This window comes from Kogia breviceps, chromosome 17 (genome assembly GCF_026419965.1).
Source record: "Kogia breviceps isolate mKogBre1 chromosome 17, mKogBre1 haplotype 1, whole genome shotgun sequence".
NCBI classification, from domain to species: Eukaryota; Metazoa; Chordata; class Mammalia; order Artiodactyla; family Physeteridae; genus Kogia; species Kogia breviceps.
Window position 1 is genome coordinate 2,002,050 of NC_081326.1, and position 144,179 is coordinate 2,146,228.

A 144,179-nucleotide genomic window follows, 5' to 3' on the forward strand; every position below is an offset into this window, starting at 1 on the left:
GACCAGAGCTTTTGACCAAATTCAATCAGAGAGTAAGTTGGACTAATCTTCAGATAGAATATTGTGTAGGTTTGACTGGAAAAGAGTCAAGAGTGCAGAAGAGATGGAAGAAAAACAAACTAAAACGAGTTGCTGAAAGCTGTCATGGTCTGTGAAACCCATGTAAACTGGGCCCCTGTTAGTGAGTTCCCCCCTACAGATCCTGTAAACCAGACCTTCTACTAAAGAGTAAGGTGTCTCTCTGTGACAGACGCATGTTGAGCCCTAACCAGCTCAGGTGTTGGAGGAATCAAGAGCAGAAACAGCCTCACAATCCTGAGGGAACATTCAGGAAAAAGATGCACATGATGATAGGAAATGAATTTGGAATCAAGAGCATGGTGGGAAATGTGCATAATTCAGTCACAGGAACAGGCTAAAAAAGGCTATTGAAAACTTGATTCACTCATTGTGTAGGGCCAGATCCAAGTGTAATTGCAGTGGAGAAATTAGCATTCCATTATGGCATAGCGGTTTTGAAAAACTGTGTCTTGGCCAATTTATTTCTCTAAATCTGTATAACATTATAGAACTTGAGTCAGGCGATAATATTTTTCTGGCTCTGCCTACTTAGTGCCCAAACCCCTAGATGCAGAGTAAAAAAACTGCATTCATACGGATGCAGATGTTATTAGCTCTATACCAAATACCTCACCTACAGTTTTTGTTACTATGAATCATAGTTTTACATGCTTTGGGTGAAAAAAAAAAAAAACCCCAGTGACTTGCCTGTTAAGTAGGATTTTTCAAGGTGGAGTGTAGAGGGTGACAGTCCTGGCTCTGGGTTACCTGTGGGAATTTTAGGATTGGGGTCTTTTAGGAACCACTTTTCAGGCCCCTCAAATTCAGTCATATCCATGAATGCATATAAACTTTGGGCTTATGCAATCCTTTTAAGGAAGAGTCCAAGAATTGCAAACTTCTATTTTTCAGGAAGAAGAAAGACTTATCAGAGTTATAAAAATAATAAGTAAAAAGTATTTTTAAAATAATGATTTTTAAAATTGCCTTGAGAGGAATGCTATTATTTGAAGAACTCTCACCCAATTCTACCCTGGATAAATGAGTCACAGGTGATGCTCTAGTGGGCTCAGAGGTAGAGAATGAGAGATGAGTACCTCAACATCTATTCTGTTCCCACTGAGTAACAGAACTCTGAACTCCAATTTCTGGCTACATACATTGTTATCCAAAATAAAAGATTTTGTCTAGAGTTAGCTAAGTCCACGTGACTAATTCTGGCCAATGAAAGTAAGGAACCTGAAAGTTCATTGCAGCACTATTTACAATAGCCAGGACATGGAAACAACCTAAATGTCCCACGACAGATGAATGGATAAAGAAGATGTGGTACATATATACAATGGAATATTACTCAGCCGTAAAAAGGAACAAAATTGGGTCATTTGTAGAGATGTGGATGGACCTAGAGTCTATCATACAGAGTGAAGTAAACCAGAAAGAGAAAAACAAATATCGTATATTAACGCATATATGTGGAATCTAGAAAAATGGTACAGATGAACCTATTTGTAGGACAGGAATAGAGACGTAGACGCAGAGAACGGACGTGTGGACACAGAGGGGAAAGGGGAGGGTGGGACGAATTGGGAGATTAGGATTGACATAAATCCACTACCGTGTGTAAAACAGATAGCTAGTGGGAAGCTGCTGCATAGCACAGGGAGATCAGCTCGGTGCTCTGTGATGACCTAGATCGGGGCGGGGGGAGCGGGTTCACAAGAGGGAGGGGATATGGGTATACATACAGCTGATTCACTTCATTGTACAGCAGAAACTAACACAACATTGTAAAGCAATTTTACTCCAATAAAAAAATTTTAAAAATGTGATAATATATATTTGAGGGGAAAACTCAGAAACAGCAGCTGTCTCTTAAGAGCAGGGACATTTATATTCTCTTTATGTTTTTACATATTTAATAACTGGTAAAGGTCGGTACAAAGTGTCTTTTTACTTGCCGGAGGCCAATGCAAAACTGTGAAGCACACACAAAGCAGCTTATGACCGAACACGATAATTATGTTGTTTCGCCTTAAAAACAACAAAAAATGAGTTCTTTATATTTTCCTTGTTTGGGGGGCAGTGATGACCCGTATCAAGATTTTCAATCCCAGTTTGTCAAGTCGATGATCAGGGTGTCACATTTGCCTGATGTGCCCGTACAAGAAAAACACATCATAACGATGTGGCTAAAACGTGAAAGTGATGCTTCTTTGAACAACTTTATCCAGACTGGTGACTGAACTGGCCCCTGCTGCCCGCGGGCTGTAATCTGAGGCAGGTTGGGACGCTGGCCGGGGAGCTGGGGGTTGGCTAGACGGTGCTGGTGGCCTGCAGAGGGTCAGGAGCTTCTCGGGGGGTCAGAACCGGGTTGAATCCTGACCTTGGACTTATCTCTGGGGTGTCAGGCAAATGCTTCACTCTCCAAGTCTCACGATGCTGATGGAAACACTCCGTCGTGTTGTTTCTGGGAAGCTAAGAGAACCGATTCAGGAGCTCAGGACACCAGGATGCACTGTTGTCACATCAAGATTTAAGGATATTCCTAAATATCTGGCCCAGATAGAGCGTGTCTGGGCCCAACAAATATCTTTTTTTTTTTTTTTTCCATTCAACTTTGGAAAACTGCATAGCAGTATTTACTATGGCTGTCCCTAAAATTCCATTCTTAGTTTCAGACCTAATAGAAATGAGTGAGGATCAACAGATATCTTTTTAAAAATAAAGTTTATTGGAGTATATTTGCTTTACGATGTTGTGTTAGTTTCTACTGTACAGCAAAGCGAATCAGCTGTATGTATACATATATCCCCTCTTTTTTGGATTTCCTTCCCATAACAGATATCTTAATCTTGACTAATTCTTGTTTTCTTTCTTCCAGGTGAGACAGCAACAGGTGAGTAGACAGATCGCCATGGGTTAGATCTTTTTTTTTTTTTTTTTTTTTTTTTGCGGTACGCGGGCCTCTCACCGCCGTGGCCTCTCCCGTCGCGGAGCACAGGCTCCGGACGCGCAGGCGCAGCGGCCACGGCTCACGGGCCCAGCCGCTCCGCGGCACGTGGGATCCTCCCGGACCGGGGCACGAACCCGCGTCCCCCGCATCGGCAGGCGGCCTCTCGACCACTGCGCCACCAGGGAAGCCCCATGGGTTAGATCTTAAAACCGGTGGGAAGTGTTCCAGTCTGGCTGTGCCTTTTCCCAGTTTTCTGGTGTTGGACAGCTTGCTAACTTTTCTGAGCGGCAGTTTCTTCATCAGCATGACTGGTACGATATTTACTACGTAACGTGTTTGAGGGCTTCAGACGCTGAAGCATCCAGGCGTCGTCGATGGGGTCTGACAGTACAGACAGTGGTTAGCCAATTAAATCTTCTTGCTTTGTAATTAGCTGCTAAAGAAAGAGAGGAAATAGCAGGGTACTGTTCCCAGACCACAATATAATGGACGTAACGTGTGGAAAGAGATGTAGAAAACACGAGTTTTAAGAAGATTAGTAAAATATTTATGCACCATGGCAAGTTAATTTTTAAGACTTTTTCTAGGGAGGCAAATCAAGGAATCATTTCCCCTCTTCTTTTCACTCAAGACGTGGTTCCAGTAGAAGTGCTTTACTTCTGCGTCTAAGGCTCTAGGGCCTTTCATGGGCTGGTGACAAGGGTTTCCTTACAGCAGCCTGAAACTGATCACAGCAAAACTCAGTATCAATTTTTATTTCCTACCAAATATCAGAGGTACAGCACTGAACACAATTTTGTTGCCTTCAGGTAAGAAATAGTAATTGTTTGCATTGATGGAATAAATTGTCTCTAATGGAAACCCAATCCTGTCATTCATTGGTTTTAGATCTTTCTTTGGTATTCTGGGGTCTGTGTGTGGAAATTACAGTTCTTTACCTTGGATGTTTATAATATGACCCCCTTTCCTACCTACCTGGGCTTTTTGCCTCACTTCTCACTAACTTTTGGATATTTTAATTACCTGCTCGGTGGGTGACTGTCGCACCGTCATCTTCTGTAGGCGCTGATCCTGCTGTGCAATGCCTTTCTCCCGACTTGCCAGCTCATCTGTAACCATCCCTTTTTCCCCAGGAAGTCAGAGGCAGGTGGTGCCCTGCACACTGTTTCCGGGGGAGCCTGTGTGCCTATCCCTCATTTCCCCTCCCCCACCAGGCTGAACCCACATGGGGGTGGGCCTGGCACACACGCCTTCTGATAAAACATCTGTCGTATGAACATAGGACTCTAACTGTTCTCTTCTTAATTCCGCACGACCAGTTCTCCTCTTCTGCCACGTTGGGTGACAGGGAAGCGGACACTGCTCGCCGATGTAAAACCCCAGGCAGGCTGAGATGTGCATTCTCTGCAAGGAAGGGCGCTAAGAACCGCTGAGCAGACTTGCGACGTGTGATCCATTTACGGGACGGATCATAGGCCCTCTTACACACATAAACTTGGTGATTAAAAGCAAGCTATATAGACTGTGCATTAACTCCTGGGCACCAACCCCTGTGACTCAGAGGTCTACCCAAGTACCCTGGCTTTCCTCTGGGGACCCGGACTCCCCTCCAGTCAAGTTTGCTTTATCACAAGGATGACATGGTTTTACCACATTGAGTATAAATGGCAACCGGGCCTAGAGATGTGTAAAACTGAGCAGAAACTGGAAAATTAAGTTAAGCTGTTTGACATGAGGTGGGAGAAACATGCAAAGCCAACCAGGCGCTGTCCAGAATTGATTATTTTCCGGGGCTTCCCTGGTGGCGCAGGGAATAAGACTCCGCACTCCTGATACAGGGGGCCGAGGTTCCAGCCCTGGTCAGGGAACTAGATCCCACGTGCACGTCGCAACTAAGAGTTCGCATGCCGCAACTAAGGAGCTGGCGAGCCACAACTAAGGAGTCCGCCTTCCGCAACTAAGACCCAGCACAACCAAATAAGTAAATATTAAAAAAACCCCACAATTGATTATTTTCCTTGAATCTGTGTTCACTGGCTGACAGGAATGCACGTATATACTCAGCACCCAAAGCGATGTCAGCGTCAGGAGGGTGGGGCCTCTATCTTACTGCTCACTAGATGCAGGTGAATTTCCTGCTGGTGCAAAAGCAAAGGTTTCCTGATCTCAGAGGCACGTGCTACTGAACCCCAGGCTGGGGCAGCTACCAACTGGCAAAAGTCCTGTCCACTTGGGGTGAAAAAATAAGCCCAGCAGACTGGTCGACAGGCCCCAGAACATCAGAGCCACTCACAGGCTGAGGTGTGCACCGCACGGTGAGCTCCTTGCGGGGAGGGCACAGGGCTTTGCCATGGGATGGCCATGGCAAGAACAAGAACATGGTAATGGTCTAGTAGCTCGAGAAAGACCACAGCAAAACTCTTATCAATTTTTATTTCCTACCATACACCAAAATGTACAGCACTGAACACAGCTGGTTGCTTTGATGTAAGAAACATTAATTGTTTGAAGAAACAGTGTACAAACTACTTCAAATTAAAAAAATGCGTACATCATTGCCTTTTTGTTTTTTACAAAAGACCCAATTTACAGTATCGATCATGAACATAGTGGAAAGGGAAAAAAAATTCAGTGCACATTACAAAACAGATCAAGTACAAAGGAGGCAAATAAATACAAACATCCTTCACAGAAACGTCCTGTTCAAACTACGCAAACACAAATCAATGAACCTGAAGTCACAGCAAATTATAATAATAAATACATAGGTCGGTAAGAGGTTTCTTTTAAATTAAATAAAATATATAACAAACTTGTTAAAATATTTAGCAAATTAAACTTCTGTCTTTGTAATAAGTGAACTCATCTGTGTGCATCTATCAAGGACTGTATAGCAAAATGTTTGCAAGTACATAACTTTAATAGAAAATTTTGTTTGGTGTCCCGTTTATAATAGACAGCACACATGGTAGCTCTTTTATTTTTTTAAAGTTGATTTTTAAATACCCACCGTTCCTACCTAAGAACAGACATCTCATTTTCACTAGACTAAGAGTCAGGGTTCAAATGAACCCCAAACCAAAGATAAGCCCCACTTAATACAGAACAACGACCAGTGTCATGGGGTGAAATCACCGTGGACGGTGCTGTAGTTTGTGTAGTAACAGTAATAACAGTGGAAAACATCAAGCCTGCTAGCGCCATCGCATTCAGTCTACACACCCAGGAGGCTGAGAAAAATAAACACTTCGTTACAGCACAGAAATCAAGCCAATCCACACAGAGGCACATCGCACACCCGGGGTGTGTGCACAGCAAAAAGGCAGTTTAGCTGGTTGTCTATACCTTTTTCTTAAAAAAAATAAATATAAAAAAACTTTTGAAACAATGCTTAACTACTTTACAATCCCTGAAATAGACATTGCCTTTACTATAGCAACTACTAAACTCTGATCCACCCAGAAATGCGAGCTTGCGGGCTCAATTTCGTGTCTGTGAGCGTGTCTGTCTGTGGGTTGCGGGTGTGGGTGTTTTGTAGCGCTTGTTGTTCTGCAGAAGGACTTCTGTCAAACCGAAAGCTGTCTGGCTGCCTCAGAGGCTGAGACAATGTCGCCAGTGTTTAAAGCAATGGCTCAGGTCTGGGCACCGCTTTTGCAGGTGTGGTTATATTTTCCATTTCTTCCCAGTCAGCCCAGGAAGATAAATGCTATTTCAGGGGAGATGGTATCTACACAGTTTTCCATTTGGGTGCGTTTACATTGGCTAAGTACAAATCTACATCAACATTGTCCCTTGTATGTTGTGCCAACGCGTGGCAGGAAAGCCTGGCTGGTCGCATCAAGTCTTACTTCTCATCTCAGGGTCAGAGCTGCCAACTATCTGGTGTGACTTGAAAAACAAACGGACGAAACCTGCATCACGAAAAAATCTTGTTTCTTTAAAAAGCCATTTCAAAGAAATAATTCACATGAACTGAAACCGTGCAGCCAAGTCGAGTACTTTGCTGATTGTTACATTTAATTATTGCTAACAAATTCGGAACAGGCTGTTTTCCAGTCTACTGTGCTTCTGTGGGGGCGCACAGCCCACGGGAGGGCGCCCTGTATCCTGCAGCTCCTCCTGCCCGCCTCCCCCAAGCCTGGTTATCAACCCAAAGCCGGGGAAGGTGGTACGGGGGTTGGGGTACAGAAGTGTGCAATAAAAATCAAACTGGACCGCAGTGCAGTCCTCAGACAAGGGTTTCCTTCATTCCCTTTTGTCTTCTCCTTTAAACCCAGCAAGATATGTGATTTGAGAATAGCATTTCTATTTAAATTCTATTGGAAAATAAATTAATAAACACACTTGTAAAAATACGGCAGACTTCAAAATGCACTTAAAAGATAAAAAAACTCTTTGATTAGAAATAAATAAAATATAAAAATGTCACGTTTATCTTACATATACTGTACAAAAAAACCCCAAAAGAGTGCAATGAAGAAATAAAAGAAAAGCATATGAAAATAAATAAGATCTAATATTTGACTGCATTGCTTTTCATCCAAAGAGTCTATCATAGTCTTTCTTTCCTTTTCACGTTAGCTGGGGGGGAACAAATTAGTGCAATGTTGCAGTTGTAGACGCAGCACGGCGCCTGCCTGCCTGGGCGGCCGGGGGGTGGGGGGCCCTCCGGATGCGTGCGCGCGGCTGCTCGGTGGTGCGGCCCCGGGGCGCCGCGCTCCTACACGTGGATGCCCCTCACCGCCTGCTTGATGCTCTCCAGCAGAGCCCTGCATTCTGGGGAACCGTCCCGCTCCAGATTGCTGTACATGTCGGTGAGCGTGCTGACGTACGCTTCAAAATTCTGCTCGCTGACGGGCCCCTGAAGGAGGACAAAGCACGTGGCATCAGTCCCGCGACCCAGGCTGCGGGGGGAAGGGGAGCAAGTCCGCGGGGGGCGCCGTGGCTCCGGCATCAGGGAGGGACGCGGGGAGGCAGGCGGCTGCTCGCTCTTCACTCAGCTAGTGGGGGGAGCGCGACTGCCCGCGTCTGGGGGTCAGTTTGGAGCCACGCCAGGTGGAGGTCTCGCTGCTGGGCTGGGCCCTTCCCAGCCGCACCCTCTCCCGAGAGGGGCCCTCGGCCTCACTCACATGCACATGCTCAGCGTGGAGACCTCGTGTGCAGAAGGTGGGTGTGGGCCAGGCAGGAGGAGGGCTGTGCTCGTCCAGAAGCGGCCTCTGACAGCCGTGGGCCGGGGGTTCGGGGCTGTGAGGCTAGACAAGGTGTCACCGGCTGTCTGGTGGGAACCGTCCTCTTTCACCCTCCGACTCCTTTGTCCATTGCCCCCTTGAGGGTCAGAGCTAGGCTTTTCCCCTCTCTCTGTCTTTCCAGGTGGAATACGGGATTCACAGAGTCCGGTCTGTTCACCTCCCCCTCTTTGCTCGCGTGCGGGCACCTCCTGTCCCTAAGGTGGGGGCTCAGCCAGAGCAGCCCCTCGCAGCGTGGAAACTGCACGAGCGGAGGGAACGAGCGGCCGGCGGAACCGCCCCTCCGCCACTTCTTGGGCCTGCATTTCCCAGCTTTTTGGAAACGTGCCCTACTTACTGCACAAGAGGCCTGCAAGGAGGGACCTGTAAAAGGTCTCAGCGCAAAGGAATAAAGGGCATGACTGTGACTGCTGCTGCTGAAGAGCTCGGCCTTCTCAACGTGAGCTGGTTTCGCTGTGCCCAGCCGAGCCCTGACTCCGCCAGCGGCCTGACACTGCTTTCCGTTCCCTTGTCACTTCTGCCTTTGCCGTGTCACGAGCTTCTAGCTGGACGAGGACCCGGATGGCAGGGTGATATAGGCCACCTCGCTGGTGCTGCCTTTGGAACCTCCGTTAAATTACGTAAGGTTCAGAGCCTCCATTGCCTTCCCCATAAGATGGGAGACCAGGGCTCGAAATAAATTGTGAACGCTTAGTGGGACCTGCCCCCAAATCACCGCGAGAGTGCCTTGTATGTAACCATACAAAGTACAACTTATCTTGCACGGTAACAGTGATTTTTATGGCGCCATGGAAGAAAAATTGTTACAGAGAACAAATTTGAAGTATGAGTTAGAGAAATGTTACGAAATCATATAACAAAGAAAAGAAATAGCAATAATATTCAATAATTATCTTAATACTGGCCATAAAGTAATCATTTATTTTCCTTTGGGTTCTTTTTTATTACATTATTGATTTTAAAAAAATATGGGTTTTTTTTTTCTAATTGTCAGGAGACATATTTGGAATTGGTGAAGATGAGGGCTCCATGCTGGGAAGTTGGACAAATTGAGAGATCTCTTGCTTTCAGGAAAACCAATCCCATTTCTTTATTAAATTGCTGCTTTTGCAAACCCTTCTGTATATAAAATTTGCAGCTGTAGAAAACTTGTTCTAAACATGCCTGTACTGAGGGAATGCAAAGCATTCAACAATGCAGCCCTCTTCCAAATGTTTATTATGTTTATGAAAATGTAAAGGAAACCAATTTCTATGAATTTTAAATAGTTGCAATGCCTCAAGCATATGTTTAGGCTTTGGAAATAGGATGCCTTGCTCACTCTTGTGCTTCTTTTTCTATATGAGGAGTACTTAAGTATGTTCTTCATACTTAGGTAAAGACGCAGATGTAGAGAATGGACTTGAGGACACGGGGAGGGAGAAGGGTAAGCTGGGACGAAGTGAGAGAGCGGCATGGACATAGATACGCTACCAAATGTAAAATAGCTAGTGGGAAGCGGCCGCAGAGCACAGGGAGATCAGCTCGGTGCTCTGTGACCACCTAGAGGGGTGGGATAGGGAGGGTGGGAGGGAGACGCAAGAGGGAGGAGATATGAGGATGTATGTATACGTACAGCTGATTCACTTTGTTATACAGCAGAAAGTAACACAACACTGTAAAGCCATTATACTCCAATAAAGATGTTAAAAAAATAAAAAAAGAAAGCATGGGTCTCAGATTGTGTAAGCCACGTTAGCAAGCTTTCCATTTGGAAACAAATTTTGAGAGCGGGAACTTTGGCCTCCAATTTTCATTTACGTTATAAACCTAGTTTCAAATAACCCCCCATCATCTGCGAATGACTCCCGCGGTATCAGAAGCCCTTGGTCGTGACACAGGGTAAACGTAAATATCCACCACGCGCCCAGGGACGAAGCGTGGGCGGCTTGTCCCCTCGGAGCCGACTTTCCGCCCCAGCCCTGGGGGACGGCTCGCCAGCAAAGGGGAGCCCTGGGACGGGGCGGCGCGGCCTCAGACTCACCATCTGTGGGAGCTGGATGTCAGCGAGGCTGGAAATGAGGGCTTGGCTCAGGCCCGCCAGGTCCTTCAGCAGACTCTCGTTGCTCTGCTCTATCAGTTTGTTTTCCTCCTCTATCGTCTTCAAGTTGCTCTCCATAGACGTGATCTGCAACGGAAAGAACTTGGCAGCGTGGGCGGCGGCGTTTGCAAGGGCCGGGCTGCAGCGGAGTCCAGCGCTGCTCAGGCGCGGCCACCTGGCCTCACGGAGCAGCAGCCCCGCCCGCCCCCCGTCGCCCTGCGGGCTGGGACCACAGGCCCAAGCGCTCTCTTCTGCCCAGATTCGCCCACGGCTGCAGAGCCACACCTCCACGGGGCTGTAACGTGGACCTCAAGGGCAAACCTTCGCTATTCCCCCCGACCCGCTGCCTGCACAGCCCCTCCTTCCCGGCAGACGGCACCCTGCTCGCTGCCCAGGCCTGGGAGGCGTCCCCGGCAGCGCTTTCTCTGGCACTTCGTGTCCACTGGGCTCCCCCGTCGGAGCGCCCGGGACGGGGACGGCGCTCAGCTGCACGGCTGCTGCCCAGGCCCGGCCACCACCCAATCCCTCGCTGACCCGGCTTCACCCCACCTCCCCACGCGGGTCTCCTCAAACGTCAGGCGGATCGTAGGTCACATACGATCGGGTTAACCCTTGGCTCTAAACCCCGGAACGGTTCTGCGTTCATTCAGAATAGAAAGCAACGTCTTAAAAAGGGCCTGGGAAGCCCTGCGTGTCCCCGGGGACTCACCTCCTGTAACCCCCAGGTCCCTGACCTGTAGCCACACTCACTGCTGTTTCTCAAAGCGCTGGGCCTTCTCAAGGGTTAGGGGTCTTGCATTGGCTGTTTCTACTGGTGGACACGCTCCCCGCCCCGCCCCCCGGCCCGTTTGGCTAATGCCCTCAGCTCCTCAAGTGTCGCCGGAGGTTTCCTGCTTCCTGTGGGTGGGCCCCGCTCTCCTCTCGGTATCGATGGAGCCCTGGCTGCTTCTCCCCACGCCCTGCCCTCGTGCGGTGGACTTTATCGCTTATGATTCTCTGTTACTGTTCACCTCCCCTTCTAGGCTGTCAGCTCCGCGAGGGCAAAGGCCTTTGCTTTCCTCACTAATGGCTCTCAAGACAAGTTCTCATGATTGGGAAAGCCACGCACCACGCTCTCTTTGTAGCCTGGATTGCTATTAATGGAAGATTATGACACGGGTCACGCAGAAGCCTGCTTTTCAGATGGACTAAAAGCTCCCGTTTTAGGCCCCTGTGAGTGAAGACTTCGGAGAGTCACTAACCTCAGTGGCCCAAACCCCACGTTTCAGGAAAGGAGAAAAGGGAGAAAGACACTTCAACTTAACTTTGCCTCATTCTTTTCCTTCTGATTTATTGCAATAGAGTTATTATGGCGAGCCTCGGGGCACGGCCAAAAACCAACCAACCAACCAAACAAACAAAGACAAAGAAAAAAAAATCCTGGACTGAACTTTTAATTTCCTTGTGGGTAAATTTCATCAGGGGCTGGGCCAGACCCAGGAGAATGCAGAATTGAGAAATTGCTTGAATTTTCAATAAAGAATGTCAGGAAAATCTGGGAAAAGATCCACTTCTATCGAAGACTGACTCATTCAGAGGTGTTCTAGAAAAACTAAATTTAAAAAGTTGCATTGTTTTACCTGAATTTCCAATAAAACTAAGGCCCCCCCATATCTTCTCAAAGCACCACATACTCTAGAGGCTCTGAAATTCTAGGATGATCGTCTTACTTGCTGATAAAGCCTTTGGTGCAGCCAGGGCAAAAACGTGAGCTGTCTGGCCTACAGCTGCCAGACCCGTGATCACCAGGGTGATCCACGTATTCAAGCCTTCACAAGGACCGTGTACAGGAGACACACTCTGCGTGTTCACGGCAAAAGATCCGTGTGATTTTTGTTTTTCTTAAAATTTATTTTATTTATATTTATCTTTGGCTGCGTTGGGTCTTTGTTGCTGCGCGCGGGCTTTCTCATTGCGGTGGCTTCTCTTGTTGTGGAGCATGGGCTCTAGGCACGCGGGCTCAGTAGTTGTGGCGCACAGGCTCAGTAGTTGTGGCGCACAGGCTCAGTAGTTGTGGCGCACGGGCTCAGTTGCTCCGCGGCATGCGGGATCTTCCCGGACCAGGGATCGAACCCGTGTCCCCTACATTGGCAGGCGGATTCTTAACCACTGCGCCACCAGGGAAGTCCGAAAAGTTTGCTTTTTATCATAGGGTTTAAGAGTTCAATGTGTTTCCTCCATTTAGGATTATGATTACCCAAAGATAACTCATTGCTCTCCTTCCTTCCCCTTTCCTCCATCCCTTCCCCCACTCCTTCCTTCTTTTTTTTTTTTTTTTTTTTTACCTGCGTCTGGAGTTTCATCATATCTGCCTCGATTTTAAGGTTGGACTCGTTGAGCTCCTTTATTTCTTCATCCAAATGCCTAATTTCTTCATCACTCTCTATACCTGTGAAAAGTCAGACTCTTAGTTCAAACAGAAAATAAGAGACTGAGACAAATCTGAGCCCTTTCACATTGAATTTGTGGTTCGCTAAGTGAAAATGAGACTTTAATTTAAACGCTGAATTTTCACCCATATCCAAGATTCTAAAAAAGTGGGTTCAAAGAGTTGCAGGATTTACTTCCTTAGTAAGAAATGCCCCAGCGTTGAATGTAGGTCTGCTGTGTTCCGGGTCTGCTGCTGGACAGGTTCACAAGTAACTTCTCCTTTGAACTCGGCCGGACCCTGTGGGGCAGGTGTCATCACCCTTCCTTCCCCCCACAAAGGCCAGAGCTTCACAGAGGCTAAAGGAGGCCACGGTGACCCCCGATGGGGCCGCATCACCCGCCCCGGGGCCAAAGGAAGGGGCAGAGCCTGCCTGAGTTCCAAAGCCTGGGCATTCTCTCTTGTACGATGCTGCCAGGACAGGAAGACTTGGTTTGTGCTGATTAATGACCAAACGTATGGGATCTTATGAGCCATTATTAGAGGCAGAGAGGGGTCCTGGCAGGTGGGCTCGAGCCCAGGGACACACAGCTTGGCTTCTCCCTGGACTAGGGTCAGTAGCAAATGCCATCCGGGGAGAGTGTGGCTTTGGAGTTTGAATGCTGCCTGGCTCTTGTTCCTGAACCCGGGTCACTTACTTCACGTCCTTGTGCTTCAGTCAAATGTTGTGAGAATTAACACAATAAAACATAAAGTGCTGAACATACAACAGGTTCTCAATGCACGGGAGTTATTTTCCCATCATTCTTTTATAGAAGGAATATGAATACGTTTTAAAGATTTTAAAAAGCTGGGAATAGGAGCTCACATTCAGGATGCCAGGAGCAGAATTTAAGGTCATTTCAACGGTCCAGAATGATGACTCTAGACCCAGAGATGGCAAGTCGGCGGGATAAATGTGAATGCCAGCATTTAGATTTAATGAGACCAATGCATGGGAGCCGGATGGGGAGAGCTGACAGTCTGTGTGAAACAGCTCTCGGCTCTGGTACTTTCCTGGGTCGCTAGGCGCGCACCTGAGACACACGTACAACAGCAGGATGTGTCAGGTGCATGTGGTGCGTTCTTCACGGAAGCAGAACCTGGCAACAGGCCGCTCTTAATTTTAAGAGCCACACACGGATTTAAAAGACGGAGTGATGCTTTCAGAGAAACAAAGTAACAACAGGTCACAGTCCCCAGACAAAATCCCCCAAGCAAAGTAATTGTTTTGCCTTTGTTTCCCAGATGTGTCAGGATGCTCTTTGAAGGAAGCAACACACGCCTGAGATAATGCTGGTGAGAACTCAAGAATCAGAGGGGGCTTCCCTGGTGGCGCAGTGGTTGAGAGTCCGCCTGCCGATGCAGGGGACGCGGGTTCGTGCCCCGGTCCGGGAAGATCCCACGTGCCGCGGAGCCTGTGCGTCCGGAGCCTGTGCTCCGCGGCGGGAGAGGCTGCGGCGGTGAGGGGCCCGTGTACCACAAAAACCAAAAAAAAAAAAAGAATCAGAGGGACACAGGAAGATCCAATAGAGACCTCAGCTCAGCCGTTGTGTATATTAACTGTGGTCAGGGGTTGACACTAGGAAGGCATGTAGAGAAATAGAGATAGAGACGCTAGATTAAACCACGTGGATTCTCCATAAAAATACCATTCTGAGGGTAGAGCAGCATTTAAGCATTCAAACATAGGTGCCCCAAACTTGAAATTTGATAGAGGGCTTATACCAAGAGCACGCACACACACACACACACACACACACGTGCAGGCTCATACAAAAAACTATCATCTGCAGGACTGAAGCACAAAAGTTCAGCCAGTGTACCCTAATTCATTGAAAGTCTCATTGCTTGACTCTCTCTGCTGGAGATCCTTATTCAAAAGTAAGGAAAAAAACCCCAAAAGATCGTTCTTTAGAGAAAGTTATAGTTTAGTTCAAATTTGAGGAAAGCTTCCCTCTTGCCTAGTCAAATCGCACTTCCCGCACGGAGGATGGCTTGGACACAGGACCCGCCGGAGACCAGGGTCCAGCCCTCGGGGGTGGCTGCCCCGCCCCGCCCTCTTACCTCCAGATGCTTTGACCTTGATGGTCATTAGTTCTTCAGAGACCTTGCCCTTCTTGATGGCTTGTGCATTGAGAGGACATCCAGATAAGCTGTGAAAAGAGAAATTATACCGATGTGTGAAACACATATTATTTCTTACAAAAATTAAAATTTTGTACTCACTACTTACTCATTAAGTCTTAGCCTTCCTACTCATTACATTACAATGTGAAGTCTCTGTGCAGAAAGTAACAATATCTATTAAAACAAAAGCAAAATGCCCTCAAATAATGTAAAGTGTTTTGTGTTTTTTTCTCAAATCAAAATACAAATAGCTACTGTTGATAATTATCATTTAATTAATTTTGTTAAAATGTTACTATTTTGCATTCATGTAAGGGCCATTTTTTAGTAGTGGTTACTTTATTCACTGTAAATGTAAAACTGTATGTATATATTTTGCATAAGATTTGTTCCAGATTAGTCAAAAATGCCATGAATAATAAATCTAGCTCTTCCTGTCTTTATACACACTGTCATCTGATCTTTACAGAATGACTCAAACTGATACAAGCCCAAAATATTATCCCTTCCCCCCGCTTCATGGCAAATCCAGTTTGGGTAGGGGAAAGTTTCGAATTTATTCTTTAACTTTTAACACATCATTTTTCATTAAAAAATCTCTACCTGAAAGGAACAGAAAAGGCAGGGCTGTAGGTGTATTCAAGCACCCTCACTGCCCAGGCAGTGCGCTGCCCTGCAGGCTCTTTATATGCTTTTCCTGAAGAGCCACACCCTTCAGCCCTGCTTCCTTCCTATAACGTCATCTGTTTTGTTTAAATTACACCAAAATGATAATGACAACTTGAACAATACTTGTTTCCTGTAGTACAGGAGGAGACGCTTTTGTTGCTCTATGCAGCCATTAATTCTTTTGTCATTTGGTTATATTTTCCGAGATACCATTTTAAAATAAAATTTAAAATTATAATTAGCCATTGAAAATATTTTTTCCCAGAGAAATTTGGTTACAATTCATGCATGAAGCAATCATTTTCTATCCAAAGATTGGAACACCTGGCAAAGTGAAAGGAGAATATTTCTGAAACAAAGCCCTTAATAAATGTTTGCAGAATGACTATTTTTTTAAGAATTTAAAACTGTTCTATATTAAGATTATATGAAATAAAGCAATAACAGACCTGTAATATTACATATAAAAGGAAGGCTCTGTGGTTTGCCAAGATTTGATAAATTATGAAATATTTTACACAGGAAAAGAAAATAATGGAAAAGCACACACTGAACTTTGAACCTGATTTTTCTATTTTGGAAGCTGCTCACTAAAAAGAGTGGCCTCTATAAGCTACATTATCTTCTTTTTTGTTTTTCCTGGAAAGTTTGTACAAGTCTGTCTTGTTTTCTATCACATATTGTGTTCTGACAAATGGTCACAAACAGGAGTAACGTTTGGCTGGTAAACTGGATTTTAAAAGTCACCTGTGGGAGGTTTCTAACAAGATGGATGTTAATACCTCCCGAGAACGTCTGTCTCTCCCATCGAGGGTCTGCACTGTTTAGACAACACAGGGTGAGCATCCGGGGAGGGCGACAGCCGCGTGGAAAGCTAGTGAAACTCCACAACCACGCGCATTAGAACCGAGTACAGTTAAGTGACAGGAGGGAGGCTTTGGTCTAAAAAAATGCCACTGGATGTTTTGTTACCTCCCAATGTGGTTATATCTTCCAGGATATAAAACAAATCCTAAATTTAAGAAAACTGGGGCAAGAAAATATTTTTCATGTCCCTTTTCCTTTTGAGGATGCCACATCCTCCACAAGGCTCAGTCTCGCCGCTCAGGAAAACAGGGAGGTTGGCTGGGCGTCGCCTTTGGGGTTTGGGCTCCGTATTGTAAGGCAGGAGAAACATGCTTTATACGGCTTGGACCAAATTCACAATTCTATGGAGGCAGGGGAAGGCAATGTTTCTTAAAAAGATTTTTAAAAAATTGTTTTTAAAAATTTTTAAATTTATTCATATACATATTTTTGGCTGCACTGGGTCTTCGTTGCTGTGCACGCGGGCTTTCTCTAGTTGCGGCGAGCGGGGGCTACTCTTCGTTGCGGTGCGCGGGCTTCTCTTGTTGCGGAGCATGGGCTCTAGGTGTGCGGGCTTCAGTAGTTGTGGCGCACAGGTTCAGTAGATGGGGCTCGCGGGCTCTAGAGCGCAGGCTCAGTAGTTGTGGCGCACGGGCTTAGTTGCTCCGCGGCATGTGGGATCTTCCCAGACCAGGGCTCGAATCTGTGTCCCCTGCATTGGCAGGCGGATTCTTATCCACTGCGCCACCAGGGAAGCCCCAGGGGAAGGCAATTTAAAACTATATCTTCATCTGCTCTGTTACAGTAAAACGGCAGGTGACAAGTCTGTGTGGTGGACATCATTGTTTATAATATGTTAGTAAACCTCAATAAAATTACAGTTACGGTGTGGCACTATATGAGTTCCATGAGTCACAGGACTTATGGTTTTAAAGCTGCAAGCATCCATAGTGATGTGTATTTAATATAATATCATTTGTCTTCTCAGTTGCTATTCTTTCAAAGTGGAAGTCTGTAACATGAAGTCTTAAAGAAAGGTTTTAAAGGAATTAGTATGTAAACAAAATGCTGAGGTGATGCACAGGTAATTGTTCTCAGCCGTCCTCTAAGGTACGTTTTGTAATTATTCCCATTTTGCTGAATCTCCAATGGGAAAAGTTATGGAACTTGCCTTAGAGGACGGCTGAGGAAAGCCTGCATGAGTGGCTGGTGGTCAGGAGGATCCAGGAAACAGCAGGGACGGGCTGGTACCCAGCTCGGGAGAGGGGCTCTGGGGTCCCGACGCTGTGAGCTGTGCCGGAAGAGGGCAAACCCTGAGCTTCCCTGTGCTCCGATTCTTCTGTCACCTGCGGGTCACCGCAGCTTACAGGGTTTGTAAGGGTTTAAAGGGATAAGCCACGTGAGGAACTTCGGACAGGAACTTGGAACTGCTCTGCTGGGACAGAGCAGCCCGGAATAGCAGTTGGCCTTTGGCAGTGATGGGAAAGAGAACAGAGCAACTCAGGACGTCCGGGTCGCGGACAGGACAGATGAAGGTGTATCGTAGGTCAGTACGTGTGGTTCCAGCATGTCATTCCTACTTTAGTGAATTATCGCATAGCTACATGTATATTAATATAATTGTACAACAGGGAAAGGAATTAGTCTGTGCTGAACACCTACTATGTGCCAGGCAATAAGCCAGGCATTTTATTATCTTATTTGTTTAAATCCTACACATAGTAAAGAAAAGCATTCCACGCCGAAGAGAATACCCCAGGTCAAATCCTTTGAGTAGCCAGAGTGAAAAACAGTGAAATCCGAATTATTCATGTGTCTAAATTCTTAACTGTTTTTCTTCTCCTAGAAAATAATCTCTCTGTATTAATACTGCAGCCTATATTTTTGAACTCATAATTTCCTTTCCTTATTATGAAATAAATAGTATGTACACAGGTACATACAACGCGTATTTGCAGTTGAAAGAATACCCTTGAGGGGCGTACCCTGAATTTACCTTCAAGCACAGAACGTGCTTTGAAGCCTCACCTGCCCCATCGCACTAGCTGTCTCCTGTCCCGCAGAGACAGCCATTAACTCCAACTGCAGATGAAAGATTACCTCGTTTTATAAAACGTGCCTTTGCTACATGTTTTTTCACCCTGTGGGACAGAATCCCGCCACGTGTGTCCCCCCAGCACTCTGTCCCCCTCAACACGTGCTCCAAATCCGCCGGCGGTGCCTCTGCATCCACACGGATCTGAGGCCCTGCGGGTGCAACCACTCCTGTGCCCTGCGCTGCAGGGGCCAAGGTGGCGGGCAGGCGGTCCCCAGCCTGGAGCCGGGAAGCGACCTGCTGCCACGCGTCCGTCTCCACCTCCGGGTGCAGGAGAGCCTCTGGGACTCTGCGCCTGGACGCCTGGCGGCTGGACAGCAGGGCACCCTCACCTGCTCCCTTACATCTGGGGCGTCAGCTTCCTGACACAGTTCTACCAATTCCTCCTCCACGTACAGCCCGGAGGGTCCCTGCAGCTCCACATCCTCACCAGGCCCGGCGGCATCAGGTAAAACCACGCCAGGATCTTTCGAGAGAAATCTGTTGTTCTAACTGAGGGCTGCACTCGCCAGCATTAATGTTTCGTTATCGATGTCAGCGTGGATATTCCAGGGTCCGTGGTGAGAAAGCACAGCTGCTGTGCAGCTACGAGGCTCACCTGGTCTGTGAGCGGCCTTCCTGAACAGGAAACGATGGTACAGACCCAGAAGAAAACGACGTGCACTACTGTGAACGTGATCAGGCGTCTGAGAACCACATCCCCAAACAAACCACCTCAAGAGGTCAGGTTTCCTGCAGAAGCAGGTGTGGCTCTCGGAAAACTTCACTTCCTGACACCGTCGACGTGCACCTCGAAAGCGGAACCGGCTTTGCTCTGTTGGCCTCCTGCCCGTAAGCAGAGCGTCAGGACTCACACAGCTTTGTTAGATCTTAGATCTGTATCGTGCAGCACAGCCCCACGACCGGAGACGTGTGCGGTGAACCCTCTAGCTCCGCTCCTTATTTATTTATTTTTTTTTGGCCGTGCCGCTTGGCTTGTGTGATCTTAGTTCCCTGACCAGGGATCGAAACTGCACCCTTGGCAGTGAGGGCGCGGAGTCCTAACCGCTGGACCGCCAGGGAACTCTGCTAGCTCCTCCCCTTGATGCAGAATGGGCACAAAAGGCTGGTTTGAGATCAGTGCCCCTGACAAAGAGCCTGGCTGAAATACATGCTACTTAGTGAGGAAGGAACCGAGTCCTTGTGAAGCTAGCAAGGGTTTTCTCAACCTCTCTTGTCCTCTGTGTACTTAGTAATCGCGGTGTCCTTTTCTTTCTGGCCGCTGGGGATCACTCACAGCCTCCCGCTGCAAAATAGCTTCCATTTGGTCTGAAACGGAGCCAGTTCACGCGCGGAAGGGTGTGACGTGAACACGTAAAGTGAAAGTTCACCATCACACAACAGAAGTGAGTAGCTATCTGAACCACTGACAGAACCATTAACAAAAGCAGCACAAGCGATATTTTAGGAGAAAAAAACCACAAGCGTGGCTTCGAAAGCGGTTGAAAATCGTGTCGTGAATTTCAGAAATAGAGAAAAATAACATCTTCCATCCTTCAAACTGGTCAAATATCTATCTGGCAAGACTCATTGCTTGGACATCGAAGGTGCTATGACTAATGACCTTGAGGGGGGACTCTCCCCTCCCCCGGACAATCCAGGTGGCAAAAGCAATCGTGGCAACCACACACCAAGAGGCGAAGCTTACCTCCTGTGGGTGACAAACACGTTGTTTGCGTGGCCCAGCCCATCGCAGCCGGGCAGCGGGCAGCGGGCAAGGTCCTGCTTGTTCAGCTTCCAGGAGAGGGGGGCCCCGTTCAGAGGGCTCTCCTTCTGTCTCTGGGCGGCCAGGGGACAGCCGGAAGCCGTGCGGTGGGATGTGTATTTACCTGACATGTGCCCTTGGCCGTCACACCCGATCACAGGGCATCTGGAGAGACACAGCACAGCCGTTAGCAGCTGGGAGAGACGAGATCAGCAGGTGAAGCACCGGGGCAAGCGAACGAGGAGGTGGTGGTGAGAGCAGACCGCACAAGGGGGCAAGTGGGGAGACGACGGCGTCTACCACGCGCCTTCCCACCAGGGGGACAGCGGCGCTGGCAGGAGTGGTGGACCTCAGGCTCCCGGCTAAGCAACTGTCATGCGTCACCTCGTGTGAGCCTCACTGCTCACCCGCTGGGCAGAGGCGCTGTTACCCCACTTTAGAGGGGGCGGAGAATGACTTCTAGAGCTCAGGGGACACGCCACCAGTTTAGAAGGGGTGGAGTCAAGCTTGTGGCCACACTTGACAGCTCCAGAGACAACCAGGGAAGCCCTTTGTTACGGGTTACGTTGCCTCCAAACAAAGAGCAAGGGTCGAACGTGTCAAGTGGCTCCCCTCGTCACAGAGTCCGCGGTTCAGAGAACGGGAGCTCTGATTTCCAGAGGCGTAAGTATTGCACGTCGTCGAGCAAGCCTCGGTACATTTCTGCACCTGTATCGGCATCTGTGACCCAAGACCTGAAGCATGTCTCTCACGGGAGGGAGTTCGCTTTAGATAAAATTGCGCCGTAAGTTTCAGGGGAGCCTGCAGACATGTGTGTCACACTAGGGCGTGTCCACGAGGCTGCTTTCCTTTAAAACCGCCGGCAAAGGACGAAGTCCTGCTTCCCTTGGCACCGTCAGAGAGCCGTGGGAGCGCCGCTGGGGACGGGGAGGTGTTTGTTCTGCAGCCTCCGAGCTCCCCGGGTCTCGTGATGAACGAGACACGCGGTTGCCTCCCAACCGAAGTCCCCCCCGTTTGTCCCACAAGCGGCCTCTGCCCCGATGCCGCCGCCTCAGCCGTCACACTTACTTGAGTTCAGGGTCTTCTTTCTCTTCCTTCGTAGGGGTCACCTTGACGCCACCTTTCCTGGCACGAGGGCAGCCGGACAGGCTGAGGTACGGACCCAACAAAGAACAAAACAGAAGCATGTGATCTCGCGGGCGCGGCTGCCACCGCTCTGGTTTCCGTCTCGGGCATGGGGTCAGTCTTACCTTCGGTGGGAGGCGTAGTTTCCCGTCACGTGCCCCGAACCGTCACAGCCTGGGGTGGGACACCTGGAAGACACGAGAGCGGAGCTGGGGCCACGTGGGGGTGGCTAGGGGGTCACGACACATCACACAGAGCCAAGCGGTCAGACAGGATGAGCTGATCTGTGGGACTCTTTTTGCTTGTACAGAACTGGTTTTTGGCTAAGAATCCGTTGTTTTCTAAAATAAATTTATTTATTTTTAATTTATTTATTTTTGGCTGTGTTGGGTCTTCGTTGCTGCGCGCGGGCTTTCTCTAGTTGTGGCGAGCGGGGGCTACTCTTTGCTGCGGTGCGCGGGCTTCTCATTGCAGTGGCTTCTCTTGTTGCGGAGCACGGGCTCTAGGCACGCAGGCTTCAGTAGTTGCGGCACGTGGGCTCAGTAGTTGTGGCTCGCAGGCTCTAGAGGGCAGGCTCAGTAGTTGTGATGCACGGGCTTAGCTGCTCCGCGGCATGTGGGAGCTTCCCGGACCAGGGCTCGAACCTGTGTCCCTTGCACTGGCAGGTGGATTCTTAACCACTGTGCCGCCAGGGAAGCCCTAAGAATCCATGTTTAAAGGAAATGTTAAGATGTGTTAACTACTGTCCCCTGCTTGGAAGACGCTGTATTCATTGTTATCCTGCATTCTTTCCTTCCTTCTTTTTAAGCCTTATTTTGTTAATTGTAGTTGATTTCCAATGTTGTGCTAGTTTCAGGTGTATAGCAGAGTGATTCAGTTATATATATATATACACACACATATATATATACAAAAATTTTTCCAGATTCTTTTCCCTTGTGGTTTATTACAAGTATTGACTATAGTTCCCTGTGCTACACAATAGGTCCCTGTTGTTAAACCTTATTTTGGAAGGAATCTGAAATTCGACCCACAACTTACTGCTGGGCTTCTGTCTACATCACGCAAAGTTCTTATTTTTTGCTTAAGAAAAAAGAGTTTCCAAATTGTTTCTGTGTGTCATTTATTTCCTTTGATTTGCTCCACCACCATGACAATCCCTTACATTCAGACGGACAGCAGTGGCGCACGGACAACCAGAGACCTGGTGGATTAAGGCAACTGTCAAAGAGCCTAGGGCATGTGCACCTCACCTGTTCTGCCTCATGGTCCACCTTAAAAGGTCTTGTGGAAACTCCACCCATAACTCTGACCGACAAGCAACCATTAAATTTGGAGTCAGGGGAGTGAAGGCGGAAGGAGATTCCAATTTCACTTAGAATGCTAATTAGGAACAGGGCTTAAAGTACACTTGAATGCAAAAATATAGAGATTCTCACACTTTTGTTGCCTTAAAAAATGCCAGATACTAATAAAAACGCAGAGGTGGGCTTCCCTGGTGGCACAGTGGTTAAGAGTCTGCCTGCCAATGCAGGGGACACGGGTTCGATCCCTGGTCCGGGAAAATCCCACATGCTGCGGGGCAACAAAGTCCGTGCGCCACAACTACTGAGTCTGTGCTCTAGAGCCCATGAACCACAACTACTGAGACCACGAGCCACAACTACTGAGCCTGTGAGCCACAACTACTGAGTCTGCGCTCTAGAGCCCATGAGCCACAACTACTGAGCCCGCATGCCACAACTACGGAAGGCCGCGCGCCTAGAGCCCGTGCTCTGCAACGAGAGGCCACCGCAATGAGAAGCCCGTGCACCGCAATGAAGAGCAGCCCCTGCTCACCGCAACTAGAGAAAGCCCACGCGCAGCAACAAAGACCCAACACAGCCAAAAGTAAAAAAGTATAAATAAATAAATAAATTTATTTATTATTTTTTTTAGAAAAAAGCAGAGGCTGTCATAAAATGTTTGCTTTCCTGAAATTTCTTGTAGACAAGGTCATTGTTATTATTTCACTTGTATGCCCACCCGGGTTCAGATTTCTACTCAAACAAGAGTTTGAGAAAGATAATAATCCAAAGAATGTGAACACTATTCCTTTTCTTAAACTCTAACCCACTGAACTTCCACAGAAATTCTTTTATATTCAATCTTGAGGCGGAACATAGGGAATGAATGCTTTTCTCGAAGGAAATACGAAATCTGCATACATCTCTTCGAGCTAACCAGAAAACCCTGCAATGATTCTCTAATCAAACATTTAGATATTTAATACGTATTCTATACTGTAGGAAAGGCTCAGATGCTATTAATATTTTTAGTAAAATAGTGGTTTACTAGCATATTGCAATTCTGGAAAAGTCTATGCCAAAAAAACCCTTGTTTTGAAATTCTCCCTGAATATCCAAACAAGAGGTCAATGAAATGTCCCCTTTTCTTTCTGTACAGAAAAAACCACAAAGATGTTACTTATTAGGTGGCTGTATAAAGCAGGTCAGCACTGAACATTGCTATAGAACCACTCAATCTACATGTTTTCAATGTATTATCAACATTTTCTTCTAGAAATAATGTTTACAGAAAATACTTAGAAGAACTGATAGATACAGCAATACAGAAGTTCAGAGCAACTGAGTAAGATTGACTGAGTATGCCTAGCCCTTCTCTCCTTTCAATCTGCTAATAAGTCTCCACTTCACATCCTTACATTTCAATCTAGAAAAATGGTAGCCAATAAAATGATTTCTAGAATCTACACTGACACAATCAGTTGTACACTCACTTTGTATATTTTAGAGTTGTCTTTAGTATTCATGGTACTAAAATTCTGAATTTTTATACCTGTTTAATCTCACATCTTGTTTCATAAACTTTTTTTGGATAATTTTTAGATAAATTTTAAACAAGTGAAAAAATGGAAATACTAGCAAAATATTAAGAAGATATATTCCCTGAAATTTTACCTGTAATTTAGACACCAAGTGTTCATTCTACTATTTACACAAACATGATTTTATCATTAGACTTAGTAACACTGATTTTTCCTAAAATATTATGTGCAAATGCATTTTGTTAATGTTGCTAAATGTTATTCATCTTTTCTAAATGTATGCCTTATATTTTTAAAGGGTAAAAAGTGGATTATAACTTTTTGTTACTCTACATGTGTGTCAACAACACATGCAAATAACAAGTGAGAAGTCTGGGATAAAAGAAGATAATAGTAGGAAAAATCAAACCAATCCACGAAAGTTAATATACGTGGGACTTTGAGATCCTGTAGAAAGGTGAAAATGAGCCAGAATTGTATGCCGCCCCCCAAAGTGAAAGGCTGTCGTATGATTCAAAATGCCCGCAAGGTAAAGTACGGTGCAGTTTCCCTAAAGCCAGAGGATGAAAGCGCTGGCCGCACCCTCCCAGGTCTGATTGGCGCACACGTTCCGAAAGTAACAGAGAAAAGGTGGCACAGGTGTTCAACATCGTTGCTTTCAAAAACATTGTAAAACACAGACCGTCCAAGGGCAGCGGATTAACTAAACTAGATTACAGTGGTTTGCTTTTAGCCGTTTGCACGTTTGGTGACAGCGCGCGTGGTCGTGATTTACTTAGGTGCCGTCTGGCCCTGGTTAGGGCCGCCCTGGCTGGACACTTACTTGAGTTCCTGAGAGTTGGCGGCCATGAGGGATTTCAGAGTCTTATCTGCCAAAGGACATCCGGAAACACTGAAGGGGGAGGAGAGAGCAAAAACAGAGACACACGCGCTGACACACGCACGCCCGGCTCGGGGCCAGCCTGAGCTGGTGAACACGGGTTCCTTCCACTGACGGGGCTTGGGAGAAAGTCTGAGCCCGGCTTTGCTGCCCCAGCCAGACCGGCCTTTGGGCACCTTGAATACTTGTCACAGGCTCTGGTTTGCTATTTCCCAAACCAGGGGCTTTAGCCCAGCGAGACCTCCGGCTCCAGGGGCGGCTGACCCAGAGAACCCTCCCTCTGCATCCCGGGGGATGGCGCCCAGAAGTTCAGGCCCCGCCCAGAGGGACAGGGCAGCACGTGGGTGACACAGGGGGGAGGCAGGGCCGAGCCCAGCCGCCGCACTGCCGTCCCTCCGACCCTTTCCTGGAGCCTCCCACAGCGTAAAAGGTCAGTTCAGGTCACGGCTGTCCGACCGGGGTTTCACTTGAGTCCTAAAGCTAGACAGGACCCGAGCCTGACATGAACTCTAACTTCTGGGTTGCAGCCTGGATCATAGGGATCAGAAAACCGTTATTGGCCAGAGAAGTACACTTTCTTTACAGTATAAGTAAAAAGACTGAAGACTTAGCTTTATTTCTGAAAAACAAAACGAACCCAAACCCCAACTAACTCAGTCTCCAACTCCTGATGGAGATAATATCTTTCTAGAGGGGGTGAGGGGGAGCCCTTAAGGAGGACAGACGAGGAACGCCTAAGTGCAAAGGTGGGGGGCTACCTGCGATGAGACGCATAGTTGCCTGTGACGTGGCCGCTCCCGTCGCATCCTGGCGTTGGACAGCTGGGTCAATAGAAACAGAGAATCAGGGTCAGGTGCATTCACGGATGCACTTGCTCTGTCTGACTGGGTATGCGGTAGCTTCTCTTTTTTTTTTTGGTGGTACGTGGGCCTCACTGCTGTGGCCTTTCCCGCTGCGGAGCACAGGCTCCAGACGCCGCAGGCTCAGTAGTTGTGGCTCACGGGCCCAGCCGCTCCGCGGCATGTGGGATCCTCCCGGACCGGGGCACGAACCCGCGTCCCCTGCATCGGCAGGCGGATTCTCAACCACTGCGCCACCAGGGAAGCCCAAGGTAGCTTCTCTTTTCAAGACCAGTTAACACATATGGGATGTGAAGAAGCTAATGAACTAAAGGTGTAGATTATAGAAGGACCAGCAGACGAGACAAGAGGAAACTGGCATGATCCTGACTTATTAGCTTCCAGGATCACATCAGCTCTCTGATTCAGACGGTGTAGGACGGTGACGCTAAAATACGTGTCCCGGTGATGGATATGAGTGAGTCAACAGTCCGTGGTGTCCTGTTTCTTTGAAAATAGCAGTTATAAAACGTAACTATGAAAAACCCATGCTTTATCATGATAGCAGCTCTTAGGTACCAATTATATCACAGACTGCAGAAAGAAATTTTTGTGACTTTTTTTTAAAGAAAAAGATAACACGGTAACTTCATAAACGTGTTCGAAAACACCTGACAAAGAAGATCTTTGAAAATACTACATATGGCTGGAATGTAAACGGACATTTTAGATGGGACGGTTGCTGATAGTACAGAAATAGTTACGAAGTTTAGTTAATAAAGCTCGTGCTCAGTTTCATGCAAAGTTTCGAACCCAGCAAAGACAACCAGGAATTAGCTACCAAAGCAGCAGCTCTCCAGGCTGTCTGCCCAAGACCGGGGTCTGTCCCGGGCACTTGGTTTATCTCAGGAGCTGGTCACATTCTGTGCGTCTCATGTGTGTTTTAAAAATAACGAAAGCGGACAGTTATCCCGAGCAGTTTTGCTGCCAAACAGATTCCTTGGTTTCTCAGCCATTTTTTCCCCTCTGACGCTGCTTGAAAGTTGCTGGTGTGAGGTAAGCAGATTGACCCCTGCCCACTCGGTGGTCTTTGTGTCGGTGTCAACAATCAGGGGAAACGTCAGCTACGTCACTCGTGCTTTCTGATGTTTTCGGCACCCTGCCTGACGTGAAGGCTCACCCACGTGTGGCATGCAGACCCTGTCTCTTTAAGGGGGCATTTGGGGATACACTGATGATATCCAAGATTTCTAAAATGTCACCCTCTCAGTATTTTTTTCCCTGTGAGCTACTTTCCAATCATTCTCAGGTACCCTAAAGAAACTGTAAGATATTAGAACGTCTTCATTTCTCAGAGAGATGCTTGCTTTCCAGAGCTTGATCCGAGCTGAACCAGCCAGCTCTTTGCCCACCACTTTCCTGGATGGAACATCAGAAAGGAAAATGCGGAAGCTCCAAATATATATAAACAAGTAAAGAAAGAAAAGAACAATGACTAACATCTGAGCTGAGTTATCTTGCAAGTGCCATTCACCCGCCAAACAGAGAAACAATCTTTTCTGATAATTACACAGCTGGAATATTCAGAGCGTGAGAGATGGGTCACAGTGCCTGGGAATTCCTACTTTGGAAATACATCGCCACCTGGTGTGCCCAAACAGCTTTGCATTTATTTTATTTTACTTTAAATTTTATTTCTCTTTTTAAATTATTCCTATTAATACTGCCAGGAGAGGCAAAGTGCCAATGATTTTTAAAATCAGACAGTTATAAATTACTTAGGAAGTATAATGATAAAGTGTGCTTTTAAATAGTGGCTATTTTGTTTCAGCTTTGTGGTATAAAGGGGTCAAGGAATAAAGCCAAGATTGAAGGGGGCGATGTAGTGGGAAGAGATCCTGTTTTGGATCCTGACGGCTGGCTTAATTTACAGATCTTCAAAGAGAAATCTTGTACAGTAACATGTGCAGATCCCAGTTGGGTGATATATTCTGGGAAGACTTGCAGATGAAAGTATCACAACTTAGAGAAAGGAAACTAGCTAGTTGCCTCAGTAAGTGGTGCTCAAACTCTAAGCAAATTCATGTTGATAAATGACATCAAAAAGTCCTGGGCTTCCCTGGTGGCGCAGTGGTTGAGAGTCCACCTGCCGATGCAGGGGACACGGGTTCGTGCCCCGGTCCGGGAGGATCCCACATGCCATAGAGCGGCTGGGCCCGTGAGCCATGGCTGCTGGGTCTGTGCGTCCGGAGCCTGTGCTCCGCAACGGGAGAGGCCACAGCAGTGAGAGACCCGCGTACCGCACAAAAAAAAAAAAAAAAAAAGTTCTATTTTAGCCAAACAGTTTCTGGTAAGCAATTAAGGTGCATTTGTCTGTTAGAAACATAAAACAAAGCATAATAAGGACAGGGTGAAACTGTAAAGCAGGGAGACGTTTACAGAGCCAGTGTGTGACACAGGTGTGTAGAAGTACGTGGTACACACCCAAGTGCTCCCCTGAGCTTTTCCTGAGCGGAAAACCATGAGGCCTCTGGAGAGTCAATTTCCTAGGAATTCATGATTATATTCCCAAAATTGTTCCCCATCTTTTTGTAGCCCTTTCTCTTTGCACCAATGAGAAGTGCCCGTTACAAAATAATCACACTTCATTTTTCTGTCCGCAATGGTGGTGCAGGTTAATTATCAGTTTTTTACATTTCATTTAGCTTGGAACGACTCTGGAAATTTCCAAAACCTGCCTTCAAAGGATAAACATTGGCCCTTTTGGAAGATATCTGAGATAATATGCAGAACCAAAATCCACACAAAGACTTTAGAAACTTGACTAGCAGGCCCATGGCTGCCTTGGCGTGGCTGCTCCAGGTCACCGCCAGAGGGCGCAGTGCTTGGTGACGCGCAGCTCTGGTGCGCGGGTCCTACATCATCGGGAAATGTTAACCTCCTAAGAGGACATCATGCTCGAGGCAGCAATGTCTGCCCACGAAATCCCTAAGGAATGCAGCATAACCGTTTATTTTAAAATCACTCGACCGTAAAGAGAAACGAAATTGAGTTATCTGTAGTGAGGTGGATGGACCTAGCGGCTGTCAGACAGAGTGAAGTCAGTCAGAAGGAGAAAAACAAATACCGTATATGCTAACACACATATATGGAATCTAAGAAAAAAAAATGGATCTGAAGAACCTAGGGGCAGGACAGCACTAAAGACGCAGATGTAGAGAATGGACTTGAGGACACGGGGAGGGGGAAGGGTAAGCTGGGACGAAGTGAGAGAGTGGCAGGGACATATATACACTACCGAATGTAAAATAGAGAGCTAGTGGGAAGCAGCCGCATAGCACAGGGAGATCAGCTCGGTGCTCTGTGACCACCTAGAGGGGTGGGATAGGGAGGGTGGGAGGGAGACGCAAGAGGGAGGGGATATGGGGATATATGTATACGTATAGCTGAGTCACTTTGTTATACACAGAAAGTAACACAACCTTGTAAAGCAGTTATACTCCAATAAAGATGTTAAAGAAAACTCGCTTGCGTGTGGACAGGACAGACTGATGCTGGACCGGGGTCTTCCGATCGGTGGCCTCTGTGTGCAGGGCCTGCGCAGCGCCTGGGCTGTGTCCCCGTCACTGGGGAAACGAGAGGCAGTGCAGTGGTACCCGGGACCCGCGCGGGGGCGTGGAAAAAGCAGCCTCGGTGGCTGGGACAGCCTCTGCCCTCCTGGGAAAGGGGGCAGGGGCAGGGGGCTGGGCGGGGGGGTGGGCACAGCAGCGGGAAGGCCTCTCGGGGGGTGACACGTGGGGGAAGAGCTGAGAGGGGAGAGCACGCGGCCCCGCAGAGCGCGGTGGGCGGAGCACACTCTGCTCGGGAGCGGCTGCTGAATCTACTCCGTCAGAAAACCGTACACGTACTTTTATGCTGGGCGATGCAGAAGGGAGGGTACAGATGCCAGTGCCTAAGTGCAAGGGTACCTCTTGCTAGAAACTCTCGTTAACTGGCCGCTTTAAATGTACTTGCGTAAGAATAGACACGAATGTTTCATCACCTTTTCCTCTGGAAAAGATTTCCCTGCACGCCCCTCACTCCTGGCAGCCAGCACCTCCCGCGACCACACTGTCTGCTGCGGGTATAAATGCCCCAAAGGCGCGGTTCCCGCCTTGCCTTCGCCTGAAAGCCCTGCCCCTCCCTGTCCCCTACCCCCCTCACCGTCCACCCCGATGTCTCCGTGTCCCCCGCACAGGGGTGACCGGAAGATGAGGAGGACGGTGGTCAGGACGGCCTGTGTCCTGGCGATGGCCCAGGTGAACTCACACCCGTAAGCCCGCTGCGTGTGCCACACTCTAAACTCCAACGGCCCCCGGTCAGCGATCTTCGGGCTGAAAAAGGAGTGAGGGTGTGCGAGCTGGGCTCAGGCCAGTCCTAGGTAATGGCCCTGCGTCACCTGGTGGCACGTCCCTTGCACCCCAGCTCCGCCCCCTGCCCCCCCCTGTTCCCGCCACGCGTCTCCCCCCCCGCCCCCCCGCTGGCTGGCCTCCCTTATTCCCAAGACCCAGTCTCCTGGGGTTTGTCCTGCCTTTTCTGCTTTAACCTCTTTGAACTTGCTGTGGCATGTGAAACCATCAAAGGCCCAGGTGGGAGTTTTCCTGAGCTCTTAGCTCCCATGGCATCACTTTCCTCCTCCTCCTCCTCGGCCCCAGGTCTTTATTCTTTGTGGGCTTCTTTTTCCCTGTCAGGTCCCAGCAGGATGCGTGCCCTCGAATTCTGGGACGGGCACTCTGTCCCCTTCCTTTCATACATCTTCCCTGGAGGCCCCATCTCCCAGGCCACACCTCACGATCTCACGTCTGCATCTCTAGTCAACATTTCAGATGATCTTCCTGACCCCAGACGGTCCCCTCGTGCACCCGGCCTCTGAAGAATGCTGCACACTGCTGTTTCTAAGATATCCCAGCCCTAGTGCCCTTTTCTGCTGAAACACCCTGTGGCTTGTTCACGCGAAACCTGGCCATCTTCTCAGGGCCCCTGTCCTGCTCTCCCCCCCCGTCCCCTCTCTCTCTCTCTCTCTCTCCAGGTCACCTGGTCCTGGGGCCCTCCTGCTCCAGACCACCAGGCCTGTCTCAGAACCCACTGCAGCTTGACCAGTACTTCCTGCCCTGTCCTTTCAACTTCTGAGTCACAGAACCCCTTGAGAATGTGACGAAAACCATGAACCCCCTTCCCAAATAACACTCTGCAGTTAAGTTTTGTGAGTCTGTAGACTCCCTGAAGCCCTGACTTGGATCCTCTGAGGCCACTGGGTGTTAGATTATAAAGATCTTCTGATCAGAACATAAACATTTCTAATTGTTTTACATGTTTCCTTTTTCAGTCGATTAGACTTTTAATTCTCTTAGCATGAGATCGTGTCAGGTACATTTTTTTCATAATCCTCTTAGTTCTGAGCATAGGTCTAGGTATATACAGAACATTTAACTACCAACGGGTTGAAATTATCCTAAAGCATTTGCAAAGTCAGCTCCATAAGCCAAGGCGTTATTTGTTACTCAAGGTTTTGAATTGGAGTCTCCGTTCTAGAACCACTGAGTAAGCCATTCCAGATGACTTACGTGATTAGTTCTTTCTTGAGATCTCTGGCGTGGAGCTTGGGTTTAGGGCTTGGTATGGAGGCCTCTCCGGTGAACTTCTTTTCCTCTAAATTTTCTAGAGAGCTCACTGGGTCTTTCTGAAAAAAACAAACCAAAAACAGAAGCACACAAGGCATTAGGAAACCCTGGAAAGACAACTGTATTTGAAGTCACTGGGGTCAAATTTGAGTTTTGGCTTAAAGACTTAGATGACATCCCTCATCAAATTTGTACACAAAATAAATAAGATAATGAGTATAAAGGTAGATCTGGACTGCTATGGACAATTATGCTCGGTGAAGCGTGAGAAATTATAACTCCCGGGCACACCTTTAGAAAGTTTGCATTTTGGCAAATATAACTACAGAGGTATTTATTGAGCTATGTAAATAAATTAATATTTTAATATATTTCAAGCTTTACAGTATAGCAAACATTTCCTAGAGAACATAGGAAGAGTTCTTTATGCACACAGCAGTCATTGGTAAAACAAAAGAAACACTGCAAAAAATGAATCACACATATTTTCAAACAGAGAAGGAAGAAGTAAATTTAGGTTAGTAGAATGTCCTTTCTGATAAGCAGATAATTAAGATTTAAATTGTTTATTTAAATATGTAATCACTGAGTCCACAATATCTAGGCAACATTTAGTTTGATTTTTCTGGATAATTGCTTTTACTCTCACATCACTTCCTGTTTTTCTTAAATCACCTCTTTTGCTAAGTTGGCACTTTGTAATGGTTTTACTCATTGGATGGAATTTCTTTTCTTTTTTTTTTTTTTTTTTTTTTTGCGGTACACGGGCCTCTCACTGCTGTGGCCTCTCCCATTGCAGAGCACAGGCTCTGGACGTGCAGGCTCAGCGGCCACGGCTCACGGGCCCAGCCGCTCCGCGGCACGTGGGATCTTCCCGGACCGGGGCACGAACCCGTGTCCCCTGCATCGGCAGGCGGACTCTCAACCACTGCGCCACCAGGGAAGCCCTGGATGGAATTTCCTGTTGGGTTATCACTAATTTTCATGGCCTTATTTTAAGCTTGGTACTGATCCTGATTTCATAAGGAAATCTCATTGATCCTTTCAAATCATTTATTCACCATCTGATATATTATCTTACAGAAAACTAACGACGGTTTTATTCAGTCACATAATTAGCTTACTTTTATCATTAAGTTTATATCCAGTAAATATAATATGTTCTGGATTTAATATTAAAATCAGATTAACTAATATAAAAAAACTGTCTCCTAAATCTCAAAAGTATTGATCCATTTAAGGTGAGAAAACAATTTTGAGTTATTCATGGTAAATCTCATTTAAATCAAATGAATATGAAATTGCAAGGGCAAATACAATTTTCATAAACCTGAGTCTACACCCAAAATCAGTGGAAAAACAAAATCCCTGGATTTTCCCAAACAAAGAAAAACTCTAAGCCTTCATCTCAGTCATAAAGGCGAATGCAATTTCTTTCATTAATTACTTGCATAACAGGTCAATCAATTATTTTACATAGGACCACACAGTGGTGAATACGTTTACACCGCCTCAAGTAACATTATCTTCAGACCAAATTAATAAAACCTGGTTTGGTCTAATTTCTTCTTTCATATTACTTTTAATACTGAGTATTCCATTTTATATTATTGATTAATGTTTGAAAATAGTAGCAGATAATAATATACCCCTGAAAAATAAAGAGAAATAGGTGTTTGATGATGTTTTCTACTAAGGTAGAAGAGAAGGGCTATCTTAATGCTGCTTCCGTGGAATCTATAGAAAAGAAGTGAATTACGCTTATCCTTTTCACGTTTCACAGTGTAAATGCCTACAGCGAAGCATTTGCACTACCTTCCGTTTCATTCGGAGCTACCTGGATTCAGCCCGGGTGGTGTTTTGCACTATAATTTACAAACGTCTTGGCCTTTTGAAAGTAGATACAAATGATAAATCCAGTTTTGTCTCAGTGCGGAACAGCTTTTGTTTTTTCTGTTCAGATGCTGAATTTTTCACAAAAATGGCATAAACTGAAAAAGAGCTATTTTATTATTTTCTTTGTGATGAACAAGAGCAAAGTATCTCTAAGGAGGCATGTACATTTACAGATGAACACATAAAGGTCATTAGCTGTTGTTTGTTGAATCTGCACCTTATGGAAGACAAGGGAATAAGGGATTTTGAAAGAAATGATCAACTATGAAAGTTTAACTAATTTGACTCAAATGCATTCAAAAGTAATGCTTGCAGAATATACGGTATTTAACTTAGCACAGTAGTATGTGGTGATGTTTCAATAGGATAATTTTATTGGATATGACCTTTTAAATATTTTGTAACTTCTTTTAAAAACTATGGACTCTGTGGGTATGTGATTGCATTATGAAATAATTGTCTTTTTCCCTTGTTTTTCTTTGCTCAGCATTCTACCTCTAGAAGCTTGCAGAGAGCACAGGTATTAAAATACAGGTGACCGTCACTCTAAGAATGCTTACTTTTGTTACAGAAGCGGTTTATATTGGATAAACTCCTAAACAGCACACCATAAAAATATGTCAACCTCATTTCTCAGAATTTTTTCAACATTTAAAGTATCATTTTGAAAATAATAAATTTATATTGGGGAGACATAAAGAGAAAATGTGGCATACATATATGTGTGTGTTTAGAGAGTATATGGGTGCAATGAAATTCCTTTAATGTACAGAGAGAAGTTTATATAGATTTCAGTAAAGACCAGAACATAATGGGAACATGAATAACAGATAATAGCATCTGGCACTTTTAACATCTGAAGCCCTGAAATCTTTGGAGAACTGACAGTTGAATGAAACTGATAGCCCTAGTTATTTCTCAGCATTTTCCTTTCGAGATAGTTTGAGTTTTTTCCAGATTCAGGATTTTTTTTTTAGAGGGCATCTGGACAGGCTATTTCACTGAGAGAGACAGACAATATTTTCTGAAAATTACCACCCAAATGAGGCAACTGTTGTGCATATGAACTAGATAACAATGAATTGGAAATAAGCACCCAGTTTCTGGTTGTGGGAACGGGTGTGATCTCGTGTGGGATGTGCGGGGCTGGGGAGGTGGGAACGGTCCACGTTCACAGAGCTCCGCTGGGGCCCCGAGCAGAGCCTCTGCAGAGCGCACGGGAAGGAGAGCCAGGGCCATCCGTCCCTGGTTTGTGTGGTCACTGGGAGTCACGTCCTGTAACCGGGCTCAGGGGCCCTGGTCCTGCCATCCTGAGAAGCACCGAAATCGCTGTGGTCTCCAGCACACACCTGGCCAAGTACCACTGCTTCTTTATTCTCCTTTTTCTTTCCTTCCTGCTTTCTCTCAATATTTCCCAGCTGTCTCCATTTTTGGGTGTACTGTTTTCTTTTCCTTTTCTCCATTTTCTCCCTCTCCCTTTTCTTCATTTTAGGGAAGCCCAGGCCCATTACTTATTTTCTATATGACCAAAGAACAGCAACTTTAGCCCGGCAAGCCTCAACTGTCTCCTCTAGAAACTTGGATAATAAGCCTGCTTTTCAGAACTGGTAGGATAATGAGATGCTGTTTATAAAGATCTTTAATCTTTATTCTCACTCCACATGGCCTTCCTCTGCCACCTTCCCAATGAAGACATTGAATACAGTCTACTTTTTCAAAGTAATAACTATCGAGTATCACATTTTCCATTTAGGGATTCAGAACAAAATGTGAAAAATACTCTCTACTGGTAAATTACTTGGCACGGACGAAGGCGCAAAGAACAAGGGTGAGAAACCGTCCCAGGAGTTACAGGGGTTCAGAAGCACCTTTGTGTGTGTCCCCGGGGGGACAGCGCCCCAGCTACGAACCACCCACGTTCAGACCGCGACAACAGGCATCAGGCTTAAACTGTATTTTGTCAACTCAAACCTAGTGCAAAAGCACTTGCACTCCAAGAACTCAGCTGCTGACTCCAAAGGCCTCTTTGCTGCTCTCAGTAACACTGACTTTCCACTTAGCTTGTCAATTCCAGACGTCAGGGTGCTTCGGTTGCCATTTGCAGCAGTGAGTCTACACTATCAGACCTGAGGAGGCAAGCCATTCTGGAAGGAGCAGAAATCTAATCGTAACAAATCGTCTTCCCCATGATTTCTCTGGCGCGTTGAACACTGTCACAGGTCCGTAAGCCTTGGCTAGGAACGTACGTACTCCAGCGGAATCCGTAAAGCCGCCTGGGTGAGTCCACACGTTTTGATAAAGAGAGAATATTTGTCACGAGACTGAACTTTCTGGCCAACTGAGGCATGAGAAGTACATACAAGGAGGTCCCTGAGGTGCTCACTAGACCCCCCAAGCAGCAGGAGTGTCCCAGAATACGAGGGGGAGCCTGTAGACATCGCTGCACAAACTTATAGCCGATGTCAAATGACACAAGCGCCCTGAAGGGGAACGAGAAGCCACTGTGCTTCGTTACCGGTCGGGACCGGACTGGACGCCTGACTGTGTGTGAACAGAACGGAGACTGCTTGTCAGCGGTGACCCTGGCCTGTGTACAGCGGGCTCGCAGGGGTGAGGACAGAAAGTCTAAGCCCCCTGCACACGGCACCGAGACTCCCCAACACGGGGGGTTCCCTTCCAGCACGATCACCCGAGAACAGGGGCGCCGTTATGCTTATCTGGACGGGACCGTCCTCCGTGCCACGTGCCTTTGACGGGACCTCCGCCTCCAGGCCTCGTAACCGGGATTAGGTCCCCCTGGGGGGAGTGGAACAGGCCGGGTTGGCAGTCGGGGGTCTCACGGAGCGGGGGTGTCCCCCGTCTCAGGAGCCGATGTGCACAGAGCGGACCGAGTCAACAAGCTTGCTCTCAGCCCACCGCCCCCGCCTCCCGACTTCCATCTCAGACCCGCGTGCCGAGCGATCGCTAACGCGCGCACCCGCAGATTTCTGGACGGTGCGATGACGTACGTTAGGTGTGACTTCTGTGACTTTGCACAGCGGAAGCAGCCGGGGCTGTGGAAGAGGGCAGAGGTGCGCACTCACCCGTTCAGTCACCGCCTGAGGCGCCGCAGCTCCTTACACGTTGCAGGGTCACTTTTTTTTTTTTTTGTGATAAGCGGGCCTCTCACTATTGTGGCCTCTCCCGTTGCAGAGCACAGGCTCCGGACGCACAGGCTCAGCGGCCATGGCTCACAGGCCCAGCCGCTCTGCGGCATGTGGGATCTTCCCGGACCGGGGCACGAACCCGTGTCCCCTGCATCGGCAGGCGGATTCTCAACCACTGAGCCACCAGGGAAGCCCGCAGGGTCACTTTTATATTTATTAGAGTCCAATGTATATGATTTAAGAAACAGTTCTTCTAGAACAGTGTTACGATAGATTCACTAAGACCATCCCTGAAAACTTGGGTGAATTTCTTTTTAAAAAATTTATTTATTTATTTTATTTTTGGTTGCGTTGGGTCTTCGTTACTGCGCGCGGGCTTTCTCTAGTTGCAGTGAGCAGGGGCTACTCTTCGTTGCGGTGCACGGGCTTCTCGTTGCGGTGGCTTCTCTTGTTGCGGAGCACGGGCTCTAGGCGCGCGGGCTTCAGTAGTTGTGGCTCGCGGGCCCAGCCGCTCCGCGGCACGTGGGATCTTCCCGGACCCGGGCACGAACCCGTGTTCTCTGCATCGGCAGGCGGATTCTTAAGCACTGCGCCACCAGGGAAGCCCTTGGGTGCATTTTTGAAAGCCAAGCAGAATGACAGTGACTGTACCTCGTACGGCAGAGACTCCAACCTGAAGCTGCTGCTGTGTCAGTCCCCCCACCCTCCCCGTGACGGTGCGGCCAGTGGTGATGCAGAGCCTGCCTCGGGTCCTGGGGGCTCCTCCCGTCTACTCGGCGCGCCTGCTTAGCTACTCGCTGGTCCGTGAGCTTGGTTACAGGTCGGTCCTCCTACCAGACTGAGCACGCGTGTGGGGGAGGCACGGGTAGGAAGCGTGTGCCACGTGGTGCTGCATCCTCAGGACCGATCGTACTGCCTGGGCGTGGGGATCACAGCGAAAGTGTGCGGAGGGGGGGGGGGTGGGAGGGAGGGAAAGGAGGGGAACAGGAGACAACCCAGTCTTGTCATCGCTGCCATTGACATTGACTCGTGCCCGGAGATGTTAAAGTAGATGCTAAAAATCACACAAGGAACTATACTCAGTATTACGTAATAACCTATAAGGGAAAAGAATCTGAAAAAGAATACATATACGGGCTTCCCTGGTGGCGCAGTGGTTGGGAGTCTGCCTGCCGATGCGGGGGACGCGGGTTCGTGCCCCGGTCCGGGAGGATCCCACGTGCCGCGGAGCGGCTGGGCCCGTGAGCCGTGGCCACTGAGCCTGCGCGTCCGGAGCCTGTGCTCCGTAACGGGGAGGCCACAGCGGTGAGAGGCCCGCGTACCGCAAAAAACAAAAAACAAAAACAAAACAAAAAAGAATACACACACACACACACACACACATATGTATAACTGAATCTCTGTGCTGTACCTGAAACTTACACGAAATTGTAAATCAACTTCAATAAAAAATAAAGCATATGCTAAATCAAACTAGTCTCCCACCAAAGTCTCTGAGCTTCACACACCTGAAAAAGGTGATGGCACACACTTTCGAATGTCTGTTTCGGTTCTTTAACCATGTCACCTGGCAAGTACCAACCACTTCCCTGACAAACAGAATCACTACAGTAAGGCTGGGGTCACATCTGCAATGTCACGGACTCTAACCGTGGAGGGTGTGGCCGTGAACTCTTCTGAATGACGCTGAGTCAAGGCTAAGCAGACCCAGCCAGGGCCCTCCACCTGGGAGATGTGGGCTGATGAATTCCTGCACGGCCACCGTGTCTGGCTCCCAGGGGTGAAGCCACCTCCAAGGATAACCCAGCCCACAACTCCGTAGTTGCCGTGACTGAGACCTCCCACGTCCACGGTCAGTCCCCGGACCACGGCTCTGCACACAGCGACGCCAACACCAGCCTTCCACGAAACCACGGAGGGCATTTGACGAGATGCATCCTTGCCCCCCGTTCGTTCTCGTGCTCCGGCACCCGGAGGCCGGCGGCTTGGTGTCGAGTGACACCCTGCCCCTCACAGGCTGCTGTGTCCGAGGGAGAGATGACGTCACCTCTCACGCAGCGCACACTACGCAGCCGTCACGGGGGTTCAACGCACTCTGATGACATATTGTTTTAGGCAAGGGGTGGGAAACGTTGGATTCATTTATAAATGCCTCCTGAAATTTAAAACCATCGTTTGACCAGAATCGAAAGCAAGGTACAGAATTAACGTATTATCTACACAGGATCGTGAGAATTAATCCAGGAGGAAAAAGCTGACCACACCCTCCAATCACGCTCCATCTCAAGCTTATCGGCCACATTGAAACAATACCTCTTTCTCCTCCTCTGTCTTCCCGTGAGCTTTGCTATAGTTGATAGGCGTGTCCCAGCCCTCGTGGTCACACAGGGCCTGGTAGAAGGCGGCATTGACCAACAGGCTGCTGGTTTTGAATGGGGAGGAGGAAGCAGTTGGAACACAAGGGTTAGTGGAAGTTAGGGGTGCAGCTTTGTCCAGGATTCGGTTTTTTTTCATGCTTAAGTCCAGTGTGCCATTTTCATCCACTTCTATCTCGGCTCCCTGGTATACAATAGGAAACAGAAAAACATTTAAGCAGTTTGCAGTGGTAGCCTAGCCGTGTGGGCTTTTAAGGGATCATTTTAAATGCAAGCTTTTATGTAAGTACATCTGATTTTAAATCTAGCTTTCTGATTTGCTTTGGTTAATGTTCAATTCTTAGGCAGACTTTCCAGAGCAGCCCCATTAGTGAGCTTTGTGTTTCTGGGTTTAAACAAAGTAAGCCTAGTATAAATAAGATGGTCCAAATACTAAATGTACTGGATAAACCTGTTTTATCTTCCCCCCCGCCCCAAGTTTAGCTTTAAACCTTCCTTTCTAGTTTGCAGAATTATCACTCCCAATTCATCCTTTGAAGCATTAACACTTGAGTTTATAAAGAGGCACAATATTCTTCCCCCATCACAATATTAATCTAACGCGAGAAACATGCACAAACAAGCAGCTAGAAGAGACTTTTTGCTGGGAAATACGAGCTCTATATTAGATTAGTATGAAAGTGACATTTTACCCTGCATGCCTTGCGCCAGAAAAGCTCGGTTAACTCGTGGCGGGCGTGTTGGGCGGGGCGGGCGGTGTAAACCGAAGCTCCCCTCGGGGCCCGGACTGGAGGTACCAGGGGTCACATGACAGGACGGGGTGGGGGTAGCGGGGGGTAAGTTCTACAGTGAAAACTCCACAATAAAGGTGATTCTTTTCCAGATACTCAGTATGAGACTTGAAGTCTGCCTCTCGGCGTTTCTCTTCAGGAGACCTTCGGCTAAGCTTCGTTTTCTTTTCAAGGTTCAAGTGCCAACAGAGTCCGCATGTGCCCTGGACCTTCCACAACTCACGTGCCCGAGGGTGGCGTGCATATGGCCCTGAATCGTGAGCGCCGCCAGGCAGCAACTCCCGGAAGGCGGGGTGAACGGGCTCGTCACCCTCGCAGGTGGGTCAAATGGATACCTGAGCAGCCCTGTAACCGTCCCATCAATTCACAATTAGCTTCCGGACGACGTCCCTTTCCTTTTCCTTTCGGCCGGCAAAGCAGAAGCCTTCTCCGAATCTGCTCCTAAGACCCCTAACGGTTCCTTCCCAGGGGTTTATTTTAAGTCCCCCATTTACACCGCACCCATAGCCCCTCCCCAGCGGTTCCCCCTGAGACGTGATCCGCGTAGCGGCCGCCCGAGTTGAAAAAGAAGCATCTCTTCTGTTCGCTTCTTTGACCTGCAAAGTTCCCATTCTCAATCTCTCAGCCTATGAGGTAGAAATGCTCTATTATATTGGTGGGGGGTAAATACACGTCTAATATATTTGTACTAAGATGTTTGGTCATATCTTTCTGTCCTTTTCAGTAAATAGTTTAATCTCCTGTGATAGTTTTAAGCCCTGAATTTCACAGTACAGCTTATCCGGGATAATAACTTAGTAACCACCACATCTTATGCCATCTGTATAATATCAAATACGTTTTTATACCAGCATTAATAAACCTTAGTTACAAAAATCCAAGATATTAACCATATCAGTGCTACGTGCTCTCTCCATGATACAACGTATTCTGCCAGGAGTACAGCAAAGCAATTTTTGGCTCCATAGCTGATACGTAACTATAGCAATGAAACAGAGCTATAGCTATCAAGTTTAATGGCCAATGTAAAGTAAAATGCTAAATATTGTAGTTGCTGACATTTTTCATAAAAAAAAATAAAAAACTTGGGTTAGGACTGCACAACCAACATTCACATAAAATCCCAGACCTCTGTGACAGATGGCTTAGGAAAAAGGAGTCACGTGACTGGGCTGCAGTGTTTTATAGTGCAAAACCCATAAATAGTGCAGATTCGAGCTTGCTGAAAAAATACCAACTATTCCAAGACAACACTAATACATATTTTAGCTTTTACAGGAAAAAAAAACTTCCAATGAGGAAATTAAAAAATCAGAGATTCTCGAGTTGTGATGGTCCTACATCTTGAGTAATCATGGGCTGATTGAAAAAAAAAATCACTCCTAATGTTTAGAAGAGGTGCTTTCCTGCGCCCCGTGCCCCAGCCGGCTGCTCCGAGCACCTGACCGGGCTGCGGGGAGCAGGAGGCCGCGCGGGTACAGATGGGCTTTAAGTGGAGCCCACAGATGCGCTCAACAATTACACACAGCACCAGGGAAGGGCTCCTTTCTGCCCATGGATGCGTGGATCAGACGTTTACTGCATGGATTTTATTCCGAGCAGTATCAACAGACGTCACTTCTCTCTGTGCTTGAAACTCCAAATAGCAGAACAATGAGGACAGGGTGGGAGGGGTGGCAGGAGGGGGAAGGAGCGGCTCCCCCCCTGACATGACCCCCGGCCCGGCGCCTGATACACTCATTTCTGAAAGGGCTGTTTTAGACCTTTGTTTTCATGATTTGAATTTTAAGCTTTTTGAGGCTGGTCTAACACTACTTGTACACTTTCCAACTCTGGAGCGACATCAGTGACCATCTATTTCAGCTACTTTTGAGTTACAGATGCCACCTGTAGTCATACAGATGTGTTTATTCATGAAATGACTGAGAAAGCACATAATATTTTCAAACCACTATATTTACGGGGAAAAGAAAACTGAAACGTACAGTGTCCCCACTTCAAGGAGCTTATTTTGTGCATATAGGACATTTTTAGTGAAATAGACTATAAATTATTATTTTAAGTTATATAATTTATATATAAATGATACAATTATAAATTATTATTCAACCGAAAGTTGAGATAATTTTTCTTTATAAGTCTTATCTGTACTATAAAATAAGAAGTGACTCAGACGTCTGCCAACAGAGAAACGATACTGCGCTGCATCTAGTAAATGGCACGTTACAAAAATAAAACAAAATAAAAATTAAAAATAATAAATTTTAAAAAAGGACTTCCCTGGCGGCACAGGGGTTAAGAATCCGCCTGCCAACGCAGGGGACACGAATTCGATCCCTGGTCCGGGAAGATCCCACGTGCCGCGGAGCGACTAAGCCCGTGCGCCACAACCACCGAGTCTGCGCTCTAGAGCCCGCGAGCCACAACTACTGAGCCCACGTGCCGCAACTACTGAGCCCGTGTGCACAACTACTGAAGCCCACGTGCCTAGAGCCCGTGCTCCGCAACAAGGGAAGCCACCGCAATGAGCAGCCCGCGCACCGCAACGAAGGGTGGCCCCCGCTCGCCGCAACTAGGGACAGCCCGCACACGGCAACAAAGACCCAACACAGCCAAAAATAAATAAAAATAAAAATAAATAAATTTTTAAAAATGGCATGTTATGTGCTCAGTCAAGTGATAATTATGAGAAGTTTGTTGCAACAGGGAAATGACTTATGTCCCTGAAAGCAGGAGACAGCCTGGCATGCTGGCTCTGTGTACAGCCAGGGAAAATGGGGAGAAATTCATTTTCTGAAGGAGAGCAAACAGGAAGACACAGAAAGTCTTGCATTTGTAGTTAGAGGATAGGCCGATGGCCGTTTTCCTCCAATATTTTCCGGGCAAAATGATGACCTTATGCTGTCTCAACAATTAAAAACGATCTCACATTCAAAGATGGTGATGAAGTAAAAAAAAAGCAAAATTGTAATTTTACCTTACATGTTCTGATTATGAAAAGCATTAACTTTCAAGACATTGATAGGCTAGGATAGCCTTGTTTTCCTCATTTGGCAGGTTTTCTGTTAACACGAGAGGGGTCCCCACCGCCTTGCCTTTGTGACTGGGCTAAGAGGACACGCAGACGGGTGGCCCGCAGCCTGGCTTCTGCTTCCAGCTTCGCTGCTCGTCTGCTTGTGCTTCAACGAGTCTGCGTGGGGGAGCGTCTCTCTGGTATCGAAAGTCCTCTGCAATGTTTTCAAAGTAGGCAGGGTACTGAGTAGAGCTCTCTGTGCTATACAGAAGGTCCTTGTTGATTATCTGTTTTATATATAGTAGTGTGTATCTGTTAATCCCAAACTCCTAATTTATCCTGTGCTATTTATAGCACAGGGCACTCTACTCAGTCCTCTGTAATGACCTATATGGGAAAAGAATCTGAAAAAGAGTGGATATATGTGTATGTACAACTGAATCACTTTGCTGTACACTGTAAACGAACACAACATTATACATCAACTATACTCTAATATAAAATAAAAATTAAATTAAAATAGTGAAAAATCCTCTTGCCTATCCTCAAAAAAAAAAAAAAAAAAAAAAAGTAGCCAGGGTATTAACAATAAACAGATGAGAGACTTCCCTGGCGGTCCAGCGGTTAAGACTGCGCTTCCACGGCAGGGGTGCAGGTTCGATCCCTGGTCCGGGAACTAAGATCCCGCGTGCCACAAACGTATAAAATAAATAAATAAAATAAAGTAAAAGAAGTCAATGAACTGAAAACATCTTATTCTTACTAAACAGCAATCGAATATTAAAAGTATTAAGAGTATAGACTTGTGAAATGTACTCAATATAAATCCAGTGATGGAATTCAGAGGAGAATCCAGTGGGTGATATAAGGTATAAAATTAAAGCTAAATTCATAACCATTTCCCCCAAGTCTTTGTCGGGCACTTGGAACCACAGTGAAAACCCTTGGTGGGCCAGCAGTCTGTACACCAGGGAATGATAAACTCTTCAGAAGGCTCAGAAGTTAGATGCGTGTGGATTCAAATTTTTGCTCCAATGGCTATAGCTGTGCCACCCGGAAGCAGTTGTTTAGTATCTCCACACTACATTTCTTCACCTGCAAAATGGGATAATCGTATCTGCTCTACAGAGTTTCTAGAAGGATTAACAAGGATTATTAAGGGCAGAGTGCTTATTTACAGTGCCTGGCACATATAGGTGTTCAAAAAACAACAAGTGATAATAAGAATAATTTGATTAGGTTTCTGGACCTGAAGAGACCTCCCTATGCTGTTCTACACTGAGGAAAAGAGGCAGTTTCCCCATACACGTCGGCTGGTTCCTTGAGATCCCGACTCAGGTCCCTCAGGACATTTCACTCACGTTCTATAGCATCCTCTGACTTCATGGTAAAGCTACCGCAAAAGGCTGCTTTTGGATTCTAACCGCCCCCAGAGCCGCCAGGCTATTTCTGAGAGCCGAGGCAGCAGGAATGGCGACGTGACATGCTGCTGTGTCTACGCCTCGTTCAAGCACAAAACAGACTTTGAACTTTAAACATTTCAAGCAAGTGTCAATTTTTTGTTTTCTTTCAAGGCACACTGTGCATATGCCACTTTGTCTAAACAGGTGGGGAAAACACCAAAACAAACAACAGAGCGCTTGGCAAGCGGCAGCGATCGGGATAAAGATAGACAGTGTGCCTATTCCTACCTCTGCTGAGGGGAGGAAGCGGAGGAGAAAGATGGGGAAGAGGGAGGATGGAGCTCGGGTCTCGGGGAATGTGGCAGACCCCCGCCGCTCACCCCTCATGCCGCCCGCTTCTCCTCAGCCCTGCCCTCATCTCGGGAGCACCCGCCCCCAGACTAAAGGGGGAGTGATGGAAGCTGTCCTCCATGTGAGCTCTGCAAACTCACATTAATTCCAAATGGAAGTACGGTGCGGTATACAAATCTCAGCACCAAGGACCGTGCTAGCATTGAGACGGGGTTCATCCTTCAGACAAAAGTACCCGTAACCATGACAATCTCCATTAAGGATTGCTATCACTAACTTTTCCTCCTGACTCGATTGCTCAAAGAGATACTCGAAACACGCACAAGTGATTTAGGCGGCGTAGATCTGCTGGGTACATGCTGGACTGGATTTTAACAAATAAACAACTCCTTCTAAGATCTACTTTCAGGATGTGGTGGACTCAAGCTTGGGAAGCAATGGGCAGCGTTAGCCCTGGCATCTCAGCTCAGTGCTGGGGAGGAGCCGTGAAGGAGGCGTTTTAGTGTTGGGTGGGCAGATGCTCAGGCTGAGGGATTTTGGAAGGAGGAGAACACTTTGGAACGTGCCTATCGTCCTTCACTGTCTTTAGAAGATGTTCTCTTGCATCTTTGAAGTCTGCCTTCACCCCCCTGATCTTCCAGAAGAGTAGGGATTTTAAGAATCACGGATTCAGGTCTCCCAGTAAACCTGGAGTCAGCTGTGAGTCTGCACACAGCATGAAAAACAATCTGTATTAGCTCCGACCAGTGGACAACGGCAATCTCAAGGTTAGTGTCCTTTGGCTTGATTTTGACAAGGTCATGCTCCTGCACATGATCTGTAATTTATTCTCCTCTTGGGCTGTTTAAGCAACTTCAGAGAAGCTCATCGGGTAAAGGGAAGGACATAGAGGCAGAGGAAAATAAATCCCTTGTCCAAATTCTCATCAAATTCCCTACAAGCCACCCATGCCTCCCCTGAACCTCAGGAACATCACCTCTGAAGTCCCAGTTCTCCACCTGGAATGACCACTTCTTTTGTCCTTCTCTTACTGTAAGCTCCTTGAAGGCGGGGTCTCTGAGGGACTCTAACCTGTGACTTGGGCAGTCCAGCACCTACAGACCTTTCAGGTGGGACAGCTGAGTCCATCTGCCAGGATATCTCTGGTACATCAAAAATGCTTCTATGCTCTGCTACAGAAGTCAAGAGTAGGGAAGAGCTGTGTATCCTCCTTTCTAAGCTAGGAACTCAAGACATCTATGGATTTTGGCTAGAAAAAACAAACGTACTAACAGCCTGCCATGGAGGCAACACCAAATCCTGGTGGAGAGAGAATCAGGCTAGTATTCAATGTGGAGGGGAAGATTATTTACACTTAATCCTACATTAAGCAAAGGGCACGGAGCAGAGGGCCACACAGACAATAGAAATGGCTGTCACATGGCTTCACAGGCGAATTCTATAAAACATTTAGAGAAGAGCTAACACCGATCCTTCCCAAACTCTTGCAAAAGATTGCAGAGGGAGAAACACTCCCAAATTCATTCTACGAAGCCACCATCACCCTGATACCAAAACCAAAAAAAGATAACACAAAAAAAGAAAATTATAGACCAATATCACTGATGAACAGAGATGCAAAAATCCTGAACAAAATACCAGCAAACAGAATCCTACAGAACATTAAAAGGATCATACACCATGATCAAGTGGGATTTATCCCAGGGATGCAAAGATTCTTCAATATATGCAAATCGTTCAATGTGATACACCACATTAACAAATTAAGGACTAAAAACCATATGATCATCTCAAGAGATGCAGAAAAAGTTTCTGACAAAATTCAACACCCATTTATGATAAAAAACTCTCCAGAAAATGGGCATAGAGGGAACCTACCTCAACATAATAAAGGCCATATACGACAAACCCACAGCAAGCATCATACTCAATGGTGAAAAACTGAAAGTATTTCCACTAGGGTCAGGAACAAGACAAGTTTGTCCACTCTCACCACTCTTATTCAACATAGTTTTGGAAGTCCTAGCCATGGCAATCAGAGAAGAAAAAGAAATACAAATTGGAAAAGAAGTAAAACTGTCACTGTTTGCTGATGACATGATACTATACACAGAAAATCCTAAAGATGTCACCAGAAAACTACTAGGACTAATCAATGAATTTGGTAAGGTTGCAGGATACAAAATTAATGCACAGAAATCTCTGGCATTCCTATACACCAACAATGAAAAATCAGAAAGAGAAATTAAGGAAACACTCCCATCTACCACTGCAACAAAGAGAATAATATACCTAGGAATAAACCTGCCTAAGGAGGCGAAAGACTTGTACTCAGAAAACCATAAAACACTGAGGAAAGAGATCAAAGATGACATAAACAAATGGAGAAATATACCATGTTCTTGGATTGGAAGAATCAATATTGTGAAAATGATGATACTACCCACAGCAATCTACAGATTCAATGCAATCCCTATCAAACTACCAATGGCATTCTTCACAGAATTAGAAAAAAAGATCTTACAATTCATATGGAAACACAAAAGACCCAGAATAGCCAAAGCAATCTTGAGAAAGAAAAACGGAGTTGGAGGAATCAGGCTCCCCAACTCCAAACTATACCACAAAGCTACAGTAATCAAGAGAGTATGGTACTGGCACAAAAACAGAAATATAGATCAACACAACAAGATAGAGAGCCCAGAGGTAAACCCACACACATATGGTCAACTTATTTTTGGTAAAGGAGGCAAGAATATACAATGGAGAAAAGACAGCCTTTTTAATAAGTGGTGCTGGGAAAACTGGACAGCTACATGTAAAAGAATGAAATTAGAACACTCCCTAACACCATACACAAAAATAAACTCAAAATGGATTAAAGACTCAAATGTAAGACCAGACACTTATAAAACTTTTAGAGGAAAACACAGGAAAAACTCGTTTTGACATAAACTACAGCAAGATCTTTTTTGACCCACCTCCTAGAGTAACAGAAATAAAAACAAAAATAAACAAATGGGACTTAATTAAACTTAAAAGCTTTTGCACATCAAAGGAAACCATAAACAAGACAAAAACACAATCCTCAGAATGGGAGAAAATATTTGCAAATGAAACAACAGACAAAGGATTAATCTCCAAAATATACAAACTGCTCATGGAGCTCAATATCAAAAAAACAAACAATTCAGTTAAAAAATGGGTGGAAGATCTAAAGAGACATTTCACCAAGGAAGACATACAGATGGCCAAGAGGCACATGAAAAGATGTTCAACATCACTAATTATTAGAGAAATGCAAATCAAAACTACAACGAGTATCACCTCATGCAGGTCAGAATGGCCATTATCAAAAAAGCTAGAAACAATATATGCTGGAAAGGGTGTGGTGAAAAGGGAACCCTCCTGCACCATTGGTGGGAATGTAAATTGACACAACCACTATGGAAAACAGTATGGAGGTGCCTTAAAAAACTAAAAATAGAACTACCATATGACACAGCAAGCCCACTACTGGGCATATACCCTGAGAAAACCATAATTCAAAGAGACATGCACCACAATGTTCATTGCAGCACTATTTACAATAGCCAGGACATGGAAGCAACCTAAGTGTCCATCAACAGACAAATGGATAAAGAAGATGTGGCACATATATACAATGGAATATTACTCAGCCATGAAAAGAAACGAAATTGAGTTGTTTGTAGTGAGGCGGATGGACCTGGAGTCTCTCATACAGAGTGAAGTAAGTCAGAAAGAGGAAAGCAAATACTGTATGCTAACACCTATATATGGAATCTAAAAAAAAAAAAAATGGTTCTGATGAGCCTAGTTGCAGAGCAGGAATAAAGAGGTAGACATAGAGAATGGACTTGAGGACATGTGATGGGAGGGGGAAGCTGGGGCAAAGTGAGAGTAGCATTGACATAGATATGCTACCGAATGTAAAATAGTTGGCTGGTGGGAAACAGCAGCAAAGCACAGGGAGATCGGCTCGGCGCTTTGCAATGACCAAGAGGGGTGGGATAGGGAGGGTGGGAGGGAAGCTCGAGAGGGAGAGGATATGGGGACGTGTGTATGCATGTGGCCGATTCGCTTTGTTGTGCAACAGAAACTAACTCGGTATTGTGAAGCAATTATACTCCAGTAAAGATCTATTAAAAAAAAAAAAAGAAATGGCTGTCACTGGGCACTGTTTGATCAGAGCCCATTTTTCAGGGTTAATTACTTTGGCTTTTTCTCTCTCTCTTTTTTATTTTTTGTTACAATAATTACCTTTTGTGGTTTCAGGAATTTATGAGGTTCTCTTTTATATTCAGAAAATAGGATCCAACCAGGATAGAATTCTGCAAACTGTTACAGTTGTGCGCAAGTGCAGGCCTGGAAGAAGGATTCTGCACCAGGTGACAGTGTAGGGTGCCGCCACAGTGATCCTATTTTAACAACCACGATGTCAAACAAGACAATTTTCATGGGAAAAAGGTTCCTAAAACTGCCAGCATCACAAACTCTTCCTAAAAGCCGACTGGGGCACCGTCTGTCTCTTCCACCCTTATCCTCAGTGGATTGGCTTTGCAGTTGGGGCTTGCTTGGCCGTTTGGAGGCTGAGACGTGCAGGGGTTCCTGTCGCCCGGGACAGGCGTATCAGCCGCACAGAGCGACCCCAGCGCAGAGCGCGCTCCCAGCGGAGGCAACAAATACGCGCAGCGAGTCCGCTCTTTGAATTTTCGGAACGTGCCGATTTAACAGTCACTTTTCTGACCAGCGATGTGTTTTAAAAAGAGAAGAACATATATCGATAAGGGAAAATACCTTCAAATTGTACTCATCCTTGTTTGATTCATTGTTTGGCTCCAGCAATTAACAGAACACGGAGAATATAAGGGTTCAAGGAAGAATTCTGAGGAACGAAAAGCATCTACCTGTGCAGATGGAAAGCCTTCACTCTACAACCATCTACTCAAGTAATTTAAGCAGCTTTAACCATTATAATATCGGCACTTTTATTCTTGTAGGACAGCCTAGACAAAGAATAAAGCACCAAGAAGGAAGATAGTTGAGTATTTCTCCAACAAGCTGTAGATTAGAATAGCCCTTTAAAAAGAAGGAATGTATTCGGGTTTTAAAAAATGAATTTAAAAATAACCAAAGTTACATTTTAAAGGACCCTACATCATTCATTTATGTACATAATTTCTGCCTGTGATTCTGGAGAGCTTGGCATTTTCTTTATATTTTTGAGGCAATGTGTTTTTCTTTGTTTAAGAGCCTCATTTGTTTAAAAATTGTTTTTGAGTGGTTTTTGGCCACCAACTCTTCCTGGGGTTTACTTGGCTGAGATTCGTCCAGAAGCTCATTCTGATTCTTCTGTCAAAGGCTCGATGCACTGTGCGCCCTGCTCTCCTGAAGGCCTGGCACACGGCACAGGTGGCAGCTGACCACGCCAGGGACGGGCTGAGCTTAAAGGGAAAAGAGAGCCAGAGCCTGTGCTCGCTGGGTTTCGGGTTAGACTGTAACCTGGGCCATCTTGCGCTGAAAGCAAGGGTACCATCTCTTCTCCAAATAAGCCTGGGGATTCTCCTCCAGCTGGCTTCAGCCGTCTAGGGAGGAAAATAACTTCCTTTAACGGCCCCCGGCGTGGACAGGAGCTCCAGGTCCCTGTGACCGCAGGGAAGCGTGCGCCCGCTCTGCGGGTCACCGTTACTCTGGAGCGTCACAACCCGCTCCTCAAAAGGCAAGACATGAAGGATCTTTGCTTTTCGTTTTCCTCAAGGCACCAGAAACACAGATGCCTACTTGTCTGCGTCAGCCGGCGAGGAGAGGTTATTAGAGAAATGCGATTCATTTCGCGGGCTCCAGAAAGCTGGGGGCTCCACAAACTTCACAGAATTCGATTTTGGCTTTGAATTTGGGCCCTGAGTTCTCAAGACGCCCCCGGGGCCCTGTCTTGTCGATTTAACGGATCCGGGTTTTAGGAGGCGTCCTTCCTGAAAACTACGGCATCTCAGACCCCCTTAACGCTCGCTATACGACAGTCCCATGCACACTGGTGAAATTCCATGAATTTTGCCGGCGTTTTACAGGCGGCTGTGTAATGGAACACGTCCTACCATCTCTGCTTCGAAGGCAGTGAAAAGCTTCCGCTGCTCGGCGTGATTCTAGTGGCAATCTCTCTCCTCGCGTGCCAGGGTCCCCAACACACAAAGGGGTCTGGAACCTACCGAGCGGCCCCCGACCGGCTTCGCAGCGCACCCCTGGCCCCGCGCTGGCGCACAACCTGCAAAAGCGCCACCGTCTCCCTCCAGGCCCTTCCTCCCCCCGCACTCACTCCTGCCCAGGTTCTCCTCCCGAGACAAGGGGGGCCGCGCTGCAGGGCCGGGGGCGAGCGTGTGAGCCGCGGCCCCCCTCCGGGCTCTTGGCCGGCCTACCTTGGCAGGCCGACTCTGCGGCTTGTTGGAGAGGATGTCTGCGGCTTCCCTGCAGCGGGTGGAGAGGTTCAGGATGGCAGCAGCTGCCGCCACGCGGGTGTCTTCGCCGCGCTGACCGTGGCTGTGAGAGCTGGCACGGCCGGGGCTCGGCGTGTGAGCGCCCGCACTCAGCAGCCGGTTTGGAAATTTCCCTGGACTGGAAAACTGCTTCGCTGTTGAAGAGAGGTTTGATTAGCAATTGCACGTACGTGGATTCAGTCACTAGATAGATTTGTTTTAAAGACAGAACTTCCTTGCATGAAAATACGTGAAGAGTAAATTAAAACACGCTCCATTCTCCCCGGGTACGTTAAACGCGGGTTACTCAGAACGGTGTTCACCGAAGTCCACAGAGCAAACGATGTGGCTGCGGGGAAAGAATGCCTAGTCTCTGAATATTGTTTTGCATTTCCACGTCTTAGGACAAAACCTCTAGAGCTCATATGCTAGCGGGCAGCTGCAAAAACCGGTCAGGGACGAGACAGGCTGAAGGCCGGTACATCCACAGCGGCGTGCGCGCGCGGCCCAGCCATCCCGGGGGAGAAAAGCGGCCCTTTCGTATCTGGCTTCATAATAACAGTCTTTACGTAGCCATGGAATTGCACTGTTTTGCTATTGGATGTGCGGGTTTGTTTCGTGCTTCAAACAGCGTGAGTTTTTCTTCCTCCAACTCAGGGGCACGGGGCTGGTGGCGGAGGCTTTCCTGAGCTGGCACCTTCTTCGTGCTCGGTGCGGGGCGGTGAGTCGTGAGAGGTGCACAGAGCCTCCCGGGGCACGGAAGGCGCTGCAGCGGAAAGGTGGCGTTCTCAGTGCTGCCGAGAACGAGCGCTGCTCTACGTGCTGTTGTGGGTACCAGGGTGTTACGGAGAGAAGTAATGCGCTTCTCTCCACTCTGGGTGTGCGTAAACGTCCCTCAGGGACCAGGAAACACACCCGGCATCTAATGCGGGCTAATATAAAGGTAGTTATAGCTGTTTCACCGTAAGTAGTGTTTACTTTAAACGTTTGATCATTATGTTTCACGAAATAATTTACAACAGTACCAAATGTTATTCCTGTAGTTAGAAAAACACGAAAATGTCACTGAATGTGCTACATTTTTAAACCAAAATCCATATCACATGAGTATATAGAACACTCTTATTCATTACTTTCACCTGAATTCAACATATATGTATGTGTGTATATATCCCAGAACTATATCTATATCTATATTTATACAGATAGATGCAAAACACTGTGTGTGTATATTCGTGCGTATAACTTTCTTTCCTGAATCTAACAGGTTGTCAGTGGTCACTTACGTTGGCTGTCCCCTATCTTTAGTAAGAACGGGTAAACTATCTTCTGAAGTTTAATGTTCTTCTTGTCGGTGGACAAACTCCTCTCAAGCCTGTTTATACACCGTTAGGTTTTATACGGCGTTCACGTTATTTACGAAAGGTGACCAGCACACAGAAGGGAGAAGCGTCCTGTGCTCCGAAGAGCGCTACGTCTGGGTTAACTACGCGTGCGATCAAAGGGGTGCCAGGGCTTTGCACAATGTTGTAAAAAATTCACGGGCTCTGGAGGACTCCAGCTGGGGGATTATTTTGCTTTTGGCAGAAATCATTCCTGGGTTTATCGCCAACATTTACTTTCTAACCTTTTCATTCGAATATTCAAGGACTCTAAACAACTTGAAGAAACTGTTAGTAAAAACACCAAGTTCTATGTGGTATAGTGTCTTCGTGTTAGCGTGAGAGAACTGACACATTTCAAATGTTTCTGCACTAATTCTTAAATTTGTGGATGAACGCCTCCAAAGCCACACGTGGTCTTTTTTTTTCCTAGTAAAACCTTGATTTCTGAATTGTGAGTTTCTTCTTGGACTTTTCACTTTTTCTCCCACCTTCAGTTTCAACACTTTTGCTGATGTAAGTAGTATTTCCATATTTTTACCTATTATATTTCTTTAGAATTACCGTATTATATTAAAAAATGGCACCATATTTGTAGAATAATTAATCCACTATTTACCATACTCATTGTAACTTCATGCAAGATCAGTAGTTCTGATAAACTTATTATTGTTATCCTTACTTTATTTCACTGTACAATATATTTTCTCTCCTCCCAGCAGTAGATAGTATGTTACATATTTAAATACATGCCCCTCACCCAACACGCACATACACAAGATGCAATTTTTTTGAAATAAGTATTAGAATTTGAAGCTTACATTCAGGAAACGGTGGTGTCTTTCGGCCTTGACCTGTTTGTACGAGGGGATGTTTACCAAAAACCTGGGCATCAAAACTGGCATAATCGAAAGGTACTTTTCCAAATTTCTCTTGCTCTTTGGACGCCGTCGCTCGGGGAGAGATGATGGCTTGTGATCGGAAATTGAATTCGATTTGCTTCACCAAGCTTGTCCTGCAGAGAGAGGGGCAGAGCTCAAAGGACATGGGATGACACAGCTGGTGAGCAGCCCAGCATCAGAAGTTGAAGCAGCTCAGGTGTGTCGCACCTGGAGTTTCCCACCGAGCCACGCGCTAGGGAAAAAAAAGAGCTGTGGTCACACGGCACGGGGTGCAGTGAGAGACAAGGAGGCACGTGGGGCCCTGGGTGGCCTCGGGGAGGCTGCACGTTGTGTGTCCGAGTCTCCCGTCAGTAAGAGAGAAAGCGCCACCCTCCATTCATTTACGGGGATGCTGAAGGAGCAGGTATTTGACGTCTGCTTGCGCCCTGAGCTACTCGGAGGAAAGTGCCACGGGACTGTCATTAGGGCGCTGATAAGGTGTGCACGTCCTGCTACTCGGGACTGTCCGTCAGAGCAGCGGTGAGAAGTCACGGCTGGAGCTGGTGAGGAAATGTCATTATACTCTGTGCAGCACAGCTGGCGGGGCCCTGACGCCTGACAGGCAGTGACAGCGACCAGGAACTGGCCTCCTGAGCTGTGCACTGCTTCTCAGCCTTCTCACCTTCTTCTCCACCTTCACGCTGAACGTTTTGGCTGCTTTAAGGAATATTTTAAATAGTATTTCAAAATTCTACCTATTAAATTGCCATTGTTCCAGTATGGATAAAAATTACTGTCTTATAACAGCTATCACGTTTTCCAATAGAATTATCTTAATCCAAGCTAAGTGTGACTGAAACATTCCTTTAGAATTACCGTGTGGATTAAACAAGGGTATCACATTTGTAGAGCACCAGTGCCGGCCAAGGAAAACACAAATGCGGTCGTGCTGTGGTCTAATGCTAGAGGAACACAAATAAATATACTTTCAGAACTTAGCAATATCAAAAATACATATTTTTCTTTTGTTTTTCGCCAAAGCGTACTTTACTCATCAGAATGTCAAAGTTTTGATGATGTTTCTCGGATTAGGTAAAAAACTTTTTAGCTGCTACATCAAAATATTTGAGTGATTCGTTGAATTTGTTATTGTTTATATAACTTGGTTTATACCCCTAACGCCGCAACAGCGTTCTAGTCTAAAATAATACTTCTCTTTTAAGAAATGAGCAAACTGAAACTTAATGCCAGTTCTGTGTTTGATAAATAACCTACTTAGGCAGAAACTAGAGAATACAGTACTGTAATACCAACCCAGAATCTTGTTATAGGATTTTTAACCCGTTATTCAGTAATTCATGATCTTTGCTTGATTTATGTTCCTCACTCATGTGATTTTGACTCTTGGCAAAGTCATGACAATTTGAGTCTTTTAATCAAACCTACAGAAGCAAATATTAAGGGACACCACATCTTGAAAATGTTCCTAATGACTGTTTTGCATTCCAGTGTCTTGGTAACGAAGATCTGGTCATCTGTTGTAATCCCCCAATCACTTTTCTTACGTGTATGATTTTTGTATTAATAAGTGTATCACCTCACACTGTGTCCTCATCCATAGTTTATTATTTAGGTGTAAGTAAGGTCCTCCAAACCACTAGAGACTGTGAAGGACCTAGGACCAACAGGAGGTTATTTTTTCCATAGTTATCAATTTGGAATGAAGTTTTGTTTCAAAGAAACTGTGCACATATCTGGAACAGCGGGACGACCATATAGCATCACATATTTTGAGTGATGAGGGATTATGAGGTGGAGAGGGCTGCGTCAACCATAAGGGGGCCCCCACCTGACTAGTGGGAGGGCTTGTGCTGAGCGACACAGAATTCGATTAACCTATGTTATCGTAGACTTTGCATTTTTTAGATTCATCCATATTATGTGACCTCTGCATGCAGATTAATTTCAGGTTAAACTTCTGGAGGGTCTAGCAGTTCATTTCAGTGACAGCATGATTAGCTGGCCCAGCCTCTCAAGTGGACACTGGTGGCTGTGCGTTGGAACGAAGGTGGCCCACGGTGAGCTGGCACCTGGGAGGAGAGGGACCCTCTGTGTAGGCGCTCGGCACATGCAGGGAGTAACGGGAACCCCAGGGGAGCAGCATACCTGTGGCCCTGCTCAGGACGCTGCCCGGTTTTGGCAGAATCAAGCTGACTTTTGTCCTGGGACATTGCCAATTTTTCAGCTGCAGCGATCGGACAACCAGAAAGACTGTTTAAAAAAAAAGTAGGCGGATCTGAGTTAAAAAGATAATGTAATTTGCTCTGGCACCTACCTCACAGCATCCCTGGCAAAAGCACCAAATGTTAAGTTGTAGTAATAGTTTACTTATAGCACCATTCTCACCCTAAAAGATCCCAAAGGGTTTTGCAAACGACTGTGTCAACCTTTGTCCCCCAAACCTCATCTCAGAGGTGATAAAAAAACAAACTCATTTTTAAAATCAAAATATTATGTAAGGGAGGAATAACTAAATTATTGAAACTTCACGATATCTTACGTAGAATGCACTCATCCAACTGTAACCGTCCAACTATAGATGTTAGCACGATAATTCTCTGATAGCTTAGGGCCTTTCGCAAAATGTCAGGGACTTAATTTTATATCTCAGTTTAAATGGAGAGCACAGAATGTAAGTTTTCTGGCAATATGCTTATGAGCCAACTAGTGTCTCATGACCACATAATCTATACACGAAACGCATAAACGATAAGCATTTTCACCAAAAATATTTACATGTATGCAATACACTTGTATATAAATGCACACGTGTGATTTTAAGTTAGTTGCGATCTCAGTGAAATAAATCTCAATGAAATGAAATGATGTTTACCTTCAGTAACCTGAAGCTCTTGGGTACCGTTTTCATGTGTATTGGATGGGATTCAAGATAACCCCTAAGCCACTCTTTCCAAGGTCAGACAGCTCTGGGCCGTGGGAGGTTCAGAGCAGAGACCAGGCTCTCTGTGTATCGCTATATAAGTATCTACCCCCGGTCTTCAAATATGACATTTTCTGTTGGCCTACCTGGCTGCTCAATGAAAATTTATAGAGGAGTAAATAATGAGGTATTTTTAATTTTTTACTCTGCACGCATTGAGAATATTTGTCACCTATGTCAAGTGCTAACATATTTGACGCTGATCCAGCAATTTTGATAACACACGGCCAGCTCCTTGTTTTCTTGGTGGAAAGTTTCTCTCGAGTCTCATCCCAATTACCTCCTGTGCGTGTTGCGGTTGCTGTTCACATGCCCTCGTCCTGTGCATCCCGGGGTGGGGCACTTGAGCACATTTTCATGCATGGCAAGAACTAAGCACAAAATAGCACATAAAAGGAAAGAGCAATTTATCATCAATACATCACACACCAACGAACTGTCTCAAGTTTGCATTCAAAGGAATTCAGTTACATCTTCCACCACGCTCCCTCCCTATAGATCTTCGGGTTGAAGTAAATGAGTCCTTGAGAACTTCAAACATCAAATTCAGCAAGCCTGTTTACATCAGTTTCTCTAAACTTCACGTGTGGTTAAGACTAGACTTAAATGAGCCGTTCTCTGCTGATAGTTAACTGAAACTGAGAAGCTCATAACCTTCCTTTCATGTTGATGTGCTTCTCCTTGGGGGAGTGCACGGAGGGCATTATTTGCCCCACAGTTCTCTCTGTCTTTCCCCCACCGTGTGAACACTGCCTCCTTTATCTCCTATAAGAGCTGTTATTTTGGCTCCTGGGTGGCTGATGAAGGCGCACGGCTGCGTGGACACCCAGGTGACCCGTGGGAGCGGGGCGGGGCCTTTGAGAAGTCAGACTCTGAGCCGCTCCCGCCACTGTGGGCTGTGTGGCCCAGGAGGAGTTGCAATGCGCAGGCTCAAAAGTGGAGGATGGAACGTGTAGGTATTTCAGCACTTAGGAGCAGCCCTGGCATCTCCTTTCCCTCCAGTCTCTGCGCTCACGGTGGGGCTGTGAGTGGAGGAACCAACGGGGTCTGCTCTCACTCGGGGCCCTCAGCAGCTGCAGGACGTCCCGGGAGACACCTCAGACACCAGGTGGCCCTGCCTGCAGACGGGAGGTGGGGGACAGTGGTGGTGCACGTCCTGAGTTTAGGGGATGCACTGAGGACTCAGGCGAGAAAGGACCCTGGTGACACAGGGCATTAACCAGGCCTCTTATTTCCTGCATATTTGACGCTTTGACATCAGGGTCCTGCTGACCCTGGAGGGATGGCCCCTCCCAGGGCTCCCTAATCCTTCGAGAGAATAAACACTTTTCTAATGCAAACCAACCAATTGGAGCCCACACAGGACCTTCTCCTCTATCTGACTCTCACACTTCAGGACACTCTCCCCCTGCCCTAACCCCCAGGGCCAGGTCCCAGACAACCACAGACAGCGCCCCCGAGGCCCAGAGCCCACTGGGAGAATTCCAGCTGGCCAATCTGAGGCCAGTTCATTCACTCAGCTCCCTCCCACGAGAGCTCAAAAAGGCTCTCGCTCCCAAATTCACCCCCACCCTCCCCCACCGCTGGCCCTGGTGCTTCCCCCCACCCCCGGGGGGCCCTGCCTGGCCTGAGGGGCTCCCTCCTCTTGGAAACTGTGAGGGGCACATCAGGTTTTCAGGGTCAGTATCTCCTGATCCACTGGCCTCACTGTACCCCGGGTTTTTCCCTTAATACGCTCGGTTTTAAACGCCCAGCGAGATGGAAACTGTCTTGACACAGAGGGAGAAAACTCGGCATTTCCGTCGCTGAGCCCGAACTGGAGGAGGAGGTGGGTAACTTGGTGGACTTCTTTCGGGGCGGGGCGGTACTCACTCTCCAGGGGAACCCGCACTTTGTGGGGGCACCCTGAAAGGCTGCGGTGGTGGGGGTACAGCCCTGTCACGTGCCCCGTGCCGTCGCACCCGGGGATGGGGCACTTGGTCTCCCGCTTTTCAGGCCTCGGTGAATCTACAGAGGAATTAAATCGAGAGAGACATCTGGTTATTCCTCTTCCCTGCCCGTCAGCAAAGTGGCCTTGCGGGACCACCTTCTCACCCGGCTCATCCTCCTCGTCACAGACAGCTTTCTCGCGTCGCCTTGAAGAAGACCCTCAGCTAAGACCCGCGGGAGCAGAAAACACGTTTCCAATTTTCTTAGTTTCTTAGGCAGAGGCTGACGCAGGGCAAGGGGCTGTTGAAACACAGGGACGGCTTTAAGTTGTCGTGTCACAGACCATAGTTAGAGCCTCATGATGAAATGTCAACCCTACACCAGAGGATGAAGAGGCTCTGGAAAAGGAAAAAAAAACAAAGCAAAGGAAAAAGGAAAGCATTTCTTTCAACCCAAATGATCTCCTATTGAAGGAATCCGCAACAAGCCAGATTCAAAAATCACACGACGAAGAAGCCGCCGCATCTGAGGAGGGCCCGCCCGGGCGGTCCAGTGGGTCCTGGCAGCAGGTCCAGTGGCCCCGGAGTTCTGGGTTTGAGCAGCTGTCCCTAGCCACGTGGCGAGGCCGCTCCAGTGAGAGCGAGCACGGGAGTCCAGAAGGCCACCTCGCGCCCCACCCGGCCACGGGGCAGTGCTGCGAGGGCCCAAGATGCCCGGAGCCCCGTGGTTTTAAGCTCCGGATCCACGCGCAGCGGCTGCAGAGGAGAAGCTCTTGGGTTCACTGCAGGTGCGGAAATGGAAGACGGAGGCAGCAGGAAGGGGCCTGGCCAGGAGACGTTCTTGCAGGAGACTTACAGGGGATGGCAGCACACAGGGTGTGGGGAGCCTTGAGGGGTCCGCCGGGCGCTGCCGGGAGCTGGGCTGGGGGCGCAGGACCAGGCGCCGTGGCAGAGGACAGGGACACCTCGCGGCCCCCATGCTGCCCGGCCGCCCAGAGGGGGCGGCTGAACGCAGCTCGGGGTCTGAGTTTTCGGGCACACGCGCTGCCGGCTTAGACAGAGGGTTACAGAAACACATGCAATAAAGGAGGACGCACATGGATCCTCTCAGACTCGTGACTGAGGAGGTGGGTAGGCCCACAACAGAAATGCACCCTCAGAGCCGAGGCTGCCCCCCGACTCGCGCGCGGAGTGACAGGTCGGGCACTGGGGCCAGCCTGACCCTCACGGGCGGGGCCTCCAGAGGAACCGGGACCAGGGCGCGCGGGGCGGCCTCGGAGGGAGGATGGAGGCCGGCAGGCTGCGGGCTCGTCCCAGCGCCGGGACTCGCGAACACGCGGCGCTGAGGGCGAACACACACCGCCCGCACCATCCTGCCGCGAGCAGGCCGCCGGCGATGGCTGCGGGGCAGGGCCTGGCCGCGAGGACGCCGGGGGCCGTGCGTGCCCGGCTCCGGACGCGGCACCGCCGACGCGACAGACGCCCCCGGGGCGGAATCCCGCGGGGGGGGCAGGCGCGCCGCCGGGCTGGGCAGGCGGGTACGGCAGGTGGTACGCAGGGCGACTAAGGACCTGCGGGCGGACGTGGCTCCGGCCGAGGGGCTGGGGCCGAGGACCCTCCCCGTTAGCGCGCAGCCGGGGAGGGCGCGGGCGGCAGGGGGCGGCTGCGCGTCCGGGGTGGATGCAAGGGCAGGACCCGAGCAGCTGGGGGTGGATGCAAGGGCAGGACCCGAGCAGCTGGGGGTGGATGCAAGGGCAGGACCCGAGCAGCTGGCGCCTGCTTCCCGAGACAGGATTTAACGCCTCGAGCTGCAGACTACACCCTCCGCCGTAGGAGACGAAGGTGCCTACGAGGGGTTTTGACACGCCGCGTGATGTTGCGGGGGTATTTTTAACTTAGTCCGAAAAGGCTGCCACATTTCAAGTCCGTTTGGGCACCTAATGTGCGCAGAATGCTGGTCACAGCCCCCAGCGATTCACTCTGCGGTTCGGCACGAACTGACCCAACATTGTAAAGCGGCCACACTCCAACACAAATTAATTTTTTTAAAAAAAAGAATATAGCAAGAAATACAGATCAGTTGAATAGAATTTTGACCAGAACTACTTCTTACGATATACGGGAACTTGATGTGGGAAAAGATAAATTTCTATTCAATTGGGAAAAAAACCATCCCCGATGTGTGATTAACGTGGAATTGGTAGGGGCTGGGCGCCGACACCCTGTGAGAGCGACCCGGAAAGAATCAGGAGGAAGGAGAGGCGATGTGAATTTTGATGGGCTTTCCTCCCTTGTATCTGGTCCAGGGGAGGCCGCATTTCTAAACCACAGTGAGAGGTTTGGCCACACCGTCTGCGGGAGCCAGGGAGGGTGTGGGAGGTAAGGCAGGCTGGCACCTGACCGGGTGTGGGCCGCGGACTGTCCATCCCGCGCTCTGTCTGCCACAGCCCCTCCTCTGCGGGGAGCAGAGGTGCCCCACGATGCTCTCCGGCGCCGGCGCCTGTGCCTGACGCGAGCTGGAGCTGCAGCTACCGGGGAGCTCTCAGGCCTGCCTCTTCCTCTTGAATTTCCTTTGCTGGACGCTGCTTAATGAAAATGACCTTATACTCTGGTGACCTGACGTCCTGGTTTACCTGATGGACTCGTGGGATTGTTCCCACGGCCCCCCTTCACCCCGAAAGTGTCGTAGGCTGTAGGATACATTATACGGCGACTCTAGTGAAACTAGGGGGACCCAAAGTCTCCCTGTTGCCGGGTGGCAACAGGACAGCAAAACTTGGTAATGTTAGAATTGCCGACTCATCGGAAGGCTGGGGTGAAACGGTATGTGGAACTCCTGGTGTTCTCTCCCTGAGAGCAAAGTCACGTGCCCAAGGAGCAAGGGGATGACTGCTTTTGCTCGGGAGCACGGAATACTCACAAGAGAAAAAAGCTCCTCTGACGCTCCCACACCAGGGACGGAAGCAGGAACGTGAAGCTCGACATCCTCGGGATAAAGCCTGGAGGCCCCGCAGTCGGCTTCACTGTTTTGCCTGTTTCTTCCTGGTCTGGCCCGGAGCTCCCTGCGTGGACTTTACACCCCGAGGCAGGACCTCGCCCTACACACAGGCTACACTGTGGACTCATCCAGTCCCCTTAGCGATTCTCTAAGTCTCCACCACGCACATTCTATTGCCTTGTTAAGTTTTGTAAACAAAGAAACATTTTAAAAGTTCTATAAAAATGACCAAAGTATCGTCAAGTGTTTTAAACTATGGCACAAATAATTAGTGTTTCCAAAGACTGGATTTCATTGGCTGAAGATACTATCAGTTGCAAGATGAAACATCATTTTGTGTGCTAGTAAGGAAGGAAAAACGATTGAAAGCTGGATAATGGCACGTGTTTCTAATTTCACAGAGATGCTAAGATGGGAAAACTGTGCATCTGAGGATGGATGAAATATAGTATATTGGAAATGATGGGGTTTGGGAATTTGAAGTACATTTCATCTTTTTTTTTTCTGATTTTGTAGTTCATTAAAAAAAACACACAAACACCCCCACACAGGTAAGTTCCATAAGTTGGGTGTGAGTGGGGCACTCAGAGATACTAACACATTCTCCTGCCCCAGACCACATACTAGTCCTTAATATTCTGTCTCCATCCCAGCCCTTACAGTATGTTGGCACAGAACTATTATCTTACTCCTCACTAAATGACATTATTTTATTCTTTCTTTCTCAACTCTGAGCTGCAAGACAGTATTTGACAACACTGTAGGTGAGTACTAAAATGGACTTAAAATATACAATTGATTTCTGGATAAACCTCAGCAATCAGGATATCTAACCACACTAGTGCATTATTCTTGTCAGCGCTCTAGGTCCATGACCTTGATTATCTCTAAGATACTCCTCCCCGAATTCTGTGGTTCTCAGATTTTAGGCCCAAGAATCACCTCAGGAACTTGCTTTTAAAAACAAGCAAGTTATGCACATGAAAAGATGCTCAACATTGCTAATCATTTGAGAAACGCAAATTAAAACTACAATGAGGTAGCACCTCACACCAGTCAGAATGGCCATCAGCAAAAAATCTACAAACAATAAACACTGGAGAAGGCGTGGAGAAAAGGGAACCCTCCTACACTGTGGTGGTAATGTAAACAGGTGCAGTCACTATGGAGCACAGTATGGAGGTTCCTTTAAAAACCAGAAACAGGGCTACCATACGACCCAGCAATCCCACTCCTGGGCATATATCCGGAGAAAACCATAATTCAAAAAGATACATGCACCCCAATGTTCATTTCAGCACTATTCACAATAGCCAAGACATGGAAGCAACTTAAATGTCCATCGACAGAGGAATGGATAAAGAAGATGTGGTACCTAGATATACTGGAATATTACTCAGCCATAAAAAGGATGAAATAATGCCATTTGTAGCCACGTGGATGGACCTGGAGATTATCATACTAGGTAAAGTAAGTCAGACAGAGAAAGACAAATATCATATGATATCACTTATATGTGGGATCTAAAAAAATGATACAAATGAACTTATTTACAAAACAGAACCAGACTTGCAGACTTCAAAAACAAACTTACAGTTACCAAAGGGGAAAGGCGGGGGGAGGGATAAATTAGGAGCTTGGGATTGACATGTACACACGACCATATGTGAGACAGAGAAACAACAAGGTCCTGCTGTAGCGCACAGGGAACTCTACTCAATATCCTGTAATAACCTATATGGGAAAAGAATTTGGAAAAGAATGGATATAGGTATATGTATAACCGAACCACTTTGCTGTATGCCTGAAACTAACACTACATGGTAAGTCAATCTACTCTAATATAAAATAAAAATTAAATTAAAAAATTTTAAAAAAAGCAAGTTCTGAAGCAGTAAGTCTGATGGGATCCTGGAAATCCTCATCTTAACAAGCCAAAGACCACCCCTTGGGAAATGCCACGTAACCGGAGGCCTCATCACCAGGCCCACCTGGTGCAAGACCCAGTGGTGGGGGGCATCTTTACGGGCACATGGAACACAGTTTTCCCAAAGTCTGAGGACCAGTTTTAAGGTCTCCTCCGAGCACGTTGACTGTCTCGTTCAAGTTTGGTCCAGATGTCTGTGGACCCTCATTTAGAGAGCTTGTAAAAGCACAGGCTTGTAAAGGCACTAGCATCCAGTCTTCTCCTAAGAATGATCGGAGCGTCCTGCCTGGCTTACAAGTAGCTTGACGCTATTTTGAAGCTCAAAAGCAGTCAGATGATCCCAGAAAGAGGGTGGGAAAGAAAAATTAAATGTCTGCAATTGATTTGATTCATAAAATGATTTAAAATCCAGTAAATACAAATGTACTTCTAACATACCCAATATAGTACTTTTTAACAAGTACGATTTTTTTTTTTTTTTTTTTTTTTTTGGCGGTGCGCGGGCCTCTCACTGTTGTGGCCTCTCCCGTTGCCGAGCACAGGCTCCGGACGCGCAGGCTCAGTGGCCGTGGCTCACGGGCCCAGCCGCTCCGCGGCACGTGGGATCTTCCCGGACCGGGGCACGAACCCACGTCCCCCGCATCGGCAGGTGGACTCTCAACCCCTGCGCCACCAGGGAAGCCCCGATATATTTTTTAAGAGCAGTCATATTAAAAGAAATACAGGCAATGCTCTTTTTTTGTGTGAGTTAAAACCCTACAAACCGACCAAGCTTTAATCTGAGAACAATCTAGAGAGTAGGAAAAAAAAATTGTTAATTTTAAAATATAAATTAGGTTTCTAAATTGTGCTGTCAAAAAGCTATCTGGGAGAAGCAATGAAATCTTACTCATTTCCGCCCCCCCCACCTCTAAAGCAATTTTAAATAAAATAGAAGCAAAACGGTGTCTCACGTTTATTGGTAAAGACTTGTCTTCCGCCCACGTCAATGACTTTGTTTTGCCTCCTCTCCCCCGAGAGATGCTCCAGCAGAAACCTGTCCAGCTCCTTGTAGGTGCTGTGGAAAACACAGCCTCGCTCAGCCTGCAGGGCGATCGCCTGCTCCAGCAAACTCAAGTTCCCCTTGGCTTTCTCCAGGGCAGCGGCTTCCTCCGCCCCCGCGGCCGGACCCCCGTGACTGTGATCCTCCTCCTTACTCCCAGGGAACGAGGGCTGGGCTTGGCCATCTGACGGGTCCACGGCAGCGTTCTGTGGGTCTCTCCTCTCTGTTTCCGAATCACGTGTGCCCTCCTCGCAAGAGACAAACTTGTCACCTTCGGTTTTTATTTCAGGAACTTCCAATAGGTCTTTCCTATCATCCACGAGAACGTACTTTGGGACGCTCTGAGGTTTGGTTTCTTCTGAGAAGTTGGAGTCGCTGTCCCAGCCATTCTCTGCACTTTCAGAGTTACTTTCATTGTCATCAGAGGAGCAGAACCTCAGCTGGAGATCATCGATTTTGTCTTTTCCGTCGTCGGAATGAACCATAAAGCGCTCACCCACTTCACCCCCTTCTGCTTTCAGAGACTGGATGCCACTGTCCTTTAAGTTCTCACTTATGGTCTGAACAGATGCACTGTTTTCAGATTTCCCCAAATGCATCAGCGATTTGACCACGAGCTCTTGATAACGGCCGTATCTGTCTTCCTTCCCGTCGGAATTTTCTTGTGCAGTTGAATGAAGCTTCTCCTCCATGGGTTTTATCATGATTTCTTCTAGGGAAAAATGAAAGCCAATATTCGAAAAACAAGAACAAAAAGTATTTTAAGGAAATTACAGTGATAAATAGATAGGCATATACATATATAATACATGCAATATGTGAGGATATGGACTCCATCAATTATATAAGCATCGGGGTAGAAAAACATATACCCTCTTGACAAAACAAAACAAAACTCAGACCTTAATATTCTGAGAACTGCCTTTAAAGAGATGAGCTATTCTAATTTTCAGCATGTCAGAGCTAAGCTCGTCTAGTTACTGAAATAAATACTCAACCGTCACAGAGTCCTGAATGTGAGATTCGTGTTACTGTACCCCTTATATTTGCAAATCTCAGTCAACCGGAAGAAAATTAGACATATGTCCCGCCAAACATTAGAAAAAGGAAGTATCCATCGAATTTCGCTGCTAGAGCGTGGCAATATATTTTCAAAGTTTATTTGGTTGGTTTTGTCTGCGTCCGCAGAGTCCCAAACACACGTTCAGATTTTATGGAATGTTAGCTGAAATACACAGCACGTCTACACGAGATGGTAACTAAAAGAAGCCTGAGGTTCTCGAGACCCCCCCCCGATCACTGTAATAACTGCCACACGAAAACGCCATGCCGAGGGGAGCACAAGGAGACGGGAGAATGAACATGATGCACTAGTATCTTGAATAGTAGCTCCGTTTCTGGCCTGGCACCTGCGTGCACCTGTGTGAAAAGGAGATGAGTCAGCAGTGGGCACGGTTGGAGGATGCCGAATGTTAACCAGTTGTCCTCAGTCCTGATGGTCAAGAAGGCCTGGGACTGAGAAGAGCGCCCCCCCCCCCCCGCCAAGCGCCAGTCTGTCCATGGGGTGTCCACTGTCCCAGAGCAGCTGTCCGTGTCACCCCCTTCCCTCTTGGCAGTGGCCCGGTAGGGGTGACAGATTGTGTGTGTGTATATATTTATAGGTACAGTCATCCTCCCCAAGCCTGTCCCGGTGCAAACACACCACCTGAGGTGCAGATTCGCCAGTGCCCCGGCCCTGGCCGCACACACGGCGGGGTCCGGGGAGCTCGGCGCCCGGCGATCGCCAGGCTGTGAAATGCACCAGATAACGAGGCAGTGGTCCCTGGCAGTCACTAAGACAAAACAACAACAAAAAAGAAGAAGCAGGACTATTTCTGTGTCTCTAAAGGCAGGGTGGTGGATGGGAACACAAAATAATAAGCCCCCTTAAAGACAGTTAAAGACACCAGGTGAAGTGCCTTCTGCGTTAAGAAACATCTTGGGAGGAAAGAAAAGCACAGCCGTCCTGTGTAAGGGCCGCGGGAGAGGGTGTCTGTGCAGAAGACAATGTGCCTTTTTTTGGGTCTCGTTTAATTTTTTATAAACGTTGTGTCTGACAAGGACACTCAAAAATGCATCTCCATCATCTTCCTTTCTGGTAATTATCTCCCTACATCAACACTGGACTGCCAGGATCAAGTAAATATTGCCATAGTAACTAAAAGCATTTTTGGATGAAGGGAAGAATTCAGTCACAACACTAGCCCCTTTAAATAATGCTGATTATAGAGTGCAGTCTTTTGTTGGGATCTATTCAACATAAACTGAAAAATTTAACATTTTACTTCCTAGAAAAGAGGCTGGCGAAACCAGCACATAATATTTGAGAGGATGGTGTATCCTCTCCTGAATTCACATCAGAGGAACTCCAGGTTTAAATAATATATTAAACATAGTCTAAAATGCAAATGAAGTTTTTCTCAATATCACAGTTGGCTGTTAAGAGAAAGTGTGAAGGGTTATGATAATTTTAGAATATTATGAACTACAGAAAACAAATAAAAAGCATTTTCAGTGAATATGCTCAATTCATTGAACTATTCTCTCAACTCCGCTTAACTACCCACATGTGTACAATAATGATTTATAGACATTATACCTAATTATGCATATTTGGGCTGTGTGAGAGTGCTAACAAAAGCTCTAGAAAGCAACAATTACCTCTGTTGCTTAGCTACATAGTTTAAAATATTCCTATTAAGTGCAGATCATCAGAGAGGCGGGGGTGACAGCAAATGCACGTGTGCCCGACGGTGCATGTCACCGAGCCGCTGCCAAGGCGAGCGTTTTGGGTCATTTCCAGTTTACATAATTGTTTGGTTCAACTGTTGGTTATATGCTAAAAGAAAATATTTATTAATTATTCCTCAGAAAGAGAGGAGCCCCGCTGGTAGAGGTGCCCTCGTGCGCCGCGCGCGGGGTTGCCACGGGTGCTCTGCAAACCTGCAGACCAACTGCCCGCGCGCCCACCCCTCCGCTGCCATCGCTGTCACTGTCACAGCGAGAGAAGCTGAGTTCGCTTTTGAGCAGACAGATCGGCGACGGGGCGCCCCTTCCCCCCGGCTTTGTAACAGGCTGCCTACTTTTTCTGTGCTTGTGTGTTTTTGCTTTCCGGGGTGGCCCGGTGGTCGGTTTTATGCTTTTGCCACTGACGTGACCCAAAGAGCCCTGCGTTAGGGACCTCGTCTGATTCTGGGCCTGGCGTGTGTCTCTGTGCCAACTCCGATGGGCTCCTCGCCCTTTCTCAGCCTCACCCTCACAGGAAAGCAGGTGCCACCCAACAGGTGTGCAGTGAAGGACGCCTCCTCCCTTGCCTGTTACTATGGTAGAGTCAGCAATGGCGGAGGAGACACGGGAGCTTCCACCTAGATAAGGTGCGGCCCGCGTTTCATTCAGAGCAAGTGGTGACCGTGCCCGCGGTGGAAGGTCACAGTCCACGTGTGAAGAGGACTCAGCCCAGTTCACCATCATCCGCGTCACACTTGCTATGCTCGCCAACCGCCTGGGGGATGGGAGGGTCCGTGCACGGCGTGGAGGGAGACCTCCCGGGTCTGAGGTCCAGAGACTGGGGTCCTGTGCTTGACCCAGCACCACCTGCCTGTACGGCCTCAGACAGACCGATGTCTCCCGAGTCCTGGGTCCTCATCTTTAAAACGAGGATGATCTGCTGTCCCAATGACTGGGTGACCCTGTGACACGCTGAGACAATGAACTGGTGTGTTCCTGGCATGCTGTTCAGTTACTCGTTTCACTCAGTCCTCACAACAGCTACAAGAAAAGTACTTTCGACTCCCTGTTACAGGCGGGAAACCAGGGTTCTAAAGAGCCAAGGGCTTGCTCAAGTTCACACGACCAGCAAGTGGGGGGGCTGAGATCCAGACCCACGGCCAGGTGCCTACTATTTTCCCACATCTGGATACTTTCAAGAGTCAATTTATGGGAAAATACCAGAATACACTTGTCAGGTAACTTGTAGTGAAAAGCAACAATCCTTAAAGTATAAAGAAAAACACGTGAAGACAGGCACAACAACAGACAAAAACTAACAAAGTGCATCTCACAACCACAAGGGGTAGAAAATTCCTCAGCTGCACTTCTGGGGCTGGAGCGGGACAACACTTTCCTCACAGAGCAAAAATATAAATAAATAAACTTTCTTTTGGCCTGATGAGTAAAAGCTCACATTTGTTGATTTGCTTTAAACCAAAGTCTCTCCTCCGAGGGGTCTGGTAATCCTGAAGTTACCTGCTAGCGGATTCTCCACAGGTACGAACTGTTCTGCATCAAAACAACGCAAACAAAAGAAATCCTCTGAAAAATCACATGTTTTGAGTTTGATTCCTTTAGTACAACTGGATTTCAGATTTTAGTTCTGTTTCTGTAACTATCTAAGTGACTTTTATGGGTAAATTAGTTCTCCAGGCCTCCTGAGTATGTCAGTTTTGCTGGGAATAAAAGCCCTAAAAGATGAATTCGTCTTTCAAAGTTTTAGAATGGGAGTGGCTTATCCTTTATTTGCTGTTTGTTGAGAGCTAACATATTCAGAGTATCATCTCAGCTCCCAGAGGCTCCACAGGTGTGACGGGTTTCCTGGAATCACGCTCACGTGCTCACAACCCGGGAGGCTCCCGCACACTGGCTCACCCCGCTTCTTTCCCTCATCTGCACTGGGAACACACGAGCTCGTCCTACCTCCTGAGAGGGCTCTGCGAGGTCATCTTCCGTTTGCCCCGGTGAAAAACGTGCATCTGCATGGTTTTGTCCAAATTTGCTTCTATCGTCCATGACGCTCACTGCAGCTCTTTGACAGCCAGCCAGGGGAGGGGGCGTGGGGCACAATTTTGCCACGAGAAGGATTCAAGCTCGTGACCTCGGCCTTCGTGAGCCTAACCATCTCTCATCAACTGAACCGCCTGCTTAAGGCAAAACCGGGCACACAGCTGGTCAGGTGAAGCCCTTGCGGTGCCTGGAGTGGCCGAGATGGTAGACGAAACCCCTTATGCTGGGCTCGGGCGCAGACTCAGCCCTCCTGCCCTCCGGGGGCTGGGGGTCACTTGCTCAGAGGGCTGAAGGCAGCCTAGACTTTTCCGCTCTCGACCAGGGAGAGAAGCGCCTGTGACCTGTCATTTCTGGAAATGGGACTTCGTGAACGGACGTCGTAGGGACTTTGCCCAGCTTGCCTTCTAAAGGTGCTCAGAGCATATGGGAAGGGTTGGGTTATGGAGCACGCTTAGCTGGGAAATAGTTACTTTGCTTGTCCTTCAACTGTTTCCTAATCATCTTCTTTCCAACGCCTACGAGCTGCGATACCTTTAGCACTAAATCCCTTTGTCCTCAATGGTCTCACTTGTAAAACTGTGGCCATAATGATACACACTCACGTCATTGTTGGGTGGATTAAGTGATATGATTTATGTGCTCGGAATATATTAAGAATTCAAAGATAATAGCCACTACGGCTGTAATGTTGGCATATTCATTACGATTAGTAGTGGCTCTAATACTAAAGAGTGAACATTGGTGAAGCTGCAGATAGAAGTCCATCCGTGCTTATAAGTGAATGTTTAACTGAGAATATTTGACAGTATATTTTCCTGGTTACTATCAAGCATCTGCAATGATCATTCAGCTACAAAAGAAGGTGGGAAGCTGGTAGGCAGGTACAGTCCTGGTCCTCAGGGCGCCTGCAAAATGTGTTGGTGTAAAAGATGCCCATTTTCTTAAATACTTGGTAAATTAATGTCAGCGAGATGAATTATATATACCTAACCATACTGACTCAAGGACTTTCCCTAGTACTAGATTCAACCTACAGTTTTCGTGAATCAACAACAACAAAAAACTGACCAGCTCAAGGAAACAAACAAAAAAAGTCAAGGATGATTATAATTTACAGATGAGCCATGAGGCTTTAAGCCATATGTTAAGTACACAAAAGCCAGAAAATTCAGTCAAACGCTAGCAAATCAGAATACAAGTGTTTTAACTGCAGAATCTCCAATTACTTGTAAGCCGAGATTACCGCAGATCTGATGATTGTGATCTGAGATCTGTGCTCACTCAGTCAATATGCTCTTATATCTTTTCTATTAACACCTACTGCAATTACTACCATTCTATATGCAATAGATATTTATGATCTAAGAAGCTCATTGCCTTTGGTTTGTATAATTTATACTTCTTTTCAAGTAACAACTTATTTTGCGTATTTTGATTCCTTAAAAACTCACATTCAGAGAAAAATGTGTATGTCGTAGAACATACACACATCTAGTTTCATTTTCTAAAAGGTCAAGCTTTAGATTTCCATGTATTTTCTAAAATAAACTTTTGAGACATTTTGCATGCCCTTTGACTTCAGCCTCATGCACAAAGTGGTCTGTGACGGTCCAGGTCCTGGAGGTACTGGGACAGCCAGGGAGGGTCTAGTGGGGGTGACCGTGAACTGCGGAGAAGCATATCCTAAAATTTCAAAAATAAATTAGGGGGGGCTTCCCTGGTGGCGCAGTGGTTGAGAGTCCGCCTGCCGATGCAGGGGACGCGGGTTCGTGCCCCGGTCTGGGAGGATCCCACGTGCTGTGGAGCAGCTGGGCCCGTGAGCCATGGCCGCTGGGCCTGTGCGTCCGGAGCCTGCGCTCCACAGAGGGAGAGGCCGCAACAGTGAGAGGCCCGTGTACCACAAAAAAAAATAAAAAATAAAAAATAAATTAGGGGCAGGGGATTAAGAGACACAAACTACTACGTGTAAAACAGATAAGCGACAAGGATATACTGTACAGCACAGGGAATTATACCCATTATCGTGTCGTAACTTTGAATGGTGTATAATCTGTAAAAATACTGAATCACTATGCTGTACACCTGAAACAAATATAATATTGTTAATCAACCGTACTTCAATAGAAAATTAACAAAATAAAATTTCAGAATAGAGACTGCGTCTCATACGTCATATCAGGAGTGTCCTAAAGCTTATTTTGCAGGGGTTTTATCTTTCAGGGCCTAGACATCCACCCCATTAGGGAGTCAAGGTCCTCTTCAACTTTGGGGCTTAGTCGCTTTTATTTTCTTCGGAAGGAGGCACGGTCCCAACCCGCGCCTGGGGGCAAGGATGCTCTGTGCTCTGTGGCTTTTTGTGCTTAGACCCCACAGTTATGGCGGGAAAAGCGGTCCTCGCTAGTGGGTGCCGAGGGAAACCAATGTCTGGCTTTGCTCTCACGATGGGGTCTGCTTTTCCCACCGTACAAATGGCACGCTCCCCTAAGGCGGGCCTGGGTCTGTGTGCGGGGAGGAAGTGGAGCTGGGGCCACGCTTCCTCGCTACCTGCGCCGGGGAGGTGGTGGGTCTCCGGGCGGCCGTCCTGCCCCGACGCCTCCGCCGTCCGCTCGGCCCGTCCCTCATCGCCGTCCACTCCGGGGCTGTAGTGTCGGGGCTTCATGAGCAGGGACTTTCTCTTGTTGACCGGCACCCCCAAAGCCTGCTCCCCGGCTCTCCTCTTCTTGGCCGTGGAGCAGCCGTGCGCAGCGCTGCAGTAACGGAGACGGATTAAGGACACATGGTGAAAGAGTTCACGGCGGCCTGCCCTTCGCCCATCGCCAAGCACGACCAAAGAAACCTGGGACCCAAGGTTTGGGGTTAGTGGTCGGCATTAACGAAAACAGCCCATCCGTTGAATTCACTGAACTGTGTAGATTCTATTTTACTGCCGATCAGAAGAGCTAAAAAAAAAAAAAAATCACCCTTAATCCCGAGTAAGCATACGTTAATCTGTGCTTTGCCTGGTACTACACTAAATACCCAGGGAGGGATGAAACAAGATTTGCACTGGTTTGTTAATCCCAAGAAAGAGCTAATGTGAGAAATACACCACCAGCTACAAGGAAACGTGTCCAGTATGGATAAATCACAAGGTTTTTCGGATAGTTGTTCGCTGCTGAAACTGCTTATCTCTGCCACAGTTGCACGTCAACCTTGAGATGCCATATCCCGGGCTTTGACTTGAAAGACAGAGCATTAAGCAGGGAGACACGCTGTGAACATCTGACCAGCCCATCTCCCGTCCCAGAAAAGAGTGGAAAGACGCTCACGGCTCTCTGCCGTTTGGTTCTTGCCCATTTGGCACACAGAACAAACAAACGAAAGGAGGAGAAATAAGATTGGATTTCACAAAAATGGACCACAGTTTATCCTTACTCCTGTTCTCGTACAGTTTTATTTGGAAGTCCTCCTGAGGGCGGCCCTTTCAAAACAGATTTCCTACATATAGCTCACTTGGCATTTAACGCGGCTCACTCTGTGTGCTGAAGTTAAGACAAACATTCTCTTGGCGAGACCCAGGCGGACCAGAGGGTTTATAGCCAACAGTGAGTCTCTGACATATATTTATTCAACGCTCTTTGAAGAAAAACGCAAACTTAAGATAAAAAGAGCTGGAGCAGAGAGTCTGGACTCAGAGTAATGAGATGTTACTCCATCGCTAAAAGAAGACTGAATATTCAGCATTATTACTAAGACAAGGACTTAAATTGTTTTGAAGCATCAACGCAGAGAAACACCAGTGGTGGCCCATTTGTGAAAATTATTTGATTAGCGTCACACGTGAATTCTTGAATTTAGAGGAGTAGATTTTAAAGCTTCAGAAGAAAAAAGAGTGCTCTTCCTTCTGGGAAAGAAAGAGATTCTGGAAGGAGAGATAATCCAAGAGGGTTAGAAATCTCTCACAAAAGATGAAACATTGAGAACTGAAGATTATCCCGATAAAGAAGAGAACAGTGAGTTTCCCAAATAAACTCATGTGCTTTGGCAAAATTTCTCGGATGAGCCCAAATTTAAAGTGACCACGGAGACTTCCCTGGCGAGTGGTTAAGACTTCTTCCAGTGCAGGGGGTGAGGGTTCGATCCCTGGTCGGGGAGCTAAGATCCCACAGGCCTCGCGGCCAAAAAACCCAAACGTAAAACAGCAGCGTATACCGTAACAAATGCAATAAAGACTTTAAAAATGGTCCACATCAAAAGAATCTTAAAAAAAATAAAATAAAGTGACCATACGCACAGACGACGGGGCGTAAGAGCATCTAAGCAGGTGAGCAGGAGAGCACACGCCTTTGTGAGGACACTGGAAAGCGCAGGCCTGCACGGCCCGAGCCTGGCCTGTCAAAGAGAAGGGTCTACAAGCCGCGTGTCCCGCGCCAGGGGAGCAAAGTGCGGGGAGGCAGACCCCCGTGCGGGAGCCTACTCTGTCCAGGGGAAGACGTCTGAAGGCGGAGGGGCAGGAGGGCAAAGTTCCCAGGAAGGTGCAGAGAGCTCAAGGCCCCTAAACCGAAGTCTTCTAAATCAAGTGAGTTTCCAACCGGGATGCTCAGGAGATACACGAGCGAGGCCACTACCCATTACCCCGAACCAAGAAGATTTCTAGAGAAGGAGAGGCTCCTGGCAAATGACGTTCAGCTATTAAAACGAGGTAAGAAAATGGATTCTAAACACTAATGTTAGCATAGCATAGGCACTGGGAGAGAAGGCGGAGAAGGTTTATGCAAACAAAGCCTTGTCAGAGCCGGGAGACACTGATCAAAGAGACCCGGGCCGGTGGGCTCGGTCGGTCAGACAAACGCCATTCCTTTCTTTGGTGGCTGGGGTGATGGATGAGGCTGAATGTGTACTTCCGGTAAGATCCTTACAGATTTCGTCTTGTTCATATTATTATCCAAGTTTACATAGACAAGGAACATTCCCCAAATCACGTGACCCGTAACTGATGGGGCTGATTTTTTTTTTTTTTTTTGCGGTACGCGGGCCTCTCACCGCTGCGGCCTCTCCCGTCGCGGAGCACAGGCTCCGGACGCGCAGGCTCAGCGGCCACGGCTCACGGGCCCAGCTGCTCCGCGGCACGTGGGATCCTCCCAGACCGGGGCGCGAACCCGCGTCCCCCGCATCGGCAGGCGGGCTCTCGACCAGGGCGCCACCAGGGAAGCCCCGATGGGGCTGATATTTGAGTCTGGTCTGCTGGTCCCCAAAGCTCATGCTCTCCCACGTGTGGCCACATCAGAACAAGGAACCTGGGTAATTTCCATCTGCCTTTGACAGCCGGGTGGAGTAGGACCCGCATAAAGCAGCCGCCGCTGCAGCTGGAGGAAGCTGCCTGCTGTTCATGGGCTGTTCCCAGTGACTCCGGACGCTCATTGGAGCGGGAGATGGGGCCGAGCTGCAGCGAAGAAAAATGCTGCAAAACGTGGTGAAGACACCGCCCTGCCCCCCAGCATGTCCACAGCCGGGAGCAGTTGAACGGACGTGATGAGAAGCCATTAATGATAATAAAAATCACGTTCAGTATTTGGGTCCAAATAATAACTTGTGGAAGGACGAAAAGGATGTTGAGGTTTTGTCGAAAGTACATATATACACTAATATGTACAAAATAGATGACTAATAAGAATCTGCTGTATAAAAAAGGTTAAATTAAAAAAATGGAAAGAGAAACAAACAAAAAACCAAATTTAGCTTCAAATAAATTATTGTGTTTGACACTGTGTATGAAGATTCCTAAATAATATTGGCTGTGTCATCTGTAATGAATAATTGAATCTTTTGGAACACGAGATTCCTTAGCCACCAAAGGGAGATAATAATTCCCATGTCAGCACATGTCGTAGGTAAAGAAGGTGACATCTGTGCTGCGAGTGACACAAACAGGTCAAGCCAGGGCCGTTCGCACTCCTGGTTCTGACTCTCTGCACCTTGGCCTCCACCGAACCAGGCTCAGCATCACCTGCACTAGCTCTCCGGGCTCATGTGTCCATGAAAGCATCTACTTTCAAACGTGGTGTCTGCATTCACATAAATTACATTCGATTGATACACAACATCTGCTTGAAACCTCCCTTTCTGTGCATTTCTCCACTGCAAAGTAGCTATGGCCCAGGCAGCATTTGGAGCTAAAATGGAAGGCTTTATAATAAATATTACCCTTTGTGTGTGCATGGAAAATGGTCCCCTTCCCGCGTTTTCCCTGAGGGCACACTATTTTGGCTTTATTGTGACACTTCACTGTGACACTGCAATGAGGGAAAGCCAGGCTTTACATGTCACTGAAAGAAATGCCACAAAATGCTAACATATCTTCTCAAGGTTGCCAGAAATAATTTCCACTGGGTTGTGTTTTCCCATCTGTGGAGCTCTGAAATGTTAAGGAAATAAATGAGCTCTATTATCTATATTTTTCTAGTAGATGAGAAAGAAAGGGGAAAAGCACACTCAGCCCTGCATTTATTGTTCTATTCAATCAAACTGTTGCTTTAAACATTCAGAGTCCTCCGGGGGACGCTTACCGATGAGCCAAATACCTTTCAGCGCCATATTTCATACCTGCAGTTTTGATTTTATTAAAACATCCTTAAAGGATCTGTAGTTTTACCTGAAATTTCTGGTTACCTATTTGAAAAATGCTCCCATTTAGAAACTCGAATTCTAATTGGAAACGGTACTCCCTTTGATGACAACATATGGCTGAAATTTTATTCAAAAAGCGATGGAGGAAAACAACAGCCAGTAACGCTAATGATAGTCTCATTGCTGGAGGCCTGTTCAGAAGTCAGATTCACCGACCTCTCGGGTTTGGGGAGAGAGCACAATAAAGTGAGCAACTGTGAATCCCCCCCAATCTGTACAAGGAACAGTGGACTCTAGAACAATTTTCCAGCTTATTTTCCACTTTCCACAGTAATAAATCCTCAATGCAAGTTACCAGAAGATACATAACACAATTAAAAATGTAGGTTCATATATGGGAATAGAATCTAAAAAAGAGTGAATATATGCATACGTGTAACTGAATCACTTTGCCGTACAGCAGAAACTAACACAACATTGTAAATCAACTCTACTCCAATAAAAATTAATTTTAAAAATGTAGGTTCAGGGCTTCCCTGGTGGCGCAGTGGTTGAGAGTCCGCCTGCCGATGCAGGGGACACGGGTTCGTGCCCCGGTTCGGGAAGATCCCACGTGCCGCGGAGCGGCTGGGCCCGTGAGCCGTGGCCACTGAGCCTGCGCGTCCGGAGCCTGTGCTCCGCAACGGGAGAGGCCACAACAGTGAGAGGCCTGCGTACCACAAAAAAAAAAAAAAAAAAAAGTAGGTTCAGCAATAGATACATTTTGGGTACATCCCCCCAAAAGAATAAAACAAATGGAAGTTATAAATTCCTGAGTCCAAGGAAACTATTTACATGCTCCAACATTTCCATGGAAAATTCATAGTGGGTATTCCTACTGATTTCTTCTAATTAGGCAGAATACTACAGACTCATGGGAAGGGACCAGGAAGTATGAATTTGAATTAAAAAGACTGGCAGGAAAAAACAAAGGTATGATGACTGAAAAAGAAAAAAAAATTATACTATTATTATTTTCAGAGACATGACTGTATTTGAGGAAAACCCCAAAGAATCTACAGATAAAATATTAAAATAAGGAAGCAACTTCAGTGAAGTCACTATTAAAAATGATTTGAGCTTCTATAAACCAGTAATAAAAACATTAGAAACAATTTTAAAATAAAACCATTTATGATGCATAGAAATATGAAATACTGAGGAGTAAATCTAACACAAGACATGTAAAACTTATACAAAACAAATAACATTTTGAGAAAATTAAAGACGATCTTAATAAATGAAGAAAAAAAAAGTTCACGGAATAAAAGACTCAGTACTGCAAGATTTCAATTCTTCCCAAATTTATCTACTAGATTTAATGCAAACCCAAACAAAATCTCATGAAGAATTTTTTTTTTTGAAATTAACAAGTTAACTCTACAGTTTGAATGGGAATGAAAAGAACCAAGAATAGCAAAAAGCATCTTGGATGTCAAAGTTTATCATAAGCCACGGTTAGTACTTGAGATAGGTGTTTCTGGTGCAAACATACACAAATAGAGCAAAGGAACAGAGTAGATGTTCCATCTACTGGGTCCAGAAATAGACTCACACATATATGGTCAGTTTATGGCAAAGGTGTCATTGGGGAAAGGGTTCTTTCTTCAGTGACTGGCATTGGGTCAATTGGATATTTATCTGAAAAAAAAAAAAGGCTTGATTCTACTTGATGGTATATACAACAAACAATTCCCAAAGGATTATGGATTTAAACCATGCACTGGAAAACAATAAAACTTCTAGAAAAAAATGTGAGACGATACCTTCATGACCTTGGCAAAGACTTCTTAAGCAGTTTACAAAAAGCACTAATTTAAAGGAAAAGACTGATAAATTAGAACACCTTGATCTTAAGAACCTTTATTCATCAAAAGATACCAGCCAATAAGGAGGGCTTTCTATCAATATTCTGTTTCTTGATCTGTTTACATGAGCTTGTTCAGGTCGTGAAGATTCATTGAGCTCTACTCTTACGGTAAGTACGTGCTTCTATAGGTGTGTTACACTTATTAAAAACACTTATTAAAAGGCCAATAAGAGAAAGAATTCTTCCAAATAAATAAGAAAATGCCAATCAATTTAAAAAGTGGGGCTTCCCTGGTGGCGCAGTGGTTGAGAATCCGCCTGCCGATGCAGGGGACGCGGGTTCGTGCCCCGGTCCGGGAAGATCCCACGTGCCGCGGAGCGGCTGGGCCCGTGAGCCGTGGCCGCTGAGCCTGCGCGTCCAGAGCCTGTGCTCCGCGACGGGAGAGGCCACAGCAGTGAGAGGCCCGCGTACCACAGAAAAAAAAATAAAATAAAAAATAAATAAATAAAAATAAAAAGTGGGCAAAGACATGGCAGGCACATCACAAAAGAACTGATACCCAAATGAAGAGGCGCTCAGGCTCTTTCCTCTCCAGGTAAATGCAAAAACATAACTCGCTGTTGACAAATGAAGTGGAATTATAAGTGGAATCCTTTAAAACTTCTCCTTCCCATCGTCAAAATAGCAAACCCAAACATCATATTCTAGAAGAAATGACAATGATTAGTGCCTCCCTTAAAACTCAGAGGATGCATGGCTGGTGGCCCCTACAATTTCTCCCTGAAATTCACCAGTGCAGACTCTCTCTAGTAAGACTGATCCTGGGGGTTAACAGCGGGCAGCCACAAACCCAGACAAATAACAGTTCTAACTGCAGTTGCTAGACCGAAATATGGGGTCTTTGCTTTGCAGATTAACAGAGGCTCAACTACGTGCTTTGCACTCACTGACACGGCAATTACATCCTTTTCCATCTCCATCAGAGAGCGAAACCAGGAGTGTTAGCATTCCAGTAACACAGAAAAGAGGGCAGGTCCACAGTCCTGCTGAGGCGTGTGCAAATTCGGCTGCCCTCCGCCGTAATACAGTCTCAAGGGGCCTGGATGATCCGTGCGTCCCACAAATCATCACGTGGGTAGATGAGGTTGATGACATCATGTTGATGAGAACAGATAAGCAAGAAGTGGCAAGTATGTTAGAAGCTCTGGGAAGACATCTGCGCCCCAGAGGGTAGAAGATAAACTGACAAAGATTCGGGGGCACATGATATCAGTGACACGTTGAGGGCTCAGTGGCCTGGGGCATTTCCGGTGTCCCCAGTGATAATAAAGGACAAAGGATTGCATCTACTCTTCCCACCACTGAGAAGGAAGCACAGTGCCAGATTGCCTGATTAGGTTCTGGGGACCGCATGTTCCACACTCGGGACTGACAAGGAAGGTGGCCAGCTTTGACAGGGCTGCAGAGCAGGTCCCGGCTGCCCTGAGGACAGCCTCGCTGGTTGGACACGAAACCTGGTAGAGCCTATGGTATGTCTGTAGGCATCTGTGCTCGAAGGAAAAGATGCTCACAGAAGTTTGTGGCAAGATCTCATGGAAGGATCGCAACACAGAGACGCAGGTTTCTGAAGCAAGGCCACGTCATTTGCGGCAAAGAACTACACTACTACATTCTAGAGACAGAATCCCTGACCGGGAGGCCAGAGCTGACCATCAGGAACTGGTTTCTATTAGACCTGCTAAGTCATAACGTCAAGCAGGCACAAGGACATGAATGGTTTACCTAGAAGATCAGGGTCGAGGGGATCTAAGGAAGACGCCTGAGCGTGGACCCGTGAGAGTTAGTATGAGATGAGAAGGTCTTTCCTTGCACGATGACACCCACCAGAGAGCACATACCCGGGAAAAAGCACTCAACCGCCAACCAGACAGAGTGGCCTGGTCACGAGAAGTCAGCTCGTCTCTGCCTTCGGCTCTCCTGCGCTGGAGTTGGTAGTGGCAGGGATGGAGGGACAGGCCAGGCCCCCCAGCAGGGCTCCCACTAAGACCGCTCTAGCTACTCTTGCAGCCCACCGTCCAACCTGTCAGCAGAAGAGAGAAATGCCAACCTCCCAACAGGACACCGTCTCTTGAGAAGGCCAACCAGCCGCTGGACTTTTCACTGTGGAAGAGGCAGCAATTCAACTGGACTGGAATTAACATATATTCTGGGTATGGATTTGCCCGGACTGCCTTCAGAGCCTCAGACAGCACTGCTGTCTGAATGTTCTATCAACGAGAATTCTCGTATGTCTCGTGGACCAAGAGACCCAGTTAGGCAGACGACCATGGGAAGAGAATAACTGGATAGATACACCGTTGGTATCACTTATCGCACATCCTGGAAACTGCAGTCCTGATGGAGTGATAGAACAGCCTCTCGAAGGCAGAGCTGAGATGCTGGCTTGACGGAGATACCCTGCCAAGAGGGCGTGGTATTGGCCTTGGGGCCAATATGCACGCTCGATGATCATTACGTAATGCCACGCTCTCCGCAGTCTGAATACATGGGCCCAAGAACTAACAGGAATTAGGAACGGTTTGGTTTGCCATGACTCCCAATGACCAGCTTGAAGGACCTGTACATCCCTCACCCCAAATCTACCCTCCGTGGGTCTAAAGATCCTGGTCCCCCGAGAGAGTGCTTCCACCAGGGGACACATAAGAGTCAATCAAACTTTCAGCTCTGCCTGCCTCTTGGTCACTGGGGCTTCTTGGGCTGGGAGACCAGCAGGCCAGGGAGAGAGTCACCATCCTGGCGGGAGTAATGGGCCCTGGCCGTGGGGAGCAGCAAGGCTGCTGTTACATTCGGGGGACACAGAAGAACACATCTGGCCCTTGAGTGACCCACTGAGGTGTCTCCTGGTTCTTGCTGGCCTATAGCCTTGACAGCCAATCAGCATGGACAGCAGCCGGAGAATCTGAAGGTCGTGGTGAGCAGGGCTTAGGGACGAGGGTCTCACTCCCACTGCCAGGTAAGCCGCCTAGATGAGCAGAGACGCTTGGCAAGGAGGGAGGGCCTCCTTTCAAGGATGGAAGAGGGCACCCAGGAGGAACGGCCTAGGCTTGTGCAGCAACTGCGCTGCAGTTTGCTTCCCCCTCTGCCCTGTCCTCTCGCGGCTACCGGACCAGCGTTTACGAAATCGTGAGGCAGGCCCCTGCGGGAAAGTCGAGCCCTTGTTCATTGGAAATGGGCCTCCTGATTCCCAAGAGTCACAGGCCACCGCAAGTGACAAAGGTACTTTTACACAGACAAGACTCTGAGACACCGTTCTTTCTTGGAGGATGGTCCCTGAATCCACGCCCAGCTCTCTCAGCCGCGTCGGAAAAACTCGTGCCTGCACTCGTGTTTACAGAGCTGAGCGGTGCACCCACAGTAAACCTATAATTAAGCTTCTCCTATGACTCATGTCATCAATTCAGTGACTAAGTCGTTGCTATCTATTGATGGTTGGTTTGCCGTCATGGAACACTGATTCCATTGGCAAGGTTATTTGATAATATCAGGTTTATAAGAGGGGAGAATTTTTTTTCCCATAAGGCCAGAGCTAATAGATGCTTTTTCCTCATTTAATTGGGATTAAGTTGTATGAGTGATAAATTCATTGCATAACATGCACAACAGTTTTTTCATAAAAGAGTCGAGCCGTTAAAAGTCACATTGCAATAATAATAATAATAATGATAAAATTTGCTCTGAATCCTGAGTAACAGTGGAAGGGGCTAAGAAGACCCCCTCAAACCTCCTGCTGCCCCACCACCTTCTCACACCCCCACTGGCCGGACACACCTGCCCCTGGGATGTCATTCTGGAAACGCCGTCAGAGCACATCCTTTTTACGCCACTGTGGGTTTGGCATCTTCCATGATCATAAAACTTAGCCCTCTGAATTGTCATGATCTCTCCCAGGAAACTGGAACCATCTACAAGGGGACGGAGACTGCTTCTTGTTCATTTCTTATCTCCTGGGCATCTGTGAAGCCTGGGTCTTGGTGTCACCCTTGGGAAATGTGCCCGGAAGTTGAACTCCACCCAGATGCAAGCGTATAAAGATGACTTGGATGCAACTGCCTTTCCCCAGGAGACTCATGAGAAAGCTACCCATTGACTGTTCAGACCATGTGGCTTCCCACCCCCTTGGAACAAAAGGTCACAGATCCACACCAGCTTTTGTATGGGGGGGTAGGGGGAATTAAGTTAACAGGGGCAGGTGACTCAGGAAATCCTACTTGGCCCACACAAGGATTGACCAAATGACCAACTGGTCATTCCCAAACTCAGCTCTCCAAGAAGGCAGAACAATCAGTCAGTTTTAAGGACAGCTCAATCCTCACATGAACCAAAATTTTAAAAGGAACAATATTTAATCATCAACTAAAACACAAACAAATACACCAAAATTTGGAATACAGTCTAATAAAATATAAATGTCCTCCAATTTACACCCAAAGGAAAAGGATGCATCTCAGTGAAATAATGTGGAATTGCCAAGTTCCTTGTAATTGCCTATAGATTGACTAATTGATTCATTAATGTATAGCCACAGCTTAGCCATGCAATACATAAATAGCTCACTGGCCTCTTCAGAAACATAACATGATAGGTCATAGGGATTTCCCCGCAAGAAGAGAAGTTGGATCTATTAAGATAAAATTAGAAAGTAAAGACAGTAAGAGGTGGTTATTACGTGGATTTTAGAATCAGGATACTGAAAGAATTCACAAAGAATTTAAGCACAAAAGGAGATTTGTTGTTGTTTGCTAGCAAATTTGGCTTCATTAAAGCCACAGTTTGTTTTGTTTTTAATTTATTGAGTAATACTTCAACTATATGTTCTAAAGTATATAAAACAATAAGACAGATACGGTTTTATATTAACTTTGTCAAATAGCACTATAAAATTAAAAGTATTAAGAAAAATTAAACAATGATCTTATTTTGATCATGAAGAAATATGAAAATGAAATTCAGAGTTCATGAATGTTTGCCTTAACGAAAAATCATATTGGAGGAGAAGATACCTAAAATGGCCTTACTTTAAAAAAAAAACCTTTAAATGATTATTGCATCATCTTAGTTGCTCTGATAAGTATTTTACTATAGATTGCATCTGCTAAAAAAATTAAATGCGGTTGAGTAATAATAGCATCATGACAATTTAAGTTAAATGCATTTGTAGAAGTGAGTTCAAAATTACTCTTTTCACTTTAATGAATTAGGCAATAATCTGAATTTTTTTTTTACTTAAAGTTTGTACTCCTATCCAAAAATTAAGATAAAATAAAATAATGAGAGTGTGAAATTCCATGATAATGAGGATAAAAATACTGTGCTTTATCTTTGTGTAACACGTTAGTATATGATAAGACCATATACATTCATTTTTGTGCATATTCGCAAATACCTAGTTTTAGAAGAAATTTAAGCAATCCCCTCTAATTTCCCTGGCACAATATTTTACATAATTTTAGGTAGCAATTGAGCTACCAGCAGCAGAAATTCTATTAGCACAATATGCTTGCAAAAATGGTTAAATTAAAAAAAGGACCAACAGGGACCTACTGTATAGCGCAGGGAAATATACTCAATATTTTGTAATAACCTATAAGGGACAAGAATCTGAAAGAAATATATATGTATAACGGAATCACTTTGCTGTACACCTAAAACTCAAGTGACATTGTAAACTAACTCTACTTCAATTAAAAAAAAAAGCAAGAGGCTTGGGTGCTGTCAGCAGGGGCTGGGGGTGCCCTTGCTCCCTAGGCTGGATGGACAGGCTGCCGGCTGCCAGGCTCCCTGCCCTGCCCCTGCTTGCTGTGGAGGAACCAGCTCAGCTCGTGCCTGGGGAAAGGGCTGTAAGTCCCAAACTTGAAAGAAAGAGAAATCTTAAATGCCAGTATCTTCACGTTATTTTCACATCACCCCCATGAATGAGATGCTTCACTCACCCTGCCATTTCATCGGCATCCCACCTCACCATGTTTGCAGACGTGCAGGAGGCTGACGTCCCGCGTGTCCCCTCCCTGGCTTTATACCTTATGACACTGACTTGTACTTTATGCACGTGCGCGTGTGTAACTCAGGGCCTTCCGGAGGTCACGGAGCATTGGTTACGATCGTGTAGGCACCCTGTGCGAGCACTTTCTACAGCTGAACGAGGACCGGAAACCGTCCACGCACACTTCCAAGGAAAGAAGACACACTTAGCTGCGCCATAAAACTTGGAATTCAAAGTGAATGTGAATAATCTCATTATTTGGTAATCGGAACGAGAAGGTTCAGTTTTTACAGAGGTTGTTGACTAGGACGCCGGACCAGGATCCAGGCACAGGCAACAATTTCAGTCCAGAAAGGCCATTTCAACCCTCATCTTTGATTGGCAGCATCAGACAGAGTACGTGACGGCGACTGTAAAAGTCACATGGAAAAAGCCTGCTCCCCAAGTTACTCTTGAACCAAAATAATAAAGGTCATTGACAGTTCATTCACGATCATGTGAATAAGCTCAGGATCATGTGAATCAGCCAGACAACTCAGGGGGGAAAAAGTCTATCGTGGGCAACTTATAAAAGACACTATTGTGCACCAGGCCCAAATCTATCAAATACCAAGGTCCTGTTTATGTTTGTGGCACAGACACATGCTTAGGAAATGAAAACGATCTCATTTATTCACAAAGTAAAAATCACGGACTGGCGATGGGCTTTGCAGCTTCTTTTTTACCGTGGGTCATTCACTCCCGAAACACTCACATCAGGGCCGCAGAAGTAAAACCGAGTACATCTGGTAGCTTTAAATGAAGACCAGGAAGCATAAAGTACCAGCTATTTAGCACCGTAACGAGGAAAGTACAGGTGTCCTTTGTTCTCTACTGTGAACATGTATTTATTTTTTCTTTTTCCCAAGATGTGCAGATGTGAACTCTTTCTAAGGAGCAGGCTCTGAAGGGTTGTTGAGAATGACACAGAGTAAGGCTTCCTATGTTTAAAAATTTGATGTACGAATAACATGGTTTTACATGCCATAGATAATAATAACCATATTTTGCATATTAGGAACTAACATAGTGGCTTCATTCTCTTTCAAATATAATGAATTCACTTCTTTAGATGAAATTTCTGTACAAATACTTTTGTCAGGTAGTCTTTACATTTGATTATTTTTGTAGTAAGAAGGAGAGTCACATTATTTCTGTCACCTAGAACAGAGTTCATCAATGCTGACCTTTTCCATTATTCATTGATTTCTTTTTCTGGCCACTGCTGTTGTGGCTTCTACTATAGATATTTCTCAATGTTCAAAAGAATGGTTTTCTCAGTTTTGAGTGTGTGTGCATGGGGTCTAGTAGAAATATTTAGAGTCGAAATTTGCAGAAGAAGGAAAGATAATATGAAAAGAAGGAAAGTGAGAGCGAGGGAGAGACTGTTATAGGCGGCAGAGTCCGTGAACAGAGGCGGGGAGGCTGGAAGGAGGGGCGGAGACTAAGCGTGTGCGTGTGGGCGTGTCCTCGTGTGCCGGGGGCACAGAGTCAAAGCCCAGCAGAAACAGACACCGAGAGCAGCCAACGTGAGGGAGAGGTCCACCCACTGCGGGAAAACAAAACAGACCAGGCACGTGCACACACACACACACACACACACACACAGAGACACAACTTCATCAACTAATACGGCAATGTTTTGGCTTTTAACATGACGATGACAAAAGACTCTTTAAGACCGTGTGGCTCTTTTATGACTACTATCATAAATGCTGACTCTATTTCTTGACATTTACCTGAATGCAGATACTTGGTCCATAAATCTCAGTTCCCTGAACTAAAAAAACCTAGACACCTACAGATATGCACAAGGTCTTTGGTCGTCTGATATTTGGACGGCTTCCATTTATCCTTCTCGACTTCACCAAGACACATTATGAATCATCTCACAGAACCTGCTGTCATGCCGGAGAAATATTTAAAAGGGGGATCAGCTGTTAAAATAGTCAAGTGAGCGCTGAATTAGTAGGGATCACTTCCTTTGCTATATTATTAAAATTGCGTGTATATAAATGTGTGTCATCTTGCTATATACATGTGTATGTGTAAGTGTATATATATATATATGTACACACACAAATCTGTGCAGTGCTGTGGCAGCCAAGTATCCAACCGAATCAGAAATAGCTTGCTTTGAAGGGCTATTCCTGATCTAGACGCTCTCAAGCTTCTCCATTAAGCCTGCAAACCCACACGTCACTTCCCGTGAGTCACCCCGTAAGCGTATCCACGCCACCCTTCCCATCAGAGCTCCTGAGGACAGCCCCCTCCTGGCCCAGCTCTACCCCCAGGCCCCGGCAAGTCAGGCAGGCTCGGCCCCAGCACGGTTCTGCCACCTCCGGACCCGGCAGGTGGCCGTCTTCCTGGACCACTCGCGGGATGCCCTTTTCTCCCATTCACTGGTGCGCGCACGGTGGAGTGACTGCTTTGCCCGCGCCTGCCTTGTAGTTGACTATTCCATCACGTAACCTTTTTTAAAAATTCATATTCTCATTCAGAATACCGTACGGCTGCTTCCCTGAGAACACCCAAGCGATAGGAACCCGCTTCCGAGCCAGCGTTCACTCCTCCAGACGACGTGGCCGGTGGCCCCTGAGACACAGCAGTGCTTCAGGGCCCAGAAGTGCTCGGGACGCCCGTCTCACCGTTCCACCGCCATGCCAGCTGGGAGCTATCCTGTGAGTCATTGTTTTCGAGATGTTTCCACGGTTAGTAGGAATCATGGAGTTAGAAACGTGTGTGCAGGCTTGGTCTACAGTGTTGTCAAGAAATTGTCCTGCGTCTGTTTTAGGTGTAGAAATAAACTAGACATCAAAGCTTCAGTCACTGAAGCACAAAATAGAAGACACTGGGGTCTCAGAGACCAGGCTGTCTATCGGTACATGATTTTTCATTGCTTTTAAAAAAACATGCGGCCACCTTGTTGAGGAAGCGGGTTTGAAGTCCTGGCAGGAACTGGCCTTCATCTACACTCAAGGGACCCCCTCTGTTCTCATCTGTCCCTCCCCCTTGCCTCGTTGTCACCCACAGCCCCGGCTGGCCCAGAACCAGGCCGCTGGAAGAGTCTGCCTTGGTTAAATCCGGTTTAACCGAGTGCCTGTTTCCGGCCCGTAGGAGTTCCCTGGGTGGACACGTTCTCACCCTCCCAACGCAGGTCAAAACCTGGCCGGAATTCACTGCTCGTGTCACTGTGCTCCCGTACAGTGAGCCTCCCGTACAATGAACGCGGAGCCCCGTGATGCCAGGACAGACGGCAGGCTCTGTGTCGGCCTCCAGCTCCAAGGACATGGGCCCTCAGAGGCTCTGGAGCAATTTCCAGGGACCCTTCGAGGGCAGAGGGGTCCGAACTCCCTCAGCTCTCACGGGGCACCGGGCAGAGCAGAGTCTACTCGGCGACGCCCCCGGGCACGCGCCGTCGTGCCGTCGTTTCCCTACAAGCTTTGCTGCCCCAGCCCTGGACAACATCCTCACCTCACGAGAAGCTCCCACAGGTGGGGATGTGCTCCTGACCTCAGGCGGGGACCACGATGAGGACCTTTAAAGATCAGATGCCCTGGCCCTCGGCTTCTCCCAAGCGTTCACACGTCCAGCAGCGGCGGCTCCACCTGCTGACCTGGGGCCTCGGGGGCTCCTGTCCACAGACTCACTGGCTGATTCCTTCCTACAAGCAACTCAGAAATGGGCAGTAGGCACTTCTGTCCTAGTTGTGATTTCTTTTCTGAACTGAAAGTGACCAAATGAAACTAAGGGAGAAGTTAACAGAATTAAGAGCACCTCATTTTTATGTTGGAGAGGAAGACATATATTGATGGTAGAAAAATAAATTAGAAATGAGTATTATAGCAAGAGTAGCGGGGTTTGTAGTCAAGGGGCCGGTAGAAGCTTTGTGGACTAAACAGTCTAGACTTTAAAGGGACAGACGTAGGGGAAGAATCTAAGAACTGGAAGGAAAGAGGTTACAGGCAGTATAAAAAGATGAAGAGAATCAATATGTTAACTAGAAATTCCTTGGCAGGGAGTTACTCACTACATGATCCTCAAAGCAAATATTGGTAGACAATGTAAAATAAGACATCTCAAGTGACATCACGTACTAGGGATACAACGGTGAATAAAATAGATTTCTTGTCTTTACAAAGTTTATGGTGTACCAAAAAGAATTATGTACGATTAATTAAAGTTTTTAAAATAGTTTATTCTTTTGTTTGATGTCTCCCCAACCAACTTCTAAACTTGAAGGCAGGGGATCTGCTTTCTTCTGGATGGGTGGACGGATGGATGGATGAGTAATAAAATCGCTATAATTCAAAGTAATGAAGTTCAGCTGCTTTAAAACAGACAAGAAAAGAAACGCTTTGGGGACACAATGGAAAAAAGTATTAGTCAGCCTGGGAGGTCACGGGGACAGCTCATTGCAGAGGTGACATTAGTCATTAGCCTTAAAATGAGTACAAGTCCCATAGGGCATTAGATGAAGGGAAGAATAGACTGTAACAGAGTTGAGATGGAAAAAGCATTATATAAAACAAAATAAAATAGTAAAATAATAATAGAAAATAAAATAAAATAAGAAGTAGCTTTAGGCTTGGGATTTCCTGCAGAAAACAGTCTGGTGATGAGATTGGAAGAAGACCATTTGGAAGTGGAGGTGATTGGAAAAAAGGACTTTCTCCTTCAAGGAGGATAAAATAAATAAGGAGAAGGATCACACACGGGGAAAAATAAACAAGTGAAAATGTAGCAAAGGAGAACTTCAATGGCAAAGACGAATCAGAAGATATGCCTGAATAAAGCCAGAGGTCAATTTAGCTCTGCTTGGCGATGGGGGGAGCAGTTAGGTGAACCCAGAGGCCAAGAGTGAAAGCGCCGTATGGAACAGTTTCCTTAGTCAAGAAGGCAGCAAAGACGTGACCTCTGCACATGTCTCCGAGGTCCCACAGCTGGTCTGACCGGACCCCCAGAACCCAGGGCTGCCGTTCACCCACGTTCTCGCCACCACACGCACCCGTCAAAGTCCAAGTTTGTGTTAGAGTTACGAGAAGTCACCCATGGAGAGGAAACACTGAAAACTAGAGCACACACACGCTTTGGTTGTAGGAAGTTGATGTGTCAACACTGTGGGACATATTTATCTCAGCTCACACTTCAAGCAGGAAAAACACAATTGTCAGAAATCTTAAGTTTGCAAACATACATGGTAATTGAAACGGGACTTCAAGTGGGTACAGCTCACCTAGGAGATAACAGCAGAAATGAAGAGCTCTGCCTGGCGATCCAAGTTAATCGTTCCTTCACGGAAGATGAAGGAGAAACAAGAGATGGAGTTCAATACTTTCACGTTGCACTAGAGGTGCTCCAGAGCACGTTAGGGCGAGAAGGTCGTGACTGCACCCTAGCCTGTGACGTGCCTGGGTGGGTTGAAAGGAACCTCAGCACCTTGGTTATCGACACACCAAGGTGACAAGGCAGTCACGTGACCTACGGAAGCCGACGGAGAGTCTGGATTTTGTTTGAAACATAATAATGACATCCCCTGCGAACACACTCTAGATGACTGTAGAGGCATATAAAGTGGTGTTTAAACGCATCCTTACACGAATTCTCTTTCTAACGATCTGTGGAAAATATTTTAAGGAAGAGATGGTTGATTTCAAACACGTCCAAGAGGTTAAAACAAAGACTCGCGAAAGACCAAGGCTTGTGCTTTTTGCTACACTACTGTCAACAGTTTGTTTGTTCCGTGTTCTGCTATTCTCCATCAAGTAGAAATGCAAACAGTCATTAATGTTAACCCAAGAACTCACAGACCAAGAAAATTCCAAAGAAACCCAGACCCTTGTCTTTCCCTGCCAACCCGCGCCATGAAAATTAACAATGGAGAGAAGAGCTTTTCCAAGTGCAGAGTCAAGTCTAAGCTTGTGGGTGCCTCTGGAACTTTAAAATGCAGGGTAACAGCTCAGAGATCTCGCTAGGATGCAGGTTCACTCGGTCTGGGGTGGGCCTGGGGGCCTGCGTTTCTAACAAGCGCCCAGGGGATGCTCGGAGCAGCCAGGCTGGCTCTGGGTGACACGTGATCCCCGAGTGGGAGGGGACCCCTCCCGCTGCAGTGTCACCCACAGAGCTGTTATCACATACTTCCCTGGTTTATTACATCCATGCGCTAATTTTATCTCCACCGCAGTACCTGGTACTACACTGGGGCAGAAGAAGTGCTGAAGCAACACACACAGATGGAGATATTCTTTCTCCTCATTTGTGTTACAAGAAAAGAAGAGCTAAATGGATAAAAAAATTATCTCAGTGGGAGAGCTCTGCAAATCCGAAAACCACGGTGAAGTGAATCTTCATGTGTGGCCTGCAGGGGTGGCATGTGTCACGGTTTTAGAAAAGGTCTGATTTCTGGAGATGTTTGTGCCTTAGATTCCTAGAACTGTTGGCTGACACAGGCCACCGATATCCTCGTGATAATGTTGGAACATGGAAAGAAAAGGTAAAGAAAAGAAAGCACATCTCCTTGTTCTTATTTTTTTCTGAGAAACTTCACTGAATATTTACGTATAAGCCCCCTGGTGTTTCACATCATAATGCGGGCATTATGAGGTAAAATAAAACATATACAGTTAAGATGGGGCGCGCACCCTGCCCCATGCAATCGTCATTTTATAGATGCAAACTGGAAAACACAGAGCTATTCAGTCTCTAAGCTCAGCTGTGAAGGGACAGGAGTCCACTGCTGGCCCAGTTCTAAATGCCTGGCCTTGACCTCACGTGGACACAGAAAGGACACACACCTCACACTCTGTAAAATCTGTCTCCGAAGGGCAAGGCCCGTGACAGCTCATCACCGGGGAAGTAGCACTTTGAAAGAAGAAATAACGAGAACGAACAGAGATTTGTATCAAATCCAGGTATTTTAACAGACTTAAAATCACATAATTAATTCATGGAATAAAAAATCCAGAAGGAGAGGACAGTGGCCTCTTTATAATCGGCAGTGCCGTGAATCAAGAAAAGGTGCTGGCAGGGAGATGAGCTCGGTGCTCTGTGTCTGCCTAGAGGGCTGGGATAGGGAGGGTGGGAGGGAGACGCAAGAGGGAGGAGATATGGGGATAGATGTATATGTGTACGTATAGCTGAGTCACTTTGTTGTAAAGCAGAAACTAACACACCATTGTAAAGCACTTATACTCCAATGAAGACGTTAAAAAAAAAAAGAAAGAAAATGTGCTGGGGTTAGTTTGTAGGTCTGATATATTCCACCTTGATTTATCAATTTATTGATGAAGTTTACGTAAGTATTTCCACCAGAATTCGGATGATAAGAGAGGATTCCAGTGTGTCAGTGCAGGTTCATCAGCTGTAACGAACATACCGCCTAGAGGCGATGTTGATGGTGGCGGAGGCTGGGCATCTGTGGGAAGTTCTGTCTGTCCTGCTCAGGTTTGCTGTGAACCGAAAACCGCTCTAAAAAGTGAAGTCGGGCTTCCCTGGTGGCGCAGCGGTGGAGAGTCCGCCTGCCGATGCGGGGGACGCAGGTTCGTGCCCCGGTCCGGGAGGATCCCACGTGCCGCGGAGCGGCTGGGCCCGTGAGCCGTGGCCGCTGCGCCTGCGCGTCCGGAGCCTGTGCTCCGCAACGGGAGGGGCCACAGCGGTGAGAGGCCCGCGTACCGCAAAAAAAAAAAAAAAAAAAAAAAAAAAAGGAAAGTCTATTGGGGAAAGAAAGGAATGCTAAGGTCTGCAGTGACAGAGGACAATACGGTGGCTGCAGTGGGTCTGGGGAGGCGTGGCGTGCACCCCGGACCACAGATGGGCCCTAAGTTCTGCCTCTGGCCCAGGCTCTTATCAGTCAAAGACCTTGCGTGTATAAAGCACGTTAACTTCCCTGAACCCGGCTTGTGAGTTAACTGTGGACAATGTCACTTGTCCCAGTGACCCTAAGGGCTGTTTGTAGGGATCTAATCAGATCCTGCACACTATTTCCACCCCTCAGTCAACAGACACCTACCGAAGGCCGCTCATGGCGGGCTCAGTGCTAAACGCAGGCCCATAAGCACTGCTGGCACACAGTTCATGGAATTTTCTTGTTAAACGGCGAACTCTTGTCAGATTTTTATTCTTGTTGAAAGCCTCCCTAAGATATCTTAAGATACTTTCTTAACCCGGTAAGTACAGTACAGAAAACAATCGAACTCTCTAGAAGCGTTACTCATGCCCCCGAGTCGCAGGTTGGACACCAGCCCCCTGCCCTTTACACGGAGGCGGATGACATCCAGCAGGACGGGGGGGTGATGGACAGTGATACCTCAGGCACCCCCTTGCTGGAGACTTCTTTTCCAAACTAAGTCCCTATCATCACCTTCTTTGGTTACCAGTCTCACTTCCCCTCGAAGGGGTTTTAGGAAAATGGGTTTTCTTTAAGATGTCAGTTCCTTGGATTCTAATTTATAGGTCTGGCCACGTTTAGAGAGACACATGGCTAACGGGAACATAACAGATATGATATGTTATTAAATATCCCAAACATGCACTGAGCCGTGTGCATTTGGAAATCACAGCAATAAAGGAAAGAAGAGGGTTTCTTCCTTCTTTCCTCCACCCTTGTGATTAAAACAACATATTGCCTTTAACCTGGGTGATAGATTTATGACATTTAACTTTAGAAATCAGTTTCTGTTCGTTGTATTTCCTGCAGCTGAACGTCCTCTCCAGGAATTCTGTGCAACAAGTAGTTCCAGGAAAGTCATGACCATTAAAGGAAACTTTAGCCTCAAGAAAAAAAGAAAAATTGGAAAGAAAATTACTAAGTATTAAATATTTAACTGATATAAAGACTTTAGTGCATGAAATAAGATAGAAGAAAGAAAAGAAAGCCATCTAAATCTGTAAGTCGCAAAATATTCTCATGTCCATTAAATATTGTTATTAAATCTATAGCTTACTGATTATAGAACTCGTAAAATGTTTAATATTTTAAAAGTTACAAGAAAATACCAGGGCTTCCCTGGTGGCGCAGTGGTTGAGAATCCGCCTGCCGATGCAGGGGACCCGGGTTCGTGCCCTGGTCCGGGAAGATCCCACATGCCGCGGAGCAACTAAGCCCGTGAGCCATGGCCGCTAGGCCTGCGCGTCCGGAGCCTGTGCTCCGCAACGGGAGAGGCCACAACAGTGAGAGGCCCGCGTACCGCAAAAAAAAAAAAAAAGAAAATACCAAATGAGAAGGTTTTGAATGAAGGAACAAATTATGTAAAACAAAATAAAAAGAGACGCAACTAAATTAAAATTTTATTACGAAACTTAAGCCAACTGGGAGGCAGCAAGAAGACCACGAAAGGACACTGGGATGTGCCTCTAATATAATTAAGAGCCTTGAATTCACTTGTGCCTCTAAGGAGTCACACAGGAAAGCCATTTCAGAGGCTGGAGTATATTTTCCTAATTAGAGGAGAGGGGCCAGGACTGGCGTAAAACACTTTGCCAACGCAGGACACAATTACCAATATTAGTAGATGCAACTGCAGGCAGATCAGATTAAGGATAAGAGTAATAAAAGAAAAGAGCAGAGAAAATCCAATGGTCATGATTTAGACGGGCTCACGAGAGCCTTCTCAGCACCACCTGTAACCTGAATTGTGCTGGAGACAAGGCTGGAAATGCTAATAAGGCACGTGATTAACGGTGGGTCTGGGGTTACAAATTGCTTTTTTAATGGTGAAGACAGAGTATCATAAGAAGATGAGAATGTCAGTATCAATTTTTATTAGTGTCAGGAACAATATGCAGTATATTTAAATCAGCTTCATCTGTATTAGTATTTCTATAGGTAGTCGCTCTGGAAGCAATAACATGTCCAATGCATTCTAAAAAGAAGAACTAAATAAAGTTGCCAATGTTCTCCACAAAAGACCCATAACTTTTTTTTTTTTTTTTTTTTTTTTTTTTTTTTTTTGTTATACGCGGGCCTCTCACTGCTGTGGCCTCTCCCATTGCGAAGCACAGGCTCCGGACGCGCAGGCTCAGCGGCCATGGCTCACGGGCCCAGCCGCTCCGCGGCATGTGGGATCTTCCCGGACCGGGGCACGAACCCGTGTCCCCTGCATCGGCAGGCGGACCCTCAACCACTGCGCCACCAGGGAAGCCCTAGACCCATAACTTTTATACTGAGGAAAATATGCCACATTTCCTGAGATACTCAGAATTCGGGTGCACAAAAATGCTGGATTCTGGACCACAGCAAAGCTGCAGAATCAACTGGAGGAACAGTTGTAGCAAAGGGATCTAGATGGACAGAATTAAAACCACACTAAAAATAAACCTTCCATGTGAATCAGAATTTTTTTCCAAGATTTATGTAGAATGGAATTTAGGGTCCATATCTGGGTCAACTAAAACCTGCAAGAAACAACCTGAGACCTAGTTAGCCTAAACATGTTGAAAATAAGTAATTATCAAATTAACAATAATCAGTAATTTTTATAAACTCGTTGTTAGTAAAGAAAAATAGGTGAATTCATTTCGTTTATGAATTTGCCCAGCAATTATCACCAGCTTTCTGAATTGGTCTAATGACAAATTAGGTAAAATTGAATACCTGACAAAAAGTTTTTAAAGAGAATTAGGGACACTAGGAAATGCTATTTTTAATTAAAAAAAATTGTTTTTGAATTTCAGAAAACTAGGCTTTGAAAAATAAACCATAAGGGTTAAACTGCAGAATTTGAAGAATCCAGGTTCTGAGGACATCAACAACGGACCGTGGTTTGGATTTATATTCTAGACAATTAGTATTAACTGTGCATGACTGAAAGCTCAGCCTGGTGAGCGAGAAGCCGGCTTGAGTCAGAAGTCTGGATTCCTTACTAGTTGTTTAATCTTAGGCTATTTATGTAAACTGTTTATTTTCACTTTCTTCATCTGAAAATTGGAAGTATCATAGTTTCTACCTTCTAAGGTTCTTGGAGGGTTGATGAGACAGATTGCTCCAGGACCCTCAGGACCGTCTGGCTCTCAATAAATATTAGTTTTATTGTAATTATTGTAATTATTGATGCTAATAAAGTGCTTAAACAGTAAATTCTATTTCTCCAGGAGGGTCGTAGTAAACATTTTTGCTCTCAAAGTTGCTTCTCTCTGCTAATGTCTTCTTTTTCTCTATGAATCTTATATTTCTCCTTAATCCAAAGCACACAATGCATTCATTCCCTCAAATTTCTCTTTTTCTTTTCAAGTTATTCTTCAAGACACATTACTCTAAAGGACTTTTCCCTCCTCTGAATAGTTCGATTCCCTAAAAGGACTCCAACTGGAAACACAGTTCTTCAGCTGTGGGATGCCCGAGGAACCCACCCTGGGAGGGCACACATGGCAGGCTCCTGGAGCCTTGAGCATTTTCAACTTCTCGCCGTCATTCTACGAGGACATCAAGTCTCCCAACAAACAGGAATTGTTAACGAGAGCAGATGTAAAAAGCAAGAACGTGAGGCAGCCAGACACGCCGGCCGTTTAATCCTGTCCCGACGTGTGGGTGTATCTCTGTTCTGCTCTCATAAAAGTAGCTTAAAAAATGATAAAATCGACAACATACGCAGGGCCATGGATTTCCTACAAACACATTTCCACAGAGAAGAGCGCACCAGCATGAAAGCTTGCACCCAGTTCTGATAGATCCAGTTCCACTAAGTTGATGAACCGAAACTTGCAGAAGGAAGGTACTAAGCTAGCCCCACAAAGGGAATCACAGAGCACGCTGGCCTGGGAAACAACCACGTAACTCATAAACGCACACATTGTAAATGTCAGGGGTGCAAGACACTGTTACACATGCTCCAGTTTTCACACATTTCCCAGAGGAACACAGAGACCATCGCTGTTTTCGGAAAGGTGGAGTAGACCCTGAGTTTGGGACTTTCTGGGCTTGCAAACCTAGAGAGGAGACAAAGGTCTCCTCTTGCTCCTGAATCATTTCACTACAAAATAGCATCAGGACAGAAAATGTATTGGCAGCATGCGTTTCTTTAAATATGCACTTAAAAAAAACCCAACAACTATACCTTGCAAAGACTCTGTGAAAGAAAACCCACTTGGAGTTTATTCTGCAAAACCTAGTCAGGTGGAATTTCCAGAGCATTGCCTGAGGTGCACAGCACAGTATCTAAGGCAGAAGTGCTCAGATTACCCCAAACCCCATCATCACATTATCTTCAAATGTCTACTGTCAAAAATTCACGTGATTATCTGATAGAATTATCTAAATTTTTTCAAAAATTGAAGTATAGTTGATTCACAAGGTAGCGTTAGTTTCAGGTATACAGCACAATAATTCAGATATATATCTGAATATATACACACATATATATATATATACACACACACACACACCATATGCATACTTTTCATATTCTTTTCCATTATAGAGTTATTACAAAATATTGAGTACAGTTCCCCGTGCTAAACAGTAGGTCCTTGTTGATGATCTATTTTATACATAGTAGTGTGTATTTGTTCATCCCAAACTTCTAATTTATCCCTCCCCCCGCTTCCCTTTTGGTAACCGTAAGTCTTCTATGTCTGTGGTTCTATTTCTGTTTTGTAAATAAGTTTGTTTGTATCACTCAAGACATGGAAGCAACCTAAATGTCAATCGACAGAGGAATGGATAAAGAAGATGCGGTACCTAGATACAATGGAATATTACTCAGCCATGAAAAAGATGAAATAATGCCATTTGCAGCCACATGGATGGACCTAGAGATGATCACACTGACTGAAGTAAGCCCGGCAAAGAAAGACAAATATCATATGATATCACTTATATGTGGAATCTAAAACAGAATTATCTAATTATTAAAAAGAAACACGGAGCTTTCTGGACTTGGGTTATTCCTCACTCATGTTCTCGGATGAGCTCAGTTCCTTACTTCCATCAGCACAAAAACGAACCACACATGGGTGTGTGCACAGAGGCAGTGCACCCTCCAAGGAGAAAGTGGAGGTTTTCCCACATTACAGAACAGCGGTTCTGTGTTTTGTTATCAAAACATTAGCTTGAATTGTCTCGGATCGACAGTCAGTAGTTTTTCCCTTTCTCAGTTTCGTTGGTGTAGAGACAGAGGCCAAGTGAAATAAGCCTGTTGGCTTATTCCTCACAGTAAAATGGCGATCCGAGGCTTGAAAAGTACAAAACATTTTAATAATTAAAGCTGATCAATCATAGAAAAAGTAAAGTAGGGCAACCCTTACCTGAGCTCCTGGATGAGAGAATCCATTGGTGCTATTGACAAAAAGAAAAGAAAGAAAAGGAAAATCAGTTTATAATTTTGAAAACTGTATGACAGAAACCTTTTACCGCCTAGAGATAATGACTAATGTATGATTAGTGCAGACCCCACTCAATTTCCCTCTGGGCCGATTCATCTTTTCTGGTTCTGGTTCTTTGGAAACAAGAGGACAGGTGACCATGGCCCAGAACAGATGGTTCCAGATTAGTGCCTCAGGTGACCCTGGGACTTCAAAGTCATGGACTGGACTTCCAAAAGCTGTCTTTAGAGATGCACTGAAAAAGTACAGGAGCACGAAGGACCTGAACTATTTTTAAAATCAATTTTACTGTCTCTAGGAGAAATTTCAAAAGAATCCTGTTTACATTTTTATTGACATTAAACAAGCATTTAAATAAAACTGGCAAAGTTTTATTAATAAATATCCTAAGATTCTGTTCCATAAATTTCATGCCTGTAGAAAGAGAAGTTTTAGTCACATTAATTTCAACATCTTATTAAAAATAAGATATTTATAGAAAAAATGAGCTTTGATTTTTCTGAGATGAAGGGAACTAAAGAAGTTCATGTTTATAAATACCTGCCTACACCAGGATAAGCAATATTGAGAGAGACAACAGGTGGTTTTAAAGATGACTCATGCTGCATGAGAAACAGTTATTTCAGTTCTCAAAGAACATTTTGGCTCTATTTAAGGGTGTATATGTATGTGCCAAAAGGATTCAAAGTCCAAAAAGAACGGCAAATTAAAATACTCTCATTTTAGAAGTATGATAGAGTTGTGTGCTTTCAGGAGTCAGAATAAGAGATTCAAATAATCCAAATACAGTTCCTAGAATGCTGATGTTTATGGCAGACGTGAGCCTATGCTAAATAATGATAAAACTGTCCTTGTTTTAAAAACCTGTATTCCATGGAGAAGTTTGCTGCATAAAAATGTGATATTTCCAAAACTGCATTCCAAATATTAGGATGTGTGATGTAACTACTTTTTTTTTTTTTTTTTTGTGGTATGCGGGCCTCTCACTGTTGTGGCCTCTCCCATTGCGGAGCACAGGCTCCGGACGCGCAGGCCTAGCGGCCATGGCTCACGGGCCCAGCCGCTCCGCGGCATGTGGGATCCTCCCGGACCAGGGCACGAACCCGCGTCCCCTGCATCGGCAGGCGGACTCTCAACCACTGCGCCACCAGGGAAGCCCTGTAACTACTTTTAAAGTAACTTAAACTAAACCTGGAAAATAGAACACTGCAAAACTTCAGTTTGGGTAGAGAAAAGTCCCATATCTTGTACAGCATGATTCTGCATTTTGGTTATCATGGCTGATGATAACCAGGGTTGTATTTTAACTGAAAAAAAAAATCATCCCGGAATTAAAAAAAAAAAAAGGGGGATTCTGGACTTTACTGAAACAGGAATTATTTACCTTGACTACACACATAAACAAAGCTAATGAAAGCGCTGAATTTGATGAGACATTTTCAAGTGTAAATCTCGGAACGCTTACACGTGACTGCCTGATCACTGTCCTACCCAAGCTTTCCTCAGCAAGTCCAACGCGAGGCGGGTCAGGTGGGGGACAGCTGCCCACAGCTTCCTTCCAGAGGCCGGGCTGAACCTTCCATGTAGAATGAAGGCTCACTCAAATATAGCGACTTATCATACAAGTTATTTTCCTTCCGGGGTATTATTGTCAGTCAATCCTGTTTTCCAGATGTTTAGATCATCAAGGGCCTGTTTCTATTTCAATATTACATTACCAGCTGCTGGTTACAAAAGGAGAGGGAAAACCGACAAGTTCAACCTTTCAGACGTTACTTCGCAGAGCTGCTGGAAATTCCCAGCAGGGACGCTCCAAAAACAAACATCGTCATTTTACTTGAACTAAGTTGAGACTGGAAGCCACTAAACCGGATATAACGTAAAAATCAAGACCTGCTTTGGCAATAAACGAACAATTCGCTCTTTTCCCTTGGACGTTAAAGTCACGTCAGTAATTTGAGGTCTCCGTGAAGTGTTCTTCCCTTGCTGACCATTATGCTATTTTGCACGACGTTTAAGTCTACTCAGGATTGCATTTTGTAAAAATTAGCATCCTACATCGTTTGGACTATTCTGAGTCTTTTACTCCTGGTTCATAGTATTTAGCCTCTCAATGCCATGGTCCAATGTCCTGGCTTGACTTAAAAATGGAAGCCCTGAGGAAGCTGTAATTCTTCTGACGACACGTCAGGGTCTGGGCATGGAACGCCCACATTTCACGGCGTGGTGAGCACGGTGTCGTGGAATGGGCTTGTAACTCACCCTTGGTTCCTTTCGCACGGGTCCGCAGCGTTTTATCTTCAGCTTCTGCGTCCATCTGTAACGTGAGCACAGAGTCCTGGGGTCACTGCCTTGACATGGATCAAAATACGAACACGTGTCACCAGAAGTTCTGAAGGTCATTATGAAAAGCAGAGTAGCCTTTCATGCTCTTGAACAGCACCCGACTCTGAAGAGACAGAGCTGTGACTGCCTCACACCCCATGAGTTCTGGAAACACTTCTATAGATGCTGGAACCACACGGAAGGGACAAGAGGGCAGATGTCCTTGCCCACAAGTGTTTGCTAGTGATTCAAACACTTACGGCCTTACAAAGATAGAGAGAGATAGGTCTGATTAACAGTGATTGTGAAAGAGACAAAACCTCAAATGCCAAACCAAAAGGTTTCAGATTAACTTACTAAACCCGCTTCCTTTGCGTTTCTAGAAACTTTCTGCTACATGCCTCTTTCTAAGTTAGGAAAAATAATTCCCACTGTGCAAATCCAACACGAACACAAAACCCTGAAATGCCCTCATTGTAAAATACCACTGAATATGTTTGCAATCAACAATGGCAGACATTTGCTCCCATAATTCCAGAATAAATGTGGGTTATAATCGTCCAAATCCATAAGGAAAGTAAAATTTGAGGGTCATGTCTGTCACTATCAAATTCCCTAAAACATCATTACTACTGATTTTAAATATAATGACGCTAATTATCAAAGGGATGCCAAGACATAAAAAGCGTGTTGTTTTTGTCCGCACGGAGATAGAGTCTGACCTGACTACACCCAGCCATTCCACTAGGATCCTCTAAGCATCTCGTAGTTTAATTCACTTTTGCACTGTATCAGAAGGAATTCTTAAGTAGAAAGAAGTTGTCCTGCTTGTTGAAAATCAGAAGCAGGCAGAAGACGCTCTCCACGGCTCATCCTTAAATCCCGGCGCCGGCGGGGGTGCGGTGTGACTGCAGTGAGAATGGAGACGCATCTCTGCTCTCCGAGGCTGAGTTGTGATGGAAAGCACTGACCTGCCATAGACTTATAATAGGGGAGCAGGTGTGGCAATGATGGACTTTAATTTCCTTTAATAAACCTTTTATGTGCCACACTTTTACTGCCATTCGACGCTCTCCAAGGTCCTGCACATAATAGGTTCATTACTTTTGATTACTATAGTCTATTGAGACAAACAACTCCAGAACACACTATATATTATGTTCAGTTAAACCAATATGGACTATTTATCCATTGTGCATTTTTTCACCTGCAACACTACAGACAAAATTAATGACAGCTCTCCTAAGCTAAAACTATTAAAACCACCAGCACCCTTGTGTCATCATTTCATAATAAACACCACACCAATCGCTGAACTGTTTTTCAAATTAGCCAGCAAAAGTGTCCACTGCCTTTTTGAGCAGCCATTGCTTTAGTCTAAATAAAACGGTCCATTGTTAACGCATATTTTCAAACTACATGACAAGAGAAAACAACAGGAAGACAGAGGAGATTTTCTTTTCTTCCTCCTGTAGATGTCCCTTCTTTTAAAACCAAACAGACTTATGACAGATGTGACACTGCCTGGGATTAACGCGGCTTGGTTTACACGGGATGGTGAGAGCACTGCGTTCTGAAATCCTCCTCCGGGAGGGTCCCCGCTGCATATAAAGGGGCTCGGTTCACGCAAACTCCCTTCCGTGTGCTCGACGAGTCACTTGATTAGCAGAAGCCTGTAGCCTGAGGGTTAACATGCAGCAAAGCATCAACTATTTCTGAGGGGCTCCTCCGGGGGTGAGCATTGCCTTCAACACGGGTCTGCAGTTACCCTGCGTGCAGGGGCTCTGATAGCTCCCCACCCCACCCCGCCACTCCGGACGCCCCCGTCCTCCCCCGCCCCCCAAACATAGGTGGAGGTTGAACTCCACGAGTTTCTTTACAGAAACACGGTGTGCAGAGTGCCAGCAGCATATAGACATGTCCGAAAACTGCTAAAAGCGTAACCTTCTTCATAAGGGCTCCAAGGCTCGTGCTATTTCGCAATTCAGCGAGCCGAGGACCTGAGTGGACCGCCCCCGCCCTGTGCAGGGCGAGGCATATACATAGTCACCGGCCTCTGCGTGAAGGCGCCTGCAGTGCCAGCCTCACGCTCGCATTTTGTGGGGCTATTGTCCTCTGGCTGCTGGGGCACATACATCCCACACAAGCCTTGTAAGAACTGGCAGCTCATCCGTGGAGCTCAGCGTTCATTTTAACTTGCGGGCCAGGGTGCAGGCGTCGGATGGATCAGGCCCCAACCTACCATCCAGCCATTTCACCTCCTCTCTCCTGCTCACACCTGGAGGGCCGTAGCCGTTACTACTAAGTTCGGGGTCTAGTCATGTCTTGCAGCTCTTGGGGAATGAGAACATCCGACACCTAGAGCAGACGTGCTTGTCTTTGGGGGGCCACAAGCGTGAGAAAGCTCGCTCTCTGGTAGATCTCAGCTGAAAAATAAGCCTTTGTTCTCAAAAACCTTCCACATGGGAGCAGGAATCTCCAAATAGTCTTTGTATGGATTATTCTCACGGACTTTAATAAATTGCCAACGGGAAGACTTAATTTTTGCAAAACCGAGCCTCGGATTCAGTGGGTCCCGCGTTCCGGTGATGGTTCATCCAAGGGGAAAGAGGTCCTACCTCACTGCCTGTGCTGAGACCCAGGGGGCGTGCAGCGGGGCAGGGGGCCGGCCGGCCCTTCAAGCTCTCCACATTACAGAAGACGCCACGAGTACGTACGATTCAGGACACTAATCTAACTAACGTGGCCTGTATCTTGAAAACTTCACTTCCTGTTGGGAACATGGGGGTTTTTCTATTGGAAAAGGACACTTGACCATCTTTACTACCAAAGTCCCAAATTCTATCGAGAAGCCTGCAACTGATTTTGTGAAACTTGACGAATCATTTCTTTTCCCAAAATAGAGCTTTGATTTTCTAAAAAGCTGTCCTTCTCCTCACTTCTTAGGACCTTTATCACCATCCCATTGTTTATGGATGGGAAAAAGGCAAGACATTTTCTGACATTCCTATCACGGGTTCCTCCCGGCTTTGACAATCTACTCGATCGAGATGAAATATTAAAGACAAGTTTTGCCACTCTTATTTTTCCTGAAACTAAGAAAAGTTCTTTTAACCTATAATTACGGATATGTTATGTATAAAATTTATGTAGAAAGGAAAAAAAAGTGTTCCTGCTTGCTATCTATTTCATAATAAAGCCGTGAAAAAAAATTTTATAGACTTTCTTCCCCAGGTCTCTGGGGAGAGGAGTTAATACAAGAAGAGGCAAGAGGGAAAGAAACTTATGAAATAAAGAAGGTAAAGAAGCAAAACTTGGCGGCAGGATATGCCAGCACCAACAACGGAGATAAGCCGATAGGCGATGGAGAAGATAAATGACCATAAGATAAATTTTCATTACTTAGTTGAATTTGGAAAGCTTTCATTTACTATCGTCACATATTTACAGACCTACACACAGGTGTGCACGGTAATTCCCTAGTGACATGGACTTGACCACCTTTTCCTCCTGGTGCTTAGTTAGTTACCTCAGGGGCGATCAGGGGGTCTTCCTCGCGCGTCACTCCAAGGCACAGATCTGGTGCCTTCTTTTGGGCTGAAGAGGGACCCCTGGAACTGCTGATTTGTGCAAGGGAGAGATGCAAGGAGCAGGACACCAAATTGATAAAGTCAGTTTTGCTTTCATTCATACAAGCAAATTACGGGTATGTGAGGAGATTTAGTTCCCTTTGATTTTATTTTTCACTCAAAAATCCTATTTTAACCTAATGGTTAAACAAACAAAATTATTTGCCAACAAAAACAACCTCCAAGTAAATATTTAATCACTTCTTAAGATCTGGGGAAGACAAATCTCTCGGTAATGCTTACGTTTTATTTCTCCTTTCAACGGAACTCTGGACGGTGACGTCCTCAATATCTATTTATAAGCAGTCTTGAGTTTCTTAATATTAGTAGAAAAGCCATGGCGAGCCTAACGTTTTGAGGATAGCTTCTCAAAATCCTTATACAATTAATTGTCACACTGTTTAGTGACAGATAATTTCATGCCAGTAGCTACTTTTAACTTGAGAAGTCCTTCACATACATTCAACTTGCAATAAGTCCCACTTTTAACCAGATTTCACTGTGTTCCTCTCCTGAGAGTTGGGGACGGACAAAGCAGTTTTGTCTGTTGTGTCTCATGACTCTTGTGAGCTGTCCCTTCAATCTTAGGAAAGTCACGGCAACGGTGAGAGGAAGTTAGTTCTGTGCCTGCCCAGAGGAGGTCCAGGGGGGTCCTCCCCACCGGGAGCACCTCATCCTCAGCGGATGCTTTCTTTACAAAAAGCATTTTTTAAAAAACGACAAAGAGAAACTCAGGAAGTTGGAAAAGGCTAAACCCAGAAAATGGAACAGCTAAATGATGCCAGTACCTTGGGATGAAACTTGGCCAGATTGAAGAACAAAGAACCCTACACCGAGTGCCTTTTCTTTTGATGATTCTGGCATTATTTTGTTTTAAACATAGCTTTGGATCAGCCCAAAACAGCAGCAAAAGATGTTTCCCTGTTATACGAGAAAAAGATGGGGAAAATGAGTTGTGACCCTAAAAGAATACTTGGCTCATTGATAAGAATACCAAGATTGAATGTTCAAGTATGTTTTTTTCTCTGTTCTTACCCTTTTATTGTTTTCCTGGTTCTCCTTTCATACACTTATTAATTCCTCAGGAAGAGTAATTCAGAAAGTAAACTTCAAAACATTTAAATGAATACAATCAGGAGCTTTGACATCACCCTCGATGCCATGTTAGTAATTTTCTGAACCTTTTCTGAATGCTTTATCCTAAATGAAATGAAAATTTTCTGAATCCTCTATGTAGGGCACAGGATCCCTGATGTCAACTCTCTGTTCCTGTCTGTCTCTATTTGTACCGCCGTTGACTCTGCATAAAAAGCTGAAGAACTGAATGATGGTAGCGTTTCCATCGGTGACCCGTCTCATGTCCCCTGATCCCTCCCAGCCTGGCAAACGCCACACCTAACGGAAAAGCAGGTTCAGCGCTCTCTCAGACGAAGCACAGCCGTCGGGAAAGAGCTCTCCCCGAAGGCCAAGGGCGTGCACATCCCCAACAGAGGAGATGCTTTCCAAAGGGAATTTCTAGAGTCAAGTGGAAACGTCCAGCAATGAAGGAAACCTTGGGCCTGGGAAAGCCTGGGTGGCTTTAGGAGGAGGCTGAGGTGTTTTGATTCTTGCTTCTGATTTCTGAGTTTCTGCGGCTCCTGTGTGTAGACTAACCCTCTAGCTTTGCACAACTGGCCACATGACCATGAACCAAAGCCATACGTCTGTGTCCTTTTGCCTAACGACACCAGCAAATGGTTCTATTATTCGCTTAGGTGGACAGCGTGTGCCAACGATTGCTAGCAGTCGCCGAGCCACGGCCTCTGAGTCACAGCTTTGTGACCTAGGGGGGCAATCGCCAGCTTTGTGTTTTCGGAGACTTAAAAAATTTTTTTAATATGCCCTGTTTAATGATAGCTCAGTGTAAGGAACACCCTAAAAGGGCCTTAACGATTTTTTTTTATTCTTGCTGATATTTTGAGAGGCATGTGTTGAAAAATGTTAGAAAACAAGCTCCTTCATACAGGGATAAGTTATTTTAAATAGAATTTTTCCCAAGGACAACCCAAGTCCTTACTTTTTAGTGTCTGTAGGAATGAACTCTAGATGTCAGCTATAGTGCTTTAAAAATATCTCACTTATTTACTCTTAATCCTCAAGTAAACTGATTTCAAATACAAATGAATTCAAATTGGAATTTTAAAACTATTTTAACTCTGAATCTTTCTCTAAGGGCAAACACGTTTCAACAAGTAACACATACCAATCACCACGCAGAAGGGTTTGTAGGTACGGAGAACTTCACCTGTTTAATGTTTTAAAGGATCAAAGTGACCGTACTTCTGACAAAAATCATAATTCTAAATTGGGCGTTAACAGTAAATTTCTGTCAAAGCAAATGGGCAGAGGTAAAGTGCTGTTGTAGAGGAGAGCCTTTATATAAATGCTCTGATCGGACTCATTTGATTTCACTATATTCTACTCTTTAATAAAAACGTTGCCTTACCTCTGTCTTTCTCCAGGGAACTTGTACGCTGACTTGGTTCGCCTTCCTCTCTCAGAGTGACCGAGTACCTTTGTCTGCTTTAGTGAGAAATCCTGCAATTCATTCTATTAAGATAAAAAGTAAGAGAAGGCCTATAAGGTAGAACAAATAAATAGAAGAGCAATAGTAAACAGTGAAGTGAACAATAAACAATTACCTATAATTCCAGCGGACTATACCACACACAGAATGAACATTTCATACTAACGTATCAATGGGAAAACGATGTTTAGCTTTTTTAAGGTAAGCCAAATTAATTTTTGTTTTTCTTACCAAACAAAAACTGGTAATCTCTCTCTCTCGCTCTCTCTCTCTCTCTCTCTCTCTCTCTCTCTCTCTCTCTCTCTCCATATACATATATAAAATTTATGTTATGCCTTCAATGTACTAGGAAAATTGGATAATAGGGATTCTCAGTATCCTTATTGTCATTTTTACTTTTAACCACCAGAAGAAAAAGTTCAGACGCGGTGTGGCACGTGCTATACTCGAGAAGAAGTCACAAAAGACAAGATCCCAGAGGCATCCGTACTTAGGGTGCTGTGGAATGAGGCTGTCTTAAAAGGCTACTAACGCTTTTTGCCAATGTTTTAACCTGCTTCCTGTGGAAACAATTTGCACGTGGCTTCCTTGCTTTCACAGGCCCGTGTCACCTCTGTTTGGTCCCAGGGATGGAACAGAATCTGTCTGCAGTCCATTTGGCCCTTGAGAGAATACTCTGAAACTCAGTGTAGTACACTCAGCCTGATAAGAGAGAGGGGCTGTTGACACAAACACTATAGACGTAGACTATCTATATTAATGCACATTCACACAACGGTTCACCCGTCCGTTCTGACATACTAGAACCCACGTCAGCAACCTTCCTGGCAGAAGATTTCTCTCGTCCGTGTTTTACCCTTTGCAGTAGGTTGGCGTGCCCGGCTTTTTCACCATGGATTTCTGTGTCACTTGAAAGCCGTGACCGGACATTAAGCGGATGCTTCTTGAACTCAACTCAGCAATGGGGGTAAAACCCTCAAGAGATAGAGCAGATCATCGCGCAAGGTGTAAGCACTGAAAAGTAGCACAGGACTCGGGAGATCTTAGTTTGTTTGATTGCAACTAAAAAAAAAAAAAAGAGCTTTCTCTACAAATGTGTTTGGCTTCTCCTCCTTCACCCTCGGTCCACCTGCCTGCCCCCTTTGCTTGCCGCACTCTAACCTAAGACAAAAGCTCCCGGAAAACACCGGTAGGCAGAGAGAGCTCTTTCTAAATCCTGAAAGTAATGGCTTTTTGTCTACACCCTATCGCGTAGTGTGCTTATTAGCAATACATTTCCCATTTATTTTCTCAAAGATTGCCCATAAAGAACTGAATCACGTAAGGGAGGAGCTGTAAACCCTCCGAGTTTCCGCACGTCAAACTCATTAGCATCCGAATAAGCACACAGCAGCACGTCATCTGCACGGTTGCAATTTTTTACTACTTTTAATAGCGTTTCTCAAAGGGCTCATTTTCAACTTTCTTCAGTGGTTAGTTGGTCCTCAGGGGAAAAGTAGCTTCCTGACGCTCGCGGCTTCCGCTCAACAACCCGGCCGTTTGCTGTCAGATGCATCAGGCCTCGGCCCTAAGCCCATCTGCTGTCTCTCCCCTCCCCGGGGATGAGAGGTGAGGCGGCACAGCTGAGATCCACGTGGAGCCGTGCACAGAGGGCGCCGACAACGTATAAGTTTAGAAATATGATTTGACACACACGGGCTGGGAAGTCCAAGTGCACCAAAACACGGATGGGAAAGAGGGGCCCCCATCCGTCATTCGTAACTCCACCCACCGCCTTTGGGAAACACTCCCTTGGCTGATACCGAAAGGCATCTTCCACTGCGATCGGTTCCCTCCATTCCCTGCTTGTGTCCTGTTATTATATCAAAGAGATACCTTTAAAAACCCATTTTTATTCACTGCCATCTTTAATCTCTCCGATGACCTTAAACCACGCTGTAAAACGTAAGGACTTCCTACAACCTTCACAGGAGGTACCCATTTTGGAAGACAGTTAACCTAAGACTTGGAATCTTGACCAAGCCCCCCCAACTTGTAACTGAGTAAGTTCTATCCCCCGCCTACCAGGATGGACACTTTTCTATTGAAGCCCATCTCCTCATGAAACAGCAACCTTAAAAGGTAAAACTATATGACACCCAAGGTGCTGGGAATGGGCTGTGCTCCCTTGTGAAATGGAGTCATCGCAGAGCTCTCCATTTGTCTGCTCTGCCTTACGCCAACCATAGCGGATGGAGTCCTAAATCTACAGCCGTTTCAGCGGTAAGCACTTGCTTCAGAAAAGGACCGTCCTTTAAACCTATAATATAATGTAATGAATCTCAGGGTGACTTTTTAAAAAGGGTATATCAGTTTATATTTTATTGGTGGTGGTGGTGGGGTGACCTAAAGTGATAGGATGGAACCGTCAATTGTGTCCTTAAAGCAGAGAACCATAGATCTACTGACGATTCAAAGAAAACTCTGTATTAAAAAAAAAAAAAAATCCTCCAAACTAAACTCAAAGTGAAAAATTTGGTGAAAGGGCAAGTAAATTGAATATGAAATGTCGTCACACCGGTAGCCCTGCGATATGACTACTATTTTGGGAATTTGCTCACCAATAGAACCAGTTGGGATGCAAAATGCATGGCAGGCTCCTCTCAGAAGTTTGGGATGCTAATTCAAGCTCCAAACACCACTCTCAGATTTAGTGTCCTGCCAAGTACAATGAAAACAGAAGAATGCCAGCATGTTAACCTCGGCACTGCCGAGCCCTGAGGTCCTGTCTCCTAACCTCTAACACTTTTAACCTCTCAGCCGCTAACTTCGGGATCTCCACCAATTGTTCATTAGCTGAAATGATGAAAAGGGGGGATTATTCTTGCTTGTTTTTTTTCTTTTAATGGGAAGGCAAGTCCTTAATAGTTCTAAGTTTCCAGCATTATTTTTATATTAATCACCATGATAATTTTAGTGAGAGTCAAATTTCGTATAAATCTGCCTGGACAGACAGTCGAATTCTTTGGCTTTCCGTTTGCCATGTTGTGCCATTAAATTTCTAATGAAAATGTAAACCCCTATTTTGATGTTTCTAGTCAATGAGCTACAGAATTGCCTTTCCTATCATAGCAAGAGATTATATATTTAGAAATGGATGCACACAGTTTACGTTAGCCTAATGCCACTTTGTATTTATGCCATCAAAGATGACTTTCTTCTTCTTAGCTCTCCAGGCTGATATAAGGGGGTTAGGCTTCATGGGCTGGGGCATATGAAGAGAAGTGGTGAGTTTCTTTTAAGTCGTTTTAGGCAAAGAAATATACTGTTGATTGGCCACAAGCTTTACTTTGACCATCATCCCAGAATCAGGCTCCTGGTAAGTGTAGGAGTAGAAAGAACTTCATCAAAACTGGAAGAGCTCCGCAGGAAAAACAGCCCCCACTGCAAAGTGGGGTGGTGGTATCACTTCCTTTTAGAGGGGATGTTTTGGATTTTAAGTCGTTGCATTTTCAACAAGACTAATTCTTTGATACCAGCAACCAAATTGCTTTTCATGATCCATTCGGAACGTTTTTTGCTTCTCCAAGTGATCACTGAAGTTCAGATTACAAACAGAACTTCTTGTTATGCGGTAGAGTTGGTTATTTTACAAGAAGAGGAGAAATAAGATTTGTCAATGTACAAAATTTCCATTGATGGATTTAATTGATTTTTACTGGTTTGCCTGGCGTTTTGAAATCTCTGCCCTATGGAGTCTTTCAAGGAATTTGAAGTACAAGGAATGCTATGGCAACCCTGCTCTTCTCTAGAAAATGTAATGTTTTGTTTTGCAAATTGCTGTAGTCATACAGAGCATGAAAATAACTTCTGGTTTCCACTGGGATGGATGAGAAGTCATCTGATCCTGTACTAGCAGGCATTATATTATTTGTTTGTCCTTCTAGCACCTGTAAAAATAAAACACAGCCCTCTTCTCCTTAAACTCTGAAGCAAAGCCAATAACTTGTGCAAGACCCCTATTTTTTCCCTGCAAGAGGATTTAACTTTCACCTGATTTAAGTAACAAAATAGCCCTCAAAGCTACTTAAAGCCTCGCTGCAATGAACATAGCTGAATTCAGACGCCATTCATGACTGATAATTCCAACACCTTGTGGGGAAAAAAAAGTTGCATGCTGTAAACATTATAAACATATTCAAATAAGCTTAACACAATCTGCCATGCTTATTTCTGCCTAGATCATGGACCAGCGAAATGGTTAATGCAAATGGATTTATAATTTGCTTTGGGGGGCCAGTTTCTTCTCCTTATTTATTAGCCCAGCTGATGGGGCAGATTTGATGAGGCACTTCTGGAATAATTGAGTCATCACACAAAGAAGGCTGCTAGCATTCAGAGTGGTTTTATCAGCAGCAAGCAGGCCTGATTACTGACAATTACACTCTGATCCAGTGATGGAGGAGAAAGAGCCAACGAGTGGGAAATGTCCGTGTTTCTATCCAGGAATAATTTCTACATTCATTTTACATGCTAAGTGTTTCCTATCTCTGCATAATAAACTGTAAACAGGAATCGATGGTACAATGTCCCTTAATATTTCCTGGTAATGAAGACACAAATGTACAGTGAGTGCTGATAAATACAGATGAAACATAAGCTATTCTCCTGGTCTGTATTGTCACCTTTAAAACAAATGCATTTTTCTGGTAAAAGCATAATCAGAGCTAATGCAAAAAAATGACAGAAGATTGAAACTGTCCTTGTAACTACATAGAAACTTTGGAAAAGTCCTCTTAATCACCGCTGCTTTAAAGGCTCACGGGCTGAAGGTGAGACAGTAGGAGCCACCGCATATGCTGCTCCTCCACAGCCAACGGTGAAGAACTCCTTGGGTGACACACGTCAGAGGACACGGCGACGGTGACTGTCTTTAGCACGCAGAGCCCATCTCAGTGAAGCTGGTACGAGGGGGGCTCCGCCAGCGTGGGTTTCCGTTTCCCCTTCATCAGGCCTTTCGACAGAACGGTGATGGCGAATAACCGAGTTAGACCTGAGACGGCAGGAAGGCAGAGCTCGCTCCTGCAGGGCTTTTTAACCACTTGTTTACAACATGGTTCTCAACAAAAACCCTATGAGCAAGAATGCACCTCACAGAGATAATCTCACTAAACCAGCTTTCCCTCTGACTCAGAACCTAGTTGGAAATGCCCAGGGAAAGGGAATGTGCGGATTTCTTAGCGTGCTGCTATAGATTTTAGTGGGAAAACTTTATTTCCTGTAATATCAAGTTTTCGCTTTTAAAAAGCCAATCAGGTGTAAAGCCCTGCATAATGAACCTGCTTGGGTCTGTTTGCTGAATCTTTTCTCTAAAGCCCCTTCCTGGCTTCCAAAGAAATAAAAGTTATCCTCTGTTCTCCTGTGGTAACTATGGAAACTCTGTTTTATCCAACTAACCACTTAACTTCAAGGCTTGTGTTGCAAGTAAATGTGCTATGTTGAGTAAATCTATACTGAACAACCCTATAATGTCAAAACATTTTTAATAAAGTTCAAAGAGCACTTGTTGATTCAAAAATGAGGGTTTTTATTATGTAAAGGGAAGTTTCTCTACTTAAGCTGTTTTATTATATAGATTGTTATACAGTATGCTTGATATCCTAAGACATTTTCTATTTTCCTTGCCCGTTTTTTAGAGGTTTTTTAGAATTCTTTTTCAACAAGTGTGCTGCTTTTCCCAACAGGGACTGTTCGTTTTGCATTAAAATCTTCACCATATTCTGTAAAATTGAATTAAGATAAGAGAATAGAGTCATTTATCTTTATTGTCTGACTAGGAAATATGGGATGGGAGAATCTAACGAAATTTACAAACAAATGACCTGATTCTCAAACATTGAAGCCAATAGGCACTGGATTTTTGCAGAATGATTTTTGGATTTTGTTCTCATTACGGTGTTTAATTTAATATGGATTCTGTTAATATAAGTCTCTTTGTCCTAAATACTTTACTTATTATTGGGTCAATACACATTTATTGAGAACCGATCTAGGGAACTCCACATTAGTCTCGGGCATCAAAAGATACAGAAAGCACAGCTCCTGTCCTCATGGTACAAACCAGAAAACTGAGGGTTCCAGTAGGATGTGGAAAGTATGAAAACAGTTGCTTCCATGTCCTGGCTATTGTAAACAGTGCTGCAGTGAACACTGCGGCGCATGTATCCTTTCGGGACATGTTTTTCTCCAGGTACATGCCCAAGAGTGGGATTTCAGGGTTGTATGGTAGCTCTATTTTTAGTTTTTTAAGGAACTTCCATGCTCTTCTCCCTAGTGGCTGCACCAGTTGACATTCCCACCAACAGCGTAGGAGGGTTCCCTTTTCTCCACACCCTCTCCAGGATTTATTGTTTGTAGACTTTTGGATGATGGCCATTCTGACTGGTGCGAGCTGATACCTCGTTGTAGTTTTGATTTGCATTTCTCTAATAATAAGGACCTACTGTATAGCACCGGGAACTCTGCTCGGTGTTATGTGGCAGCCTTGGGAGAGAACGGGTACGTGTATATGTATATGTAGCTGAGTCCTTTGCTGTGTACCTGAAACCACCGCAACACTGTTAATTGGCTATATACTCCGATATAAAATAAGAAGTTTAAAAAGAAACCCCTAAATTCTCAAGTAAAAAAATAAAAAAAGGAAGTATGATAACGGAAGAGTCAGAAGCAGCGACGGGAGTGCAGCCTGGAAACGCTTCCAGAAATGATGAATCCTGAAGAATTCATCCTGAGAGATTCAGGGACTTTGGCTAAAATAAATAAACGTCCCCAAAGACCAGCTGAAAAAAATACAAACAGTCGAAATCATACTTGGCTCGGTGAAACAAAGTATTAAAGCCATATTTCTGCATAGTTACACGAGGGTCCAAGGAGACCAGCTGGTCAAATGACAGAGCTAAAATTCAATGTTTAGAATGTGTTGATGTTATTTGTAACTTCCAAAGGAACTTTTCCCTTCGGTATCAGAGCTGAAAAATCTGTCTGTTGAAATGCAATTTGTCATCCATGCTGTGCTGCAAGCGGCCGCATCTCACAGAATCCTGTGTCCCAGTCCTGTTCTGATGGCACCTCCACCCGGATTCATAGGTGCTGCCTGACGCCAACGCTGACTCAAGGTCACTGTATCGCCCCGGCGCCAGTAAACCTCACGGACGTGAGGGGCTGTGTAGCGTTGACCTTGCACTGCAACATGATGTTGTGGCCAAAGTAGGTGCTCAATATGTTATTACTGAATTCAATTAAAATAAGCCAAAGATAATACTCGTCAGATGCTTGAGATCGTATCCTATTAATTGTATTCAAAACGTAACTTCCCAGCACAACATCTGGAACGTATAGATTTTGTCTGTTTGACTGCAATGCCAGGTGAGCAGAATTTACGATCTTGTCTTCAATGTTGTGTTAAAAAGTCAGCTCCCAAACACAAAGGGGAGCAAGCACAGACTGTAACAGATTTTATGGTCAGATTTCTTCCCCAGTATCTACTTTCATCTAATTTGCCTCAAAAATGACAGTATGTGATTTAAATCAGTCCCTTTGTGGGGATAAAAGCCAGAGGTCAAATAGAAATATTGTTCTTATTTTTCCAAATTTGGCAAGAAAACCATTTAGGACGATCTCCAACTCACTTAAACTCCATCCAGTTTCCAGTCTCTGTATCTCACTTTTCTTACTCAAAATTTATCAGTATGGCCGGTGTCCCAACTACTATGCACTTACATTTTAGTTTGAACAATGTACATCCATACACTCCAAATTGATGACTTTTCTATTGGAGATAAAAATGGCACCACAAGGAAAGACTAAAGTCATCCAGTATTTTTTTATCAAGATAGGAAAATGATCTGGTATTTTCTAAATAAGTTGAGCTCACCTTGACGGAACTCTCACTCCGTGAAAGACACTCTTATAAGCACCATCATATGCACTCTTTTCCTGTCACCATCCCGTGCCTATAGGGAGACTCTACTCATTTCACAATGAAGAAAGGGAACAAAGGCAGCGTCCCCGCGCTAGCACCAGGCTCTGCGAGACAGCCCCGTGGTTCTAGGCGCCAGGCTCCGCGTACACTGCAACGGTCAGGTCAATTTTCTCTCTGCATCAGAGAGGTCGCATTTCCACGGACATTCCATTCCTCTCACCCAAGCACAGTGAAACACAGATGTACTCACCACCCCAATCAAGCAGGTACTCCTTTGTACCTTGGAGGATACAGGCATCATGTTTACAAGAGTATCACATGGAGAACATTTTTGGTGTGGGCAGGGGTGTTGCAAAGCAGAAGACGGAAATCTCAGATTTAGTGATAACCATCATTACAGTCTACAGATTCCAACTCCTAAAAATGACTTACCAGTCTTGGCTTCTCAAGAAATTTTTCTTCTCTTCATTCAAACACAAGAAATTCTTCATAGGATTTATGCCGTCAGCTGTAAAATCCGTCCCATCTGTACGCTGGCTTATCTTCTGTATTAGTCTCCTGTTGCTGCTGTAACAAAAGTCCTCAAACTGTGTGGCTTAAAACAGCACAAATAAGTCAGTATCTTACAGCTCTGGGGGTCCGGAGTCTGGGACGGTCTCACCAGCCTGAAATCAAGTCAGGATGAGCTCCTTTCTGGAGGCTGCAGGTCAGAATTCCTTACTGTCATAGGACTGAGGTCCCTGCTTTTTCAGTGGCCGTTCTCAGCATCTCGAAGCCACTGCATTCTGGGGCCCAAGATTCCTTCCTCCTTCTTCAAATGGTTGGTGGAACTGAGTCCTTCTCAGGCTGCATCTGCATGACTCTTTCATCTGCTTGTGTCTTAAAGTCGCTGGGATTAGTTGGGCCCACCTGGATAATCCAGGAGAATCTCCTCATCTCTAGACTCGCAATTTAATCACACTCCCTTTGCATGTAAGGTAACGTATTCATAGGTTTCAGGAATTAAGACATAGATGCTTTGGGGGGGGGGCATTATGCTACCCATCACATTCTTCAGCCACATATGTAAACCCTGACTGTGTTAAAGTATTAATACTCCTCATATGAGACGAGTGAAGTCATATATCAAGATGAACAGGTGTACACACTTCTCAAAAAAAATACACAATTGTAACTCAAATGACCAGGATGAGACCCACATTAACAAAATCAGGCATCTTTGGTTGTCCCTTAAAACCAAGTTCCTTAAATTCTCAAGTTTTTGAAGGCCATTGAAAAGTTAGGGATACTTCTCTATTGGGAGGGAAAGTTTATTTCTAAATAGTCTTCACTTACCTTCCCTAGCGTCCACTGGATTTGAACTGGAAACTTTCCATTGCTACTGACGAGAAGCATCATCAGAGGGAAAATGGAAAGAAAAAGAGAAACTTAATTAAATGGTAATTATCTACAGCTTATTAACTGTATAAAACCATCTTTTCAAGTAATTTACATACTGACTATGAGAGAACAGATCAGGGCACAAACCAATCTTCAATAGTTCAATAATATTCATTTGAAAGAACTCCCCCTCACCAAGAAAAACAGGTGTCTACTGTGATCAGAAAATGCTTTTTAGATTTGAGTCCTTTTGTCTACAAGTACATTTGAGAACCTTTTCTGGGGACACACCTGAGAGTGAAAGTGAATTATCAATGACAGTCTTTTTTTTTTTTTTCCTTTTTAAAAAAAGAAAAAGAATCAGTGGTTTAACACTAATTTCTAATCAGATCCTACAGAAAGGAACAGCCCGCACGGCAGCTGTACTTTTCCCAGGGTTAATTACCTTTCACTGCTCTCTGCTAATGAGTCAGCTGTCCCTGTCAGAGCACAGCCCTGCTTCATCTGGAGGCCTCGCTGTGGACAAACAGCTAGTGACAGTCCTATTTACATATGGGGGTGTTTGTTGTGCAAAAGATTTCCGAAGGCTTTTTTTAAAAAAAAAGATCCCTTAATTTTCATGTGTTTCCATGCTAAAAATATTCTTACAAATGAGATTTTACTTGGTCAACTATTCTTTTCTGCCCAGGCCACTGGCTTCACCACGATAAGATGGAAAATGCCGAGTCCTGGAAAGAGGCAAACTTCACGGCCTCCCCAGAAAGCTTTGTCTTACCGATTCCTCAGCATCGTAACAACGACCCTGTGGGGATGAGGCAAGACTCGAAAGTCTGCAACCTGCTTCCCTGGTAAAAAGACGTTCTAAAAAGATGTATTCCAGAAAATGAAATTCGAGGGTAGAAAATAAGAGAGGAAGACACAAACACATCTTGGATTTATTTGTACATGAAAAGTGAATTAGAAACTTGAGTTTTCAAAAAAAGTTAGACTTGAAAACTATGCTTTCTCTTAAAATGTCTAGGTCATTGTGGGGTATATTGATATATATGTGTCTATATATGTGTGTGTGAGTATATGTGTGTGTGTGTGTCTCTGTGTGTGTGTATGTGTGTGTGTATGTGTGTGTGTATATGTGTGTGTATGTGTGAGTGTGTGTGTATGTGTGTGTGAGTGTGTGAGTGTGTGTGTGTGTGTGTGTGTATGTGTGTGTGTGTGTGTGTGTGCACATATGATTTATTATCCAGTTAATAGCTCTGCTACTCATAACATGGCTCCGCTCTCCATCTCACAATGTAGACAGGGTGCCTTTACATATCTTTGAACATTGTAGCCAAGAGGTTTCCGCATCTCTTCCCCCTGTTTATTCCAGAGGGAACTGAGAGGGAGCCACAAACAGTAAAGTATCCACTGACCCTGCTCAACAAAAACGTGTGTAGTTTGCCAAGCCCTCTGCTAGAGATGACTGAAAGTTTTGGCAAAGAGATAGATGGTCAGAATTTCATTTATTTAATTGCAAAGTGAAGACAAACTCGGATGTAGTTCTAGATAGAGGAATAGTGTGTGTTTTTTGTTCTGACAAGGGATAGAAAAACTGGAAAACGGAATGAAATCACTGGCACGAAGTGGTATAAATAATAAGATTCCGAGTATATCATTTAAAATATACAAACCAGATAGTAAAAGATTATATTTTTTTAAAAAAGGAGAGAAATAAAGAAGAAAAGAGAAGTATTGCTATATTGATGTAAGGTAAACACTAGAATAAAATTAACAACTTCTACCAAAAGAAATTAAAAAATCGAAATCCCAATATAAAAAGCTAGGAAACATTTCATGGATAATACTGCCTTGAAAATAATTAAGGTTTAAAGGTAATATTTCAGAGTGGTTTTGTATTTTGTTGGCTGAATGACCTATTAACTACTTTATAAAACAAGCAGAACACGTGAACTCTTTTCTTTTTTCGTGCTGTTATCTGTAAACATGTCTTTCTGTACTCTCCGGGTTATATATATATATTTTGGGCAGTGAAAAATAAGCATCCACTGATCCCGCTTTGACAGCCTCCCAAATGCCCCTGAGTGGCAGGTACCCTCCCCTGTAGGTTTCCTGCTCTAACCCTTAGGTCAGTGGCTTTCAGGTTCTAATATGCATCAGGGTCAGCTGGGTGTCTTGTTAAGGTGCAGGTCCTGATTCCGACACCCCGAGGTCCTGTAACCCTCATGAGGGTCCAGGGGTTCCCACTGCTCCACAGGCCACACTTTGAACGGCAAAGTGTCCGAGCAGTGGTTCTCTAACATCAGCCAGCGCCAGAGTCACCTGCAGGGTCGTCTGGAGAGGGCCCGAGAGTGTCCCTTTCCAACACGTTCCCAGCTGATGCAGGTGCTGATGGTCCGGGGACCACACTTCAAGAACCGTTGCCTTAGAGAGTCACTAATACAGGCTTTGAAGAACTCCAATCCCAAAGGCTAAATCCCCTGCGTCCACGTGGCACAGAGGCACTTCCCCGCTCTATTCTAGAACTATGTACTTGCTCTGTATTTAATAGTTTATGATCGAAAAGAACAGATAACAAGTGAATGTTCTGGCCCATCACTGGAGTACACATTCTGAGAACCACTTTACAGCTTATTTTTGAACTTGATCTTCCCTCCAGTTGAAGCCATTCATGTTGAGAAAGGAACCGCAATTATGTACTTCTTCATTACAGGTGCCATTATCAAACGTTAGCTCCCAAATTACAGATCTAAGACTGCACGGCATTTAAACTGGCCCAAAGCGAATAAAATAAGAGGATGAATTAATTAAAAACGATATCATAAAAATGAATTTCCATGTCAGGCAATGATGCATATTTCCTAGAGACGTTCCATGTTTTCCCAGCCCCAGTAAATTCGGACTTATTTCTCAATGGCACAGCGAGTTTCTCATAGACGCTATGGGAAGCGTTCTGATTGCTGCTATTTTGAAGAACACATTATCCCGAAAACTTCTCGAAGGATGAAAACACCTTTCAGTCTAATACTAAAAATAAATTTGCATCGCTGTCCTGGTAAACACCTCAGTGGCAAAGCTCTTAAAGGTCATCTTTCAACATTGTTCACTGGAATACATAGTTTAGAACTAGAAGAGTACGGCCAGCTGGTAGTAAAATAAATTGTAGAAGGGAACACTGCACAAGAGCGGTTTAGTAACGAGATGGAGGACGATTCTCCAAACAGAAAGTGACTCACGGAGCAGAAGTGAGCTGCTTCAGCAGTGGTGCGCCCAGGCCAGGGAAAACTAGTTAGTGTCCTGAAACATGAACTTATTAAACAACACTCCAGTGAAGCCGAGAGAATACGGCTCAATATAAGAAATCGCAGTAAGCAAATGAGAACAGTTTTTTTCAAATTCTTTTTTTCCCCCTTTCGGTTATTTCAGGGTATTAGGCAGAGTTCCCTGTGCGATACAGCAGGTCCTTGTCGGTTATCTGTTTTAAAAATAGCAGCGTGTAGGTACGTGTCAACCCCAAACTCCCAATCTATCCCTCCCCCCGACAACCAGGATTTTGTTCACAAATGAGAACAATTTTAAAGGAATCAATGGGGCTTCCCTGGTGGCGCAGTGGTTGAGAATCCGCCTGCCGATGCAGGGGACACGGGTTCGTGCCCCGGTCTGGGAAGATCCCACATGCTGCGGAGCGGCTGGGCCCGTGAGCCATGGCCACTGAGCCTGTGCATCCGGAGCCTGCGCTCTGCAAAGGGAGAGGCCACAACAGTGAGAGGCCCGTGTACCACAAAAAAAAAACAAAACAAAAAACAAAAAACAAAAACAAAACAAAACAAAACAAAACAAAACAAAAAACAAACAAACAAAAAAATAAAATAAAGGAATCAATGCCCCTTCTGAATTCTCACCGCCTCTTATGTCTTGCTACCCCACTGATATTTATTTAACAAAGCTATTCTAAAAGTATCAACCTCATCCAAATACGAGATAATGTCACAAATAAGGAATCTGATTAATGCCGGTATAACCAGCCTTCTCCGTATACAACAGTATTATTGAGTGAATTCATTAACTTATTCGCTCAAATCTTCATTAAGCACCTATTCTTCTGGAGAAGAGGGAACAGCGTTTATATAAACAGGTGGAGTCCTGTAGAGTGGAGAGGGGTGTAAGAGGTGTGCCCCCCTCATAGCACAGATACTTCTGTCGAACAACGCAAAGAGGCGATAAAATGAAAATCTTTGAGAAGAGGGTGCGTTTATTTCTTGGTAAGTTGGGAGAACCATCTGATGGGTTTGACGAGCTCTCTCCTGCAGAAGCACAAACATCGGGGTGTATAGTTTGAGTTGAGAAGAGAACTCATAATCCTACAAATTCAGGTCAGCCGTGCACGGTGCTGTCACGGCTGACTGTTGTGTCAGGATCCTAACCGATCTCTCTGCTTGGGCGGTTTTTAAGAGTTACCATGAATCAGACTAAATAAGAGCCTTCGGTCATTTGAACATCTGGTTGTTCACAGAGGTCAGGACCGTCCGCGTCGGGCACTTTGTCCTGTGCTTATCCAATTCTGGTCTGTTATTTTTATTGGTTTTTGTTCGTTTTTGCTGGTTTCTCTCTAGATTCCAGTGTTTCATTATCTGTGGCAGGTTACTGAGGGAATCCGATCTTAGTTTTCCAGCAGAGGTAACAGACTACGTATTTTGGGGATACTTTAAATTTTTCGAAAAGTGTACAAGGAGAAAATTCCTTGGAAGAACTACGGAATTCCTGCTTTTAAAGACTTAATTTATACAGTGTGTTTTCAAAGTGAATAACGAGAACGCTCATGAAATGAAGGCTTGGCCTCCAAGTAACCTGGATGGGTTTCCTCTCACCTTTTAACTCCTCCTCCCAAGTGTGGCTCCGTGTTCCCAAAGGAAGCCACCCTAACCCCATAATGTATTACCCTCGACATGCTCTCCCCCTGCTCACTGAAGGCTCCTGCAGGGCCGGGACAATCTCCTCTCTGCTTTCTCCATAGTCCAGAAGCCCAGTGAGGGTGTTGACTATTTGAGGACCACTGACCAATTATTAAGAAGATAGGGAACTGTGATCAAGGCACTGCCTCTGGGATATGAATTTTAGGAAAACAATGGATCAAATATCTAGAGATAAAGCATGAAAGTATCCAGAGCATGTAGCAAAAAGTTATGCTGGTGAAAACGTAAGACTTGTAAGACTAATAAATGTAATGCTTAAAGTAGATTATTAATATCTAAAAACTAGTGATGTACAGAATAACAATCTTATGAACAGTTTACTTGTGAATTGAGATTAACTTTACAAATTTAAAATAACTTTGCAAATTAAAAACGGACAGAAAACTTATGTAACTATTAATAACTATAAATAACCTTAATAACCATTGACGTTAACTCAAAGTGGGGGGGGGGATTAAGACTTAAGGACTGTCACTGCCAGTTCAGTCATATGTTAAAAATAGAAGAGTGACTGACATGTTACAAATGCCTAAAGAAACTTAATTGGGCAGTTCTTAAAATATCATGAAATAAAATTAAAAGGTAATAGAAGAAACATAGTATTATTTATCATGAATGTGCTAAGCAACATGCTGATCTCAAATTCGACAGAGGAGGTGGTGGGGAGTAGAAGGTGGCGGACGATGCTTTAAGTGATCTGCAGGAGGCAAGACGTAAACACAAAATCAGAGGAGGCTTTCAGCAATCACTGCCATCAGTCGTGCCTGGATGTTGATTCACACACCAGAGTAGGCATCTCACGGTCGTATTACCTTACTTAAGCCTCACAACAACCTAAGGAGGGTGACCTTATTATTCCTAATTTAAGTTGAGCTGGTGCTCAAGACCATGTGCGATGCCAGGGTTTCTCCTGCCGTGTAGCAATGGCTAAAACGGCAGGCAGAGCCTGTATGTGTTTCTTTGAGCAAACCCTGGAAAGACCCATGAACTCAAGGAATGAGAACGTCTGTGCTGCATTTAGACTGAAAATAATGGGATAGAATGTTTAGACAATCGGTAATGCGTGCTAAGATTATGGAGACTCTGAAATATGGTAAAAGCCGTAAAACCATATGTGGGGAAATACAGTGATAATGACCTGGGAAATGCTTGTTGATGACAGGAGACCCTGAGCCCTGGCCCAAGGCAGCAGGTGTAGCGGGGTGACGCCAACCTGAGTTCAACTCCTAACTCTAACATTTGCTCGTTCTGTGATCTCAGGTCTGTATCTGACCTCCCTGATCTTCAGGTTCTTCATCTGTTAAAAAGATACCATAACAGAACCTCCCTCTAGAGCTGTGAGGACTTATGAGATGTCACTCGTAAAAGGCATGGCACACAGTACAAATTCTATAAAACTCCATGATCCCCAAAGAGATCAGTTTTCATGCAAAGCCCACAGGTAGGTGATACCCAATTAATAACCCTGCCTGGTCATGGTGAGGACATGTGTTGGTGAGGCTGATTAAATCTTTGGAAATTTAACATTTTCTTTGTTAGTGGGAAAATCCATGAAGTATTCATTCAAAAATCTTTGTTGACTTTTTCTTTTTTTTTTTTTTTAACATCTTTATTGGAGTATAGTTGCTTTACAATGGTGTGTTAGTTTCTGCTTTACAACAAAGTGAATCAGTTATACATATACATATGTTCCCATATCTCCTCCCTCTTGCGTCACCATCCCTCCCACCCTCCCTATCCCACCCCTCTAGGTGGTCACAAAGCACTTGCTGACTTTTTCATTCTATTATTTCTTTGTGCTAGATACTGTTGTAAATGCTTTATATTTTTATATATTAACTCATTTCGCACAACCATTAAGTGAATCAGGGATTATTAATTTTTCCCATCTTTCAAATGAGGAGATTAAAACACAGAGAAGTCAAATGCTTTCCCAGAGTCACCCAGCTCTTGATGAGCAGCCCTGGGAATTGGACTCTCGCTGCAAGGTCCATGTGTTTAATCACGGCAACCTTTCATCATCATGAGAGAGGAGATGGAGAAGCAAGGATGGACAAGACAGAAATTATATTCTTGGGAGCCAAACCAAGAGCCAAGGAAACAATAAATGTACAGTGCAATCTGAAGCAGTGATACGTGCTACGGGAAAATACTCTAAAAGGTGGGCGGTATTTTAAATTGAAGTAATAATAATCTTTGTTCATTTAAGAAAGAGTACAAGAACTGTGCCTAGGTTGAAAAGAGTTAGAGCCCTCTATCCAGAATGTATAAAAAAGACCACAACTCAATAATAGAAGGACAAATTACTCAGTTAAAACTGGGCCAAGGACTTGAACAGACATTTCTCCAAAGAAGACATACGAACGGCCAATAAGCACATGAAAAGATGCTCAACATCATTTGTCACTAGGGAACTGCAAATCAAAACCACAGTGAGACACCACTTTACATCCACTAGGATGGCTATAATAGAAAGACACATAATAACAAGTGCTGGTGAGGATGTGAAGAAATTGGACCTTCCTACACTGTTGGTGGGAATGTGAAATGGTGCAGCTGTGTTGGAAAAACATCTGGCAGTTCCTCAAATGGTTAAACATAGGGTTATTATATAATACAGCAATTCAACCCCTAGGTACCTACCCAAGAGAAAGAAAAACATATGTCCACACAAAAAATTGTACATGGATGTTCACAGCATCATTGCTCATAATAGTGGAAAAGCGGAGACAACCCAAATGTCCATAAACTAATGAATGGCTAAATAAAATGTGGTCTGTCCAATCCAAGGAATATTGTTCAGCAATAGAAACAAGTGAAGCACTGGTAGATGATACAACAGAGATGAGCCTTGAAAATATCATGCTGAGTGAAAGAGAAGTCACAAAAGACCACACGTTCCATTTATATGAAATTTCCAGAATAGGACTATCTACGAAAACATAAAGTCGGTAAGTGGTGGCCTAGACCTTGGGGCAGAGGGGACATTGGAGGGGGATGGTTAAGGGCTGCCGAGTTTCTTTTGGGGGGAAGGAAAATGTTCTAAAACTGCTGCATAACTCTGAATATACTAAAGACTTTGATTGAACTGTAACATTAAATGGGTAAATTGTACGGTATGTGAATTATATCTCAGTAAAGCTGTTTTCAAAAACAGATGGAGTCATACAGCCCGTAGTGAGGAGTCTGTATTTTGTTTTAAGTGGCATAGGATGCCCTTGGACAGCTGTGAGCAGAGGTGAGAAAGCAGGGAGGTCAGTGTCGAGGCCATGGCGGTCACGTGGGTGTGGACAGGGGGACCTCCTCTGGGGTGGAGGTGGTAAAGCGACAGACAGCCTTGAAGTTCCATCTTCAGTGTCAATCAAGGAAACGTACAAAAAAGGAGAGCGATCAAGAACAGAAATGGATCTGCCGCCTGCTATGAGACAGACTCATCACTACCAATGCCCTCACGAATCCTGGGTGGAGAGACGCTAACCCCTCCCCTCCCCCCTCCCCCTCTGCTCACCTCTTCCTCATGGGCCCCAGACCGAGGACACTCTCCTCTCCCCCCCCTCTTCCTAATCGTCTGCATCTTCTAAGACAGCTCGAAGCCCTAGCTCCTCTGCTTCTCTTCAGGCTTCTGAGTTTGCACGCCAATATCCATTACGCACAACATTTAGGAGTGAAGTAGAACCTGCTGTTTTTAGTATGATGTCAAGGTAATAATGAATAAAAACTAACATGCTAAAGGCACTTACAGTTTAAAACCATTCCACACAGAGTTGAAATAGGACTTTGCTGCCCAACTTTACAGCAACTTTTGGGGGGTCCCTACTCGGAATGGTCCTGATGTCTCATCCTTACACGCACAGACCTACTTCTGTCTGCGTCACCTCCCATCGACTCTGAATGGTCCCAGTATCTCATCTCATACATGTTCGGACACGCTTTTATTTGCATCCTCTCCCCTCTCCCTTGCTCCGGTTTTAGGGTGAGAGGTTCCCTGCTGCTTCCTGGCGGGACGCTCTCCACGGGGCTCTATCGCCTTTGCTTCCTACGTGATCTAGTTTGTTCTTCATCCATTTCTTCAAACTTTCCAGCCTTCTTACGTCTTCTGGTTCCTTCTCTTCAGTATGTAAACACATTCCTCCCGGTATCTTGTCAACGCTGCTCTTCAGGGTCAAATTCCTTAAACGCCGCAGAGGCTTCCGGTTCTCAGCGCGTGGTTCCTGCGCAGTCCGGGGCCACCCGGCTCCCGGCCCGAGTCAGCTCGAGCGTCTCTGGAAAGACCGCCGCTGGCCTCTTGGGCCATGTGCCTCGCGCTGCACCGTCAGTCTGTTTCCTGAGCGAAAGCCGTTTACGCCCTGGTCTTCGCTGAGCCCCGGCTCCCTCCAGCCTTCTCCACATCCCTCCCTTGTTGGCTCCCCCTTTCCCACCTTCCCGCCGAACACGGAGATTTCCCGGAGTTGCTCGTCCTGATCCGTTGCTTACCCCACACATTCTCCTTGGAAGCCACATCCAAATGTCCACATCTCTCTCTCCCTGCATCTCACATCCACGGACCAACTGGATACTCGGCGTCACCACCTGGCTGCCCTGCTTTCAAGATGTGCATCAGCTTTTCCTCTGAACAACCTCTCCCTTCTGAATCTCTTCCCCTGGCTACCCAGCCACCTGTAAGGCCGGCCACACGGCTGTCACGCACGACTCCTGACCGGCTTTCAAATGGCTGCCCTGGGGCTGCCTCTTGCATGACACGGGCCCCTTGGGGCTGTGAACGTCAGTTTGCCCGTGTCACCTGCTATGGTTTGAGATCCTACGATACCTGTGTCTGTGCCCTCCGTGCGTGACAGAGTTGCTGGAACGTGGTAGGTTCTCAAGAAGTTGGTTGAGGGGGTGGATTCAGGGCCCTTTAAATGCCTCTTCTATGAAACCTTCCCTGAGGCTCCTGCGATGGGCAGAGGTGGTCATTCTATTCTTTAGGCCATAACCTTACCTTTTAGGGGAAAATGAAACTGACTGTGCCTGGTGAGGTGCTCTGGGCCACGTACAGTAGGGCCGAGTGGCGGAGTGGAGTGGCGTGTGGCCGTGGCCCATTTCATCTTTGCACCGGCCATGGGGAAGCCCCCCCATCCCGTGGCAAGTGACCCAGCCAAGGTTGGACGCTTCACCTACACCACTGTGCTCTGCTCCGGCTCATAAAGTCCCTCAGGGCAGGCGCCACGTCTTACCTCCACTGTCTATGCTTCTGGAACCTTCTAGACAACATTTCTTAGTCAACTGAGAGCCTAAATAGCCTGTTCCCAGTTTTCTAGTGCCGATACTTAAATTTCTTACTTCACGCTCTTGGAAACTATAAATACAAACAATATCTTAAATAATATCCAGCTGGAATAAAATATTTTAATCTCCTGTGAACTTCACGCGGTATCTACAATACCTAGGAAGAGTTCCATTGTGATCGAAACTCTTCATCCTTAGATTCTTGATTTCAACAAACACTTCTGCACTTGAACTCACAATGTTCAAAATTCCAATGCTAGATACTGAGAAGAATAAAATTATTTTAAATGCAGTTTCTCGTCTAAAGGATTTTTGTCAAATCTCATTAACTTGACTCTTTTTACTCAGTATTATATTTTCAACATGGTATTTGCAAAAGATTAAACAGTGTTTTCGGGTTAATCTTCTGTAATAATTTAAGGAAACTATATGAGTATTATAATAGTAACTGCCTAATTAAGATCTAAAATGCAAAAATAAATGCTACAATGAGTCTAAACATATTTGTAATCCATAATTTATGTTTCCAAACCTTTTTCTAAGCAAAGTGAAATCTTCACAAGTCCACAGAGAGAGGGGAGCACAGAGGCTGGCTGTGCAAGCCACGCTGCCCGAGGCCAGAGTGCCGGGCGGGGTCCGTCGGGCTCTGACCTGCAGCCCTGAGTCCCGGGCAGGCTGGTCCCTATCCCCAGGGGGGTCTCCTCATCTATGAAAGGGGATGATGGCAGACCTCACCTATTGGCTTTTGCTCTGGTTGTGACTGTGGTTAAAATGAAAAGAACTCCTATCTGGACTCAAAATAGTGGCTGGCACCAGGTCAGTGTTGTACTGTTATCATAGCAGGAAGAAATGTCTTCCGCTCGACACCAAAATTCTCAGAAGAAGAATGCAACGATCAGGTGTTTCCAAGTATCTGTGCTTACGCTCACAGACCTAAGATTTCTGGCTGTTTGCTAAATGTCTAACTCCGATGTGATGTTTAGTCTCAGAGCTAAAGCTCATACAGTTCTTAGAATAGGCTACTTCCGATACCAAGGTTACTGGCCTGCTAAACATCTATGTCTTAGCTATACTGAAGACATGCTGTCCGTGAACTGTTTTTCAAATCTTGGGATGTTTCGTTATAAAAGTTCGTGGAGTTATAGAAGTTCAGGAACGAAAAGGACCCCAATGGGCACCGAGCTCAGCCCGGAATGTGACAGATGTTATCAAAATAAAGCAACTGGCAGAGTCAAGATCATTCAACCCTTAACCGTACCAGGCTGTGAGTAGAGCCCAGAGTCCGTGGGACCCAGCGTCACTTGACACTATGTCGCTGACAATGTTTGTTTTTCCCTAATCTCTGTGTCCAGAGACTGCATAGCAGAGAAAGAGATTAAGAGCATGGATTTGGGGAACAGTTAGATTTGGGATCAAGCCTCAATCCTGCTGGAGACCTCAGGGAAAGCACCTGAATGTGTCTCAACTTCATTTGCTTTATCCGCTCAAAAGGGGTACGAAGGGAAATCTTACAAGTATTACATCCCATAACGCGTGTAGGGGTTTAACACAGGGCCGGCACAGCGCGTGCGCTAGTGAAGGACAAAGATTGCTATCATCTCCAACCACAAAACCCGATTGTTGGAATCTCCGGGGTTGACCAGGTTCGATTATGTAGGAACAGTCCCAAGGAAGTAAGTGAAGCAGACATGGGATGTCACCAAACTTCAACTGTTTATGGGAGCAAAGAAGGGCTACCAGAAGATTCCTGCCACGGGAACTCTAATCAGCTCGTGATTTCCTACAAAAACGCTTGGAAATTTGACCTTCAAACCAAAGATCCACATCAATGTACAAACTGTTCTACAATCTGAAATCTATGGCTGGAAGGTAAGTCAGCCGAATGCATTTCAGATAAATAAAACCAGTGGAATATTCTATTAGCTCAAAAGGTCTCGGTGAAATAGATTCCATTTACCTGTGAAAACCAATGTAAGCAATATTTGGAAAGGTTTTTTTATTCGTTTGTTTTGTTTAGACTTAGAAACTGCCTTTCAGGAGTGAAAAGGTAGAGCTTTAATCCCTAGGGAAAAAAATTCCTAAATACCTCATAGAACTAGGATAATCCTTCATGAAGTCAGATGCAAAAAAAAAAAAAAAAAGAAAAAAAGAAAAGAAAAAAATAACTTCCTCTCCCATTAAAAATACCCACCACGGTACCCCGATCTCCATTCTTTCCCTTCCTCAGGCCTGACATTCTGTAGATGACCGCCCTTTTTTGTCCCTACATGTTTTCCAAAATATAAAAGTGAAATAGAGTCCCAAGGGCACAGTACTTGAAAGGTTATGAGAGTTGGAGAATTTTAACCATGCCTGCCAAATCAGCAGATGGCTTGTGATTATAATTATATGCATCAATAAAACGAATAATCTTTACAAAATTTGAATTTCTACTAAAGTAAGGGATTTAGTAAGCAGATGCAACAGAATGCATTTTGTTTAACCCTTTTGGTAGACACTGGTATATTTCACACACAAAAAGGTCAAGGGCTCTGTACATAAGAGGTTTGCCCCTTTTCTGGAGCAGTCATTTTGTCAGCTTCAATCTTTTCCTGATTTCATTTTCTTCATGAGCATATTTCACCCTCACCCTTTTTTCACCCTTCAGCATAGAAATGTTAAGAGTAATTCCCTACCATTGTTTGCTATTTGAAAGAAGAAAATTTAAAAGAGGTAAATACCTTCATTCTAATTCATACCAAATATGCCACAGAAACGAAAGAGCAAACAGTAGATGCATCTTCCTAGCTGATGGTATTCTTTTACAAATTAGGTTTTCAATAACAAAATTTTTCATTTTTTGTTTTCTTATTCTCTTTAATCTACTTGCCAGGAATGAAAATACTGTTTATTCTATTTAAATAATTAACCATTTCATTTCTGGCTGCTCCTGACTAACGTTGCAAGTCCGGATAACTAAGTTTTGTCCCATGCATGAATTCCCTCATATAGAAATTGGACACGTATATGACACATATGGAAAAAAAAAAAGGGTGAGGCAAGGTTTACACGCTGGCCTTGAGCCATGTTTCCTTCATGAGGAGAAACTCAAAATTGAGGAAATTAAATTAAACTACCTATGTTACTTGTAAATTTCGGAAAAGGTGGAGAAAATGTACCATCCCTATTGGTATACTTATTTGGCAGTGAAATCATGATGTAAATATTTTCTCATGGAAATACCAAGTGTAACTCTTCATCCTAATAGCATATCAGTTAATAGGTATTTTACTCTGATAAACCAACAAATATAATATTTAGGAATAATTGGAGAACATGTATTGTGCAAGTACCTCTATACCTTCATATCTACACTACGTCAAATAAATTAAAATGCTCTGATTTTAAAAGCTATTATACTTTTGTAGTTAATACTACTTAGTAGTATAAATAAGTCACTAGTAAGACTTGGAACGCATTCACATTTCTGAGGCTGACACAATTTACCTGTGGATATGAGATACGTGAGTTCAGAAATTCTTCTTAGCAACAAAATTCTCACAAAGTTGCAACTTAAATGTACAGGTGAAACCCTATCAGAACAAATATTCCTACAATCAGAATCTGAAGAGTTAAACCAAAAAAGGTACAAATTCGTACCTGAAAGTTTATAAATTTGATGCTACATTTGACAAAAATACTGTTCAAATACTTGTAAAGACACTCGGGTGTCTCTTAGAGTTCACTGGAATGAAATTTTAAAATATTTAGCTGTCCACTAGTTTCAAGTTTCTTTAAATAGTTCATAGAATAAAATACTTTCCAATCATAATGTCCTTGAAAAAGAAAATGTTCTTTTACCAAATCAAAGTATCAATTAAAAGAAACAATCTAAGTCAAAACCTTATGAACTAAACCTTAAAGGGACAAAAGATAAAGATACTAATTTTAAAAAATGAGGAGTAAACCTAATAGTAGTAGATAAAGACCTTTGGTTTAACTAAGTATTTAAATTATCGATATTCCGTTTTGAAATGAAATGAATTTCAATTTCACTGAAATGAAATTCAGTGTTTCTGCTTATAGGAAGTTGAAGTTGAAATGTAATGAAATTTTAGCATACAATTGATTGCTGTTAATAAAGCTATGCATAATCAATCTAATCACATATATCAATATACACTTGGTATTTTTGACTTGTTACCTTAGACTTGATATGAGCACGCAGCCATGTAAAACGGTTTTCACAGTCTTTCAAGGAATCTCACAAAATTGAGGTCTCTGAAAGTAAAAACATGAGAAAGAGCTCTGTCAGGGTGAGGCAAACGTGGAAGTGTCTTCCTTCACCTGATATTGGCAGGGCCACTCACTGCTCCGAGCTCCAAGGGAAAGTTAAAGCAGCAAAAGCTTTTTAAATACTTACATTATCTTATTTAGTTTTCACAGAAGTTGTAAGGCAACAGTTATCCACCCTGGCCCCCATCTAACAGACCAGAAAACTGAGGCCCAGAAAAGTTCAATAACTATCCAGGACCACAGATGTGGTCAATGGAGGAGCCAGGTTTCAAACATATGAACTCGGGAAGGGAGTGGGGTCAATTCCCTGGTCACTATGTGTCACTCACATGACACTTATAACGACGGCCTCATCTCTAGGAAACGTATCATAGTTCTGCTTAGATGGTGGGGAGTTAGGGCTGGAAATGACCTCCCTGTACTACCCACAGCAAGTCACACAATCCCTTGAACTTATAATACCTATTTCTCAAAGAAACCCATCTGAATCAGAAGTTCAGTAACAAAGTCTCCTTCTGTCAACAGAAATGAAGTTCCTCACATTTCTCTGAAGGAGCAAGTTGTACAGCAGATGAAACCATCGTCTTCGGGTATTTTCAGTTAAATTTTTAAAAACATTTTTCCAATTCAAGACCAGTACTGGTGAAAACAAGTTCACATAAAGCAAAAGTAAGGATCTGCGCCCTCTGATCTTAATTACAACACAGCCTGGTTTTGTTCTGAAGCGTGACAATCATATTCCTGCGAAAGTAAAATCCCACTCTGTGTTATCCACAGTGATGCAGCTGACAGACTGGGGCCAAGCTTGCGCACCATTTGCCGGACTGCAGGGCGGCAGATACGCACAGCCACCCGAAAGGACCGTGTGTTTTCTGAACATTTCACTCCTGTAGTAACATGATGAACAGGAGCAGCCGTAGAAAAAATAAATTATACTGCACAAGATTCACATTTAAATTGTTCAGCACAGAGAGAGAACCCATGCACCCCGAATGCCCAGAAGAATGGCCTCGTTGCGTAACTCTGCCTTAAACCAAAATTGTTAGGTTGCAAGAGTAGCCACTTTCAGACAGCTTGCTTTTCCCACGAGTTCTGTCCCATTAAAGGCCTGGTGATGAGATGACGTATTAGAAAAATCTGAATTGAGTAAAATCAAAGTATCTCTCCCCTACATATAGTTTACTTGAAAGAACAAGACGCAATGATTCCACTTTCTTCACAAAATCTGTTTTCCTCTAAATTCTGGCCACTATAAAAATAATACTTATGAGTTTGTAATACATAATATGTGTTATATACTCTACACACACAGTCTTAAATGACTCATATAAAGAAAATGAATGTTGGGAAAGGAGAAAAGTACTTCGAGACAAAAAGATTTTAAAAGTATGTGACCTCTGGTCACCCAGACCATATTATGAATCTCCCATGAATACCAGCAGTAAGCAATTTATTCTGTATCATAATATTTCCATTTTCTTACATAAATAAAAATGTTTCAGGGCAAGTAGTGCAAGTTTGCAAACTGGTTTCTATGTAATATGGAGAGTTTTAATTCACGAACAGATGACATGCCATTCTGACATTAAATGACAGTGTCTTCAAAAACTGGATCCTGACACGGATATTATGAATCCATCTATTTTAAAACAGCACACTTAATGATACTTTAAAAAATGTTTTCAATGAGAGTGTCAGAGTTTACTAAACCGTTGACAATCCACTGAGCTGACAGTCCTTAGAATAAAATATGGAATTTACCTGAATGTCGTGGAACAATATCATTCTCTCTTGAACTAAACAGCCTCTGAGTACACACGTCTAAGGCAGACAGACATTTCAGCAAGACAAATAAGACTTTCTGGCAACTTCCTGTTGCCATATTTCTCTAAAAGGATCCTGCAACGTTAGAGTTCAATACTAAATGCATTTTTCAAGGGACACCGTACCCCCGTGCTGCCCAGTGTCAGACAGCTTTGATTTTTTTCCCCCAAGTACAGCAAAGCAAATAACCACCAATCCTACTCAACATTACAGATTCACAGCAATGATTTTATTTGCAGATTCAAGAGAACTGGAACGCATTAAAAAAAAAAGAGGAGCTATTATCTCCTTGTTCTGTTGTGTCTGATTGATTGATTTTTAAGATACTGATCGAGGAAACGGTTGTCCCACATCTGTTAAATACATACGAGTGGAGAGGACAGTTTTATATGAACGAGAAAGAACTTCACTGCACCCATTCATACCCCAGTTCCTGTTGTCTCTTAAAAGCAGTAGGACTAACTAAAATCAGAGTGACCTCATGCATTTGAAAGTTTTTCAAAGCTGCACACACACCTGAACGCTCGTCACTTGCAGAAGCCCCCTTTCTCCAGCAAATAGCCCACCTCTCCAATTCAGGTTCCCTTGCATTTTGGAGTACACGCGACTTTGAAATGTAAAAACTTTTATGAAATAGCAAAATGAAACAACCATAACAGCGACAGAAGAGCTTTGATCACTGAAGCAGTATTTCCAGAAGTGATAGCAAAATCCCTTCATTCTGACCTACTTGTCGAGAATCGGACTTGCGTCGCCACGGTTAGGCTGAGATATGTTCTACTTTCTCCCTGGGGCTTAATTGCCAGGCTGACTTACCCGTACCTCCTATAGCCTTTGTCCTGCCTCTCACGATGACCTCAGGGAAGCAGTGGTGTAGAATAAAGCAGGGGTGGGCTAGGGTAGTCCGGTGTTTGTGTCGTTGTGTGATGTGCAGGGACACTCTGTGATACTCTAGTGAGCTGCTAAGCTTTTTTTGTAGGCTTTGTGTCATTTACTTAACGACCAATCTCATTAGCTGCCAGGGTACAATGGGCTGATGCATTTTCTATGTACATACTCTACACAGTGACCCTCAAGGTTGCCGAAGGTCTATTTAATCAGTCAAATGCTGAATATATTTGCAGTAAATCACTAAAAAAAAGAGAGAGAGCAAAAAAATATGAGACTCTCGAGGTATCTCACAGGCTTCCTATTTAAGGGTGGTTACTCGCAGGTAATAAAATGCATGCATCTTTAGCCAAAACAAGGGTAGAGCAGGCGGAGAGGAATTCTCCAGTTGGCATGGGTGACCTTAATTTTTTTTAAAAAAACAGAACTTTCAGCATCAAAGATATTTTCTCTGAGCAAGGAACCCGGCTTGGAAATTGAATTTCTGTCTCAGTTTAATCTTATTAGCAAAACCCCAAAGCGCTGCATCCCGTAGCAGTTTCTCCTGACTCCGATGTTGCCCCCGCGCCAGTCCTACCCGCTGCCCGGACAGCCTTGGAACTGGCAAAGTTCCGTTCCTGCCCTCTTCCCGCGACGAGGTGAAAACCCTTTTAAACTCTTATGAAAAATGAAATGCTGACAGCACGGTGAATGACGACAGCTGTCCATAAGTATCAGGGAGAGCTCTATTGTCCAGCCAGTCCCTGGATAAAATGAACCCTTTACAGCAGAGGCTGTTCAGCTTGGCTAAAGGGTATGGGGAGAAGCGGAGGAGGTCACTGGAGATTTCGCACACTAATTTAATCTGGGAAAAGGACAGGCTCCGCATCTCCCCTGACCAGACTGGCAGCAATCTGGGCCCTGCAGAACTATCTCCTTTTGCCTGCGCTCTATTTATTCCTTATCTCTGTTTACCAACCGCTAGGTCCCTTTCATTCACACCACGAGGCCGTTTTTCCTACTATCAGTCAGCAGCTGACACCGTGCAAGAGCCTCAAAGGCAAAAAAAGAAAAAAGATCAAAAACTAAACCAAAGCTGTATAAACAATGCAACAGTACAAGTAAATGCATAAACCCTGATTCTTAACCCAGCCCACAGGGTGCAAACAAACCCACCACAGCGAGCTGTGACCACAGAGAAAGCAAAGTCCAAACCCATTCATGAAATCACCATCCGAAAAGAAGGTTCGAGAACGGATGCTGGCTGCTGAATCAGGTCAGGGGCGTTCTTACCTCTATCATAATCAACTAACTAGCAACGAGGACACATTTACCTTGCCGGGGAAGGTGAGCTACACACGTCTAAGGGGAAACTCACTCTTATTAAGATGCCAGCAGATTAAAACAAAAATCCACCAATGCGATTAAGGGAATTCAACAACGCTAACTTTTTCAATACCTCATCAGGTTGGTTAAATGTAAACAATTCGAGAAGCCGGGCAGGAAACCTCTATCATTTTTATATAAAGATACTAAGAAGTCCCGTGCAGTCCAGCCAACAAGATCTTTTTTTCCATGTCCTATGTCAACGTGATTAACACAGAAAAGGAGTTGGGAAAAGACAACTTCAAGAACAACTTTTTATCTCTTGAAGTCCTCTACAGCGTGCGGGTAAAAACAGAGGCTGGAGTAACTAGACTGAAGTGTAGAGAGAGGAGAAAACAGAACAAGTGTTATCTTGAACCTTGCAACTCTCGAGTAAATATGAATTCTAAACCTGAAGTAGGCTTTATCTGCATTCATCTCGAGTACTAAGTAAGTCTGAATATTTCGACAAAGGGGAGGGTGCCATATTAGTATATTAGAATATTAGTATATTAGAATATTAGTAGTTCACCGAAGTGATCCGGGATATATATGAGTTAGGGATACGTATATAGTGTAAGCATAGGTACACACACTGCTACCCACATACACATACACAAAACGAGGACGCGTATAATTTGTAATGCTACGGTTCCCTCGATGAGAAATCGTGACTCACTTTAAATTTCCCTGATTTTTTTTTTTTATCATTGAAATGATTGGAATTGATTGGTTATTGTCATAAAAATCAACACCGTATTGACTCAGGCACTAAGACCTTTAGTAAAAAAGGGAAGACAAAATGTAGCTCATTATCTAGGATGATCAACTGGACCAGATTTCAGTTTGTGTTTTCACCTATATGCATTATGAGCAATGAAGTCTTTACTACTTTGGATCCTTTTTTCCAAATGAATTAATGAATTAAATTTATCCTTTCACCAGCTGCGAGGCGGCAGATGGAACCATTTCTGAAGCCTTGTTGAATTCAATCCATAAAACTCATTTCCTAGGATTAGCAGAGTCCAAAGTTTCTTTTAATGTTTATATACCGCTTGGGATTTTGCATTTCATGATGTTAAACTTTCAATTTAACTATTCTTTCTGCACTTCATATCAAACAATTATGATCTGTTGGATTTCTATAGCAGACATGGCAGGTCACATAAGGACAAGAATTAATTTCAAGAGCAATAAAGTCATACAAGTTACATTTTTTGATGTTTGTTCCCATTGCCCTACTACCATGGAAACTATTTGCACTGTGGTTTTCTATTAATGTCAACCTAAATAATTACATATCTAATAGCCTGTGGTTTTTGTTTATTTACTCATAAATGCTTTAAAGCTGCAACCAGAAACATTCATTAACATTATGGAAGCTTAAAGTTTTGCAATTGAATTGTAAGCATAAGATTGTTACATTACCTGCAAATAACTACTGTATATGCCCAGTTAATTTATCTAATAAGAATTTAATCCTGACCTTTTAAAATGGTAATAAAGCCAATTACACAGAGTATGCAGATATGCATTTTATAAATCTAACTTTTTAAAAAGCATGCTACCATGGACAGCTCCTAGTGTTTTCTATTCTTTTCTAGTTAATTTGCACTTAAAATGTCTAAGTTAAGAAGAACCAGGAAACTTTAAATCTTACTGGCTGATGTTATATCAGAATACGAATGGCCACTCTTAAAAAGAAAAAAAAAAAAAAAGACTCCTTTAAACGTAACTAAATTAGAATCTCCATAAAAGTTCCAGTGTACTTTGAAAGGTTTTAAATACAGCTACCTTATGCTCTCCAAGGTACAGTATATCCAAATTTAAAATAGAAAAGCTTTTAAGCTTAAAATGATGCTGCTTCTATAACATAAATACAACTAAAAAAGAGTGAATCACTCTTATGTGCAACAGTGATTTCCGCTAATTTGGCACAAGAAATCTATAGTAATCTAATATTGGAGTAAGCCAAGAAGGCCACAATAATCACCACTGAGTAACTGAATATTTAGAATAAGGAGAAAAGAGATCACTGGTAATCTTAGGTTACACACATAAAAGTAGGATAATATGCAGATGATATTTGCAAGAGGAACAAAAGTTAGGGAAAGTCTAATTTCAGTTTTATTTTAGACTATGAATCTGATTATTCCCTGGACTTTATTTCTTTTTTCCCTAACATAAAGACAGTGTACGCAATTATATTTAAGGTTTCTTCATCAATTTTTTTTCCCTTGAGTTTATGGGATTTTGCAGTGCTAGTTATGGCATAAGATAAGAGTTGGTATAACTTTTCTGACAATAAGCCACTTCCCTTTAGAAAAAAATACTGAAGAAGTTATTTTATGCACTTTGCCTATTAGCTGCTTTGTTCTTTGAAATTGAAAGAAAAGCTCAGTATACCCCTTTAGGAGATGTCTATGATTTCCACATGTATCAAACCAAAAAGCATGTTTCATAAATGCCTTGTGAGGATGAAAGGAATAGGAGGCCAAGGACTGTTTATCTAGGTATTTGAAATTTTTCTCTATCCTTTAGTAATATTTCACTGAACTCATCCTTCAGCAAAATTTTGTTCAAGGTTCATTTTAAGTCTTTCTCCTTCTTCAGCCTTTTCTAATATCACTCTTTAACTTTCTGAAGAGTCTCTTGACATCTGAATTTATCAAAAAATGAACTGTATCATTTTTTGACTCCTCTTCAATTCTCTAAATATTTAAAGACAAGATTATAAATACCATACTTATCATTTTAAGTATCTCTGGGACTTCCCACAAACTCTTTCCCTTATGTGTAGCCATGACCAGAATTTTGACTTTCCCAGAAGAACATATGAAACATCTTTTTGATATGGTTATTTGTTTATAAAAATAACCTATATTGTTGTGTTGATAACACTCTTCCCCCCGGAAAAGATTTCCTCTACCCTAGTGAGCTGTCAGATTTGGGATCTCAATGGTAGTTTCTGTGATCTCAGAAATTATTTCCACTTTACTTTGTTTCAGAGAAAAAAAGTGTACTGAGTTATAATTTTGCATCAAATACTCTCTGTTGTAAATTTGCACATTTCAAAAAGGTATACGAACAAAGGCATTATTGATGCAGTATAAATGCAACTGCACCAAGACATTTTATTCTGAAATCCTTCTCAATGAAGATACACCAATCCTTTTTGCAAACATTTAAGAAAGAGAGACAGAAAGAGCATTTAAAAAAATGACCAAGTATACACCACAGGAGAAACCAGAAACAGAAGTTCAAAACAAACACCAGAAAAACCGTCTACATACTTCTAAACTCCAACCTTTAGCACTCTCATTTTTCCCCCCCCAGAAACAAAACTCAATATGACGACCTAAGTAAGACACAAAAACTTACTACAAGGCTGAGTGACTTAAACCTCCGTGCGAGCGGTAAAGCGGTTCCAAAGTTTTCAACTCACTTTTTTGTTCGTTTCCAAAACTTATATTTCTCTCCTCCCTTGTGTGCTGAACGGAAGCACTAAAGCTGTTTCTGCGAAAGGTAGTTCCCATGATATGACATCCAGCGCCTTTGACTGCTCAGAGATAAGCACCTGCCTTGTGTCCTCTCTTTACGTCACACCTCCCTATTCAGACCTTCTCAATATGATTCACATTTGCACATCAACAGCCTCACGCGCATACACAGATTTTTTTTCGGCTCTGGGCCCAAAACTTTCACTTTAATTTTCATCACATGATTGCTGTGGCATATGTCCTTCCAAACCTCCCATATATCAGTCATCATGCAAATGAGATGGAGTATCACTCTTCGGCAGCAGATGGCCAGGGATGATAACAATAGCTCGACAGAGGAGATTCAATGTCCCTGACTTTATCGCCACGGCAACAACAACCTAAAATATATGTAATGGAAGTGGTGCTTATTAATTTTGCAGGCTCGAGTGTTCTGATTTTGTGAGTGAATGGACTGAGTTAAAAAGGGGGCTGTGTCCTCCTGCCTTTAGAAGACTATCTATAAAAGCCAGGGACCTGGAAATTATTTTCAGTGACTAAGAAGGCAACAGCCTAGCAATTATTTGAGTAATTAGGTGTAATTCCTCCCTGTAGGCCTTGTACCCTCCTGTGCTTGCTTCACAGAAGCTCCCGAATTAGACAGGCACAGATACTGAAAAGAAAAGTGCCTCAAGATACAGCGGGACAGCTTTCAGGAGCGCTGTCACTTGGCCTCCACCAGGCTTGGTAAACACAAGCCCCAAGCTATAAGTAAATAGAGGCCCCACTTCACAAACACAGACCAATTAAAATGACAAAGGCGACCACACTTCTGGGTGGAGCTTAGGGAAGCTGGATGCCGCCTGGGGCTCCCACGCGGAATGGTCTCCGGCTCCGAGCCCCGGCGCCCCACCCCTGCCCCTCACACTGGACCCTGGCTTCACTTCCTTCTGGAGGTCGTGCCCAGCTCACCAGGGAGTTTTTTCATGTGGCTCTTTTCATCCCTGACTCCTAGCGGGTCCTTGATCTGCTTCTCGCTCCTATAACCGTATTAAAGAAATGAAATCATGGGAAGAAAAAAAAAAAAACCAGTCAATCCTTCAGAAATGTGCAGCAAGCTCTTTTTACACTGGAAAGGGCAGACCCCCAAACGGCCAAGGCAAGTGGGAGCTTTTAGGAAATGGGACAAAACGTCGAGAGGAAAAATCTGGCTTCCAGATATTTACTTGGAAACTATTTTTTGAAACACCGCTGGCAGTATTTTCCGACTCACCAATAACATAATGACGATTTCACTTTTTGTTTGTTTGCTTGTAGGGTTGACCCGCATAGCAACATTTTGAAAAGTATGAGTCGATTTATTTTTCAAAGAAAAACCACCATGGCAGTAGCAGCATCTTATGACGGCAAACTAGAGTCTGTGTCCATAATGGGGGAAAAAAAAGACATTAATAAGAATTTATTACCTTAGAAGAGGATAACTATAAAAAAAATTTTTTTAAAGAATTAAAACCTTCTCACATCCTTTCAACATTGAACAAACCTCACAGACACTGTGCTAGGCTCTCTGAACGGATGAGGGATGTGAGATAAAGGATCTTAGTCTTCTCCTCCAGCGGGACCTTAATGAATTGTTCGAGACCCTCTCCCCCCACTGTTCTGTGTCTCGGTTTCCCGAGAGGTGCCAGAATCCTGCCCCCTTTCCCGGGCCCAGACCTGGAGCCCAGGCCCAGGATGGGATTCCTCCAGCCTCCAACTCTCTGTTCACCGAAACAAAGCAGCCTACCACTTGCTTGGATCGGGTACAATATTAAATGCGTTGCAACCTGAGTGTGTGGGGTTGTGGTTTATGCCCAGATTCACTGGCCTTCTCCGAGCGCGTGGGCTATCGATTCATCCACGTTTTGCAACACTTTGGCATTGTAAATAATCTGATTGCCTAGTGCAAAATTTCATCGTGCTATTTAGTCCTCCAACGCAAGGACAAATTAGGAGCAGCGGATGTTCACTCTGAAAATCTCCACCCTGGGAGTGTAGGGTACTCTAATCCCGCTCTTTGAAAGGAGCTCCTTTCCTGAGCTGTCACCCATACCATTAGTGAAACGGCACAAGATGGAAATGTTTGCAGGGTAGTAACAACAGGGATTTCTAGCAGCAGACCAGGCACTTGATCAATTTCAGTGACTTTACTGATACTACTGACACTGAAATAAACAATCACCTACTAATGAAAAATTTTTCAAGAACAGCTTTATTGAAATATAAATGACACACTGAATTCGTTACCCATTGAAAGTATACAATTTAACGGTGTACATTTTGTTCATAGTCGTGCAACCATTATCACAATTTTAGAGCGCTTTCATCACCCCCAAAAGAAATGCCATAACCATCAGCAGTCCCTCGCCATTCACCCCTCTCCCCCCATCAGCCAATCCAACTCCCTCCTTCAGGCCCAGATAACCACTAATCTATTTCTGTCACTATGAATTTGCCTATTTTGGACACTGCATAATGATAGTACAACATCTTGTCCTTTGTTACTGGCTTCTTTCATTTGGCGTATTTTCAAGGTTCATCCACGTCATGGCATGGACAAGGACATTTTTCTTCATTACTGAGTGCTGGTTCACTGTTTGGATATACCACATTTTATTTATCCCTTCACCAGCTGATGGACAGCTCTGAAAAATGCTGCTATTAACATTCATATACAAGTTTTCGCGTGGAGGTATATTTTCATTTCTCCTGGGTGTATTCCTCCGAGTGGAATTCCTAGGTCATTTGGTAACCCTACCTTCTGAATTGTTTTCCAGAGCAGCCACACCACTTCACATTCCCACTGGCGGTACACGAGGGTTCTAATTTCTACACATCTTCACCAACACTCGTTATTATCTATCTATCTTTTTTTCTCACGGCCATCGCGGGGCATGTGAATGCTATCTAATGGTTTTGATTTGTATTTCCCTAATGACTAAAGGTATTGAGAATCTTTTCATGTGCTTATTGGTTATTTGAAATCTTTTATGGAGTACTGTTTATTCAGATCTTTTGCCCATTTTTACATTGGGTCGCTTGTATTTTTATTATTGAGTTGTAAGAATTCTTTATATGTGTATCCTAGATACAAGTCCCTTATCTGATATATAATTGGCAAAACTCTTCTCCTGTTGTATGGGTTTTTTTTTTAACTTCCTTGATTTTGTCCTTCAAAACACAAAGTTTTTTAATTTTGATGAAGCCCAGTTTATCTATGTGTTTCTTTGATTACTTCTGCTTTGGTGCCATATCTAAGAAACTATTGCCAAATTCAAGGTCACAAAGATTACATCTATGTCTTCTCCTGAGAGTTTTATAGTTTGAGCCCTTACATGTATGTTTTTGATTCACTTTGAGTTAATTTTTGTATATGGCGTGAAGAAGGGGTCCAACTGCTTTCTTTTGCATGTGAATATCCAGCTGTCCAAGCATCTCTGTTGACAAGAATATGTTTTCCCCGTTGAATTGTCTCGGCACCCTTGTTGAAATCAATTTACTATAGAGGTGGGGATTTATTTCCAGACTCTCTATTCTATTCTATTCATCGATATGTCTCTATTTACACCAATGCCACACTTGCTTGATCACTGTAGCTTTGGAGCAGGTTCTGAAATTGGGATTTGTGAATCCCCCAACTTTGTTCTTATCCAAGACTGTTTGCCTATTATGGATCCCTTGAATTTCCATATGAAACTTAGGATCAACTTGTCAATTTCTGCAAAGAAACCAGCTGGGATTTTAATAGGGAATGTGTTAGATCTGCAGATCACTTTGGTTAGTATTGCCACCTTAATATTGAAACTGCTAATCCATGAACATGCCTTTTCATTTATTTAGGTCTTCTTTAATTTCTTTCAACAATGTTTTATAGTGTTCAAAGTTTTACACTTTTGTCTTGCTAATTTTATTCCTAAGTATTTTATCCTTTTTTGATCCTATTGTAAGTAAAATTATTTTCTTACTTTCTCGTTCTGTTTATTGCTACTGTATAGAAATACAACTGATTTTTATATGTTTATGTTGTAACTTGAAAGCTTACTGAACTTGCTTGTTCGCTCTAATAGTTTTTTTTGGTGGATTCCTTCGTATTTTCTGTATACAGATCTATATACTGCATCACGTCATCTGCAAATGGAAATAGTGTTACTACTTCCCTTAAACCTCCCGTACAGAACAGAAGTGGAAAGAGCAGACACCACTGTTCTGTTCCCGATCTTACAGCGTAAGAATCCAATCTTTCACACTATGCGTGATGTGAGCTAATTCTGGAATTTGGAAAGCTCAGTTTAAAAACATTTTAAACATAAAAGCTAATGCCTACCTGGGACAGTAAACTGCCCTATATTGGTATAACTCCTGGCGAGACCAGCTCTACACTTTTACAAGTACCTGGTATGCGATCGGTCATGGTGCTTTGCCTCCTCAAGTGGAGTGTGGTCTGACATAGGGGACTCATTCCTTCCGGTCTGGTCCGCCTTGGTGGCTCAGAGCCTCCCCAAGGAAGTGGGTAACAACAGCCTTCCAGAGCTAAGTGCCAGCGTGCCCTTTGAAGTCTCTCAGGTTCTGGTAGTAATGGTCACCTGGACCCCAAGTTCAGTGATGTTGTAGAGGCCAAGCTATAGGTTCAACTTCTGGGTCTTCACCTTTCATGTCAACATTTGTGAACACGCTGTCAAGGTCACGTGTAGGTGGCACACCTATATTCCACCTGCTGCCTGGGATTAAAGCAAACTGCCTCAGTCATAAGGATACGGCCCATCCAGTTCACGTTTTCCATTTTTAACCCCTACCGATGGACTCTCAGTATTTCCTAGGCCTATTTGCAAAAGTAGACATATTTGTAGCCAGTGACACGTAGCAAATTGAATCAGATATTGGAAAATTATAGAATCAAATGACATTTTGATAATAAAGGAAAGATAAGACACCCCCATGCAGCAACATATTAGCTCGAATTATAATGAGGATGATATTATCCACAGTAATAGTAGCTAACGTTTGACTTAGTGCTTATCTTCTGGCAGGCACTGCTCTAAGTGCTTTTCACAGGCTAATTTGGAAGCTGAACCCTAAAATCTCATAAATTTCCCAAATACGTACCGCTAGTAAAGCTGCTGACCCAGGCCTCAAGCTCGGGTGGTCTGCGGCCAGAGGCCCCTTTTCTCAACCACCAGGCAGTTCTGCCAGCTTCACTCTTGTCCACACATCACATCCGACCAGAGAAAACCACCATGAGTCTGACGGGGAACCTCTCTAGTGAATTTTTTTCCCCTTCATCTTTTGGCATTTTTATAAGAAATGGATACCAGTGTGAAAGGTCTCCAATGCTTCATCTTCTGATCTTTTACAAAGCTGCTATCATTCAGGAAAATGAAGATTTTTCAAGCAAAATTGGTGGAGCCAATCAGAAATTTTAAAGATCTTTCTTTTGTCAGGGGATGCTTTTCATCAGGAACCACATGAACACTGTTATACAGTTAAGATACAGTGAGGAGTAAACTCTTTGCTGAGAATCTTGGTACATGTACCTTTACTTCTGTACTTGCACGTGTATCTTTGCCTATGTCTACGCCCACACCTATGTCTGTATTCGTCTCTGTCTATTATGTCTGTATCTATATATGTGCATATGGCCTTGACACCAGACAGATATAGTTTTGCTTCATCCCCAGGCAGCTGAATTGCATTTGGTCCATGGCGGGCAGCTCACTCACTCACTCTGCCTTGTGACAGGCTGCATCACTCGGCTGCATGAAACCCGTGCTAAGATCCTTGTACCTACTTCACACGTGGTGACATGGTGGCCTTGGATCGTGGACTTGAGGGATCTGAACAGGGTCGCCATGGTGATGTGCTCGTCCCAGGCATCCCTCCACACCCTGCTGATTCTGGATCACATCCCTGCAGCTGGAGGTCCAGCTCTGGGCACGCACTGAGCACACACAACTCATTCTAGGTGTGTGGGCCCTTATTCTCATTTCTCTGCACAACCCCTCCTCCTCCTACACACAGACACACACACACACTCACACACAGCAGTTATTCTATTTAGATAGATTCGGGCTTAAACAAGTGTCTTAGCTCAGGGTGCTATAACCAAATACCACAGACTAGGCAGTGTTAACAGCAGACATTTACTTCCCACAGTCCTGGAGGCTGGTAAGTCCAAGATCAAGGTGATTCCATTCCAGTTAATAACTCTCTTCCTGGCCTGCAGATGGCTGTTTTCTCACTGTGTCTTCACATAGTGGAGAGAGAGAGCTCTGGTCTCTTCTCCTCCTTATAAGGGCGCTAATCCCCCCATGGGGGCCCCACCCTCAAGACCTCACCTAAATTGAATTACCTCCCAAAGGCCCCACCTCCAAATACCATCACAATGGGGGCGGAGGCTCCAACATATTAATTTAGGGAAGACATAAACATTCAGTCCATAACAACTAGCTTGTTCCCCTCTTCCCAGAAAGGCAAATCAGGCCTATTATGATTCCACATAGGAAAAACCCTGCATTTTCTAGACTTCCTGGTGTCCGTCTCACTGTGATTTGATGTAGTAGACAACAAGGTCTCCCACAAAGGGTCTTCTGTGGTTTCTACAATTCATTTTGTAAATGTGTTTGGAATAAGTGTCTTCCTGACTGAACAGGTAGCATTTAAAACAACAAAAAGAAAAGAGCAGAAGAGGAAAGATAATTTCAGAATGGCCCAAGCAAACGAACAAGCCTATTGGCTAACACTCTGAATGTCCTGAATGGCGGGGGACGCCTGCACGGTGCTCTGGAGGCCCAGCTGCTGCCACTGACTTTTAAAGAGGTGAGAAGAGAAAACACATCTAAATAAATCAATTGCAAAGACTTTAAGAATGTTGAACGTGTCTCCAGAGATCACATGATATTTTTCTTACCCTTTTCTGAACAAAGATATGACCAGAGACTATTCTGGACCCCATCCTAGGAACAAGGCAAGGATGACAAATGATATGACTTGGGGCCATCTCGATTCAGGCGGGCCTCCTGCATTCCAGCGTTCACCCCAGGCCACAGCACAGCTACATCCTCGGCAACCTGCAAACACCGTTTCACTGACCTCGGATTCTAGGCGCCTGTCATTCTCACTGCTCCATGTTGGGTTAAACCCCAAACATCAACTTCTCAATCTGAGCAGGAAGCTCAGATGTTAAAGTTCGAGTACTACTGAGTCACTGGGTGGCCCCTTGCCGACCAGCCTCCACGCTCAGTACGACACCCACACCCACACCGCATGCAGGACCCCAGACTCCAAGACCCCTACCATCCCCGTAGCTACAGCCCTTTACAAACTCTTGTGATGATCCCTTTC

The 144,179-nt window shown here is 45.0% G+C and overlaps 1 protein-coding gene across 2 annotated transcripts; it reads right to left on the bottom strand.

The window, feature by feature from the left end:
- Positions 1 to 5,430: 5,430 nt before the first annotated feature.
- Positions 5,431 to 105,407, bottom strand: ST18 (ST18 C2H2C-type zinc finger transcription factor). 2 transcript variants are annotated; one of them, XM_067017947.1, is made up of 21 exons: positions 105,337 to 105,407; positions 99,160 to 99,214; positions 96,820 to 96,850; positions 71,591 to 71,793; positions 64,140 to 64,940; positions 58,206 to 58,340; positions 56,614 to 56,704; positions 55,499 to 55,603; positions 53,273 to 53,466; positions 51,013 to 51,224; positions 38,959 to 39,204; positions 31,547 to 31,662; positions 25,863 to 25,925; positions 25,048 to 25,116; positions 21,523 to 21,585; positions 21,341 to 21,421; positions 20,216 to 20,437; positions 14,856 to 14,944; positions 12,667 to 12,770; positions 10,286 to 10,429; positions 5,431 to 7,877 (listed from the first exon to the last, which is right to left on the bottom strand). In XM_067017947.1, the coding sequence occupies exons 2-21, from the start codon at positions 99,212 to 99,214 to the stop codon at positions 7,737 to 7,739; spliced, it is 3,165 nt and encodes a 1,054-aa protein (XP_066874048.1). In that variant the 5' UTR covers positions 105,337 to 105,407; the 3' UTR covers positions 5,431 to 7,736. The 2 variants fall into 2 exon arrangements, with proteins under 2 accessions (XP_066874048.1, XP_066874049.1); XM_067017948.1 differs by lacking the exon at positions 99,160 to 99,214 and having other exon boundaries at positions 105,337 to 105,379.
- Between the last annotated feature and the right edge of the window lie 38,772 nt (positions 105,408 to 144,179).

What these genes read in the sequence shown, in the direction of transcription:
- ST18 (XM_067017947.1), bottom strand. Translation starts at nt 99,214, where the DNA reads ATGGACGCAGAAGCTGAAGATAAAACGCTGCGGACCCGTGCGAAAGGA. An exon ending in AGTGCGGGTTCCCCTGGAGA is followed by an intron (nt 56,705 to 58,205) that starts GTGAGTACCGCC and finishes TTTTGTGCTTAG; the next exon opens with TTCTTGCCATGCATGAAAAT. An exon ending in CGCAGAGTCGGCCTGCCAAG is followed by an intron (nt 39,205 to 51,012) that starts GTAGGCCGGCCA and finishes ATTGTATACCAG; the next exon opens with GGAGCCGAGATAGAAGTGGA.